General features: G+C 36.2%; 2 protein-coding genes across 3 annotated transcripts in view; both read right to left on the reverse strand.

Moving 5' to 3' along the window:
- LOC308622677 (platelet glycoprotein 4-like) overlaps positions 1-23,097 on the reverse strand; it is a 66,057-nt gene extending 42,960 nt beyond the window's left edge. The window contains exons 1-2 of one of the 2 annotated variants that reach the window (XM_081244250.1): positions 22,960-23,097; positions 1,515-1,709 (exon numbers count right to left, since the gene is read on the reverse strand). In XM_081244250.1, coding sequence (XP_081100376.1) covers positions 1,515-1,634 — 120 coding nt within the window. In that variant the 5' untranslated portion in view covers positions 1,635-1,709; positions 22,960-23,097. Of the gene's footprint in view, positions 1-1,514; positions 1,710-17,839; positions 17,960-22,959 lie in introns of those variants that run through there. The other variant, XM_081244251.1, reaches the window with a different exon arrangement.
- A 34,154-nt stretch (positions 23,098-57,251) lies between these two features.
- LOC308622678 (platelet glycoprotein 4) lies at positions 57,252-106,091 on the reverse strand. Its single transcript, XM_081244252.1, has 17 exons — positions 106,034-106,091; positions 101,286-101,383; positions 100,043-100,192; positions 88,743-88,831; positions 88,060-88,268; positions 77,848-78,008; positions 73,533-73,680; positions 72,337-72,516; positions 71,002-71,093; positions 68,646-68,692; positions 65,601-65,670; positions 64,464-64,651; positions 63,345-63,463; positions 62,307-62,380; positions 61,678-61,732; positions 60,715-60,879; positions 57,252-58,180 (listed from the first exon to the last, which is right to left on the reverse strand). Exons 5-16 carry the CDS (start codon positions 88,177-88,179, stop codon positions 60,715-60,717), a joined length of 1,419 nt encoding a protein of 472 aa, XP_081100378.1. The 5' UTR covers positions 88,180-88,268; positions 88,743-88,831; positions 100,043-100,192; positions 101,286-101,383; positions 106,034-106,091; the 3' UTR covers positions 57,252-58,180.
- Between the last annotated feature and the right edge of the window lie 38,088 nt (positions 106,092-144,179).

The following is a 144,179-nucleotide window of genomic DNA, read 5'->3' on the forward strand; positions in this document are numbered from 1 at the left end:
CACTCTCTCACACCATATGCAAAAATAAACTCAAAATGGATTAAAGTCTTAAATGTAAAACTATATGTCATAAAACTCCTAGAGGAAAACATAGGCAGAACACTCTTTGACATAAATTGCAGCAATATTTTTTGGGTCTGTCTCCAAAGGCAAAGGAAATAAAAGCAAAAATAAATAAATGGGACCTAGTTAAACCTAAAACCTTTTCCACAGTAAAGGAAAACATACACAAAAAAGACAACCTACTGAATGGGAGAAACTATTTGTAAATGACATGACTGCCAATAATGGGTTAATATCAACAATATATAAACATCTCATACAACTCAATACACATACACACACAAAAAATCAACTTTTAAAATAGGCAGAAGAACTGAACAGACATTTTTTCAAAGAGGGAATGCAGATGGCCAACAGCCACATGAGAATATGCTCAACATTGCTAATCATCAGGAAAATGCAGATCAAAACCACAATGAGGTATCACCTCACACATGTCAGAATGGCTATTATCAAAAAGAACACAAATAGCAAATGTTGGTGAGGATGTAGAGAAAAGGGAACCCCTTGTACACTGTTGGTGAGAATGTAAATTGGTGCCCCCACTGTGGAGAACAGTATGGAGGTTCCTCAAAAAGCTAAAAATAGAACTACCATATGACCCAGCAGGTAATAAATGGGCATATGTCCAAAAAAACAAAAACACTAATTTGAAAAGATACATGCACCCCAATGATCATAGCTGCATTATTTACAATTGCCAAGGTATGGAAGCAACCTAAGTGTCCATCAACAGGTGAATGGATAAAGATGCATTGGTATATATACACAATGCAATACAACTCAGCCATAAAAAAAAAATGAAATTTTGCCATTTGAAGCAACATGGATGGACGTGGAGGGTATTATGCTAAGTGAAATTAATCAAACAAAGAAAATACTGTATGATATGACTTACAGTGGAATCTAAAAAATACAACAAACTAGTGAATAAAACACAAAAAAAGCAGGCTCACAGATATAGAGAACAAACTAGTGGTTACCAGTAAGGAGAGAGGAGAAGAAGGGGCAATATAGGGGTGGGGGGACAATGGTTATTATGGGATTATATGAAATCCTGTGTGTAAAACTTTTGAAATGTGTAAAGTACAACAGAATTTAAAGAATATTTCTTTCAATAAAAAATGGTATATTGTATGCAAAAAAAGCATATCAACATACTCTTTGGACATAATTAAAAGCAATTATTTCTATTAATCTGCATACCTAATATGGTTTTTTATCAAAATTTGGATATTTAGACTTAAGATGACAGTGCATTCATATAGAATATACATCATGCTTTGACCATTTCTCTATCATGTAGAGTTTCAATTGTTCATTATGACCTTTGTGTCGAAGACACAAAATTGCCAGTTACAATGAAATATAAAACAGGCACCCTAAGCCAAAACGGGATGGAAGGTAGAATGAATCAGGATGACAAGAAATATTCTTGATAATACTTGTACCTTTTTAACTGTCTTCTCAATAAGCATGTCTCCAACTGGCATTAGAATACCTCCAAACACAGCCAGGACTGCACCAATGACAGCACCGGCGATGAGCCCGCAGTTTCGATCGCAGCCCATTTTTCTTGTTCAGGAGGACAGCTAAGGTTCAGCACCGGCTTCTTTCAAACTCTCAGGTTTCCAGGAGGTCTGGTTCTATCATTGGAAGGAGATCATAAAGCAGAAACTTAAATACCAGTAGAAAAAGATCAAAGTAAACATGCAACTGAAACAGATCATTTTGCCAGTTATAAATAAACAGATGCTTTTTTTAATATACAAAACTTTCTAGGTTTTTTCCTTTCTTGATTTGAACTACCTACCAGTGGTAGAAGTAATAAATATTGTCACATAGAGCATTTCTTTAAAATTCTCCTCTTTTAAATTTTCTTTCTATGGATGATTAACACACTGAAATACTAACTAAGGAGAATATGCTTACTGTACTCTCACCCCCTGCCTACTTTCCATCAGCCTGGGACACTTACGGGCATCTTTATCCTCTATCCGGCTTCTCCACTCAAACACAACCATCTGTCTTCACCCTACCTGGAGTTCTCCTGCAAACTGAATGTGGGAGGACTGATGTCTTTTCCATCCAAATGCTAAGCAAATACAGTGACAGATGTTTTCTTTACTATTCCTTTTTCACAAATAGAAAGGTAGGGATTTTATAGGAAATGATCTGATGAGTCTATGAAGAAATCAATTTTTCTAATCATTTATAAGCTATCTCTTAAAACAGAAAAGCATGAGTAAGTTGGGAAAATAATACTAGAATGGTCTCTAATATCATCAAAATTATAAGCACCATTAAAAGAAAGTTCCACTGTCAGGAATATTGAGTTCATGCCTGAATTCTTTCTTATGCACAGTGTTGAAAACATTGAAATATTTTAAAGAAGAGTATTTTCAATTTAATTTTTAATAACTGACTTTTAGATAGTTGGGAGGAAAAAAGATTTGAAGAAAATATGTAAGGTAGAGGATAACTAGTTTCTGTCACAGCATTGGTTTCTTACTAGTCTCAAATGAATTTTTTAACATATTCAAGTGCAATATTGTTCATTTTGTCATGGGCAGCTGACTCATGCCAATTCTGTTAAAATATGTAGATTGTGTCAGTATGTATTTCACCTAGTCAGTCTTATCTTTGGTATCTTCATATAATATATGCTCCTTTCATAAAGATTGAAAGAAAACTCTTAGTGGAATTGGTAGATCCTTTTGTAACAAAGTTAGTAAGAATTTGCTATTCTAGTATTCAAAACCCTGTTCATTTGAGATATTTTGTTTGCAACAGCATTTTTTTAAATGGGGTTGACCTGACATTGATAAATGGAATGTGCTTTGTATTTATAAAAAATTATTTCCTGCTTCAAAATGCCCCTGGCAAAGGAAAACAAAAATGCCAACAGAATGGAGGCCACAGACAGAAAAGACACACAAACAATATTTTTGTCATCCTCGTGACTATAATAATAAAAATTATATTTTGTTCTGGGCTCAGTTTTTCCCTCTATAGCTTTGTAGTGGTAGAAATACCTCTCTGATGATTTTACTAGTATTTCTCTCCACTTGAGGAACAATTTAATTCTTTTAAAGTCTTGATATTAATTAATACTTTAAGAAAATAAGGAAAGTTAGGTTTTCCCCCAAATGTATAACAAAATTATAACCATTTTCATGGCAATATTTTTTTATACAGCAGGTTCTTATTAGTCATCAATTTTATACACATCAGTGTATACATGTCAATCTCAATCGTCCAATTCAGCACACCACCATCCCCACCCCACTGTGGCTTTCCCCCCCTTGGTGTCCATACGTTTGTTCTCTATATCTGTGTCTCAACTTCTGCCCTGCAAACCAGTTTATCTGTACGATTTTTCTAGGTTCCACATACATGTGTTAATATACAATATTTGTTTTTCTCCTTCTGACATACTTCACTCTGTATGACAGTCTCTAGATCCATCCACGTCTCAAAAAATGACTCAACTTTCTTCCTTTTTATGGCTGAGTAATATTCCATTGTATATATGTACCACAACTTCTTTATCCATTCATCTGTCAGTGGGCATTTAGGTTGCTTCCATGACCTGGCTATTGTAAATGGTGCTGCAATGAACATTGGGGTGCATGTGTCTTTTTGAATTATGGTTTTCTCTGGAATATGTCCAGTAATGGGATGGCTGGATCATATGGTAATTCTATTTTTCATTTTTTAAAGAACCTCCATACTGTTCTCCATAGTGGCTATATCAATTTACATTGCCACCAACAGTTCAAGAAAGTTCCCTTTTCTCCACACCCTCTCCAGCATTTGTTGTTTGTAGATTTTCTGATGATGCCCATTCTAACTGGTGTGAGGTGATACCTCATTGTAGTTTTGATTTGCATTTCTCTAATTATTAGTAATGTTGAGCAGCTTTTCATGTGCTTCTTGGCCATCTGTATGTCTTCTTTGGAGAAATGTCTATGTAGGTCTTCTGCCCATTTTTTGATTGGGCTGTTTGTTTCTTTATCTTGAGCTGCATGAGCTGTTTATATATTTTGGACATTAATCTTTTGTCTGTTGATTTCTTTGCAAATATTTTAGCCAATTCTGAGGGTTGTATTTTCATCTTGTTTATGGTTTCCTTTACTGTGCAAAACCTTTGAAGTTTCATTAAGTCCCATTCGTTTATTTTTGTTTTTATTTCCAGTACTCTAGGAGGTGGATCAAAAAGATCTTGCTGTGCTTTACGTCAAAGAGTGTTTTTCCTATGTTTTCCTCTAAGAGATTTATAGTGTCTAGTCTTACATTTAGGTCTGTAATTCATTTTGAGTTTATTTTTGTGTATGGCATTAGGCAGTGTTCTAATTTCATTCTTTTACATGTACCTGTCCAGTTTTCCCAGCACCACTTATTGAACAGACTGTCTTTTCTCCATTGTATATCTTTACCTCCTTTGTCATAGATTAGTTGACCATAGGTGAGTGGGTTTATCTCTGGGCTTTCTATCTTGTTCCATTGATCGATGTTTCTGTTTTTGTGCCAGTACCATACTGTCTTGATTACTGTAGCTTTGTAGTATAGTCTGAAGTCAGGGAGTCTGATTCCTCCAGCTCCATTTATTTCCCTCAAGACTGCTATGGCTATTTGGGGTCTTTTGTGTCTCCATACAAATTTTAAGATTATTTGTTCTAGTTCCATAAATAATGCCATTGGTAAGTTGATAGGGATTGCATTGAATCTGTAGATTGCTTTGGGTAATATAGTCATTTTCACAATATTGATTCTTCCAATCCAAGAACATGGTGTATCTCTCCACTTGTTGGTATCATCTTTAATTTCTTTCATCAGTGTCTTATAGATTTCTGCATTCAGATCTTTTTTCTCCCTATGTAGGTTTATTCCTAGATATTTTATTCTTTTTGTTGCAATGGTAAATGGGAGTGTTTCCTTAATTTCTCTTTCAGATTTTTCATCATTAGTGTATAGGAATGCAAGAGATTTCCGTGCATTAATTTTGTATCCTGCAACTTTACCATATTCATTGATTAGCTCTAGTAGTTTTCTGGTGGCCTTTATAGGATTCTCTATGTATAGTATCATGTCATCTGCAAACAGTGACAGTCTTATTTCTTCTTTTCCAATTTGTATTCCTTTTATTTCTTTTTCTCTTCTGATTGCCATGGCTAGGACTTCCAAGGCTATGTTGAATAATAGTGGTGAGAGTGGACATCCTTGTCTTGTTCCTGATCTTAGAGGAAATGCTTTCAGTTTTTCACCATTGAGAATGATGTTTGCTGTGGGTTTGTCGTATATGGCCTTTATTATGTTGAGGTAGGCGCCCTCTATGCCCACTTTCTGGAGAGTTTTTTTTATCATAAATGGGTGTTGAATTTTGTCAAAAGCTTTTTCTGCATCTACTGAGATGATCCTATGGTTTTCATTCTTCAATTTGTTAATATGGTGTATCAGATTGATTGATTTGTGTATATTGATGAATCCTCACATCCCTGGGATAAATCTCACTTGATCATGGTATATGATCCTTTTAGTGTGTTGTTGGATTCTGTTTGCTAGTATTTTGTTGAGGATCTTTGCATCTATATTCTTCAGTGATACTGGTCTGTAATTTTCTTTTTTTTTAGTTTCTTTGTCTGGTTTTGGTATCAGGGTGATGGTGGCCTCATAGAATGAGTTTGGGAGTGTTCCTTCATCTGCAGTTTTTTCGAAGAGTTTGAGAAGGATGGGTGTTAGCTCTTCTCTAAATGTTTGATAGGATTCACCTGTGAAGCCATCTGGTCCTGGGCTTTTGTTTGTTGGCAGATTTTTAATCACAGTTTCAATGCCATTACTTGTGATTGGTCTGTTCATATTTTCTATTTCTTCCTGGTTCAGTCTTGGAAGGTTATACCTTTCTAAGAATTTGTCCATTTCTTCCAGGTTGTCCATTTTATTGGCATAGAGTTGCTTGTAGTAGTCTCTTAGGATGCTTTGTATTTCAGTGGTGTCTGTTGTAACTTCTCCTTTTTCATTTCTAATTTTATTGATTTGAGTTCTCTCCTTCTTTTTCTTGATGTGTCTGGCTAATGGTTTATCAATTTTGTTTATCTTCTCAAAGAACCAGGTTTTCATTTCTTTGATGTTTGCTATGTTTTCTTTGTTTTTATTTCATTTATTTCTGCTGTAACCTTTATTATTTCTTTCCTTCTGCTAACTTTGGGTTTTGTTTGTTCTTCCTTCTCTAGTTCCTTGAGGTGTAAGGTTAGATTTTTAATTTGATGTATTTCTTGTTTCTTGAGATAGGCTTGTATAGCTATAAATTTCCCTCTTAGAACTGCTTTTGCTGCATCCCATAGGTTTTGGATCGTCATGTTTTCATTGTCATTTTTCTGTAGGTATTTTTTTATTTCCTCTTTGATTTCTTCAGTGATCTCTTGGTTATTTAGTAACATATTGTTTTGCCTCCATGTGTTTGTGTTTTTTACGTGTTTTTCCCTGTAATTGATATCTTCTTCTTGGATTGATCCCTTGATCATTATGTAGTGTCCTTCCTTGTCTCTTGTAACATTCTTTATTTTAAAGTCTATTTTATCTGATATGAGTATAGCTACACCAGCTTTCTTTTAATTTCCATTTGCATGGAATATCTTTTTCCTTCCCCTCACTTTCACTCTTTATGTGTCCCTAAGTCTGAAGTGGGCCTCTTGTAGCCAACATATATATGGGTCTTGTTTTTGTATCCTTACAGCAAGCCTGTGTCTTTTGGTTGGAGCATTTAATCCATTCACGTTTAAGGTAATTATCGATATGTATGTTCCTATGACCATTTTCTTAATTGTTTTCGGTTTGTTTTTGTAGGTCCTTTTCTTCTCTTGTGTTTCCCACTTAGAGAAATTTATTTATCATTTGTTGTAGAGGTGGTTTGGTGGTGCTGAATTCTCTTAGCTTTTGCTTTGTAAAGCTTTTGGTTTCTCCATCGAGTCTGAATGAGATCCTTGCTGGGTAGAGTACTCTTGGTTGTAGGTTCTTCCCTTTCATCACTTTATGTATTATCATGCCACTCCCTTCTGCTGTGTAGTGTTTCTGCTGACAAATCAGCTGTTAATCTTATGGGAGTTCCCTTGTATGTTATTTGTCATTTTCCCCTTGCTGCTTTCAATAATTTTTCTTTGTCTTTAACTTTTGCCAATTTGATTACTATGTGTCTCAGCATGTTTCTACTTGGATTTATCCTGTATGGCATTTGCTGCACTTCCTGGGCTTGGGTGGCTATTTCCTTTCCCGTGTTAGGGAAGTTTTTTACTATAATCTATTCAAATATTTTCTCTGGTCCTTTCTCTGTCTCTTCTCCTTCTGGGACCCCTATAATGCGAAGGTTGTTACATTTAATATTGTCCCAGAGACTTTTTAGGCTGTCTTCATTTCTTTTCATTCTTTATTCTTTTTTCTGTTTTGAAGCAGTGAATTCCACCATTCTGTCTTCCAGGTCACTTATCCTTTCTTCTGCCTCAGGTATTCTGCTATTGATTTCTTCTAGTATAATTTTCATTTCAGTTATTGTATTGTACATCTCTGTTTGTTTGTTCTTTAATTCTTCTAGTTCTTTGTTAAACATTTTTTGCATCTTCTCAACCTTTGCCTCCATTCTTTTTCCAAGGTCCTGGATCATCTTCACTATCATTATTCTGAATTCTTTTTCTTGAAGGTTGCCTTCCTCCACTTCATTTTGTTATTTTTCTGGGGTTTTATCTTGTTCCTTCATCTGGTACATAGCCCTCTGCCTTTTCATCTTGTCTATCTCTCTGTGAGTGTGGTTTTTGTTCCAGAAGCTGCAGAATTATAGCTCTTCTTGCTTCTGCCTTCTGCTCTCTGGTGGATGAGGCTATCTAAGAGGCTTGTGTAAGTTTTCTTATGGGAGGGACTGGTGGTGAGTAGAGCTGACAGTTGCTCTGGTGGGCAGAGCTCAGTTAAACTTTAATCCACTTGACTGTTGATGGGTGGGGCTGAGTTCCCTCCCTGTTGGTTGTTTGGCCTGAGGGAACCCAACACTGTAGCCTACCTGAGCTCTTTGTTGGGTCTAATAACAGACTCTGGGAAGGCTCACGCCAAGGAGTACTTCCTAGAACTTCTGCTGCCAGTGTCCTTGTCCCCATGGTGAGCCTCAGCCATCCCCCGCCTCTGCAGGAGACCCTACAACACTAACAGGTAGGTCTGGTACAGTCTCCACTGGGGCCACTGCTCCTTCCCCTGGGTCCCGATGTGCACACTACTTTGTGTGTGCCCTCCAACAGTGGAGTCTGTGTTTCCCCCAGTCCTGTGAAAGTCCTGCGATCAACTCCCACTACACTTCAAAGTCTTTTTAGCTAGGAATTCCTCCTCCCGTTGCTGGACCCCCAGGTTGGGAAGCCTGACGTGGGGCTCAGATCTTTCACTTCAGTGGGTGGTCTTCTGTGGTATAAGTGTCCTCCAGTCTGTGAGTCACCCACCTAGCAGTTGAGGGTTTTGATTTTACTGTGATTGTACCCCTCCTACCGTCTCATTGTGTCTTCTCCTTTTTCTCTGGATGTGGGGTATCTTTTTTGGTGAGTTCCAATGTCTTCCTGTTGATGATTGTCAGCAGCTCGTCGTGATTCTGGTGTTCTCACAAGAGGGAGTGAGAGCCCGTCCTTCTACTCTGCCATCTTGGTTCCTCCTTTCATGGCAGTTTATTTATTTATTTTTCTTTAGGATTTCCCTTTACCTATGCCTAATACCTAGGATACTTCCACTGTAAATCAGGATGAACAAAGTGATTCACACTGAGGTCTTGGTAGCTAAGTAACTTTTGTATAGTCATTAGTGTCACATAATTTTTCCAATGTAAACAAAATGTTTATATTGGAGAAATCAGAAGCCTAAACAAGTGATTTACTTTTCCTATGGAATTTTATATGTCCCTGAGCAAGTAGGGTAGGATTTTTATTAATTGCTTGGGGATGAAAGGTGAAAAATAACACACTACCTCCTATGGCTTTGACCAGGGTTGTCATAATGCAATGGAACAAGTTATTTAAACCTGATAGTAATGACTAGATTGTCTCAAGTAGGATCTCCTTTGCAAAGGATAATTGCACAGCCCCTTAAAAATTTTGTGAAACATCATCTTTTAAACAATCATTGTAATTGCTAAGTAGAGACTATCATCCAGGTGTTCTGTAATATATACAAGTGATCTTATTCAGGCGAGCTGATTAAGTAATATTTTACTGACTGCCCATTTCATAGACCAGGGGTCCCCAACCGCCAGACCATGGACCAGTACTGGTCCATGGCCTGTTAGGAACTGGGCTTCACAGCAGGAGGTGAGCAGCAGGTAAGCAAGTGAAGCTTCATCTGTATTTACAGCCGCTCCCTATCACTTGCATTACTGCCTGAGCTCCACCTCCTGTCAGATCAGTGGCAGCATTAGATTCTCATAGGGGCTCAAACCCTACTGTTCATGAACTGCACATGCAAGAGATCTAGATTGTGTGCTCCTTATGAGAATCTAATGCCTGATGATCTGAGATGTAGCTAAAGTGTTGATGCTAGTGCTGGGGAGTGGCTGCAAATACAGATTATCATTGACAGAGAGGTTTGACTGCAGAGAGACCATAATAAATCAATTGCTTGCAGACTCATATCAAAACCCTATCAGTGAGTAGCAAGTGAAAACAAGCTCAGGGGTCCCACTGATTCTGCATTATGGTTATTTGTATAATTATTTCATTATATATTACAATGTAATAATAATAGAAATAAAGTGCACAATAAGTGTAATGTCTTTGAATCATCCTGAAACCATCCCCCCTCCCTGACCCATGGAAAAATTGTCTTCCACGAAACTGGTCCCTGGTGCCAAAAGGTTGTGGACCGCTGTCATAGACCATTACCCAGTTCTCACCTGCAGGTTATCAGAATACAGGGATCCAACCTGGTGTAACTGAGTCTGGTAGACTGGAGATTAAACAAATGTCTTGCCACTCTCTTGCCAGGCGACCATGAGCATGCTCTTCCTCAGTTTCCTCATGTGTAAAATAAGATGCTAAGATGAGGTCTGCATTTTTTAATTTAAGCAGTTTTTATTTTAAGCAGCTGAACCAGTTTTTCACTCAGTTTCTTACATGGAAGACCAGGCAGAGTGACTATGATTACAGCAGTGGTGGGAACCCTGACCCCAATTCCTAACTTGATCTCCCACCTCCCAGCTAACAGTATCCTGTCCCATCTTTAGGAAGCTGAAGGAAAATCTCTGTAGAAACCTATGGTTCCAACTCATTAAAAAGTTGGGACAGAAAATCCCCAGAGTCAAATTCCAGTTTTGTTTACATAACAAAAAAATATAACTCAAAGATAAGTCATCTCTTTCGGAAAGATATTTTATTTTCTGTATAAGTACCACTAATAATTATTCAATATCAATGTCCTTTGCAATTCTGACAGGTGGAATAAAAATTGTTCTATTCATTTTGTTTATGGTTTCCCTTGCTGTGCAAAAGCTTTTGAGTTTAACTAGGTACCATTTGTTTATTTTATTTTCTTATTTCCATTACTGTGGGAGATAGATTGAAAAAGATATTGCTGCAATTTATGTCAGAGAGTGTTGTGCCTGTGTTTTCCTCTAGGAGTTTTATAGTGTTCAGTCTCACATTTAGGTCTTTAATCCATTTTGAACTTATTTTTTAATATGGTGTTAAAGAATGATCTAATTTTATTTTTTTTACATGTAGCTGTCCAGTTTTCCAGCAGCATTTATTGAAGAGACTGTCTTTTCTCCATTGTACAGTCTTGCCTCCTTTGTCATAGGTTAATTGACCATAGGTGTGTGGGTTTATCTCTGGACTTTCAATCCTGTTCCATTGATCTATATTTCTATTTTTGTGCCTGTACCATACTGTTTTGATAACTATACCTTTGTAGTATAGTCTGAAATCAGGGATCCTGATTTCTCCAGCTCCTTTTTTCTTTCTCAAGATTGCCATGGCTATCTTTTGTTTCTCCATACAAATTTTAAGATTTTTTTTGTGCTGGTTCTGTGAAAAATGGCATTGATATTTGATAGAGATTGCACTGAATCTGTAGATTGCCATGGGTAGTATAGTCATTTTGACAATATTGATTCATGCAATCCAGGAACATGGTATATCTTTCCATCTGTTTGTGTCATCTTTGATTTCTTTCATCAGCACCTTATAGTTTTCTGAGTACAGGTCTTTTGTCTCCTTAGGTAGGTTTATTCATAGCTATTTTATTCTTTTTGATGCGTTGGTAGGTGTGATTATTTCTTGAATTTCTCTTTCTGATCTTTCATTGTTAATGTATAGAAATGCAACAGATTTCTGTGTATTAATTTTGTAATCTGCAACTTTACCAAATTCATTGATGAGCTTAGTAGTTTTCTGGTAGCATCTTTAGGATTTTCTATGTATAGTACCATGTCACCTGCAAACAGTAACAGTTTAACTTCTTTTCCAATTTGGATTCCTTTTATTTCTTTTTCTTTTCTGATTGCCGTAGCTAGGACTTCCAAAACTATGTTGAATAAAAGTGGCAAGAGTGGACATCCTTGTCTTGTTCCTGATCTTAGAGGAAATGCTTTCAGTTTTTCCCCATTGAGAATGTTGTTTGCTGTGGGTTTATTGTATATGGCCTTTATTATGTTGAGGTAGGTTCCCTCTATGCCCCCTTTCTGGAGAGTTTTTATCATAAATGCATGCTGAATTTTTTCAAAAGCTTTTTCTGCATCTATTGAGATGATCATATGGTTTTTATTCTTAAATTTGTTGATGTGGTGTATCACACCGATTGATTTGTGGATATTGAAAAACCCTTGCATCCCTGGGGTAAATCCCACTTGATCATGGTGTGTAATTCATTTAATGTATTGTTGGATTCATATTGCTAATATTTTGTTGAGGATTTTTGAGTCTATGTTCATCAGTGATATTGGCCTGTAATTTTCTTTTTTTGTGGTATCTTTGTCTGGTTTTGGTATCAGGGTGATGGTGGCCTCATAGAATGCATTTGGGAGTTTTCCTTACTCTGCAATTTTTTGGAATAGTTTCAGAAGGATAGATGTTAGCTCTTCTCTAAATGTTTGATAGAATTTGCCCGTGTAGCCATCAGGTCCTGGAGTTTTGTTTGTTGGAAGTTTTAAAATTACAGTTTCAATTTCAATGCTTGGTCTGTTCATATTTTCTATTTTTTCCTAGTTCAATCTTGGGAGACTGTACCAAATTGTTCTAAAATTTACAGAACTACTGTTTCTAAAATGGATATATGTGTGTATATCTGCCACTTTTCAGATTCTGTGCCATCACTAAGTTGAGAATTTACCTGGCCTTTCCCAGAATCATTCTCCTTTATTCAAGCAGCCCATGGACTACAGGGAAGGGTCCCAAAGGGCGAAGAGTCCCAAGAAAGTACATTAGAGAACCCAGGGGGCAACATATTCTTCAGTGCTTCACTCTCTAAACCATAAAACTCATTATTATGACTTGCAAGGACCCTGAGTCCAAAGGTGTCAAGTTATGGGCAGACCTGGGTACTACCTAGGCTCTGTCTGCTTTGAACTTAAAACTGAAGTGAGATAGTGTACACAGCCCACTGCTGTTGAGTCAAGCTCATCAGAAAACAGAAGTGTCAATAATTTATTGTGTTGAATTGAATGGTTAGACAGTTCTTAGTCTAACATTGTCTGGATGATGCATAAACAAAGATACAAGAGTTACTCTAACATTCCTGCATACGTGTACTGATATTTTCAACAGAAAAAGATTGATTTTACCTACTTTTTCAAATTTTGAGCTGCCTGACTCACTTTCGTTACCTTGATGTAAATTTCCACGTTTTCCTGTAAGAACAGGCAAGATATTTCACATGAATGTAGTCTTGTTTTATCAGCAGCTTTGCTTTCTATAGTTTTACTTACCCATGGTCAAACAAGGCCAACTGAGGGTAACTGAACATGTAGAAAGCAAAATCATGTATAAGGGGGGACTACTTAGGGTTTGGTGCTATCCTGCTTTCCATGGTTTCAGGCACATGCTGAGGGTCTTATAAGGTATCTCCCCACACTTGTGGATAAGGGGGGACCGTGTGTCCATTAATTATGCTTCAGTGTCTTGTCAGCATGATTAAGTATTGCTGTTATAATCGTGCTTTAACCTTATGCTTCATACTACAAAATTCCAAATACATTTGACCCTTGAACAACACAGAGGGGTAACAGGCATGAACACTGTGCACAGTGGAAGAACCATATATAACTAACTATACAGTAAGCCCTCCTTATCTGTGATTCTGCATCCGTGGATCCAACCAACTACACATTGTGGTCGGGTAGTACTGTAGTACTTATTGAAAAAATTCTGTGTAAAAGTGGACTCATGGGATTCCCTGGTGGCGCAGTGGTTGAGGGTCCACTTGCTGATGCAGGAGACATGGGTTCGTGCCCCAGTTCGGGACGGTTCCACATGCCGTGGAGCGGCTGGGCCTGTGAGCCGTGGCCGCAGAGCCTGTGCGTCTGGAGCCTGTTCTCCGCGGCTGGAGAGGCCACAACAGTGAGAGGTCCACGTACCGCAAAAAAAAAAAAAAAAAAAAAAAAAGTGGGCTCACAAAGTTCAAACCTGTTTTGTTCAAGGGTCAACTATAGTTTTATTCACCTGAAGCAAAAGAGGGACAAACACATTATGTAAGACATGCACTGAGTACATAAGAGAAAAGTTCAGGTTACTCAGCATGTTTTACTTAACAGCTTTTCCACTTATGTTTATCTTTGGAAACCAGTATTGTTTGTTGCCACTCTTCTCTCAAATGCAGCTATTTAGAGCATATAAAATTTTTGCCTTGCATGCTTGGTTTTCTTAATAGTGTAGCTTCTTACATATTAAAATCTATTTTACCTACTAATTAGATTAAATGTTATTCTTTATTGTTATTTCTTCATCATAAGAAATAGATAAGACATTGATATCTGTAGTAATTTACTGGTTGCTTAAAGTACTTAAATTTAGAAAACAAAGAATAATCACAGGTACAGGAAAGAAAACTAATTATTGGGACTTAGGTCAAGAAGAGAAAATAAGAAAGCATGTTTTAAGATACCACTAATTGCATACCTTTCTTGAGTCTATAGGGAGATTAGCTGTGTCAGCTCATAGATAATTCTCATTTGTAGAACTCATGAGTATATCTATATGTGGGCTATCTTTGAAAGAGGAAATAGAATTTTTCTGTTTCTTTTTTTGCTGTCATATCTACGGAGTGTTTCTAGGATGAACTTATGAGCGTTATGCCTTTCCATTATGTTGGAAACCTGTTGGTAGGAACTGAGACTGAGCTATAAGATGCATGTCCAGTAAATAGGTCAGAAAATCAGAGAACGTTCCCAGAGAATCTGTAATTATTCATATGTGTGGATAGAGCTGTGTTCCCTGGGAAACCCCCCCAAGGAAAGGCTTGGTCAGAGGTAAAATTTCCTGGCATGTGAACTACAAAACTTTAAAACAGTTTCAGATTACAAGAGTACATACTTGTACCACAAATGAATGCCAGGATCTGTATGACATTTTTGTACTCATGAGTGAGTATATCAAATTTCCTATTCTATCCATAAATCTTCCTTGCACTTTTCCTTGGAATAGGAAGCCAGATCACGCACCTCTGTTTTCCACTAGACACATGCTGTGATTCTTTTGATACACAGTCTTCCTCACGTAATAAATACAGTATCTACCCACAAAACCCAGTTTTAGAGTTTTGGTTATGATTAATGCAACAACAGGTACAATATGAATGATGAAAGTTAACTTTTAAAATTAAGCTCCTTTTCACACTCTTACTTTACACGATATCTAGGTATGTTTACAAAGCCATGATTCCCCAGACATGAGTAATATGCAGACTCACATTCAAGCTAGTTAAATCAATCATTTAAATCTGGTTGTGTTTCATCATGTGGAAACAGAAGGGCATTAGACTAGTACTTATTTTACGTGCAATCCCAAAACATAAAGGTAGTTAAAAGAACAGCTATTCTGGTCAAAGTTAGCAAGAACTGTGGCCCTTGCCCTTTCCAGTCACATCTCATTTGGGCTCTGAGTCATCCCCACAGAACCCAAGGGCTCTGTAGAAAATATTTAAATAATTAGATTAGGAGATCTCCAACACATTTTCTTATTGAAGTTACCATAATCCTTCTAATTTGCTTCTGCATTTCCATCCTATCAGAATATGTGGAGCTAAAAATACATAATAGAAAAACATTTATAGACATCTATAATATAAAATAATACACTTCACTAAATTATGCCTCTCAAATATTACAACTTACAACTTGTTTTGGTCACAGTCTTAAAAAATTAAAACAATAAATACTATATTTATTGTTATATTGTTATATTATACTAAGGATTCTTCTAGAAATAAGCCTATCTTTTAGAGTTCTTTTTGCAGTACTTATTTTACAGGGATTACTATAAGTTTGAAATGATTCTCTTAGAGTCATGTTGGTTCAAATAGGATTATCTAGAGCCATTCTTGATGAATCCAAGACAGAAATGCTATTCTCTGTTTTTTTTTCTATCTCAACTTTTACCGTAAATAATAAGATACTATACAATTTTCAAGAGTTGTGATTCTGGGCTTTGAAGTTAAGAAATTTAGGTCAATTCTGGGTCTTAATATTATAATTTCTCTGTGGCTCAATTTTCTCTAACTGGAGATAGGATACATCATATAAGATTGCAAATGTCAGATCAAATTAAATGAGATAATGAATAAAGATTCCTATCATACCACATGTTATTTTTATTTCAAATGTTATCATGATGTGTTATTTTGAACAATCATAACAGTAAAATATTATCGCATATTGGTCAAGTATTATTTTTTAAAAATCTAATAAATATATATAGTTTACACAAGTAGGAATAATTATTTGCAAAACACTTAGATTACCATAAAATCTGATGAGGTGATTTGTTCTTTTTGTATACAGGAACTAAGACTATCATGCAAATAAAAAGGCAGCTTCTGGCTTAGAACAATGCTCCTTGAAATTTTCAGCTATGACTTGGGCCTAAAACACCAACTTGAACTAAAACACCTTGTGATTAAATCAGATAATAGTTACAGAATCAGTTCCTTCAGGAGCAAAAAATCCACAAGATTCAAATATGTTTCAGTAAACTTCGCCAAATATTTTCATAAAAAATATGGGTAGCAACTATAACTTTCAACGTAAGTTCCAAAATTTTCAGTACACTCTGTCCAAGTACCTCTCCAATTGTAATTTTGAGATTCTTCCCAGGTTAACCCGCTATCTGATGATTATGTATTGGATTTATTTTTTCCAGTCTCTTAATGATTCTGATAAATGAAAAAAAATTCGATGTATTTTTTCTCTCATAAAATCCAGTCGACCACTGGACTATCTACATAACAATTTTTGTAAATTTTTTGGATTATTTTTTGAACCAATATTAAAAACAATGTTTCTTTTACTAATTTAAAACTACATAGTAAAGAAAGGACTGAAAAGTGCATGCAAAAGATTTTAGAAAACATCTTTCAATATGTAACTTGATAATTCCAGAAACTGAGATATAGAGAATTTATGCCATTTACATTTATGTATGAATTCACTTACTAATTAAATTAAAACTTTAAATTTCTTCAGAATTATTTTTGTTATCTAAACTTGGTATAATCATTCAGGAAAATAATTCACTGATATTTGTAATAAGCTTCCTAAATAGCCAAAATCATTAATTCTGAGTTGTTTTTATTCTGCTACCAAATTTTATATATTTTATACAAAATTATTAAATCTAGAATCCTTATTTGGAATTAATATAATTTACCATTCTCAGTAGCAACTACAGTATCTTTGTTCACTTAAAAAGAACATATCCAAAGAACACATTGCATTTAGCCATGTAGACAAAGTTTCACCAAAGTTGTGAAATTCAGATAGAAAGTTAAACTAATAACTCTCTAGAATAATTAGTTATTAATTACATATTAGGAAGCATGTTGGCATAAGAGTGTCAAATCATTTATAAGAACTAATTCCACTATACTAATTTTTATTAATGTTGACTTTTATTTATAATTTAAATTAGAAATTATGTATAAATAGCCTAAGTAGTCAATGAAGGTTCTGCAGTAATCAAATTGGATAGTACCTTGTTTTAAATATTGATAAATATGTACAGATAAACATAAGATTTTAAACATCAAGAAGCAAAATGCCATAGACTAGTGGGCAAGGTTTTAATATTTTTTTAAACATAAAAGGTAAGAAGATTACTAACTTGGAAAACAACACAAACCTAATTTTAAAAAAAAGCCTAATAACTTCAAGAAAACAATTCCTGCTTGCTGTTGCTGTTCTATAACTTCTTAAGAGTGTTTATATCGTAGTGTCATCTCCTATTAATTTGGGAAATAGAAATCTTTTTATTTAAAAAAAATCATTATGATTCACCTTTAAAAAGGTTAAGAAGGATTTTTCAGTCAAATGCTCCAACATCTGAACAGTCAATTCTAAGTAGGATCAAATGGTATTCTACAGAAAAGCCCTACACTGAAATCCTCATTACATAAAATGTGAGAGTTTAAATATGCTTTCAGAAAAAAAAATGACGACATCAGATCCCAGTGAGTGGTTTGGTACAAGAGGAATTAAAAAAAAACAAAACCCACACACATCCCACCATTGATATGACTATGGGTCTATTTTTATGTTCTGGTAAGGACCCATTACCTATATCTGAGATCCTCTGCAGCACTTTTGTTGTTGTTGTTGTTTTTTGGCCATATTCTATCCAAGTACATCAGATGTCAGAGACAAAAGGAGCTAACTTGCTGAGTAGCCTCTAATATACTCTGGTTTACTACACAGTCATTATTCCAGATGATAAACTGGGTCTGGGGAATTAAAGTGAATAATTAAAGAGAATTATCAGTCTCACTTTCCTGCATGATTTAGTTTGAAAAACTCATTTCATGACATTTAAATAAAATGTACTTGTCTATACAGCATGAATCTAAAGGGTGTTGAGGCTAATAATTGTGAAAGTGACTGGAGACTGTCTGTCAACAAGGGTGACAAATAGACTTTAAAAAGGAAATAGCCTATTTTTCTAACTGGGAGTTCTTCACTATCATTTTCTGTTAGTTGTACAGAAGTTTCATGAGCACAGCAAAATACTTCTATGAAAACCAAAAAAATTATATTTCTCTTAGGTCTCTTCAGATAAAAAGACAACTGTTAGATAACATTTAAATAATTCTACTATTTATGATGACCCTTTAATATAAAAAAGCACAATCATAAGTTAGTTTAAAAGAAAGTCATTATTTTAAAATCTAACCAAATCTTGCACTTTGGAAGGATAAAAAAGACCCTCAATATTAAAAATACATTTTTACAAAGAAATTCTCAGAAACATACAGGCAAAAGTCAAAATCTTCAGAAGGGTAAACTGTCATGTATCAGACAGACTAGCTGAATAAATGCCTCTAAGTCAAACTTGAAAGACAACAACCTAACAATAACAGGCAGAAATACATTTATTTCATTAGATCATGTTTAAACCAGTCCTCACTGGATTGCTTGTGCTGTCCCCTCTGGGCCTGTGTTGGATCCTCTCATTTGCTAGCCGTGCAATACAACTGGAAAGGAATCCAAAGCACTCTTTTTACTCAAGCATTGCTTTCTTTCTCCAGGGTTTTTTGACTGACATACTTATTAAAAATTAATAAGTTATAAAATTCTTTAGGTATATTGGGGTTTTTTCAAATGTCAGATCACTTAATTATCATAAAGTAGAAATGGGCTTGTGTAATCTCATTATCATTGATGCTTTTCATTTAAAAAGAATAACTTACAGGGATTTCAGGTAATTTAAGGAGATGGTTCCCTTATACCTGTGACCTTTTTCTTTGTTGTATTAGTAAAAACATAGTATAAAAGCTAATTTAATAAACATTTTAATTAAGAATATGTATTTTCTTGTAGTTAAACTGCTTTGATACATTTTCTTCTCAGTCTTAATTCTCAGAAACACACACACATACACACACCCTCCTGTGTGACAATTCAGAAATAGCCTACCAACACAGGAGTTCAGATGCTATTTTAAACAGCATATCTTAAATATATTGAAAGAATAGCTAAATTATAATGAAAAAATGAACACTGTTAGAGAAAGATATTTCAGAAAAAAATACATGTAAAATAGATGCCTAAGTTGACACTGGACTTACTTAGATCAGTATTTAATCAGTATCTTAATGCCATCCAAATCCTCTGTTTCTGGAGGGGAAAATATCACCCCCTCCCATAAGCAAACCAGAGAATCAAATTTACATTGTCAGAGGCAGCTGTTAAGTGTTCAGTCCCATAGACAACAGTTCCTGAGTAGCTCAGCACACACGACTCTGAAAATGTAGAGCTATGTAAAATCTGCAACCGTATTTTTATATTTCGAGCAAAATATTCTGCTTGAGCAATAAGGCAGAAAAAAATACTGTACCCATTTCTAACGTATGTTGGGGTTTCCATTTTAAAAAGATTATGCATGTGCAATATTTTGAAGGGATATTTTTTATGAGGGTATACCTTGCCTTATGTAAATCCACTAGAGCTCTAGACAAAATGAAAGCTAAAATTGTCCACATGCTAAAGTCACCTTAGGCACAGTGCTTTGGGAACTCTTTTTCTCTGAAAGACCACTTAGGGTTTGGAATCAGATGTTACCAGGCGCTAGCTATATAGACCGGGGATTAGGAGTTAACTAACAACTTATTCTTATTTTCTTAATCAAAAAATGGAGGAAACTAAATCAGAGCATCACAATAAGAACTAACTAATGCAAGTTGTGTGTACTTGACAGGTACCTGATTATGAGGCAACAAAATGCCTCCCTTCCCATCGGGCCCCTGCCCCTTTTCTCCCTTCTATGCTGTTTCCTGGATATTACATATCTTCATCAGACATACATTTGACCTATTTTTTTGTCCCATCTCTGCATCTACTAGAATGTTGGCTTCACGGGAGGGGAGACAGTTTTATCTGTTTAGTGCACTGATGAATCCCCAGAACACAGAGCAGGCTCATAGCTGGTAATCAGCTGAATGAATGGACACACACATGATTATCAAAACCACAACATTTTGAAAGGAGTGAGAATGACCAGAAATTAGAGGTTATTATATTGCTAGTTTGTAACACAAATAAGCAGTGTTTTGAGGTGAAGTGCATCTGCTATGGAAGTGAATGGACCTAAGTGGAATTTGGAATTCTTCCCTTCCTACAGTGTGTGACTTGTTGCTAACTACCTTACCTCTCTTAGCCATAGTGGAAATAGCTACCTCTCAGCATTGTTGTAAAGATCGAGAGTGGTAATATGAAGGACTCAGCACACACCCTGACATATAGTATTTGTTGAATAAATCATTGTTATGTGATGATTGGCATATTTTTATTTTAGGAAATTCATTAAAGTAATATGGACAAGTAAAAAGTATTGAAAACTATAGAGGGGTATAAACTGAGAAGTCTCATTCAACCACCAATTCTATTCCTCAGAAGTGACCGATGTCAGGTGTGTCCTCATACCCTCCATTAATTTTAAGATTTTAAACTTACATACATATGTATATGGACTAGTACATACACTGAATCATACTTTCTACAACTTGCCTCTTTTAATATCAGGCGCCTTGGAGATATTCTCATGTCATGGATAGTGCTAACTCTCTCTTTTTCCGTTATTGAAAAATAGTCCATAATAAAGGTAGTATTCTCTTTTAAATGACCATGTTTAATGGAACTTTTGATGTTTCTAGTTCTCCTAACTTACAAAAATGATGCGAAAAATTCATGTCTGTATAGTTTTGTTTATGTGCTTGGGCACTAGTAAACAGCAAAAGTGAAATTTCTGGGTCAAAAATACGTACTTTTTTTTTGGTAGGAAGAGTTTTACCTAATTTCTGTTCCTACATGTACACAGCAATGTGTGAAAATGCCTATTTCCATACATCACACACACTGGTTTATACTGAAATTTAAATTTTTAACAAGTGCTTATTTTTTTGGTAAATATTTAATTGAGTGAAGTTTTAACCTATTAAGTATATTGACATGTATATTTTAAAATATTTCTGAGAATACACTTGCTCATCTTTTTTTTTTTCTTGTGGGTTTGTTTGTCCTTTCCTTATTAACTAATAATGAAATAGCCTCTCTTCTTACATTTGACACTTAAAAACTTTTGACTATATTAAACTTTATTTTTGTTGTATTTTTAAATTACTGAAAATTTCAATTTTTATGCCATTAACTTTCACTTTTGAATATTGTGGCATGCTTTGAAAGGTTTTCTCCAAGAATATAAAAAATAACAGACAAACTTTCTTCTAGCATTTGTATGGTTTCAAAAAATCCTTTAGAACATTATTTCTAAATAAACTGATTCATGGACTTTATCACTTGTGAAGTAAAAGAGGAAGAGTAAAGTAAGTTGAGTAATTGTAAATATTACAACATATTTGAGAAGCCGACAATGTAGACATAATAAAAGTTCTAGAAGAGGAATCACACAGCCCAAGTCCTGACCACAGCTCTTTTAATAATAATAGGTTTTGTGAACCGGGCAGCACACAGTCCTCATATTCCTGATTTCCTTTCTTGTCAAAGAGAATAACTACAGAGCATACCTACAGCCTCAAGCTGAAGATCAAGTTATATGGTAGATTTAAATTTAAAATGTACAAGTGTATGCAGATTCTATATAGTAGATGAAAATGTTAGATTCATTTTTTTTTGCAGTCTAGCAAATGAAAAGAATTTTAGTGTCATATGCTTTGCAATTCTAGATTGTATGAGCAATCAAAACCTATAAATTATGATGATGATAAGGTAACAGAGTTAACATGTACTGGGGGCTTACTGTCTACCAGTTGTTGAAATAAGTGTTTCACATAAATTATCTCGTTAACCCACCACACCACCTTACTATGTTCTTTAGACAACTAGTTGAGGTCACACAGCTAACATGTGCCAAAACAAGGATTAAAACCCTGATAGACTGACTGAAGAGCCTATACTCTTTCCCGAAAGAAAAAATTATACATAAATGAGTTCTTGATCAATACCTAACTTTACATATTCTTTTTAAGACATTTGTATAAACAGAATAACAATTTTAAATAAGCCTATGTTATAAAATTATATCTAAATTCAACAAACAAGGAATGACAATGAACATATTCTGTATGTGGCAAATAATAGAATTATTTTGAGATTAAATAAAACAAAACTCATTCTAAAGACCTGTAGCACATACACTGTAAAGTACCTCAAAACATTCGTTACCACTGCAAAACGATAAGGTAAAATTCACCTTATCACTTTAATCCTTGGGATAACTAATCATGGAGATTTACACACACATATTTGTGCACATGCATAACACACATACTTGTGCTTGTGTATATATATACATAAACAAACATCTATTTTTTCAATTGCTGCCTTGTTCATTTACAGAAGTAGTAAACCAATGGCAGGTTCTATCTGCTTTATATGGTGAGGAGGGGCTTCACATTCAGGAATAAAAATAAATATATACATACATAGTTTAAAAAGAGAATATTAAATGCACAAGACATAACAGTATACAGCAATGCCAGTGAAAGTTTGAGAGATTAAAACTGAGGTTTTTATATCACTTTTAAAAGAAAATTTCAAGGACATCATTAAAGATAAAATGTAGAATATCAATGTCATTAAAGTTTAGACTTAAGCCATGTTGTCTAATTAACGAAAGCACAGGATGAAAGTAAACCTACTGCATCAAAGATATAAAATAAACTTACACATATGTTTCATAGAAGCCGTGGTAGGAACTGTGTGTAAAAGACAGGTTAAATTGAGAGCACCTCTGTATATGTGGATAGTTCTCATGTGAGCAGGGCTAGATCAATATGTAAATGTCAAAGGCCTCCTAAAAATCTTGGCAGACCTAATTTTTACTTGACTTGTTTGCAAAGCTGACTCAACTCTCTAAGGAGAGTGGAAAAATCATTTTTATGTTTTATCTATATGCACCATATATGTGTATAGACACATATATATATACACACACTCACCTATGCACATGTGTGCACACACATGTATGTTTGTGTGTATGTGTGCCTCTTGTACTTCCCTTTGTTTATCTGTTTCAAAATTTTATATGTAACAGGAAATTTTTGTCATGACTGAGAAGTTAAGTTTCGGGTAATTTAGGGACCCACACAAATAATCTATGTGCATTTGGAGCTTGACTGCTGCATGCTGAAGTGGAGGGTTGTCCTCATTTATTTCCATCCAAGCACTTAGGAGTAAAGAGGCTTCTTTTTTGAGCTATCATGTATCTTCTTTATCTTCCCTATATTGTACCCATTTATCTGGAGCTCTTGAACTATATAAAATATACATATTCCCTCCATCACTTAGCAGCCCTATTGAAAAGAAGTACTAAACATTTCTTTATGTTGGCCTTCCCACATTGGAATTCTGTAAGTTACTACCTCAAATATTTAATGGAAAAAACTGTGTTTCATTCTTACGTTTAGAAAATTGGATTAAAGGAATATTGGTGTCTTGGAACATATATCATGCTTATATGTTTAGTGACTCTCCAAGAGGGCTATTTAGTTTGCCACATTTCCCAAATATTTCCCCAGAGGACCAAAATTTCCCATATAGTATGTATTACTATATTCCAGAATTAGTGTTCTAAGGGATACCATTTAGTTAACATTAGTACAGGATATCGTAATTCTCAATTACAAGGATCTTCAAGGTTTCCATATTATCAAACAGGTAGTATATAGGCTGTTGGTGGCTTTGAAGAGAACCCTAAAAACTTCCAGCTTTGGGGGGATCTTTTATTATTCAAAACTGGTTTTGTTTTCATGATAATATAACTTAACAAAATCTCCATGGCTTAACACACCAACAATTGATTTCTTTCTCATAACACATGCCTCACACTTGAGAGCTGGTGGGGCTGTGCTCTACACGGTCACCCAGGAAGTCAAGCTGATGGAAGCCACCATCTCATCTGCACGTGGTCAGGTGTAACAGCAGCTGATAAGAGCCTGAATGCTCTGCAATGCTTCTGAGGAAGTATTCTGTGGCACTGCCATCCATGGACAATCAGCCAGAATTTATTGCATAACTGCTCCTAATTGTAGGGGTCTGAGAGATGCAGGGGAGTTGACAAAATATTTGGGGCTACCACTGTATCTGCCACAGCTAATAACACTCCTTAACTTCTTTTTATGAGCAAAATTGCCATGGCGTTAACCGATTGATGTCTCCTGAATGTCATGATAGAGTAATATAAATATTGTACAATGGTGAATAGAATTTGCCACAGAGTGACGATGTGTTGAATGTAAAGGAAGAATAATCATTAGTAAGATATCCCACATGTAAGAGTAAGAGAAGAATCTCAGAATGTTACAGCAGGGAATTAAAGGAATGTTTAGCATTCACTTAAAAATGGTAGCTGTGGAGTCAAGGAATGTGTTATATCGTACAAAAAGTTAATAAAACAATGCAGTTACTACCATGATCAGATGATTAAGGTTAGCATGTCAGTGAAAGCTACAGAAGAGGGAAGGCAACTATTTCAAATACTGAGCACTTTACATGTACCTCTTTCTGCCTTAGGTGCTTTATATTCCTACACAGATTAAGGGTATTATAGTGATTTTTCTTAAACGACCAGGAAATAAATTGTGTGAAGCAAGCAACATAGCAACGTCCAACAGTACTTTTGAAAAATGCACTTTGTATTCATAAGTAATTATTCTTAAGTAAAAGGAATCCATGGTCATAAAACTTTGAGAAACACTGTACAGTAAATTTTACCTCCTGGAATCTGAAAACTAATGTATGTGTATAATGTATGTGTATAACTGAATCACTTTGCTATACACATGAAACTAACACAACATTATAAGTCAAACATAAGTCAATTAAAAAGAACTTAAAAATTATTTTTTTCCTCTTGGAGATTTACAGCACATTAATCACTCTGAAAAGCCTCCCCAGAAGAAGTTAGTTTAATGTTGTTAAACCCAAATTTACCAAATTTTTTTATCATAGAGCTAAAAAGAGTAAAGAAAATTAACCTATCACACACTCCTGGGCCTGGTGTAGAACTGAAAGAAGTAGTAACCATGGGGCTTCTTGTTTTCCTACGTGTCTTGCTGGGTATGCCAAGAAGCAAAGGCGCTAACTGCTTGTTACATGAGCCTTTACTTGGGCTTATGTTTGCAGTGGTGAACCTGGAGGAATTATGTAATGTCTCACTCCTGCCCCCAAACCATAAGAGGCCTTGCTTACTGCTTGCTCTCAAAGTGGTGGACCCCTGAAACTCAGTCTTCCTGAGCTGCAGTACAATCTCATGATGTGCACAGCATCCCTTTGACCTTGTAGCATCTCCCCTGTGATACTTGAGGTCCAGGGGAACTGACGCGTGCTTTTTACTGAACTGTAATAAAGTCTTTTGCCAACATCATTGAACAATTTAGGCTAACTTATTAGCTTGTAAGTAGGGTAACTTCAAATCCAGTATATAACAGTACAAAGTGGTAATAATAAGCTTTCAGCTCTTTCCATAAATTGATTAATTTGAATAATCTTTCCAGGCCTACTAATTTTGACAGAGGAGAAGTATGAGTTATGAGCTAATCAACTCACAGATGCTGTGATCTACCAAAGTTACAAGGTCTTAATTAACATTTGAGTGCTTACTCTTTTATTCACTGTGGAAAGAACTTTATATGCATTAACTTATGTATGATGGAGGTATCAGTACCTTCATTTTACAGATGAGGAAACTAAGACACAGAGGGCTTAATTATTTCATAAGGTCACACAGTAAGTGGTGGGCCTGGAATTCAAACCCCAGGCACCAGAACCAAATTTCTATCCATCACATTTAGAGAGAGGAGATATAGGAATTTTAAATTTATTCACAATAGAAACAAGAACAGTTGTCACAGAAAAATAATAAAAACCCAATTAAAGAAGGATTTTTTAAAGTATTAAAAACCTGAGTTTGCAAATGTCTATCCATAAAAAAAGCAAATCAAGATTTTATTGTCCAAGAAGTGTAAAGAATACGTGCGAAGAGAGCAAGTGAGTTTTGAGCTAGAAGGGAGGGCCTCACAAGTCAAGATACGGTTAATACTCCTTATTTAATCATTCAGATCGTATCAAGCAGAACAGCCCCGTTCAGATGGTAACACGGGCCTCTAATCCCCAAAGTCCAGAGTTCATTGTTGGTGTGGCAAAGCAGTTCAGTCAGTTGAAGACTATCTATTTTGTGTAGCTCCAGTTTTGCATAACATATACTTTACATGGCTGTGATAGGTTAGCATAATTGTAGTGTTATAGGAAACTCTCAGGTTAACCAAGCCACTCAAAATGATTACTCATGATACCAAGATTAAGTACCTTTAGCTACAGGGATCAATAAACTCTGGCACGTGGGCCAACTGTAGTCCACCCTCTGTTTTGTAAATTGATGTTCCTTCGAACACAGTCATACCCATTTTTTGGGTACCGTCTACAACTGCTTTGTGCTGCAGTGACAGAGATGAGTAGGGGCAACTGCTACAAAGGCCCTATGACCTGCAAAGCCTGCAATATTTCCTATCTGGTCCTTTACAGAAAAAGTTTGCTGATTTCTGTTTTAGTACCTTAAGCACATTTTCATCAATGGTAAATATCTTTGTTTTGTTTTTAATTTTTATTGGATCTGAGTTGATTTACGATGTTGTGTTAGTTTCAGGTGTACAGCAAAGTGAATCAGTTATACACATACTACATATATCCACTCTTTTTTAGATTCTTTTCCCAAATAGGCCAGTACAGAGAACTGAGTAGAGTTTCCTGTGCTATACAGTAGGTCCTTATTAGTTATCTATTTTATATGTAGTAGTGTTTATATGTTAATCCCAACCTCCTAATTTATCTCTCCCCGCCCCTCTTAACTCCTGGTAACCGTAAGTTTGTTTTCTTCATCTGTAACTATATTTCTGTTTTGTAGATAAGTTCATTTGTACCCTTTTTTTAGATTCCACATATTAGCAATATCATATGATATTTAAATACCTTATTCAGCATGTATATAAAAGTGAGTGAAACATGGAGCTTTAGTGTTTTGAAGTGAACCCTACTATCAATATACTCTGAACTTTGAGTGTTTTTGTTTGTATTTCTACAATGTGACAGTGAATTAAACTAATTGACCATAAATGTTTATTCCATTTAACGATGTCAGTGGTTAAAGCCAGACATCAATTTGCCCATTTCATAGTTACCTTTAGGGATTTTTTACTTACCCTAGGGATCCATGAATTTTCTCACTTAACTTTTCTCAAAATAGACCTTACTAACTGTTCATGGCCTTTGGTCTACACAGATTTGGGCTATCTATTTAACTTTCTCAACCAGTTTAAGTCTTTCTCCACCAAATGATTTCAGGTAACTACTATCAAATAGATGTTGAAAGAAATTATTTGCCATCTGTGCCTTATACTGCATACACTATTTGTAACCTTTTGTTTATTTAGCAAGCCAGTTGAATATTTTCTTCACATTTTGCATGCGAAATTATTCCAAATAAACAGACACTTGTTTTTGATCCCAACGTAAGAACTGTAGAGTTGTGTAGAAAATTACCTTGAGGCAATAGTGTCCTCCAAGTACACATCCCGGCACTCTCCCAGAGGTCTTAGAACAAAAAATCTCAGAGAACTTTAGATGGTCGAATACTATAATTTTAAAATCAATTTAAAATACACAGTGAGAAGTTAGGAGAGAGAGGTGGGGTAGATTTACAAATGTAGGACAGGTTGCAAGCAGGGTGAAAGCCTCACTGTACCTTAATCCTGAGGTACATGATTCAGGAGCAAGGGAGTCCAAAATACAGAAGGAGCTTGGTGTCAAATGCTACCCTTGCTGTATTGGAGAGACACAAGGACAAGTATAGCCACAGCTCTAGACAACTAGTGATCTGATGGACAGCATAGTTTTTGTTTCTGTTTTCTACTTGCTACTGACAGGAGACAAATGGGATATCTTTATGCCTCCTATAAATGTAATGTCTTACACATTGACTGACTCAGGTATATTTGGTATTTCCACCCTTCTGTTTTCAGCAAATGCTCTACTTTGTATCTAATGAGTCACACTAGCTTTTACACTTAGTTTCATCTGTCCTTGTTATTTGTTCTCTGATTAGCAGAGCTGAATACACTTTTTAAAAAATTATATCATTGACACACTGTCATCTCTCCATATCCATGGGTTCCCCATCCACAGATTCAACCAAACTTGGAGTTTAGTCTGTGGTTGGTTGAATCTGGGGATGTGGATGGTAGACATGGTGGACTGATGGCCCTATGCCACTTTATACAAGGGACTTGAGTATCCCTGGATTTTGGTATCCGAGGAGGTCCTAGACCAATCCCTGCAGATACCTAGGGATGACTGTATAACATTACCTTAGTTTCAGGTGTACAACATAATGATTCAATGTTTTTATACACTGTGAACTGATCACCCCAATAAGTCTAGTGAACAACTATCACTGTAAATAGTTACAATTTATTTCTTGTTATAAAGACTCTTGAGATGTACTGTCTCAGCAGCTTTCAAATGTGCAATAGAGTATTACTAACTAGAGTCATCATGCTGTACAATACATGCCCAAGACTTACTTATTTTATAACTGGAGGTTTGTACTTTTTGATTCCTCTACTGACTTCACCTACTTCCACCCCTTGCCGCTGGCAACACCAATCTATTTTCTGTATTCATGACCTTGTTTTTTCTTTTTTCTTTTGGATTCTGTATATAAATGAGATCATTCTGTGTTTGTATTTCTCTGTTTGACTTATTTCACTTAGCATAATGCCCTCAAGATTCGTTCATGTTGTCACAAATGGCAATATTTCACTTTTCATGGTTGAATAATATTCCATTGTATGTCTGCTTGTCTATCTATCACAATTTCTCTATCCATCCATTTCTTAATCAACACTTAGGTTGTTTCCAGATCTTGGCTATTGTCAGTAATGCTGCAACAATATGGGGAATGTATATATCTTTCAAAATTAGTGCTTTTGTTTTCTTCTAAAAATGCCCAGAAGTGGAATTGCTGGATCTTATGGCACTTTTATTTTTAATTTTTTGAGGAAACTGCAGCTGTTTTTCCATGGTGGATGTTCCAATTTACATTTCCAACAACAGTGCACAATGGTTTCCTTTTCTCCATATCCTAGCCAAAACTTGTTATTTCTTGTCTTTTTGATAACAGCCAGTCTAACAGGTGTGTGGTAAGATCTCAATGTGGTTTTGATTTGCATTTTCCTGATGATTAGTGATGTTGAGCATCTTTGAATGTACCTATTAGGCCGTTTGTATCTCTTCTTTTGAAAAATGTCTATTCAGATCTTCTGCCACTTTTGTAACAAGATTGTTTTTTTTCTTTTCTTTTCTTTTTCTTTCTTTCTTTTTTTTTGCTATTCAGTGTTATGTTTTTTATTCTTTACGTATTTCACATATTAACCCATTATCACATATATGATTTGCAAATATTTTCTCTTATTCCATAATTTGCCTTTTTATTTTATTGGTTTCCTTTGCTGTGCAGAAACTTTTGAGTTTGATGTAGTTCTATTTGTTCGTTTTTGCTTTTGTTGTAAAATTTGAAAAATTATCACCAAGATTGATGTCAAAGAGTTTACTGCATATCTTTTCTTCCAAGAGTTTTATGGTTTCAGGCCTAACATTCAAGTCTTTAATGCATGTTGAGTTAACTTTTGTGTATGGTGTAAGATAGTGGTCTAGTTTCATTCATTTGCATGTGGCTGTCCAGTTTTTGCAGCAACATTTGTTGAAGAGACTGTTCTTTCCCAATTGTATATTCTGAACTACTTTCTTATAAATTAATTGATCATATATGCATAGGTTTATTGCTGCACTCTCTTATTCTGTTCCATTAATATGTGTCTGTATTTATGCTAATAACATCCTGTTTTGCTTTCTATTACTTTGTAATATAGTATGAAATCAGGGTGCATGATGCCTCCAGCTTTGCTCTTATTTCTCAAAATTGCTTTTGGTATTCAGGGTCCTTTATGGTTCAATAGAAATTTTAGGACGATTTGCTCTATTTCTGTGAAAAATAGCATTGGAAGAATCTGTAATTGGCTTGGAGTAGTATGGACATTTTTACAATATTAATTCTTCCAACTCAAGAGCATGGAAGTTCTTTTTTTGTGACTTCAATTTATTTCATCAGTGTTTCATATTTTTCAGTGTATAGGTCTTTCACCTCCTTGGTTAAATTATTCCTAGGTATTTTGTTTATGTTGATGGAATTGCAACTAGGATTGTTTTCTTTATTTCTCTTTCTGAGAGTTCATTATTAGCATGCAGAAACACAACATTTTTGTATTTTGATTTTGTATCATGCAACTTTACTGAATTTATTTATTAGTTCCAACAACTTTTTTAGATAAAAGTCTTTAGGGTTTTTATATATAATATCATGTCATCTACAAACAGTGACAGTTTTACTTCTTCGTTTCCAACTTAGATATCTTTCATTTCTTTTTCTTGTCTGACTGCTATGGCCAGTGCTTCCAATACTATGTTGAATAAAAGTGGAGAGAGTAGACACCCTTGATCTTGGAGGAAATGCATTCAGCTTTTCACCATTGAGTATGATGATAGCTGTCGGTTTGTCATAAATGGCCTTTATTATATTGAGATACATTCCCTCTAACTTTCTTGAGAGTTTTTATCATAAATGGATGTTGAATTTTAAAATACCTTTTCTGTATCTATTGAGATGATCACATGATTTTTTTATCTTTCATTTTGTTAATTTGCTGTCTAACATGGATTGATTTGTACATGTTGAACCATCCTTGTGTCCTTGGAATAAATTCCACTTGATCATGGTGTATGATCCTTTTAAAGTGTTGTTGAATTTGGTTTGCTAATATTTTGTTGAGATATTTGTGTCTATGTTCACCAGGGATATTGGCCTGTAATTCTTTTTCCTGTGACTTCCTTGTCTAGTGTTGGTATCATGGTTTTCACGGCCTCATAAAATGAGTTTGGAGTGTTTCCTCCACTTCTGTTTTTTGAAAGAGTTCTAGAAGCGCTGGTTTCAATTCTCTTTGAATGTTTATTGGAAAACAGCAATGAAGTTGTCAGGTCCTAAGCTTTTGTTTGGTGAGAGGTTTTAGATTACTGATTCAATCTCTTTACAAGTAATTGATTTATTCAGTTTTTCTGTTTCTTCATGATTCAGTCTTGGTAGGTTGTATGTTTCCAGGAATTTATCCTTTTTTTCTAGGTTGTCAAATTTGTTGATGTGTACTTGTCAATAGTAGTCTCTTATGAACCTTGAACCTTTGTACTTCGATGGTATCCATTTTAATGTTTTCTCTTTCTCCTGTGATTTTATTTATTTGAGTCCTCTTTTTTCTTGGTGCATGTACCTAGAAATTTGTCAATTTTATTTCTCTTTTCAAAGAATCAACGCTTAGTTTCGCTGATCTTTTCTACTGTCTTCTAGCTTCCATTTATTTCTGCTCTGTTTTTATTTCCTTCCTTCTGCTAACTTTGGATCTCATTTTTTTTCTTTTTCTAGTTCCTTGAAGTGTGAAGGTAGGTTGTTTGAGATTTTTCTTGTTTCTTGAGGTGGAATTTATCATTATGAACTCCCTCTTAAAACTGCTTTTGCTGCATTCAATAACTTTTGGTATTTTGTATTTCCATTCTCATTTGTCTCAAAATATCTTTTGATTTCTCTTTTGTTTTACTTTCTGAGCCATTAGCTGTTCAGTAGCACAGTGGCATGTTGTGGAATTGGCACATATTTGTGAATTTTCCAGTTTTCTTCTTGAAATTGATTTCTAGGTTCAGAGCATTGTGGTTGTAAAAGTTGCTTGATATGATTTTAGTCTTTGTAAAGCTATTAAAACTTGTTTTGTGGTTTAACATATAATCTATTCTGGAGATCCATGGGCACTTCAAAAGAATGTGAATTCTGTTGCTTTGGGATGGAATGGTGTATATATATCTGTTAAGTCCATCTGGCCTAATTTATCATTTAAGGCCAAAGTTTCCCTATTGATTTTCTGTCTGGATGATATAGCCATTGATATAACTGGGGCATTTAAGTCTTCTCCTAGTATTGTATTCCTATTTCTCCCTTTAGATCTGTTAATATTTGCTTTATATATTTTGTGCTCCTGTGTTGGGTACATAAATATGTACAAATGTTACATCCTTTTATTAGATTGACTCTGTTATCATTTTGCAATGCTCTCCTCTTTCTCTTATTACAGTCTTTGTTTAAAGTCTTTTTGTCTTATATAAGTATAGGTACCCCAGCTTTCTTTAGGTTTCCATTTCCATGAAATATAATTTTCTATCCCTTAACTTTCAGTGTGCATGAATTCTTACATTTGAAGTGAGTCTATATTTGGCAGCAGATAGATGCATCTTTAAAAAAAAGTCCATTCAGCCAATCTTTGTCTTTTGATTGGAGAATTTAATCCATTTACATTTAAAGTAGTTATTGACATATATGTTCTTATTGCCATTTGTAAATTGTTATTTGTCTGTTTTATAGTTTCTCTCTGTTCCTTTCTTCTCTTGTCTCTTCCTTTTTGGTTTCATAACATTTTTGTGGTGTGCTTAGTTTCCTTTCTCTCTATCTTTTGTGCATCTATTACAGGTTTCTGCTTTGTGGTTCTCATGAATCTTATATATAACAACATTATAACATGCACATAAAGGCTTACATATAACAATGCATTTATAACCGTCTATTTTAGTTCATGACTACTTAAGTTTGAATACATTTTAAAGCTCTACATTTTTACTCTCCCACATGTTTTATGTTTTTGATGTCAAATTTACATTTTTATGTTGTAAATCCCTTAAAGAATTATTGTAGTTAGTTGTTTTTACTACTTTTTTTTTTTTTTTTTTTTTTTTTGGCGGTACACGGGCCTCTCACTGTTGTGGCCTTTCCCATTGTGGAGCACAGGCTCTGGATGCGCAGGCTCAGTGGCCATGGCTCACGGGCCCAGCCGCTCCATGGCATGTGGGATCTTCTCGGACCAGGGCACGAACCTGTGTCCCCTGCATCGGCAGGCGGACTCTCAACCACTGCGCCACCAGGGAAGCCCCTGTTTTTACTACTTTTGACTTTTAACCTTCATACTACATTTAGTATATTTAGTTTTACCAGTGAGGTTTATATTTTCATATGTTTTCTTGTTACTAATTAGAATCCTTTTTTCATTTTATAAAAAAAATCCTTTAATATTTCTTGGAAGTCTGGTTTAGTGGTAATTTATTCTTTTAGCTTTTTTAGCATCTATTTTCTTTTTTTCTGATTTTTTACTTATTTTTTTATTGAAGTATAGTTGATTTACAATGTTTCAGGTGTACAGCAAAGTGATTTAATTATACACACACACATATATTATTTTTCAGATGCTTTGCCATTATAGGTTATTAAAAGATATTGAATATAGTTCCCTGTGCTATAAACTAGGACCTTGTTGTTTATTTTATATATAGTAGTGTGTGTCTGTTAATCCCAAATTCCCAGTTATTCCTCCACCCTTTCCCCTTTGGTAATCATAAGTTTTTTTTCTATGTCTGTGAGTCTATTTCTCTTTTGTAAATAAGTTCATTTGTATCTTTTTTTAGATTCCCCATATAAGTAATATCATATGACATTTGTTTTTGTCTGACTTACTTCTCTTAGTATGATAATCTCTAGGTCCATCCATGTTCCTGCAAATAGAATTATTTCATTCTTTTTGGATGGCTGAGTAATATTCCATTATATATATATATATACGTTTCTGAAACATCTTACAGAAAAGTCCAAATGAACTTTTTGGCCAACACAATACATATATATATACACACACGCACCACATCTTCTTTATCCATTCATCTGGCAATGGACGTTTAGGTTGCTTCCATGCCTTGGCTATAGTAAATAGTACTGCTGTGAACACTGGGGTGTATATATCTTTTCTAATTAGAGTTTTCATCTTTTCTTGATATATGCCCAAGAGTGGGAATGGTAACTCTATTTTTAGTTTTTTTTTTTTTTTTTTTTTTTTTTGTAAACTCACCGATGCCATCACCACTCAGTTCAAGAAACAAAAGAGGATCAGAACCTCACAGCTCCTTTTTTTTTTTTCTGCTCTTTCACATTGTCACAGCTTACCCTTCCCCCTCCCCATATCCTCAAGTCCATTCTCTAGTAGGTCTGTGTCTTTATTCCTGTCTTACCCCTATGTACTTCATGACATTTTTTTCCTTAAATTCCATATATATGTGACAGCATACAGTATTTGTCTTTCTCTTTCTGACTTACTTCACTCTGTATGACAGACTCTAGGTCCATCCACCTCATTACAAATAGCTCAATTTCATTTCTTTTTATGGCTGAGTAATATTCCATTGTATATATGTGCCACATCTTCTTTATCCATTCATCCGATGATGGATACTTAGGTTGTTTCCATCTCCGGGCTATTGTAAATAGGGCTGCTATGAACATTTTGGTACATGTCTCTATTGGAATTATGGTTTTCTCAGGGTATATGCCCAGTAGTGGGATTGCTGGGTCATATGGTAGTTTTATTTGTAGGTTTTTAAAGAACCTCCATACCGTTCTCCATAGTGGCTGTACCAATTCACATTCCCACCAGCAGTGCAAGAGTGTTCCCTTTTCTCCACACGCTCTCCAGCATTTATTGTTTCTAGATTTCTTGATGATGGCCATTCTGACTGGTGTGAGATGATATCGCATTGTAGTTTTGATTTGCATTTCTCTAATGAGTAAAGATGTTGAGCATCCTTTCATGTGTTTGTTGGCAGTCTGTATATCTTCCCTGGAGAAATGTCTATTTAGGTTTTCTGCCCATTTTTGGATTGGGTTGTTTGTTTTTTTGTTATTGAGCTGCATGAGCTGCTTATAAATTTTGGAGATTAATCCTTTGTCAGTTGCTTCATTTGCAAATATTTTCTCCCATTCTGAGGGTTGTCTTTTGGTCTTGTTTATGGTTTCCTTTGCTGTGCAAAAGCTTTTAAGTTTCATTAGGTCCCATGTGTTTATTTTTGTCTTTATTTCCATTTCTCTAGGAGGTGGGTCCAAAAGGATCTTGCTGTGATTTATGTCATAGAGTATTCTGCCTATGTTTTCCTCTAAGAGTTTGATAGTTTCTGGCCTTACATTTAAGTCTTTAATCCATTTTGAGCTTATTTTTGTGTATGGTGTTAGGGAGTGATCTAATCTCATACTTTTACATGTCCCTATCCAGTTTTCCCAGCACCACTTATTGAAGAGGCTGTCCTTTCTCCACTGTACATTCCTGCCTCCTTTATCAAAGATAAGGTGACCATATGTCCGTGGGTTTATCTCTGGGCTTTCTATCCTGTTCCATTGATCTATCTTTCTGCTTTTGTGCCAGTACCATACTGTCTTGATTACTGTAGCTTTGTAGTATAGTCTGAAGTCAGGGAGCCTGATTCCTCCAGCTCCATTTTTCATTCTCAAGATTGCTTTGGCTATTCGGGGTCTTTTGTGTTTCCATACAAATTGTGAAAATTTTTGCTCTAGTTCTGTGAAAAATGCCAGTGGTAGTTTGATAGGGATTGCATTGAATCTGTAGATTGCTTTGGGTAGTAGAGTCATTTTCACAATGTTGATTCTTCCAATCGAAGAACATGGTACATCTCTCCATCTATTTGTATCATCTTTAATTTCTTTCATCAGTGTCTTATAATTTTCTGCATACAGGTCTTTTGTCTCCTTAGGTAGGTTTATTCCTAGATATTTTATTCTTTTTGTTGCAATGGTAAATGGGAGTGTTTACTTGATTTCATTTTCAGATTTCTCATCACTAGTGTATAGGAATGTCAGAGATTTCTGTGCATTAATTTTGTATCCTGCATCTTTACCAAATTCATTGATTAGCTCTAGTAGTTTTCTAGTAGCATCTTTAGGATTCTCTATGTATAGTATCATGTCATCTGCAAACAGTGACAGCTTTACTTCTTCTTTTCCGATTTGGATTCCTTTTATTTCCTTTTCTTCTCTGATTGCTGTGGGTAAAACTTCCAAAACTATGTTGAATAAGAGTGGTGAGAGTGGGCAACCTTGTCTTGTTCCTGATCTTAGTGGAAATGGTTTCAGTTTTTCACCATTGAGGACGATGCTGGCTGTGGGTTTGTCATATATGGCCTTTATTATGTTGAGGAAAGTTCCCTCTATGCCTACTTTCTGCAGGGTTTTTATCATAAATGGGTGTTGAATTTTGTCGAAAGCTTTCTCTGCATCTATTGAGATGATCATATGGTTTTTCTCCTTCAATTTGTTAATATGGTGCATCACGTTGATTGACTTGCGTACATTGAAGAATCCTTGCATTCCTGGAATAAACCCCACTTGATCATGGTGTATGATCCTTTTAATGTGCTGTTGGATTCTGTTTGCTAGTATTTTGTTGAGGATTTTTGCATCTATGTTCATCAGTGATATTGGCCTGTAGTTTTCTTTCTTTGTGACATCCTTGTCTGGTTTTGGTATCAAGGTGATGGTGGCCTCGTAGAAAGAGTTTGGGAGTGTTCCTCCCTCTGCTATATTTTGGAAGAGTTTGAGAAGGATAGGTGTTAGCTCTTCTCTAAATGCTTGATAGAATTCGCCTGTGAAGCCATCTGGTCCTGGGCTTTTGTTTGTTGGAAGATTTTTTATCACAGTTTCAATTTCAGTGCTTCTGATTGGTCTGCTCATATTTTCTATTTCTTCCTGATTCAGTCTTGGCAGGTTGTGCATTTCTAAGAATATGTGCATTTCTTCCAGGTTGTCCATTTTATTGGCATAGAGTTGTTTGTAGTAATCTCTCATGATCTTTTGTATTTCTGCAGTGCCAGTTGTTACTTCTCCTTTTTCATTTCTAATTCTATTGATTTGAGTCTTCTCCCTTTTTTTCTTGATGAGTCTGGCTAATGGTTGATCAATTTTGTTTATCTTCTCGAAGAACCAGCTTTTAGTTTTATTGATCTTTGCTATCGTTTCCTTCATTTCTTTTTCATTTATTTCTGATCTGATTTTTATGATATCTTTCCTTCTGCTAACTTTGGGATGTTTTTGTTCTTCTTTCTCTAATTGCTTTAGGTGCAAGGTTAGGTTGTTTATTCGAGATGTTTCCTGTTTCTTAAGGTGGGATTGTATTGCTATAAACTTCCCTCTTAGAACTGCTTTTGCTGCATCCGATAGGTTTTGGGTCGTCGTGTCTCCATTGTCATTTGTTTCTAGCTATTTTTTAATTTCCTCTTTGATTTCTTCAGTGATCACTTCGTTGTTAAGTAGTGTATTGTTTAGCTTCCATGTGTTTGTATTTTTTACAGCTCTTTTTCTGTAATTGATGTCTAGTCTCATAGCATTTTGGTCGGAAAAGATACTTGATACAATTTCAATTTTCTTAAATTTACCAAGGCTTGATTTGTGACCCAAGATATGATCTATCCTGGAGAATGTTCCATGAGCACTTGAGAAAAATGTGTATTCTGTTGTTTTTGGATGGAATGTCCTATAAATATCAATTAAGTCCATCTTGTTTAATGTATCATTTAAAGCTTGTGTTTCCTTATTTACTTTCATTTTGGATGATCTGTCCATTGGTGAAAGTGGGGTGTTAAAGTCCCCTACTATGAGTGTGTTACTGTCGATTTTTCCTTTTATGGCTGTTAGTATTTGCCTTATGTATTGAGGTGCTCCTATGTTGGGTGCATAAATATTTACAATTGTTATATCTTCTTCTTGGATCGATCCCTTGATCATTATGTAGTGTCCTTCTTTGTCTCTTCTAGTAGTCTTTATTTTAAAGTCTATTTTGTCTGATATGAGAATTGCTACTCCAGCTTTCTTTTGGTTTCCGTTTGCATGGAATATCTTTTTCCATCCCCTTACTTTCAGTCTGTATGTGTCTCTAGGTCTGAAGTGGGTCTCTTGTAGACAGCATATATATGGGTCTTGTTTTTGTATCCATTCAGCCACTCTGTGTCTTTTGGTGGGAGCATTTAGTCCATTTACATTTAAGGTAATTATTGATATGTATGTTCCTATTCCCATTTCCTTAATTGCTTTGGGTTCGTTATTGTAGGTATATTCCTTCTGTTGTGTTTCTTGCCTAGAGAAGTTCCTTTAGCATTTGTTGTAAAGCTGGTTTGGTGGTGCTGAACTCTCTCAGCTTTTGCTTGTCTGTAAACGTTTTAATTTCTCCATCAAATCTGAATGAGATCCTTGCTGGGTAGAGTAATCTTGGTTGCAGGTTTTTCTCCTTCATCACTTTAATTATGTCCTGCCACTCCCTTCTGGCTTGTAGAGTTTCTGCTGAGAGATCAGCTGTTATCCTGATGGGGATTCCCTTGTGTGTTATTTGTTGTTTTTGCCTTGCTGCTTTTAATATGATTTCTTTGTGTTTAATTTTTGACAGTTTGATTAATATGTGTCTTGGCGTATTTCTCCTTGGATTTATTCTGTATGGGACTCTCTGTGCCTCCTGGACTTGATTAACTATTTCCTTTCCCATATTAGGGAAGTTTTCAACTATAATCTCTTCAAATATTTTCTCAGTCCCTCTCTTTTTCTCTTCTTCTTCTGGAACCCCTATAATTCGAATGTTGGTGCGTTTAATGTTGTCCCAGAGGTCTCTGAGACTGTCCTCTGTTCTTTTCATTCTTTTTTCTTTATTTTGCTCTGCAGCAGTTATTTCCACTATTTTATCTTCCACCTCACTTATCTGTTCTTCTGCCTCAGTTATTCTGCTATTGATCCCATCTAGAGTATTTTTTATTTCATTTATTGTGTTTTTAATCGATGCTTGATTCATCTTTAGTTCTTCTAGGTCCTTGTTAACTGTTTCTTGCATTTTGTCTATTCTATTTCCAAGATTTTGGATCTTGGAAATAGAATCTTGGATCATCTTTACTATCATTATTCTGAATTCTTTTTCAGGTAGACTGCCTCTTACCTCTTCATTTGTTAGGACTGGTGGGTTTTTATCTTGTTCCTTCTCCTGCTGTGTGTTTTTCTGTCTTCTCATTTTGCTTATGTTACTGTGTTTGGGGTCTCCTTTTTGCAGGCTGCAGGTTCGTAGTTCCCGTTGTTTTTGGTGTCTGTCCCCAGTGGCTAAGGTTGGTTTAGTCGGTTGTGTAGGCTTCCTGGTGGAGGGGACTAGTGCCTGTGTTCTGGTGGATGAGTCTGGATCTTGTCTTTCTGGTGGGCAGGTCCACGTCTGGTGGTGTGTTTTGGGGTGTCTGCGGACTTTTTATGATTTTAGGCCACCTCTCTGCTAATGGGTGGCGTTGTGTTCCTGTCTTGCTAGTTGTTTGGCATAGGGTGTCCAGCACTGTAGCTTGCTGGTCGTTGAGTGAAGCTGGGTGTTGGTGTTGAGATGGAGATCTCTGGAAGATTTTCGCCGTTTGATATTATGTGGAGCTGGGAGGTCTCTTGTGGACCAGTGTCCTGAAGTTGGCTCTCCCACCTCAGAGGCACAGCACTGACTCCTGGCTCCTCAATTTGGGATGATATGTTGTCTATTCATGTACTCCACAGATGCAGGGTACATCAAGTTGATTGTGGAGCTTTAATCCGCTGCTTCTGAGGCTGCTGGGAGTGGTTTCCCTTTCTCTTCTTTGTTCTCACAGCTCCTGGGTCTCAGCTTTGGATTTGGCCCCGCCTCTCCGTGTAGGTCACCGGAGGGCGTCTGTTCTTCACTCAGACAGGACAGGGTTAAAGGAGCAGCCTCTTCGGGGACTCTGGCTCACTCAGGCCGGGCGGGAGGGAGGGGCACGGAGTGCGGGGCGAGCCTGCAGCGGCGGCAGAGGTCGGCGTGACGTTGCACCAGCCCGAGGTGCACCGTGCGTTCTCCCAGGGAAGCCGCCCCTGGATCCCGGGACCCCGGCAGTGGCGGGCTGCACAGGCTCCCGGAAGGGCGGTGTGGGCAGTGACCTGCGCTCGCACACAGGCTTCTTGGCGGCGGCAGCAGCAGCCCCAGCGTCTCACGCCCCTCTCTGGGCTCCGCGCTTTCAGTCGCGACTCGCGCCCGTGTGTGGAGCCCCTTTAAGCAGCGCTCTTAATCCCCTCTCCTCGCGCACCAGGAAACCAAGAGGGAAGAAAAAGTCTCTTGCCTCTTCGGCAGCTCCAGAGTTTTCCCGGACTCCCTGCCGGCTAGCTGTGGCACATTAGCCCCCTTCAGGCTGAGTTCTCTCCGCCAACCCCAGTCCTCTCCCTGCGCTCTGACCGAAGCCCGAGCCTCAGCTTCCAGCGCCGCCCGCCCCGGCGGGCGAGCAGACAAGCCTCTCGGGCTGGTGAGTGCCGCTCGGCACCGATCCTCTGTGTGGGGATCTCTCCGCTTTGCCCTACCCAGGTATGTGGGGAATTTCTTGCCTTTTGGGGGGTCTGGGGTCTTCTGCCAGCGTTCAGTAGGTGTTCTGTAGGAGTTGTTCCACGTGTAGCTGTATTTCTGGTGTATCCGTGGGGAGGAAGGTGATCTCCGCGTCTTACTCTTCCGCCATCTTACCCGGAAGTCTATTTTTAGTTTTAAAAGCAACCTCCAGACAGCTTTTCCATAGTGGCTGCACCAATTTACATTCCTACCAACAGTGTAGGGTGGTTCCCTTTTCTCCTCACACTCTCCAACATTTCTTATTTGTAGACTTTTTGATGATGTCCATTCTACCTGGTGTGAGGTGGTGCCTGATTGTAGTTTTGATTTGCATTTCTCCAATAATTAATGATGTTGAACATCTTTTTATGTGGCTGTTGGTCATCTGTATGCCTTCTTTGGAGGAATGTCTACTTAGATCTCCCGCCCATTTTTAATTGGGTTATTTGTCTTTTAGATGTTAAGCTATATAAGTTGTTTGTATATTTTGGAAATTAAGAACTTATCAGTTGCATCATTTGCATATTTTCTCCCAGTTCCTAGGTTTTTTCTCTTTATTTATGGTTTGTTTTGCTGTGCAAAAGCTTTTAAGTTTAATTAGGTCCCAGTTGTTTATTTTTGCTTTTGTTTCCACTACTCTAGGAGACAGGTCCAAAAACATATTGCTTCAATTTATGTCAAAATGTGTTGTGCCTATGTTTTCCTCTAGGCGCTTTATACTTTCCAGTCTTACATTTAGGTCTTTAATCCATTTTGAGTTTATTTTTGTATATGGTGTTAGAGAATGATCTAATTTCATTCTTTTACATGTAGCTGTTCACTTTTCCTAGCACCACTTATTGAAGAGACTGTATTTTCTCCATTGCATATTCTTGCCTCTGTTGTTGTAGATTATTTGACCATTTGGGGGTGGGTTATTTCTGGGCTTCCTATCCTGTTCCATTGAGCTATGTGTCTGTTTTTTTGCCAGCACTATACTCTTTTGATTACTGTAGCTTCATATTTCAGTGTAAAGTCAGGGCATGTGATTCCCCAGCTCCATTCTTCTTAAGATTGCTTTGACTATTTGGGGTCTTTGGTTTTTCCATATAAATTAAAAATTAAAAATTAAAAATTTTTTGTTCCAGTTCTGTGAAAAAGGCCACTAATAATTTGATAGGGATTGCAATGAACCTGTAGATTGCCTTGGGTAATATGATCATTTTTAACAATACTGATTCTTCCAATTGAAGAACATGATATATCTTTGCATCTGTTTATGTGGTATTCAGTTTCTTTCATCAGTGTTTATATTTTCTGAGTGCAGCTCTTTTGCCTCATTACAAAGTTTTATTCATAGGTAGGTCATTCTTTTTGATGTGATGGTATATGGGATTGTTTCTTTAATTTCTCTTTCTGATATTTCATGGTTAGTGTACAGAAATGCAACAGATTCCTATATATTAATTTTTTATCCTGCAACTTTACTGAACTCACTGATAAGCTCTAGTCGTTTTCTGGTTGCATCTTTAGTATTTTCAATTTTGAATGATAACTTTACCAGGTAGATTATTCTTGGTTGAAAGTATTTTTTCATTTTTTTCCTCAGCATTTTGAATATATCATGCCTCTCCCTTCAGGCCTGCAAAATTTCTGCTGTAAATTCTGCTGATAGTCATATGGGGTTTCTTTGTATATATCAAGTTATTTCTCTCTTGCTGCTTTTAAGCTTCTGTCCTTCTCTTTTACTTTTGATTTTTTAATTATAATATCTCTTGCTGTGGGAATCTTTGGGTTCACCTTATTTTGCACTCTCTGTATTCCTGGAGCTGGATGTCTGTGTGCTTCCCCAAGTTAGGGAAATTTTCAGCCATTATTCCTTTGAATAAGTTCTCTGTTCATTCCTTTCTCTCTTCTCCTTCTAGGTCCACTGTCATGAGAATGTTAGTCCACTTGATGTTGTCTCATAATTCCGTTAAATTATCTTCACTTTTTCTCATTCTTTTTTCTTTTTGATGTTCTGATTGGGTGAGTTCCACTGTCCTGTCTTTGAGTTCATTGACTCTTTCTTTTGCTTCATCTGCTCTGATGTTAACCCCTCTTAGTGTATTTTTAAGTTCAGTTATTGTATTCTTCAGCTCTGTGACTTTTTTTCTACAAAGTATTTTATTTATTTTTTGGAAAGGGGCCTTCATTTTATTTAATTTATTTATTTATTTTTTAACATCTTTATTGGGGTATAATTGCTTTATGATGGTGTGTTAGTTTCTGCTTTATAACAAAGTTAAACAGCTGTACATATATCCCCATATCTCCACCCTCTTGCAACTCCCTCCCACCCTCCCTATCCCACCCCTCTACGTGGTCACAAAACACCAAGCTGATCTCTTTGTGCTATGCAGCTGCTTCCCACTAGCTATCTATTTTACATTTGGTAGTATATATAAGTCCATGCCAATCTCTCACTTTGTCCCAGCTTACCCTTCCCAATCCCCGTGTCCTCAAGTGCATTCTCTGTATCTGCATCTTTATTCCTGTCCTGCCACTAGGTTCTTAATAACCAATTTTTTTCTTTTTTAGATTCCATACATATATATGTGTGTTAGCATAGGGTATTTGTTTTCCTCTTTCTGATTTACTTCACTCTGTATGACAGACTCTGGGTCCATCCACCTCACTAAAAATAACTCAAATTTGTTTCTTTTTATGGCTGAGTAATATTCCATTGTATATATGTGCCACGTCTTCTTCATCCATTCATCTGTAGATGGACACTTAGGTTGCTTCCATGTCCCAGCTATTGTAAATAGTGCTGCAGTGAACACTATGGTACATGACTCTTTTTGAATTACGGTTTTCTCAGGGTATATGCCCAGTAGTGGGATTGCTGGGTCATATGATAGTTCTGTTTTTAGTTTTTTAAGGAACCTTCATACTGTTCTCCATAGTGGCTGTATCAATTTACATTCCCAGCAACAGTGCAAGAGGGTTCCCTTTTCTCCACACCCTCTCCAGCATTTATTGGTTCTAGATTTTTTGATGATGGCCATTCTGACTGGTTTGAGGTGATACCTCATTGTAGTTTTGATTTGCATTTCTCTAATGATTAGTGATGTTGAGCATCCTTTCATGTGTTTCTTGGCAATCTGTATATCTTCTTTGAAGAAATGTCTATTTAGGTCATCTGCCTATTTTTGGATTGGGTTGTTTGTTTATTTAATATTGAGCTGCATGAGCTGCTTGCAAATTTTGGAGATTAATCCTTTGTCAGTTACTTCATTTGCAAATATTTTCTCCCATTCTGAGGGTTGTCTTTTCATCTTGTTTATGGTTTCCTTTGTTGTGCAAAAGCTTTTAAGTTTCATTAGGTCCCATTTGTTTATTTTTGTTTTTATTTCCATTTTTCTAGGTGGTGGGTTTAAAGGGTCTTGCTGTGATTTATGTCATAAAGTGTTCTGCCTATGTTTTCCTCTAACAGTTTTAGAGTGTCTGGCCTTACATTTAGGTCTTTAATCCATTTTGAGGTTTTTCTGTGTATGGTGTTAGGGAGTGTTCTAATTTCATTCTTTTACATGTATCTGTCCAGTTTTTCCAGCACCAATTATTGAAGAGGCTGTCTTTTCTCCATTGTATATTCTTGACTCCTTTGTCAAACATACGGTGACCATATGTACACGGGTTTATCTCTGGGCTTTCTGTCCTGTTCCATTGATCTATATTTCTGTTTTTGTGCCAGTACCTTACTGTAGCTTTGTAGTATAGTCTGAAGTCAGGGAGCCTGATTCCTCCAGCTCCGTTTTTCTTTCTCAATATTGCTTTTGTTATTCAGGGTCTTTTGTGTTTCCATACAAACTGTGAAATTTTTTGTTGTAGTTCTGTGAAAAATGCCATTGGTAGTTTGATAGGGATTGCTTTGGGTAGTATAGAAATTTTCACAATGTTAATTCTTCTAATCCAAGAACATGATATGTCTCTCCATCTGTTTGTATCATCTTTAATTTCTTTTATCAGTGTCTTCTAGTTTTCTGCATACAGGTCTTTTCTCTCCTTAGGTAGGTTTATTCCTAGGTATTACATTGTTTTTGTTGCAATGGTAAATGGGAGTGTTTTCTTAATTTCTCTTTCAGATTTTTCATCATTAGTGTATAAGAATGCAAGAGATTTCTGTCCATTAATTTTGTATCCTGCTACTTTACCAAATTCATTGATTAGCTCTAGTAGTTTTCTGGCAGCATCTTTAGGATTCTCTGTGTATAGTATCATGTCATCTGCAAACAGTGACAGTTTTACTTCTTTTCCTATTTGGGTTCCTTTTATTTCTTTTTCTTCTCTGATTGATGTGGCCAAAACTATGTTGAATAATAATGGTGAGAGTGGGTACCTTGTCTTGTTCCTGATCTTAGAGGAAATAGTTTCAGTTTTTCACCATTGAGGACGATGCTGGCTGTTGGTTTGTCATATATGGCCTTTATTATGTTGAGGTAAGTTAACTCTATGCCCACTTTCTGGAGGATTTTTATCATAAATGGATGTTGAATTTTGTCAGAAGCTTTTTCTGCATCTATTGAAATGATCACATGGTTTTTCTCCTTCAGTTTGTTAATATGGTGTAGCACATTGATTGATTTCCATATGTGGAAGAATCCTTGCATTCCTGGAATAAACCCCACTTGACCATGGGGTCTGATCCTTTTAATGTGCTGTTGGATCCTGTTTGCTAGTATTTTGTTGAGGAGTTTTGAATCTATGTTCATCAGTAATATTGACCTGTAGTTTTCTTTCTGACATCTTTGTCTGGTTTTGGTATCAAGGTGATGGTGACCTCGTGGAATGAGTTTGGGAGTGTTCCTCCCTCTGCTATATTGTAGAAGAGTTTGAGAAGTATAGCTGTTAGTTCTTCTCTAAAAGTTTGATACTGGGCTTTTGTTTGTTGGAAGATTTTTAATTACAGCCTCAATTTCAGTGCTTGTGATTGGTCTGTTTATATTTTCTATAACTTCGTGATTCAGTCTCTGAAGGTTGTGCTTTTCTACGAATTTGTCCACTTCTTTCAGGTTGCCCATTTTATTGGCATATAGTTGTTTGTAGTAATCTCTCATGATCCTTGTATTTCTGCAGTGTCAGTTGTTACTTCTCCTTTTTCATTTCTAATTCTATTGATTTGAGTCTTCTCCCTTTTTTTCTTGATGAGTCTGGCTAACGGTTTATCAATTTTGTTTATCTTCTCAAAGAAACAGCTTTTAGTTTTATTGATCTTCGCTCTTGTTTCCTTCATTTCTTTATCATTTATTTCTGATCTGATCTTTATGATTTCTTTCCTTCTGCTAACTATGGGGTTTTTTTGTTCTACTTTCTCTAATTGCTTTAGGTGTAAATTTAGGTTTTTTTATTTGAGATTTTTCTTGTTTCTTGAGGTAGGATTGTATTGCTATAAACTTCCCTCTTAGAACTGCTTCTCCAGCATCCCATAGGCTTTGGATCATTGTGTACTCATTGTCATTTGTTTCTAAGTATTTTTTGATTTCTTCTTTGATTTTTTCAGTGATCTCTTGGTTAATTAGTAATGTATTGTTTAGCGTCCATGTGTTTGTATGTTTTACAGTATTTTTCCTGTAATTGATAGCTATAACAATCATGTGTCAGAAAAGATACTTGATATGATTTCAATTTTCTTAACTTTACCAAGGCTTGATTTGTGACCCAAGATATGATCTATCCTGGAGAATGTTCCATGAGCACTTGAGAAGAAAGTGTATTCTGTTGTTTTTGGATGTAATGTCCTACAAATATCAATTATGTCCATGTTGTTTAATGTATCATGTAAAGCTTGGGTTTCCTCATTTATTTTCATTTTGGGCAAGTTGTCCATTGGTGAAAGTGGAATGTTAAAGTCCCCTACTATGATTGTGTTACTGTTGATTTCCCCTTTTATGGCTGTTAGCATTTGCCTTATGTATTGAGGTTCTCCTATGTTGGGTGAATAAATATTTACAATTGTTATATCTTTTCTTGGATTGATCCCTTGATCATTATGTAGTGTCCTTCTTTGTCTCTTGTAATAGTCTTAAATTTAAAGTCTATTTTGTCTCATGTGAGAATTGCTACTGCAGCTTTCTTTTGATTTCCATTTACATGGAATATCTTTTTCCATCCCCTTACTTTCAGTCTGTATGTGTCCCTATGTCTGAAGTGGGCCTCTTGTAGACAGCATATACACGGGTCTTGTTTTTGTATCCATTCAGCCAGTCTATGTATTTTGGTTGGAGCATTTAATCCATTTACATTTAAGTCAGTTATCAATATGTATGTTCCTATTACCATTTTCTTAATTGTTTTGGGTTTGTTATTGTAGGTCTTTTCCTTCTCTTGTGTTTCTTGCCTAAGGAAGTTCCTTTAGCATTTGTTATAAAGCTGGTTTGGTGGTGCTGAATTCTTTTAGTTTTTGCTTGTCTGTAAAGGTGTTAATTTCTCTGTTTAATCTGAATGAGATCCTTGCTGCTTAGAATAATCTTGGTTGTAGGTTTTTCCCTTTCATCAGTTTAAATATGTCCTGCCACTCCCTGCTGGCTTGCAAAGTTTTTCTGAATGATCAGCTGTTAACCTTATGGGGATTCCCTTGTATGTTATTTGTTGTTTTTCCCTTGCTGCTTTTAATATGTTTTCTTTGTATTTAATATTTGATAGTTTGATTAATATGTATCTTGGCATGTTTCTCCTTGGATTTATGGTGTATGGGACTTTCTGCACTTCCTGGACTTGATTAACTATTTAGTTTCCCATATTCGGGAAGTTTTCAACTGTAATCTCTTCAAATATTTTCTCAGTCCCTTCCTTTTTCTCTTCTTCTTCTGGAACCCCTATAATTCGAATATTGGTGCATTTAATATTGTCCCACAGGTCTCTGAGACTGCCCTCATTCTTTTCATTCTTTTTGCTTTATTCTTCTCTGCAGTAGGTGTTTCCACTATTTTATCTTCCAGGTCACTTATCCATTCTTCTGCCTCAGTTATTCTGCTACTGATTGCTTCTAGAGAATTTTTATTTTCATTTATTGTTTTGTTCATTGTTTGTTTGCTCTTTAATTCCTCTAGGTCCTTGTTAAACGTTTCTTGTATTTTCTCCATTCTATTTCCAAGATTTTGGATCATCTTTACTATCATTTCTCTGAGTTCTTTTTCAGGTAGACTGCTTATTTCCACTTCATTTGTTTGGTCTGGTGGTTTTTACCTTGCTGCTTCATCTGCTGTTTGTTTCTCTCTCTTCTCATTTGGCTTAACTTACTGTGTTTGGGGTCTCCTTTTTGCAGGCTGCAAGTTCGGAGTTCCCATTGTTTTTGGTGTCTGCCCCCAGTGGGTGAGGTTGGTTCAGTGGGTTGTGTAGGCTTTCTTGTGGAGGGGACTGGTGCTCATGTTCTGGTGGGAGGCTGGATCTTGTCTTTCTGGTGGCCAGGACTACATCTGGTGGTGTGTTTTTCAGTGTCTGTGACCTTATTATGATTTTAAGCAGCCTCTCTACTAATGGGTGGGGTTGTGTTCCTGTCTTGCTAGTTGTTTGGCATAGGGTGTCCAGCACTGTAGCTTGCTGGTCGTTGAGTGGAGCTGGGTCTTAGCATTGAGATGGAGATCTGTGGGAGAGTTTTCACCATTTGATATCACATGGAGCCCGTAAGTCTCTGGTGGTCTAATGTCCTGAACTTGGCTCTCCCACCTCAGAGACACAGGCCTAACACCCAGCTGGATCATGAAGATCCTGTCAGCCACACGGCTCAGAAGAAAAGGGAGAAATAAGGAAAGAAAGATAGAAAAGAAAAGAAAAGAAAGTTATTGAAATAAAAAATAAAATAACTTATTAAAAATAAAAAAATTTTAAGTAATTAAGAAAAAAAGAAAGAAGATAGTAACCAAACCAAAAAACAAATCCACCAATGATAACAAGTGCTATAAACAACACAAACAAACAAACAAAAAACCCGGACAGACAGGACGCTAGGACCAATGGTAAAAGCAAAGCTATACAGACAAAATCACACAAAGTTGCATACACATACACACTCACAAAAGAGAAAAAAGGAAAATATATATATGTATATATAAAAAATGAAAAGAAAAAAAGGAAGAGAGCAACCAAATCAATAAACAAATCTACCAATGAAAATCAACTTTAAATAGTAAACTAAGATAAACATAAGACCGAAAACAAATTAGATGCCGAAAGCAAACTCCAAGTCTACAGTTGCTCCCAAAGTCCACCACCTGAATTTAAGGATGGTTCATTGTCTATTCAGGTATTCCACAGATGCAGCGTACATCAAGTTGATTGTGGAGATTTAATCCACTGCTCCTGAGGCTGCTGGGTGCGATTTCCCTTTCTCTACTTTGTTTGCACAGCTCCTGGGGTTCAGCTTTGTATTTGGCCCCGCCTCTGCGTGTAGGTCGCCTGAGGGCGTCTGTTCTTCACTCAGACAGGCTGGGGTTAAAATAGCACCTGATTAGGGGTCTCTGGCTCATCAGGCTGGTGGGGGAGGGAGGAGTACGGAATGCGCGTTGAGCCTGCAGTGGCAGAGGTTGGCGTGAGGTTGCAACAGCTTGAGGCGCGCTGCGTGTTCTCTCGGGGAAGTTGTCCCTGCCTCACAGGACCCCGGTAGTAGCAGGCTGCACAGTCTCCCGGGAGGGGAGGTGTGGATAGTGACCTGTGCTTGCACACAGGCTTCTTGGTGGCGGCGGCAGCAGCTGCCTTAGCATTTCATGCCCGTCTCTGGGGTCCGCTCTGATAGCTGCGGCTCGCGCTCTCTTCGCGCACCCTGAAACAATGGTCTCTTGCCTCTTAGGCAGCTCCAGACTTTTCCCCGGACTCCCTCCCGGCTAGCTGTGGTGCACTAGCCCCCTTCAGGCTGTATTCATGCAGCCAACTCCCGTCCTCTCCTTGCGGTCTGACCTCTGAAGCCCGAGTCTCAGCTCCCAGCCCCACCCGCCCCGGCCGAGCCTCTCGGGCTGGTGAGTGCCGGTCGGCACCGATCCTGTGTGCGGGAATCTCTCCGCTTTGCCCCCCGCACCCCTGTTGCTGTGCTCTCCTCCGCGGCTCAGAAGCTCCCCCCTCCACCACCCGCAGTCTCCGCCCGCGAAGGGGCTTCCTAGTGTGTGGAAACCTTTCCTCCTTCACCGCTCCCTCCCAGAGGTGCAGGTCCCATCCCTATTCTTTTGTCTCTGTTGTTTCTTTTTTCTTTTGCCCTACCCAGGTAAGTGCAGAGTTTCTTGCCTTTTGGGAACTCTGAGGTCTTCTGCCAGCGTTCAGTAGGTGTTCTGTAGGAACTGTTCCACATGTAGATGTATTTCTGATGTATTTGTGGAGAGGAAGGTGATCTCCATGTCTTACTCCTCCGCCATCTTGAAAGTCTCCTCCAAAGTACTTTAAAACATACTTTCTTAGATTTTTTTTATCTCCATGTTGAATTTCTCATTGTGTTGTCTTGAATTCAGTGAGCTTCTTTATGACCATTACTTTGAACTCTTTATCAGGTAAATTACTTATCTCCGTTTCATGTATGTTTTTTCCTCACGTTCTACCTTATTCTTTTCTGGGGAATATATTCCTTTACTTCTTTATTTTGCCTTTCTCTCTGTGTTGGTTTCTATGCATGAGATGTAATAGGCATCTCTCCCAGTCTTAAAGGATTGGTCTTGAGTAGGAGATGAAACATATTGTTCATCTGTGCCCTAGATCTTGATTTTCTCTCACACCCTTGTGATTGTCCAAGCAGCCTGTATTATTTTTAATAGCTCAAAGTAATTGCAGGTGTGCAAGACCTGTCATTCTCCCAAATAGGAGGAACTCATTGAGCACTTTTATTCAGGCTGATTGGAAGCAGTACCTTAGGCTGCAACTTTTAAATTATGCACATTTATACTGTCTGGTGGGGTCACAGATTTATGCTGTTTTGGCCTCCAAAACCAAGTGTTGCGGAGGTGTGCCCTGGGTGGCAGTTGAAAAAATCAGGACACGAAACAAGTTAAAATAGTTCTTTTCTGGGAGTTACCAGTGAGATATAGTGAGGCAGAGGAAGAGCTCAGAGAATGACATTCACCAGCTTATGTTCGCTGAGAGTATCTCCACAGGACTCTAGATATATGCCAATCCTGAAGGCTTCCCCTCCGGTCAAAGCTCCAAGTCAAGCAAAAACACCTCCTTCAGGGCTTCCCTGGTGGCACAGTGGTTGAGAGTCCGCCTGCCGATGCGGGGGAAACGGGTTCGTGCCCCGGTCTGGGAAGATCCCACGTGTCGCGGAGCAGCTGGGCCCGTGAGCCATGGCCACTGGGCCTGTGCGTCCGGAGCCTGTGCTCCGCAACGGGAGAGGCCACAACAGTGAGAGGCCCACATACCGCAAAAAAAAAAAAAAAAAAAAAAAAAAAACCTCCTTCACAAAAAGAATGGGAGTGTTTCAGTCTGTTGTTTGTGCAGTGTCCTCGGCATGGTAGTGTGCCAGGAACTGTCAGTCTGATTGTTAGAGCCCCATGAGACTCAGAAACATAAGGCCCTCTGGCCTCTAGAGCCAGGTGATCAAGGGGTATCCCTTGGGAAGCACCCTCCAAACCCAGGGCACCAGATGTAAAAACTGGTTCACCAAATGTGTGTAAAACTCCCCTCTGTGATAGACTTGCTCTCCTTCACACTGCAGAGCGTGAGTGTGAAATTGGCATCTGTTGGCTGGAGTGAGGCGTAAGGGGAGCATAAGCACAGTGTCCAAGTTGGGACAGGGGAGGTAGCACCTGCCTGCTCGAACAAAGCAGAAAAAGAGTGTGAAGATGATGTCACCGGCCTCTGTCCCCAGAAAGTATCCCAGCACGCCCGTATGTGTGTGTCAAATGAGATGCCTGTCCCTCGGTCTGAGATTTTAAGGTTAGCAAATGAGCCTCTTTCCTATACAGTCTGGGTGCCTCTGGTTCTGCTGCTTCTGTACCTGGCCCTGGGGGAGGTGAGTCTGAGCGTGTGAGCCCTTTGACTGAGTCATTTCTCAGTTTGTTATGCCTCTGTGGGTCTCGTGGTTGCAAGATCTATTGGCTTTCAGACTGAGATGTTTTGGGGACTCATGTCTCAGGTGCACATATGAAAAGTTAGGGTGCCCAGTGTGGGGTTCAGACTCTTTGCTCCTCAGGGAGAAGTTCCGGGTTAAGTTTCCTCCTGAATGTTTCTTGCCAATGGCAACATTGGGTCTCGGCCTCTCCTACCTGCTTCGATGTGGGTTTTTTTCTCATTTGCTCTATATGTAGGAATTGCTCAGCTAGTTTTTAGTTTATTCAGAGAAAATTGTTCCTTATGTTGCTGTAGATTTGAAGTGTGTGTGGGAGAAGGTGAGTTCAGGATCTTCCTATGTTGCCATCTTCAACTGGAACCAGAGCTTATGTTATTCAGTAATAACATAAATAAAGCAGCAAATAACACATGTCAGCAAGAAATTATTTGTGGAAGAAGTGTCTGGATCCTAGTGACTCAACTGCCCGCTCAGTTGGTTACTCCATTGATACACCTCCTTATACTTCTGTAAACATGCTACATGTGTGCTGGTGGCAGGCTGGGGTGGGAAGGGAATGGGGGATGGGCAAAAGGAAGATGCTTACTTAATAGTCAGTGCAGATAGTTCTCACAATCTTATAGGACCTTTAATTTTAAATGATTATTCAGATATCTATGGGGAAATACATAACATTAACATGTGATGATATTTCAAACAAGTTCCAGAAAAGAGAAAATTTTTAGAATTCTGTTCCCCAGTCTATATCAAAAGCTGAAGATATTTAACACTTTCTCATGAACCATATTTCCATTTTAGGATGGTTCCTTGGACGTCTCCAATAACTAAATTCTCTTCTTTAGTACTTAGGACGTGGAGTTTATAAAACTACCTGCTACTAATTACGTATCCTTTCATGTAGGCCCATCTTTTCATAATGACCATAGTCCTCAACTGTGTAGATTGAGGGTAGGATTAGAGCAGAATAGTAGCTGTCAACTTGGTTCTTTGAGCCTAGATAGTTCCAAGCTCAGTTCTCTCCTCCACACTGGCCTTATTTATTCTTCTATAACTTCATAGATACTCATTCTCTGGACATAAACCCTCATCTTTGTATTCTCCCCCCTTGCCCCTGCTCCTTACCCCTTTCTAGACATCCTCCAAACAAGCAACCCCGCCCATTATTTTGCCCAGAGTAAAGCTCCATAGCTGTTAATATATTCCTTATAACTTATATAATATGTAAAACTCCTGGATGCTGAAGAGTCCCTTTATTCAAGTGGATAATTTCCATCTCAGATAAATTCTGGGGAATATCTCCAGTCTTAATATTCCTTACCTGCCCTGAGCTATCTCCTACTTCACATGCAGTAAATATGTGATCAAAGAACACATTCCAGAAAATTCAGAGAGAAGAGTTACTTTCATTTCACCCTCTACCCTGCCAAATAGATTAGCTTTATTACCATCTGAAAATAGCATTTACAAGCTCAACAGGGCAAATGAGAAAACTTAGTGGAACATTTATAGCAAATTGTCAAGCGAGATGATGTTCCTCTCATCTCAGTATGCTTATATAGCTTTCCTCTCTTAAGTTGTTCTGTTAATAAATCTAATACCAGCAACCAGTCAAATAAAACTTTTTTACACAGGTAGTCTGATTTCAATATGACTTAAATCTGGACCTCTCGAATTTTCTTGTCTATAGAAATCGCTTTGGTATCCTATTAAGCTACAGATTCTGATTCAGTAGGTCTAGGATAGAACCTGAGATTCTGAATTTTTAACAAGTTCACAGGTGATGCTGAGGCACCTGATTCAGATTTCACATAATAAAGGAAACAAGACTTTAAAACATTTATATTTGTCCTAACTACATCAGAGTTCCCCTTCATGAGTGTGTAGAATGGAGCATTTCTGAAATGTGTGAGCATAAGCTTACTAGCATCTGAGAACAGTTGGGAAAAGAAAATAGGAGTTAATATGTCAATAACTCATGCACAGGCAAAAACAGCTAATATACAATTATAGTATTAATATCAAACAACATTGATGTCAAACACATTCAAAAATTATAAATGAAAACCAAATCATTATTCTAATAAAGGAAGTTTTTATTTTCACCAATGTTTAAAAATGCAGCTACCTTTGAGCCAGGAAAGAAAAGAGTAGAGTATGCCTGTATGTATTTGATACCAATATTAAACACTAACTCACTTTTAGTTCATTAGCTCAGCCTGCTACAAGTAACTCAGAAAAGCAATCATAGGTAATTCTGTTAGTGTATGCAGAAAAGGGTAATGGACAGTGATTCTTTTTTTTTTTTAACATCTTTATTGGATTATAATTACTTTACAGTGGTGTGTTAGTTTTTGCTTTATAACAAAGTGATTCAGCTATACATATACATACATCCCCATATCCCTTCACTCTTGCTTCTCCCTCCCACCCTCCCTATCCCACCCCTCTAGGTGGTCACAAAGCACCGAGCTGATCTCCCTGTGCTATGCGGCTGCTTCCCACTAGCTCTCTGTTTTACATTTGATAGTGTATATATGTCCATGCCACTCTCTCACTTCGTCCCAGCCTACGCTTCCCCCTCCCCATGTCCTCAAGACAATTCTCTGCATCTGTGTCTTTATTCCTGTCCTGTCCCTAGGTTCTTCAGAACTTTTTTTTTAGATTCCATATATATGTGTTAGCATATGGTATTTGTTTTTCTCTTTCTGATTTACTTCACTCTATATGACAGACTCTAGGTCCATCCACCTCACCACAAATAACTCAATTTCATTTCTTTTTATGGCTGAGTAATATTCCGTTGTATATATGTGCCACATCTTTATCCATTCATCTGATGATGGACACTTAGGTTACTTCCATGTCCTGGCTATTGTAAATAGTGTTGCAATGAACATTGTGGTACATGACTCTTTTTGAATTATGGTTTTCTCAGGGTATATGCCCAGTAGTGGGATTGCTGCATCATATGGTAGTTCTATTTTTAGTTTTATAAGGGACCTCCATACTGTTCTCCATAGTGGCTGTATCAATTTACATTCCCACCAACAGTGCAAGAGGGTTCCCTTTTCTCCACACCCTCTCCAGCATTTATTGGTTCTAGATTTTTTGATAATGGCCATTCTGACTGGTGTGAAGTGATACCTCATTGTAGTTTTGATTTGCATTTCTCTAATGATTAGTGATGTTGAGCATCCTTTCATGTGTTTGCTGGCAGTCTGTATATCTTCTTTGGAGAAATGTCTATTTAGGTCTTCTGCCCATTTTTCGATTGGGTTGTTCGTTTATTTGATATTGAGCTGCATGAGCTGCTTGTAAATTTTGGAGATTAATCCTTTGTCAGTTGCTTCATTGGCAAATATTTTCTCCCATTCCGAGGGTTGTCTTTTCATCTTGTTTATGGTTTCTTTTGCTGTGTAAAAGCTTTTAAGTTTCATTTGGTCCCATTTGTTTATTTTTGTTTTTATTTCCATTTCTCTAGGAGGTGGGTCAAAAAGGATCTTGCTGTGATTTATATCATAGAGTGTTCTGCCTATGTTTTCCTCTAAGTGGTTTATAGTGTCTGGCCTTACATTTAGGTTTTTAATCAATTTTGAGGGTTTTTTTTTTTTGTGTATGGTGTTAGGGAGTGTTCTAATTTCATTCTTTTATATGTAGCTGTCCAGTTTTCCCAGCACTACTTATTGAAGAGGCTATCTATTCTCCATTGTATATTCTTGCCTCCTCTATCAAAAATAACATGACCATATGTACACGGGTTTATCTCTGGGCTTTCTGTCCTGTTCCATTGATCTATATTTTTGTTTTGTGCTAGTACCATATTGTCTTGATTACTGTAGCTTTGTAGTATAGTCTGAAGTCCAGTGATTCTTTAAGTGGAGTTGTAGATGGGCCAGAAGAGGCAGATGAAGAGAGAGTAGCCACAGTGTCTCTAATACATAGAACTTCAACCAGAAACACTGGAGTAACAGGTGGAAAACACCTGCAACAAACTCCAGCTCCAAAGATAATTATTGTGTAGCTCAGACATTGATAATGGGTTAAGAATGACAGATTATTGCACATGTAAAGATCTAATGTATAGCTATGTTTATTTTTCCTGAAATGATACCCCCTTTACCTTTTTCTGATAACTGAAAGCTTTATAGATTGTTCTCTTTCTTCATGTACTTGTCAGCAACAATAAGCCTCAACCCATTTTAAGATAATGTAGACTCTAATTTATGTTAACCCCTTTGCAGATGCTATACATTTTCAAACTTAAGTTTTGAACACCAATAGTTTTGTGGTGATTAAACAATTTTGAATGAAAATATGCCTCTCTAAAATATGGGGTAGTTTTTCTATGAAACAAAGCAAATTCATCCTTGTGTACAATTACACTTTCTCTGGGGCAATCTGCAGGTCAACGTTTAATACATTCCCCAAAAGTGCTCCACTCCCACCTCAGTATGTGCACATGGGCACGCACACACATATCCAAACCCATTTTTCACATAAAAAAATCTATCTCCCATTTTTTTAAAGAAAGTAGTATACTTTCTACTGGGCATTTTTAATGTGTTTCACTTATCTCTGTGTATGGATTTTTTTTCCTCTGCATAATTTATAGAATTCAGAGAAAATATGGTGAGGAATGATAAAGATTAGAATATACATGTATTTAGTTGAACTACTAAAGTACTAAAGACACATAAGTCAAAACCTTTTTACTGATACCCAAATACTATGGAGGTGCATTCCTGTATGAAGAGTTAAAATCTGAGTCACTGATTGGTTATGCAATTCTACCATGAGGTGGATATGTAATTTCTCAACCAATTCTTTTGAACAGTTTCTACTTTACATCATTCAGCCCTACTTAGTTTAAGATTTAAAGAAGTATCCTTTATATTCCTCCTAGATCAACATGTCCACAAATATCCTAATGCAGCACAAGTAGACTCAAGTATCAGAAGATGATGTTTAGGATCTCATCTGTCTATATCTTAGGGGGATACTTTTTTTCTATTGCCAATAAATGAGAGGACATTATTCCATCAGTATGTTTTGAGTAGCTTCAGATTTTCAAAAGATCCTTCTGAACTGGTGCTATCTTGGTTTGGGGTTTTCAGTATTTACCCTGGCAGCTAACATGAGGAGCTTAATTATTCCTGATTTTAGTATCTCAACAAACCAGTTACTAATAATTTATCCTAGAAACCTCTGTGTGTAAAACACAAACAGAATGTGGTCCACCTTCCCTTTCTATGGGGAGCCTTTTTAGGGAGCCTAGTGCTCTCTGCCATAAGTGAACCCCTGCTAACGAAAGGGGTTACCCAACAATATGTCTTCTAATAAAAAGGAAGATCCTTCATAGTCTAGACTTTAAGTCCTACAACTCTAAAGCATGACCAAGTATCTTTTTATTTCCTTTCCCCCCAACTAGCTCAAAAAATTACCTAAGGAAAAAGTGGTCGAGGTTGAATTTAGAAATGTTTCAGAAGGAAATGTAGATGCATAAAGAAATAAAAATTCAGATAGAATACATCAGTCAGAAAGCTAGAGTAAATGTTTTGTGACACAACAGGAACTAGGCAAAGCACAGGAATTTAAGGAAGGACATCTTTTAATGTTTGAAACCAGTCTTTCTGTGGCGACTATGAAAGCAAGAAATACTACAACAAATAACTATGAATGGACATTCTGCTCTTTGTAATCTCCCACACAATAATTTCTGTATTATCATTTACATCTCTTAATACTAGCACAGCATTCTGAAGTTGCCAAACATAAGTTGTATGCAACTGAGTGAAAAGATCAAAATCTACTCAGTTTTCCAAAAGAACTGCAGAACATGGAAAATGACAGTCCCAAACATGTCCATTTGTATAATCATTGACAAAAATATAAGCCCATATTGTTATAAACAGCATGGTTATAGTGCCTTCTGATGCTGTACAAAGGACTCCATAGAGAAAGAAACTTAAGTAATGTATAATAAATGGTTCATAGGCCAGTCCTTTAGTTTCCATTTTTAAACGTCTTTCAAAATGGTTCATGTTCATGAAAAGCAATGTCCTGACAGTCCTGGGGTCTGTGTATTGCAGGGACACTGATAAGGGTAGTGATGTTTTCCATTTGATGAGGAAGACAAGAGTTCAGGGTCCAGGATTTGTTTAGACCATCCACCCATCTTCTGAATTTAGCAAAAGGGAACCAATCAGTGAATCAGTGCCAAATAAAAATAACTGGATCATGCTGAAGCCACATCTGTAGAAACTGAAATCCATTCCATTGTGAACATGTTGAATTTTAAAAGTTACTGCTTTTTGTTCAAAGTGTGGATTTTAATGACATCTTAATAATCCTTTAGAAACGTGCTGCTGCTCAGTTCAGAGAACAAAAGTGCCGCCAGTTCTTCAACTGTAAGACAAGGTGTGTTTTGCAAATATAAAGCATATTAAATCTTCATTTTGTAGGTCGATATGAAGAAAGGTCCTCATGTAGCTGGTGCATAAATGTTGACTCATTTGCTTCCTGGAAAGCAGAAGAAAGGTAAGCACTTATCAGAAAGTCATGGAAAAATAAAACAGGTAATATTCAAATTCTAAATACGGAAGATGTCATGTTTTCTAGTAATTAGCCCAATTTCTCAAGCTGCAGAGAAAAATTCTCTGATGAACTTCATGGATAAGGCAATTATTTTCCCATTCCAGGATACATGGAAGGCTGCTTCCCAGCTCTCAAGAGCTGCGCATGGCCAGATAAGGAGGGGTAGCTCATTAAATCTGCTCTGGATGAGCATTTCCACTCTTTGCTGTCCCTTCAGACCATCCTCCATTTAGCAGTGTATATACTACTACTTTCAAAAGGACTGTTGGCTTATTCTCTTTGTGATCCATTGAGCAAAATCACACCTTAGCTCCACCATCTTTGCTTTACTCCCTCTTGTACATCCATCTCCTTATTTTTCAATTGTTTATAAATCTTCCCAGAGGCATAATTATTATAGTATTTGAAACAGAAGCTTGTTTAAGGAAATCTATATCTGTGATCCTTCTAAATCTAGTAAATCAGGTAATCTACAGAGAACAGTGTTCTTCTCTATTAGTAAAGAAAAGAAAACAGACCTGTCATTGTGTAAAGAGCAGTAACTTTTCCTTGTAACAGTCAAATTTTTAAGCCAACTCAATATACTTGTTGATAAAGACACTCTAGAAAGTTTTCAATCTTTCATCTTAATTTAGCCACATAGAGACCCAAGATATTAGACATTCAGGGCTCATTAAGCACTGATGAAATAGATCATATAATTTTAATAGAGAATAGTATCAGAAAATTTTTACAACTACTATATACTTCATTTTGAAAAGCATATTCTCCCACTACAACAAGGTTTTGTTGTAAATTGGCTTTTCAGTGAATGATCTCTTCTATCTGTTATATAAATGGTCATATGAAGTACTTTGTTTAATCATAACTCATTTGTTACTGGACAGATGACAGGTCTTAATGGTGATGCAGTATTCCCTTTACTTATTATAATGTGAATGTATTAAGTCAGCACTTTGAATACATTCTGTCCAAAATGATTGTAGGCAGAATTGTTCAGTCTTCTTTTCAGGGAATAAATATAGGCCAAAAACATCAGAACAAAAGATGGAGTTGCCTTCCTAGGCCCAAGCTCTCAATCTCACACACAAAAAATATTGGTCCAAAAATGCCACTTCATTTTTTTTAATCTTCAATTTGACTGATTCACATTTTGAAAATGGATAATTTTGCAGTTAAAATTTACAATTTTCTGGAACGTCTCCAAAAGATAGAAGGATGATGATGGATCCATGGCTATTGGAAACTCATAAAATTTTATCAGAGATTAGTTGTGATAATTCATGTGAAATATTTAGCATGATTTTGGCACATTAAGAAGGTCAATAATTATCAGTGGCAGCTCCAGAATTTCTATATAAGACAGCTTACGGTCAACAACCTGATGGAAAGTAGAGTAAGAAGACTTGTTTTGAAATTGTGATTTTTCATAGCAAGTATATTGCTTTTATTTAGATTCCATTTTTTTTTGATGTTCTCGGGAAGGAAGGGTGGATGGAAGCTATGGATAAGTGGAAAATCACACCCCCCCACCCAGGCCGTACCAATGCTACATATGATCATTAAAGAAAGTCTTCCATTTAGGAAAGATAGGGTCAGACATTCATTCCTCTATGTACAAGGGGGCACAGGCACTAATGTCTAAAACCCAGAGGCCTGAACCGTCTCTTCAGTTTTGTTAAAACTCCTATCTGTCCACATTTACCTGATTTTTCCTGTAAACTCTGAGTAATTTGGTTTTACTATGTTGAACATTTTTTGTCTCTATTTTCTTGTACTGTTGTATTCAGTTCTAGCTCCCGAATTGTAAGCTCCCAAATTGTAATCATTCATCAGGGCTTCCACATCATGGTTTTGGACAGCATGTCTATGTGCAGCAACTCTGTTTTAATATGCTATCTTCATTTTAAAATAGCATATTTTTATCTTATCTATATCATTTATTGAGTTTTTAATTCTCATTAATTTTTAGCTTACCTAATCTAAATTTTCCTTTTTATTTTCTTTTCCTTTGTAAATTTCAGTCTCCCCTAATATCTACTATTTTCAGTTTCACATATCCTTTCCTAGTCAGATATATTAAATTAATTATTTGTGATTTTTAAAAAAATAACTAGCTAGAAATAATCAAGAAATAAAATTTAGTACATGTATAGCTTTTGTGCAACATTCTAACTTTTCAAAGGTGACAATTTCATAATTTAGCCCATTCCTCCCAGAATAAAGATGAAATGTAGTGATCTGCTTAATATTAATAGGCCTTGTTACTCATTCAGGCTTTGTTTATAATTTACATTAAGCATCTCAAAACTTCAAGGATGTGTTAAAAATGCTAGATGACTAGACATATCCAGAAATATTTGCAGCCTAGTTTATAACCTCTTTTTTGATAAAATGAAAACAAGTAATATATAAACTAATGTTATTAAAGCCGTATATAATTTTTGTTATATACTTACTTAATTTACTCTCTTTGATCTGCATGCACAGTATGAAATCATAAAAGCAATAAACATCACCACACCAACACTGATTAAGGTAATTTCTACCAAGCCAAGGAGGTTTATTTTTCCAGTCACTTGATTTCTGAACATTTCTGCCTTCTCATCACCAATGGTACCAGTCTGTAATCAAGTTAATAAATAACGTTATTTGGTTAGATTTGGGAACAAAATACTCAACTCTCCACTTAAGTGTATCACTCTTTTTTTGAAACATCGCATAGATGTTAGTCATCTTTATCTGTAAGACAAGCTAATGGAATTCCCTTTGCATGTCAAAAAAGGCAATAAATGCCAAGGTAGAATATTTAGAGAGAGAAATATAATCTTCCTCCCTTGAAACATGTCAGCTAGCATTCTTCAATATACTGATTTCATTGATAAATACAACGGTCTTACTGGAATATTCTCCAATTTTCCGAAGGTTGTTTCCTAGTGGCAGAGGAAAATGCCAAGGGTCAACAGTTTTCTTCCTCTAAAGGCTTATGCAGTTCATTTCCTAATCCTGTGGCTAATCAGTTCCCTGATTTGTACTAAAAGTATCTTGTCAGGCACTAGATAGACTGCCTACATCTACTCTAAGTTTGGTTGGCTTTTATTAGCACTACAACATTCATATGGAGTTATTTGGAGTTACACGTTTGCATGACTCTTTCCTAACACATGAATTATGACAGGAAAAATTGTTTAATAAACATTATGAAAATAAGAACACTGAAATCTAACATAAGCGTGATACTTCTGTGTGATTTGGTACTCTCAAAATAATTATTATATAATTAATATATAAATCTCCCGTATATGCAATGGAAACACAAGTTCAAATACTATATATGTGTATTCAGTTTTCAAACATCAAAAGCTTTTTCTATCTACCAAGAAGCTTACTGTTTTTAGTGACTAATAAATAAAAATACTAACCTCATTAAGCCAAAGAATAGGCACAAAATAGTTCTGCTTCAGACCCTTTAATGCTCTGTAATAAACATTGAAAATAATTATGAAAATATATACTAATATACTACCCATATATGACAGAAATGTTAATAATTATTAGTGAAAAATAAATGCTCAGAAATTAGCTGCTCTTGAAACTTGGCTAAGTACCTTGATGTTTGTTCCCTGTAGTGAATCATTTAAATTTTAAAATGGCTGTTTCTCAAACATCTTTCACACTTATAAATCTTTCTAATACACATTTCTAATTAGACTGACTTTTTCTAAGCCTATGTTTTGTCCTTTCAACAAATTATACCCAGGAAACTAAAATATGAATGCTAGAAACTATTCTCTTGAAAATATTTGGACAGCTAGCAAAATGAGCAGTGCCACCAATACTCATTCCAAAATATGTGTAAATACCATTTCAATACACACTAGATATAATTCTAAATTACAAATGAAAGTTATAAGCATTTAGTAATCATTTAATGACATAAAGCCAAATAGAAGGTGAAAGTTTTATTATTTCCACTTCCTGTCATAGATATACCCACATTCTTACAAGGAGGTAGTAAAAATCATAATGAAACTTTTTCCAAGGGACTCACTCAATTTTTCTTGCTGGCTTGACCAATATGTTGATCTGCAGCCGTTTTGCAAATCGTAAGGTAAATCCAGTTATCTAAAGAGAACAAACTAAAAATTACCAACGTATTTTAAAAACATTCTTTTATAATATCCAAAACTTATTTTTACTGTTATGTAGAACCTAAGGTGAAACCTTTGTACTTAAAGCTTGTGAAATTTATTAAATAATTAATTGGACTTATTAAATATTACATACAAAACTCTCCATAGTTACATTTTATGTGTATATGCCTGTGTGTATACAGATGTATACACACATGCATATATATGTGCACATGCTCACACACAATTTTTTGCCCAAACTACTGTCAAGGTTTTACTTAGATTTTTGATTTTTATCTGAACTGGTTTTAGGGAATCAACAACAACAACAGTAGTGAAACCTAGAACTCATGTAGTCAGTTTAAATCCTGAACTATATATTGTAAAATATATATTCAGTGAGAACCCCTGTATCGTCCGTATAATTATAATGCTACTTCTGTCATTATTTAAACTGAAACATGACTACTAAAATCCTGGCATTTCATTTAACTGTTGACAAGGAGATATTAAAATAAAAGTTACAACTGTTACACTATAGGAAATTTAGTAGATTTTTTACACTAAGTATATCATAGATCTTGCCTCAAATGCACATATACCCATAAAACTTTTTCAATCCCTCATAGTCTACAGTGTCCCTTCATGTAAGCAATACTTGCAGTTAAGTATAAAAGAAGCATAAAAGAGTACCTTATACCAAATTGTTTTAAACTGATTAGAATCATTTTCTTCATTGTTATTAATTACTGACCTTTGCTGAAAAACTAAAATTGAATTACCTTGACATTTCATAAGCAACAATAGGAAGAAATCAACGTAATTTTCATTGAAATAAAAGTAATTATCAAGATCGTGATACAATAAATATCAATAAATGTGATTGACAAAAGGAGAGAATTTAATTTTTCCTTCATTTTTAAAAAACAAATGAGATAAATAATGTATTTGCTTACAGGTTCAACATCTAAGTAAGTTCTGTGTTCTTCTTCATTTGGACTTAAGCCTTCAATAGGTTGTGCAATGTCGGGACTTGCATATAGAAAATGAGGAAGTGAAATATACACAGGTTTTCCTGAAAACAAGGTTTAAGAGACAATTGGGATAAATTGTTTTCCTCATTTCATATACCACTTAGGAAAGACTTCCTTGAAAATAAAGCTATTTAAGTTAGAAAGAGAAGTGCATAAAGTTGGCTTTGAATACTAATTGGGGGATGATGGTGAGGGAAAATTATTATATATGATTGCTTTTGATCAAAAATAAAATATAAATTTCTGCATCATCCTACTAACGATTCAGTTGATGTCTGTCGTTTATCCCTTAGGTGTTTATTTTCAATATGTAATGCTTAGCTGCTGAACACAAAGTTACAACCATATACCTTCATGTTTCAGGCAGTAGTATGTCTGTGGACTGAGAATTTATTTAAGAGGCTTTTCTTTCTTTATTCTCACCCATTCCAATATGAAGAAGGTGAGCAAAATAAGATAGTCTCCAAATTTCATGTTTGAAGCAATTCTTGTCTCAGACACCCTGAAATATACTTATCTTTATTTACCATTTTCTAGGGTACAAAAGGTTAGAAAAACGTCAGATGGGTAAGTTGGGATGCTTAGAATATTCTGGGAGCTATTTTCATTTTACCCTAAATCTATAAGGAGCACAGGGATTCTGCACAGCAAAGAAAACCATCAAAAAATGAAAAGGGTATATCTATGGGATGGGAAAAATATTTGAAAAATGCATATCCCATAAGTGATTAACGTCCAAAATATACAAGAAATTCATACAACTCAAAAAAATGAGCAAAGGACCTGAAGAGACATTTTCCAAAGTAGCACTGGGAAATATCAGTAGGGTTTTACCCAATAATAACTAAGTTTTGCAACACTGAAACAATTGGGACCTTGACAACGGTACAAAAATCAGAACAAAAATATCCTACCACCACCTTTACTTTCTGCCCTTATTGCTTTCACACTTTAAATTTTTGGTGCAAAGGATTCCTGGGTGAAGTTTAAAGAAAACTACAAATTATGGCATGGATTGCACCATCGAGAACTTTTACTCACCGTCTTTGCATTTGCCAATATCTAGCACACCATATGAAGTACAATTTTTGGAGATAATTTTTTCTGTGCAGAAACAGTAATTGTCTGGATTTTGAAGTGGAGATGCAAAAGCCAAGGATGGAAGAATAAATCTATACACAGGGATTCCTTTCAGATTAATTTCCACTCCAAACACAGCATAGATTGACCTAAACACAGATAAAGATCTTCATTCTGGGAAACTGAACTTCATTCTGGACATTCTTTTTTTTTCTTACTCTTAAATTTATATTACTTCCTTAAATTAGAAAAACTGAATATGATCTTGTTGGAATTCTTGCCTAATTTTTAGGGAAAAAATTCTTGTGAAATTCTAAAATATACCGGAACTCAATACCTGAGTATGAGCTCTTACCTTTGTTTTCAAAAGCTTCTGAGAATAATTTTTGCTTGTGAACTACTGTGGAGTGTTTATACTGAGGACATTTCTCAGAGTTTCCTTTATAGATTAAATATTTATATGACTCCCTCAAGTCCTATATTTGTGCCCAATTTAAATTAAAGAAAACTAAAATTTCAATCTTCTACAACTTAATCCTGGAGAGAAAGGCTGCTCACTTGCTGGGGTGTGTGCATATGGGTTTTGATATACATCTCCTACACTCCCCCATGTACCAAGTGTCCACCATAACCCCGGCAACGTACTGGGACTGCCAATGCTTTTGTAATAGCTGCTAGGCCCCATCAATTTGAAAAGATGCTATACTGTCTGTAGAGCACATTAATATAGCTGTGACTGTGGTATCAGTCTCTTTGGACATCTTTACAAAGACTGAACATGCCTTTCTAGACTCGACTGTTACTACACATACTACTAGTTTAGTAGAAGAATGAAAATATAGTTATTGCTTAGAAATAACAAAGAAAATGATTTGCATTATGCAAAATATCCTCCTACATCTTTCAATTTTTTAAAGACTTATGAACACATTATGAATTCCATATTATATTTCTTCTTAATACATCAAGAAAAAACTTCCCTAAATGTACTTTATTTTTCTCAAATAACATGATTATTAAGTATGAGCTTTTTGGTCTGTGTTTTATCTCTTAGGGAAAGAACTGACTTTGAGAAATACATCAATGTCTTTGTCTTACCTGCAAATGTCAGAGGAGAAAAATTGCAATACCTGGGTCTTCTCAACGAAAGGTGGAAATGATGCTGCGTCTGTTTAAAAACCAAGCCAGTGGCAAGGGATTAGGTGTAGTGTGTGTCCTAGACAAATCTAGAAATCTTGATTCCAGCAGGGTTAAGAGAAACATAATGCAAACTGTATATATAATATTAAAATTCTCCAGTAGCCACATTTTAAAAATGAAAAAAGTGGTATATTTTATTTAACCCAATATATCCAAAATACCATCATTTTAACATATAATCAATATAAAAATTAACAAAAATCTCAAAATCCAGTGTGTACTGTATACTTACAGCACATTTCACTTTGTACTAGTTGCATTTCAAGTGCCGAATTGTGGCATGCGCTAGCAGCTACCACATTGAACCAGTCTGTACACTGTATACAATCACTGGTATTCAATTTCATACTAAAATTTCCCACTCCTTAAAGATTAATGAAAGTTAAAAAACCATGGCAAAATTGCACGTTGTTAAAACTGTGATTGTGTGTTTTGAAATCCTCCACCTATCAGTAGAGTAGCACTTTTCTTACCTTGAGGTTCCTTTAGAACTCACTTTGGTAAATGTTGTTCTTACTTTTAATAATGATGCATTCACCTACCCTAACGTCTGATTAATATTTTTTAAGTCACTTATTGAAGTTCTCTCACTAAACAGAATTTCATGCAAATGGATGGAAAATGTACACATCAAACTAAAAAGGGCATTTGTTGAGCTTATTGAATCTCTACTATGGTTATGATCCATGGCACACACTGGATATAAGCAGAAAAAAAGAGATTATTCCTCCATTTGCTCCACAAATGAATATCACCAAAATGAGCCACCACTGAATGTGTCTGTTCAATACAGTAAGACCCATCCTTCAACTATGAATACCACACTCTTCTTCTGGTAACTGCACTAACCTTGTGATCTTATTACATTTCATTTATATTTTTGTGATAAGTGAAATGTAACAGAAGATCTCAATGAACTTGATACTGACATTGAGAGAATGGGATATTGAATATTACCTTAAACTCCACAGATAGGCCCCTGAATGGGCATTGTCTACAACTGCTGTCCCAACATCGCAGCCATTAAAGAAAAGGAATACCTTGAAAAGCTTTAAAGATGATCTGAAATATCATCGAAAATTGTGTTATAATGACACCAGCAATTACCATGGTCCATGACCATAACATAGCTGATATTAGCAGGGCTCTTTTTTGTAATACATTCAAATGTAAATCAATATTTTCATTTTCTGTCTCTTTAAACTATTGAAGAAGGTAGAAGACGTACATCTAAATCATGATAAAAAAAACACCTTGGAACACTTTCCATTTCATTAGTCTCTTTCCTAGCGCCATAACTAAGAATCTCTCTCACAGGGATTCCATCAGAGTCCTCTGGCCTGTTCAGTCTACCTGTGCTCCTAGTTTGTTTTACTGCTTTTTTATCCTTAGATACTTTTAACTTCATGCCTGATGCACATGTATTTATATTATAGTCATTAACGAATCCTCTAATTCCTGTTTTAAAACTTCTCTACTTCTCTGTTTTGGACAAAGTTTTTAAATATATTTTTAAGCCCATAAACAGTAGTTTACTAGAAGAAGCACAGTATATTTTTCTCTGTATCTAAGGACTGAAGTTTATGCTTATGAAATTACTAGAGTTAGTGGTATTGGGACACTTGACTATTTGCAGAAATGAACTGCTGAGAAAGGACTTCCTTACCCATCCCCATGACTCAAAGCACTATAAAGCAAACTCAACGTTTGGTTTTGCTGTTTTCTTCTAGAAGAGTGTTAACAAAATTAAATAAACATGCAAAGCTCAGCAATACGTTTGTGAAAATGAATATTCTATGTTTCCTTTTTATTCCCTGCCTTTTACATAACTTTGTATTTAACATTTTTCATCTTCATTTTATCACTTTCCTATAAAGTATTGTCTCACTAGCTTTGTAAACATTATACTCTGCTTCTGCTTCTTAGCAGCTGAAAGTTCACCTCTGATTTTAATTACCTCATGGGATCCGATTCCCATTGCTTTTCACAATCTTAATTCTTCTTTTTTTAATGCTATTTTTATTTATTATTTATTTATTTTTTTCTTGCGGTACTCGGGCCTCTCACTGTTGTGCCCTCTCCCATTGCGGAGCACAGGTTCCGGACGCGCAGGCTCAGCAGCCATGGCTCACGGGCCCTGCCGCTCCACGGCATGTGGGATCTCTCCGGACCGCGGCACGAACCCGCGTCCCCTGCATTGGCAGGCGGACTCCCAACCACTGTGCCACCAGGGAAGCCCTACAATCTTAATTCTTAAAATAATAGGCATATGTGTACTTTGCTTTTCTTTAAGGAGAATAATAACCTGGATCTACCACACACTAAATCTAAATTCATAGTACCTTCTTTCTTCACAACTCTAATTCAGAATGTTCATTTCTGCATACGTTTTTCGTGGTTAATACACTTATAACCTTGTTTTGTTGCTGTTGTAGTTTTCTCTCTCATTTCTGATCATCTCATTCAAAAATCCGTGGCTCTGTCTTAACAGCTTCAGTGATTCTACCTCATACTGAAACCTCAATTTGGAGGCATGTTTTACTTTTGTACTTATCTTGATTTTTTAATTCTTTCACTTTTAAACTATTATGTACACAGTACTTACAAAAGATGCAGACAGTGACTACTACTCTAAAACTTTCTAACCCCTGACTTCTGTGGCCAGGGAGGGAGTTCAATTAAGTAAAGCTTTTATGAAGAAAACATTTCCCCAGGAATGCAGTAAAGGCTCATCTTCAATGGTTAAGCTTCAGAAATCCCATCACATTAGATAGACATTTACTAAGCCTACATAAGAACAGAGACTCTGAATTATGTTGCAGGGATACAAAGATAGGTAAATGCATACCCTCAACCTCTGGAACACTATAGGTACCCTGGTGGATTTGTGGGAGAAAGGAGTTGGTTTCACTGTGATTATTACCACAAAACAAATGCCCTTACCTGTACCATTAATCATGTCACAATAACTTGGCCAATAGGAGAGATTCCTTAGGAATTAAAAAAAAAAAAAAGAAAGAAAATGATCAGTCTCATTTCAAGAGCACCTTTTCACATTACATTGTCTATTATGAGTCAGTACTCCTGCAAAAATAATAAATATTGATTAGACTAGATGTGTCAAATGCCAAGTTTAAGAAATATTCTAAGCCATTTGGTCTATGTTTTGTTTGAAGTTTGCATCTTGTTGAGTTAAATGAAGTGCCTGATGCCATTAAGTGGCCAGATTATACAATAAAAGCTGCCATAAGTTGGTAGTTAGAAACAACTTGGAACAGAGTTCTGCAAAAAGGAAATTGAGAAGCACTTATCAGAAATTTAGCTCTCTACTTAGGGGAAAGTTTTTTTGTTTTGTGTGTTCAGCTGAATAGGAGGAAAATATTAACCAGATAACTGGTATAAACTCAGTATGAGGGAAGAGGGAAGTGTGGAGGAGGATGGAAGGAAGCAGATGTTTGATCAGTAGAGATTAGAAACATGTAGATAATCAATTTATACTTTTCCTCTCTTTTACCTCTTACGTGAGTGGGCATTAAAGTAGGATGGAGTTTATTACTTTGTACTCTCGTATCTACATAAGATATATGTATCAACATATATATCTGGAAACAATAAAATCAACAGTAGTGATAGCTTCTCTGCACACTCAGCCACATTTTGGTGATGGAAAATGGGTTTCTCACACTCCCAACATACCATCCAATAAGATGTCAAGGCAAGCTATTGCTTCTTTGTTTTTTTTGTTTTTTTGTTTTTGCGGTATGCGGGCCTCTCACTGCTGTGGCCTCTCCCGTTGCGGAGCACAGGCTCCGGACGCGCAGGCTCAGCGGCCATGGCTCACGGGCCCAGCTGCTCCGCGGCATGTGGGATCCTCCCGGACCGGGGCACGAACCCATGTCCCCTGCATCGGCAGGCGGACTCTCAACCACTGCGCCACCAGGGAAGCCCTCTTTGTTTTTTTTTAAATTTAATTTATTTATTTTTATACAGCAGCTTATTAGTTATCTATTTTATACATACTAGTGTATATATGTCAATCCCAATCTCCCAATTCATCCAACCACCATCACCTCCACTGCTCCTGCTTTTTAAAACAGAGTAAACTTAATCATGCTCAGTCTTGCCATGGTCAGTTAAATTAACCTTGTCATAATCTTAAACTCATGTGAAATTCTTACTCCAATTTGGAGCATTTAGTAACTCTCCTCAAAAACTCTCTGTAATATTGAAATAGAGGGAATGCTCACTTGCCTCAGTATATAGTGATTTCCCTAAAATGAGCATTTAGATGTGTTCATTTTCCTCCATTAGAATTTTCAACAAAAATACGTGACTATGAACTCTGTAGCAGAAAAAGGACTACCTGAGTGTTTAACTGTTTTAAGCAACTTTTAGATAGGAACGCAGTGTGAGGTAATGTTTACTTAATTAATAAAAATATTTCATCTCTTTTGATTTTGATTATTCTTTGTCAGGAAATCACTGATTTAAAAGTCATTTTAACTTTGAGGAGAAAAGGATTTTCTCTTGATATTTATTGGGGTTCGTCCTATTTTAGACATATGATGAATAAATTAGGTGTAGTCCAGATAAATAGGCACGAGCTAGGGGAAAGTAGGAAATCATGGCTATACAAACATATCGCATTCTACTACTACTTCTTAGGAGGTGTGCTCCTTATTTTCAAGTTTAATATGTCAGTTTTAGCACTTGAAATACTACTTCCCTTATTGCATTGATAAAGTTTTTAAAAGCTAAGTTATCAATATAGAAAATTATTTCAAGAAAATTTTGAAGGGGAAAGTCATGAAAGTGTTGGCATGGATTCATTAAGCTTCCACCTTTATAGGCACATTTAGTCATGTCCTTGGAATGAACATTTTTTATTTGACATGCTCAGTTAAAATTAAAAAAGCGAAAGGTATATTTTCCTACTTACTAGATGAGTTGATGTATTGATTTTCTTCCTTTTCATTTGTGCTTATGTAATTGTATGAGTGCACGATAATGCTGGTTATGCAGCAGAGGTGGAAGTAGTTTCTTTAGATTTCTTTATGTAAGAGACCCTGTGCATAAAGGTCAACCCTCAGTGGGTCTGACACTCAGCACCTATGCACTAGTGTGACCAGTCGTCACAACTAAAGGGTAAACACCTGGCAGAACAGGAGTTTCTAGGGCTGAGATACAGGAAGGTCTGTTCCATAGGTTGGTGCCTGTGCATTACCAGATGTTAAATAAGTTTCTTGCCTGCCTTAGAGTATCCTAGTGACACACACACACACTTTGTGTGAATACTTACTTTTTGCCTTTATATGTGTCGATTACAGCAACTTTGCTTATGTCGTCCTTTCCGCTGAAAACTTTATAAACTCCATCTGCAGTATTGTTGTACTGAAAAGATATGTACAAGAAAAAATTACTTCTACAACAAGCCACATTGTCCAAGTTATAAAATATGTAATTAACTTACACATTTCTCAGTGGTTGTTCATAATTATTTTATATGATTTGAAATATATATATGCAATAAAGTTTTAAAATTTTTGGTCTTTAACATTTTAAAAAGATGTAATAGAAAAGGTGCCTAGAAATAAGTGCTAGATCCTGAGACAGAAGGAAACAAATAGCAAAGCTGACATCCAACTCTAGCACACTTTTCATAATTAAGCCAGAAAGGCCATCTTAATCACTACTCCTATTTTATTGAGGTGAGGGGATAATGAACAAAACCTATGAGAACAATGACAGATTTCTAGAAGTATTCTCAATGTTATGATCTTTAATAAGATAATAAGTGCTTACAAAAGATTAGGTCACAAAATTTAAAACACAATTAGCCCAGGAAAGGATTAAGAATATTTGCGTTAAATAATAGTAACTGAATTTATTATCCCTTAAGGCTTTCTATATTCATATTTGATTGATATATGAACTTGCAATCCTAAAAACCATCTAAAGTAAAATAACAACCATGAACTGGAGAATATAACTAATATGTCATATAGTGCCAAGTGAAATCACAGCCATATTTTCAAAGCAATAGTCACCCTGTCCTATTTATAATTCAAAACATTATGCTACAACTAAGTACATAACCAAGCTCACATTTTTCTTTATCTCCAAACTGCCTTTTCATGACATTTGTAGATTCCTAGAAGTTCTTATCAACTAATTCTGTGAAAATATGACATTGCTGACCTATCAATCTGCTGTGCAATTTCTGGTGACTTTTAAATTTACATTGAAATAAATTTGTAACAAGTCTAGAGAAGGAAGAATGATATGATGAATACAATTAACAAAAATAAAAATATGGTATTAAACTTGATTTTATCAGACAGGAAATCAAAACCAAAAACAGTGTTCAAAGTCTTACCAGGTTATTACCTTATTTTTACAATTGTATATTTATCTAAGAGTGGAAACTTGATTAAATGTGCTAAATTCAGATAAGTGAATTCTCCCAACTAGGAAGACTAAATCCATGTAGGTAGAGACTTTAAAAAACTTAGAACATGTATTCCCATATCAGAAATAGGGTTAACACATTAAATGATAAAATTATGAATTGCCAGTGCCATTATATTTATCCAATTAAAGTCTAACAGTATCGACATTCATATTTCGTACTCACAGGATAAAACACACCAACTGTAGTGGTAATAGGGTATGGAACCAAACTCAAGAATGGATCCTTATAGCCCCACAATAGTTCTTTCAAAGTTCTATTTTGAAACATAGAAGATTTTGACTTTTTGATAAGTGAATTGAGTACTCCTTGAATAAATATGTTTGGGTAGAGGTGCGGTACAGCCTGCAAAAAAAAATCACCGTTAAAGACATCAATTGTAGTATCAGATTTTAAACAAATAAATGGAAAATACTAGAATTAAGCTTGATAAAACAGTTTTCAACTGTATCTTTAAAATGACTGCCAAATCTTGCCAAGACTAAAAGTGTATTTTTTCTTCATCTCTGAATGATTACATTTCTCTGCCTCAGTGTGAGCCACAGGAAGAAGACTTTCAAAGTTAAATCCTACTTTTTAAAAAATACACTTTGGGCTTCCCTGGTGGCACAGTGGTTGAGAGTACGCTTGCCGATGCAGGGGATGCGGGTTCATACCCCGGTCTGGGAGGGATCCCACATGCTGTGGAGCGGCTGGGCCTGTGAGCCATGGCCACCAAGCCTGCGCGTCCGGAGCCTGTGCTACGCAACAGGAGAGGCCACAACAGTGAGAGGCCCATGTACCGCCAAAAAAAACAAACAAAAAAAAACAAACAAAAAAACACACTTAAAAAAATAAATTTTTATTTATTTATTTATTTTTGGCTGTGTTGGGTCTTTTTTGCTGCACGCGGGCTTTCTCTAGTTGCAGAGAGCAGGGGCTACTCTTCTTTGCTGTGCGCGGTCTTCTTATTGCGGTGGCTTCTCTTGTTGTGGAGAATGGGCTCTAGGCACATGGGCTTCAGTAGTTGTGGCTCATGGGCTCAGTAGTTGTGGTGCACGGGCTTAGTTGCTCCGCAGCATGTGGGATCTTCTCCGACCAGGACTCGAACCCGTGCCCCCTGCATTAGCAGGTGGATTATTAACTACTGCGCCACCAGGGAAGTCCTAAATAATACACTTTAAATAGTTTTCTAATTCAGCTGATTATTCTATAATCTTGTTATCTTTCCAACTGAGTGTAATTCAAAATAATGCCGTAAGAACACATTTTCATAAAAATGACAAAATAAATGATATCTAATAGTAGTTCTAATCATGAGATTAATTACAGTGGATTCTAGAGTATTTCAAAACCAGTAATTTCGCTGTTTGTCTACTCACTGCTACAGCCAGATTGAGAACAGTGAAAGTGTCATTCTCGGTTCCAACTGATAGTGAGGGTTCAAAGATGGCACCATTGGGCTGCAGAAAAGAGACTGTGTGGGTCTCGGAGTCCCACGTTATATTTTCCTTGGCTAGATAACGAACTCTGAAGATAAAAAGGAAATAAAATTCAAAATAATTGTTGCAAGTGAACATTAAGTCTCAAATGCCGTTCATTCATACAACAAATAATTTTTGAGTGCATAGACTATTTCAGAAATTAGGTTAAACAAGTAGGTTAAAATGATATATAAGCAAATGCTGAGTTTCTAGCAAATCAGAGAAGGCGGGGAGGGGTGGGTGGGGAGATGTCTTAGAGGTGCAGAGCAGGGGAGAAGGAGTACGTGTTATTATAGGAGTTTACACAGAGTCTGTGGGAAAACACACAACAGGTACAAACCCAGGCTTGGGATGGTTATGGGGGGATAATGGACAAGAAACAATTCCTCATAAGTGGTCTGAATGACAAGGAGAAGTTTAGTTAGGTAAAATAGGGTAGAAAATAGCATGTAGAAGATTAAGGAGTAAGAACATGGTGTAATTTTAGATATGCAAACATTTCACTATGGTTGGTTTACAGAGTTAGAGTAAGGAGAGTGGTAGAAATAAAGCCACTAAAATAAACAAGATCTCAAACACAAAAGGGTTGTGTCCTGTACTCAGATATTTAGCTTTTTATCCTGAGGGTCGGGAGGAAGATAGCAGAGAGGTTGAAGAAAGGAACAGTAAGAGCACGTTTTCGTATATTAGAAAGACTGTTCAAAGTAAACAGCCTTTCCAGTACTGGCTTTTTCATAATTTGTGGTATTTTAATGGTAATTAAAGATAGCTATTGGAATATAATTTCCACTTTAGAGATCATTCCCCTCCATCTCTGTCCCATATATTGTATACTTATTAGTTCTAAGCTCCTGGCTCTAAGATCTCTAGGCAAAGTACCAACTACTTTTTAGGAATGTGGTGAAGGGTTATATATGGAAAAAAATCTTCTGCAAGTATAAGATATTTACTGAGATGAAAAAAGGTATACATTATTTATTGCTATATCATATATCTGAATGTCTATTATGTGAGGTTCTAATAGTTATCTGTTGTTATCTAACTAAGGTAAAGACTGAAAAAGCATGGGACTGAAATGGAAAAAATAAAACCAAAAACACCTGACCTGATTTCAATCAGGTGTAATAAAAATGTAAATTTCTATAAGATAGGTATTATGTATGTTTTGTATCACCAAGCAGTGTCTGGTACATGGTAAGTTCTTCGTAAATATTTTTGAATGAATAAATTTATTGTTCACGTTCTTTAAAAAGAGAATTCACAAAAAATTGAAATAGATTTTATTTCTAATGGAATTTCATCAAGCTTTATTATTTATTCTTCTTGGAGTACTGTAGACATGCAAAGAATATAAAAATCTGGAACATCTCCCTGGAGAGTCTATTACTAGTCAATTACTCTTTTCTATTAGATAACTGTATATTAAAATTAGATTAAATATTAACATTTAAAATTAAAATACTTTAATTTTCAGGATTATATATATATATATATATATGTATGTATATATATATATATATATATATATATATATATAAAATAATTGAAATAGCAAAATAATTGTGACCCAAATTCTAGTTTACTTAGTTGTACTTACATTGTACCAGTAGATGGCACTGACTAACAGAAAAATCCTTTAAACTGAGGCCTGTGTTTAGAGTGTACTTTTAAAAAGAGAACATAAATCACTAAAGTTTTTGTTTAAAAATTAGAATGTATACAGGTTTTAGAAAGTGTTGGTTAATAAGGCCAAAGGGAGGAATGTGTCTCAGATTTTGCTATGTACTCCTGCCAAAACAAAATAATTAAAAAAAAAAAAAAAGATTGGATCTGAGAATATTCTGGAGTTACCAGGTCTTCATAGAGATGGTGTGGGTTGGAACATATATAATTCAGATCTCTATCCAGGCAATCTTATGCTTTGACCCATGTCACATCTTGTCAATCAAAGTTTCATCAAGCTCACTTTAGCAACCAAAAGCCAAATAAGCCTGTGGTTCTCTTTGAGGAGAGACATCCTCCTCCACTTAGAATTTCAACTGAGTTCAGGGTGTAACTGATGGAGAGGCAGGATCACCTCAACACGTGGAAGACTCTCAAACTATTAACTTTTTCGGAGAGGTAAACGTCATTTTCCCATCATTTAAGGCATCCAAGCAGACACTAAGGACTGTTTTGGTGACATCACGGGACAAGATAATTTGTAGTTAATCATAAATTCCTTTAACATTGTTATATAAATAGGAGTTTATTGTTTACATACTTTAGCTGCAAATCCAACTTCTCTTCTCCAATCCTCCTCTCACTGCTTCTCCAAGTAAATCAGTTATATCTAACCCACCCCCTTTCATCCCTTCAAGAGCAAGGTTTAAGCCTCCAAGAATAGAATATGTATTAACTGTCAACTATCAGAGCAGGACTAGGACTAGATTCAATATTATGTTTATGTTTTTCCATACCCCAATTAATATCTTTAAAAGTAAAAACATAACCTCTCCAAACAACCAAAAAATTAAAAACTGTGATGAGTTCCCAAATTCTAAGTATTCTCTTTTATCACATGTATTCGGTTCTCTCAGGGTATGATTTTAAATCAGTTATGCTTAGATTCTAACTAGGTCATATGTGAATTCTACATTTTCATAGGTACACATCACAGCTACAACATTTTTTGGATGAAGGTATTCATACAGGCTTTTCATAACAACATAAGAACTATAAGATCATGAAAAAATAAAAATATTTTCCAAGGTGAGGTGTTGTTTTGTTTTGTTTTCTGGGTTTTTTTTTTTTTTTTTTGTAACAATGAAAACCATGTCTTCTTTGACAGAGCTGGGAATAGTCGCAGACCTGTGCCTGGAGACAGGAGATGTGGGGATAATTATTAGGACAGAATAGGCACCAAGGCTCTTGGCAGCTTACATATCATGTGCTATGGCAGCAGGCATCACCCTCCCAACTACTGTTATTTCATTATATTTGCGTGTGAGTTGTCAATGTAGAAATATATTAATGCATGGAAAGGAAAGAAATTATATAATCATAGACTACCTGAAACAGATAAGAAAGTAAAACTATGAATTAGAAGAAATCATTACAAATATGAAATTTTGTAATAATACTTGATCATGGCATATGAGTAGTTGTATTATTCTTGAGGAAAAACCACTCCTGTGTAACAAATGATACAGCAGGATTAGCTATGTTCACATATGGGCACCATAAATATATTCCTAATACCTGGATAAGGTTAGTTTTTTTAGCACCTCCATCTCCCCTTTTCCTACTTTGATAGTTAGAAAATACACATAGTCTATCATTTACATAGGAGAAAATGTACACAAATATCTAAGAGTTACCTGTTCCTAGGTTTGTGAGAACATGGACAAATCATTTCACTTACCCTGGTATCAGTTTGTTTTTAAATTTACAAAATGAAAAGTTCTGGCTAATTATTTCCCCCTACTTCCAATAGGCTACGATTCTATTCAAAAGTATGTTAAGGCATGTAGATAAAGGTATAGCTTATTCAGTCTCAGTACTGAAGAAAACATAAGAATGAAACTACTGAATAAATACAAACACCCACATGACCTAGAAATTAGTTTGAATAGAAGTCCTTAGCAGATATTGTAGTTAGGTAGAATCAGTTTAATGCTGCGGTTCTCAGAATTGAGTGTGTATTGCAATCCCCCAGAGTACTTGTAAAACTCATTACTGGGGTCTAAACCAAGAGTCTCTGATTCATTTGGTCTAAGGTGGGGCCTGAGAATTTGCATGTCTACTTAGTTCCCAGGAGGTGCTGATGTGGCTGGTTGAGGAGCCACCCTTGGAGAACCACTCACATAACCTACACTTTCAATTTTAGGATTTCAAAGTGCTCTGGTTTTAAAATTGTGATAGATGGTTTTTTATTTAGCATGCATATTTTAGACTTGTTGAAAATACATGCCACAAGTGTAAAACTCCTGTAACTTCCTAAATGTAGGGCAGTTAATTGGTGCTGGTAAATTCATAATAAAATATATATTTCTTATCATCATTAAATCCTTAGATTAGGCTTTTATATAGGCAGAAACAAAAATTTCAGTGTATATTAATGGTAAGAAAATAATAAGTACATTTCAATACAATGACATTTGTCAAGTGGAAGCTTTTCCAGAAACACATATGGTCAAGGAAAGAATGCCACTTATTGCGGGGACTCGCTCACCTGTACGTGTAAGGACCTCTTTGCTTAACTTTAATTTTGCTGCTGTTAACTGCCACCTCCTCTGGATTCTGCACATCAAAGATCCAAAACTGTCTGTAAACTGTTGTGCCTGTTTTAACCCAATTTTTAAAAGCAATTGTACCTTCTTCAAGGACAGTTTCCTATGAAAAAGAAAACAAGTTTGGGTTATTTCTTTGTAGTCAATATGGGCAATTGTGGGAGTTTAAAACCATTAATGAGTTAGTGAAAGAACCAAGCTCAAGTATCTTGTTTGTGAGAACCTCTGCAACCTGCCACAGGTTGCGACAGAAATGTTTTCAACACATTTGATAGCAATCTCGTCAACCTTTTACAAAGAGAATCAGTGTCTAATAATGCAGATATGTCTGTCGATTGTGAGGCCAACCATTAGCAAGCTTTACAGTGACCTTATGGCAACATTGCAACAGTTTATAACACAAGTTATTAAGCTAATTTGAAGCTTTTCCAAAAATTTCTTATCAGGTTGAATATTAACTTCTCTTCTGCCCTCAGTGAGATGGATTGAAGAGGCAAAACAGAAAAACGGAGAGAAAATTCTAGTGGTATTGGGAGCTTTTTCATTTTCTTCAAAAGTTGGATACTTCAGGGGAAAATCACTTAATATCTGTTAAATTAAGAAAAACATAAATTTGACTTCTCCCCTTCAAAACCCTGCTCAATGAGGCTTTCCCAACTCTCAATACATTTGCAGAAACCTACTAGTACATGTTTCCAAAAATTACAAGTTTAATTCATTATTATTAGGTTAATACTTTTTTTAAAAAAGGATGAAATAAGGAAGTTTTCATGTTAACCTTTTGTGAAATCCATTAAAAATCTTTGATGCTCCTTGTCATAAAGATAGACAAATAGGAAACATACCAATGACAGAATCAGAAAACCCTACATTTGAAATCTCTCTTGTGCTTCAGGAGTTGGGACTGAGTAGAAAGTCACCAAACCCCTTGGGTCAATTTCAGTATCTGTAAAACGAGGGAATTATCATAGATGCTCTCCTGGATTCCTTCCAAGGCTTTCACTCTCTGGGCAGGAAGCCTATGAAGCTCTAGTAGCTAACGCAGACAAAGGTGACTTTGTAGCAAGCAGTGTTTCTAAGTAAGCACCTTGGGAGGAATGCCCAGGTGTAAAGTTCCAACTTACCTAGCTGCCAGAGGAAGAGGAAGGAAAATATTTCACACAAAATGAGCCTAATAAGACCTATGAATACAGGGACAGTCTGACTTCTTTGTTTCTGTCACCTGGAAGCATCAATTCATAGAATGATGGATCAGGAAAGGACAGTGAACATTAGCACATTTTCTAGGAGAGCATGCTGAGGCTCTGAGAAACCAGGTGTCTGGCCCACGGGTAACTGAGGCAAATACCTAGAAGTAGAATCATGACGAGGATCCTAATCTCTGACCCTTAGGCTGGTCCTCTTTTACACTGCATTTTTACTATTTTTTGTTCCTGTCACCTCTGCACTTAGTTGGTAGAAGTCAAGTTAAGTTTCATATCTTCAGGAAACTTTACTTATTACTTAGTGGAGAGAATAAGGGAATTCCTTAGAGAAGAACAGGGCATCAGCTAAAATGCCTTTACAAAATCCTGTGCTGTTGCAATCATTGCTGTTGCAATGCAATTGGAACTGCTAAAGCAATGTTAGATCTTCTTACTTTTTACAAGCAATTGTCCTTGAAAATCTTTTTATTTGCTCCTTAAAAGTCTATTTCCATAGCAAGCTCAAAATTAAGATAAAATTGTGTACAGATAAAGTATTAATGCTATTCTTTTAAATGTAAAGGTGTTTACCCTAAATGATGGGGCTTTTGAAGCTGAAATCTATATGGAAGCTGAAAGCTATGTTAATTTACCCATTTCAAGAGACTTTATGAGGGGAAAACACACACGAACATAGACACATACACATTATTACTCTCACACTATAGAATGTTAAGGACTAATATATATAGTATCAATTGTTTATCATGTACCTATCAAGGCACATATTTTATTTCAGTTCTTAATGAAAGGAGCTCAGTAATGTACTTGGCAGGACAGAAAACTCCCTAACTCTGATGCTTGTGCATTTCATATCAAAAGACATTGTAACTGTATCATGCCTTTCTTCTAATGCCATGAATTACTTTGTCTTATTTGTTGACCTAGAGATTTTTTTTAATGGGGAAATTGAAACACAAAGAGTTGAAATGAATGTATTGAATTACTAGCTTTAGAATTAGGGTCATCTAACCCCATCCAGTTTTTAGAAGTAGAAGTGGGTCCTAGAGAAGCAGATGTCTGATTCAATGTTGTATGACAATTTAGTAGTAGATAATGGAGAATCTGGCTTTCACTCCAATCTTGTGTGGTTTTCATAACACCATGGTTTGTTCAGAGACACAGAGAAAAATATTGAAGCAGTCACAATAGGAATGAATTTCTTCTGATCCTAACATTATCAAATGTACTAAAAAATTGTATAGGCCTCTTTGACTACCAAGGCTAAATATATCATAAGTTCCTCTAAAAGGAGCAAAAGTTTTTATGTTCTTTGTGAATTTAGGAGGCCTTGATTTTAAGTTGACTTTGGACTCTCTACCCCACCTTGCAGATCTTTTACTAAATTTGAAGTACAAAAGTGATAATTGTGTACAGAACAAGTAATATAATTTAACATCCTCTCACTTGGCTAATATGTACATCAGTATCTGTCCCTGACTTTAAGTGTTCAGACTATCCAGCCCTAGTAACGAGTGGATGCCAGCCTGATGATTGCCACATGACAGGGTCTCCAGCTGGGTTTAAAGCCACTTACCTTGAAACTTCTATTTTGCTACATTAATTTAAAAGTAGATATATGGGACTGTAATGCCCTCTATCTAGTCACCTGGTCACTTGATTATTGCTGTTATGGGAAAACAGTACTCATCAACTTTAGTGTAACTATTAAAATGTCCTTGATATCTTCCTATGCGGAAGTATATAGAATACATATGTAGAAAATATATCGTCCCATTTCTCAGGGCTCTTACAGAGTACCCAGAGACGGAATTGTATATAGCAGATCTTTTTTTTTTTTTTTTGGCCACGTCATGTGGCATGCAGATCCCAGTTCCCTGACCAGGAATCAAACCTGCGCCCCCTGCAGTGGAAGCGTGCAGAGTCTTAACCACTGGACCACTGGGGAAGCCCAAGAGATTTTAATCTATGAGTAGATTTCCTTAGCCTACTCCCAGCCTGACCAAGTATATTGGCTTCTTCACTCAAAGCCTAGAGTGAAGTCGTTAACAATGAACTAGATACTATGAGTTTGATTCCCAGTTTGGTCACATGCTAACCAGTTAAACCTGGGCAGGTTATTTAATTTCTTTGTACCTCAGTTTCCTTATCTGTAAAATAAGGATACTAATAATAACATTAGATTGAACTATATGAAAGTAGTATTTTTGAAAGTCAAAATAAGTGGAATATATTGTAATTAAATATTTATCCTCAGAGGTTATTGTAAGAATGAATAAATGTGAGCACTCAGAACAGTGTTAGCACATTCAGTAAACATTGACTATTATTATTATACAAATATTCTCCACCCCTTAGAGGGAGAACTCTCATCTCACTTACTTTCCAGATTGCTTTAACTACTTCGTTCATAGGATTCCTGTCTAAACCAGTCATGTGGCAATAACTCATGTAAAATCCTGTGACACTACTTCTTCTGTTTAATCACTTTTCTATTTATTCTCCATCCAGTGAAATCAAAACTTCCCTTTCAACATATTGAAAGGAGTCTTTATCCTCTCTACTCACTATTACAATTTGTTCTGTTTAGGACCAGTTACAAGCAGTCTTCCCATGTTCAAAAAATATTCTCCCATGTGTGTACATGATGCATATGTGTGTGTGTGTGTGTGTGTGTGTGTGTGCATGCTGAGAGAGAGAATGAGTTAGAATATTAGTACCAGTTGTGTTGAGAGTCAAAAAGTGGCTTTAGTCTCAGGTTGTCAAGTCAACAATTAAACCACAGAATAATATTTGGTGAAATGGATCAGATTTAATGTGGTTCTGAAACTCAGAAATCAGCCGTCAGGAGTTTATGTAAGAACCTAAAATGGGAGATTTTGTATTTGGCATGAAAAGTAAACTATGTTGATATTAAATTGGGCTGGAGGAAGAAAATTACACATGCTGATCTGCTTTATCTTAAAACATTTTAAAGTGATTTTATTATTGGAGCTAATATGCAAATATATGTGTTTAAACCATGTTATTCTGCTATTTAAATTTATAATTTGTTTTAGATTATTTCATGTTCTTATATATTATCATTAAATTTAAAACAAATGCTACCATCTTTAATAAACCTATACTTCTGGCACTTTTTTTGAGCTTTTTAGATACTATAATAATGTAAAAACTATTTTACCATATCTGGAAATGCTCTAAGCATATATTATGAAATTAATATAAATATAAATTAGTTTTACTATTAAATATGTACTGTTGATTTGAAATTCTAGTCATTTTAATGAACATAAATAATTGTTATTTCAATTTATTTTATCTGGAAGCATTTTTTTGGCTACTGAAGGATCATTCTTTTCAAGAATGGGGGAAGGAAATGATGGTATAATTGAATGATTGTATAATTGAACATTAGTTTTTAATTGGAAAAAAGGTATCTTTAATTCCCTTCTTGGTGTTCTACAGTTAATATCACAGGGAAATTAAATTAAAATTATTTGAAATTGCCTATGTTATATAATATTCACCAAACATATATCAAGTGACATTAACAGTGTCAAGTGATAAATTAACCTTTGTAAATGGTGGCAGAACTTTGACCTTTTTCTGAAGTCCTTTGATAATTTCTACTTTCCATATTCGTGGCAGCTCATGCCATTGACTTTTAGTGTGTCTAGCAAGAGTGCATAAACCTGCTGGGCCCACACAGATCTACTAGGAATCAAAGTCTAAAATACTGGTAGAAAAGTTTCCAGTTATAATGCATAAAAAGCACGAAGTCCCTAGAAAATATCCCTTGGAAATAACGAGTAAAGAAATACATATATATACATATACACACACACACATATACACATGAAGTAAAGTGTATGGACTAGTTTAGGCCATTTCAAAGGCTGGTGTAGGGTGCCATCTTTTAGAACTGGAAGGTATCATAGAGTCCCAATTCTATATTTAAGAATTAGATAACAACATGATATGATTTTATGATCTTTTTAAATTAAGCACTTCTTTTTTTTTATGGCGCTTGTATACAGGTAATAACTTTGCCAATTTGCTACTAGTCCGTTAAATAAAGCAAGTAATCTGCAATGAGTTTCAATTGTAGACAAAACTGACCAGTAGTAAAACTTGTATATATTTGTAAAATAACAGAATTAACCTAAGTGCTCTGAGTCAGTGGTAAGATACTTGGCTCTCTGGGATTACGCATAATTCAAAGATTTGATTTATACTGCATGCCGAACAGATACATATGCCAATCTTATTTAAAAAATAATTTTTTAAACTAAATAAAAAAGAAACAGTTTTATTTAAATAAAGAAGTCCCAGCATCTTTACATGATTCAAATGGGCAAGATCATCATGGATATATGAATATCTGAGAGCAAACTCAGGCTTAGTCTTAAATGTACCACACAGCCCCTGACCATTGAAGGGATTCTGACGATGTCTTAGTCTGTGGATATTGAGCTGGGTTACAATGTAAACCGAAGATTGCAGATAACCCTCATTTCAAAAACAAGAAGGGAAAGCACTCTATTTCTTTATTTTATCCCTGCTTTGTTACCCTACCCTACTGAAATTATACTTTCAAAGTCATTACTGGGCTTCCCTGGTGGCGCAGTGGTTGAGAGTCTGCCTGCCGATGCAGGGGACAGAGGTTCGTGCCCCGGTCCGGGAAGATCCCACATGCCGCGGAGCGGCTGGGCCCGTGAGCCATGGCTGCTGAGTCTGCGCGTCCGGAGCCTGTGCTCCGCAACGGGAGAGGCCACAACAGTGAGAGGCCCGCGTACCGCAAAAAAAAAAGTCATTACTGACCATGTTCTAACCATTATTTCCTTAATTTTCATCCGCCTGAGATCATTTTATTCTCTTTCCCTGAAAATTGGCTTCCTATTAACTTCCAAAAAAATGCACTCTATTGTTTTCATTGCTTCATATAAAATAATTTTACCCTTTTGTTTTTGTCTTCCTACCTACCTCTGAATGCACAAATCCTATAGTAATTTCTCTGCCCTTTTGTCTCTATGTTCAAATTCTCCTTAAGCAAATCTACTGTTTAGTTTTATCTGTATTCTCTATGATAATGATCAAATCTCTTGAGCTCTGACCTCTGAAATATACACCGATGTTCATATCAAATCGCTTTGATATGATATCATATCATTTGACATTTGATATCAAATGTCTGTCTTTTTATTCTTCTAAGGCATACATTTCTATCAATAACAACTGGACATCTTGCAGTTTGTTCTTTTTACTCCTCTATCCCATTGCATCCCATCACCCATCAGTTCTATGTACTCCACCACACTAGACCAGAGTGCCTTTTGTTATGTGCAGACCGTGCAAAGATCTTTCTAAAGGGAGTCTTAAATTCTCTTTGAAAGTGGTCATGTCCTACATAGCACTTCCTGTTTTTGGTCTCCTCACTTTCCAGTACATTCTATTATAGAATTGTAGAGTCCCAAACTGTGTAAATCATCTAGTCTCTCCCTTCAGGTTCCCTAGGTTTGGAAACTAACTCGTCCTTCTTTTGGCTAGGTGAGTTGGCAAGTTGATTTAGGGTCTTGTGACTGAAAAATGGGTAAAATAATAGTACCTTCTCATAGATATTTCTGAAGATTAAATGAATTAGTATATATGCAGCTCTTAGTAGGACTAAATAAATGCTTTATTAGTATATTAGTATATAGTATGGTATATTAGTATGTATAGTATATAGTATATTAGTATATTAGTATATAGTATATTTGATATCAATCTCTGAATGCAGAATTTGTTATATCTAACACCTACCAGAAAACATACACCATCTATTATTGCCTATCATTTCATTAATTAGTCTTCTGACTGACGTTCAAAGCTTCCTAAATCTTACCCCATGTTATTATTTTCTAATTGTTTCTCCTGTTAATCCTATATTTTGGGCACATTTTTTAATATTCTTCCTTCCCTCGTCACAACATTTAGTTGCATTTCCACAACTTTTCCCATAGTATTAAACAGTCCTTTGACACTTTTATTGGAGCCTTCTTTGGACTTTCAAAATTTCATACTTCAAAATCCAATTCAAGTCTCACCTTCTTCCTGAAGTTATTGAATACTCTGAGAAAGTTCTCTTTCTAAATAATATTTATTTTCTATAGTATATGCTTGAGAATTCAATTATAGAGTTTCACAGGTCTCTGTAGTTTTTTACAATATGCTTTCCCCAGTTAAAACTTATAGTTCTTGAGATAAATATTTATTTTATTCTCTCTTAGCCTCTATATAAAAGCCAATTTTTGATGACTCAAAACACTTATTTCCTCAGGATTAGCCATTATGAACTTAGAGATAAATATTAAACAATTAAAATAGAGTCTGGCACCTCTCATGCCATCTAACAGGGCCTAAATGAATAATATTGTTGAATAATAAGAAAGAATAGATGATCAATATTCAGCTACAGATGATCAATTATGTATCAAAAAATAGTCTTAGTCTAAAATGCTGTGCACTGGAAGATTATTGTCACTTTTCTATTCTGAAGATTTTTCCAAAAAATAAGTTATAGTCTCTGTGTTAGAACTGATCCTGTTCTCTCACCACAGAATATACAGAAGAGAAGCAAGTTTATAGAGCAGAAAGGGTGTTGAACAATGGCAATTCCCTCCCGCACTATTAGATACTCCCCACCTCACCATCACCTGTCTGTCTCTATTGAACTGTATTAAAAATAGGGCTTCCCTGGTGGCACAGTGGTTAAGAATCCACCTGCCAATGTAGGGGACACGGTTTTGAGCCCTGGTCCAGGAAGATCCCACGTGCCACAAAGCAACTAAACCCATGCGCCACAACTACTGAGCCTGTGCTCTAGAGCCTGCGAGCCACAACTACTGAAGTCCACGTGCCTAGAGCCCATGCTCCTCAACAAGAGAAGCCACTGCAATGAGAAGCCCGTGCACTGCAACGAAGCATAGCCCCTGCTCACCACAGCTAGAGAAAGCCCACGTGCAGCAACAAAGACCCAATACAGCCAAAAATAAATAAATAAATTTATAAAATATAATAATAATAATATCAAGAAAACTGGGAATTCCAAGGAAGGAGATGGAATTTAATGTATATTTTCAGTTAAATGAATGAGGTTGAACATTTTGCAGTCTGTTAGCAAGAGAAAGGACAGAAATGGCTATACTGTTATTAAGCAAATATAGCATGCAAGTATAGAAACTGTACCTAAAAATGTCCTATTTTTTAAAAAATCTGTTATACTAAGACAAGAGCTATAATGGTACAGTGAGAAAAGTTTTTAAATGTAAAGACTAAGCATTTTAGCTAAACCAAAAAAAAAACATTGGAAAATAGTAACTTCTTGTCCTGGGTAACTAGATTTGAAATTAAATCTTCATATTTATTTGTCAATTAGGTCAGTGCTTTAGTGAAATATAATTGTAGGGCTTCCCTGGTGGCGCAGTGGTTGAGAGTCAGCCTGCCAATGAAGGGGACACGGGTTCGTGCCCTGGTCTGGGAAGATCCCACATGCCACGGAGAGGCTGGGCCCGTGAGCCATGGCCGCTGAGCCTGCACATCCGGAGCCTGTGCTCCACAACGGAAGAGGCCACAGCAGTGAGAGGTTCGCGTACCGCAAAAAAAAAAAAAAAAAAATATATATATATATATATATATATATATATATATAATTGTATATGTTTATACTCCTAGTAAGAGTAAGATGTTAAACATGGATGAATGGATGAGACAGATCAAGGTCTTAGCAGGAACAGAAATTGCAGTATGAGTTGGTAGTCTAGCCCATTTCCAGATTCAGTTCTTCTTGTTCTCCATGTGCACTGTGCTTACTAACGTCTAGACTGCTGACATCTGAACCAGGCTGACAGCTGAGGCCAGCATTCAGATATGTTTTATTTGGATAGCATTGTATTTTAAAAATGAACATATATGCCTTGGGCAGAGCACACACTTTTAAATTCACAATAGTCCTTGTCTTGCTTTTACCTTGTTCTTGGTAGGTCCCCATTTTTTTTTTTTTTTTTAAACCTTGTCTCCAAACCCCTGAAGCCATTTGAATTTGCCATCCCTGGTTTAGGACTTCAGCAGATCTACTTTTCTTTATTCTAGTTTTCCTTCTCTTTATCAATTAAAGTTGGTGAGTATGAAAACGAATTAGAAGGAACTAGGATGGGAGATAAATTCTAGTTTGTTGTACAAAGCCTATATATTGTCACTTTATTTTTAGTGACTTAACATATAGGTGACTAAATATATTTTAGTCACTTTTATTTTCAGTTTTGTTAAAACTACAGTTGACTTGTTACATATATACTAGGATATGTTCTACATAACATTTCTGGAAGCATTTTCTAAAAGTCAATTATCAAACTTCATCAATAAGAAATGTTCATAAGACAGTCATATATTATTACACATATCATATAGAGCAGTTTACCAAACAGAAATAATTTTTACCAGTTTTACCAAATATTCCTACATCAATATTAAACACAATTTTGTTTAAGTTATATATATATTAAATATGATTTTATTTTCTCAACATTAATCAAAGTGCAACTATTTTATAAATGTACCCTCACAAATAACACTCATTTCTCATTCAAAAGCTTATCAGCATACTCTTTTAACATAATTAAATGCAATTATTTCTACTTACCTGCATACCTATAATAGTTTTTTATCAGAAATTAAATATTTAGACCTAAGATGACAGTGCATTCATATAGAATATGAATGGTAAAATATACATCATACTGTGACCACTTCTCTATCATGTAGAGTTCAGTAGTTCACAATCACGTTTGTGTTGGAGACACATGATTGCCAGTTACAATGAAATAACAAACATCCACCCTAAGCCAAAAAGGGATGGAAGATAGAATGAATCAGGATGGCAAGAAATATTCTTGAAATTACTTGTACCTTTTTAATTGTCTTCTCAATAAGCATGTCTCCAACTGGCATTAGAATACCTCCAAACACAGCCAGGACTGCACCAATGACAGCACCAGCGATGAGCCCACTGTTTCGATCGCAGCCCATTTTTCTTGTTCAGGGAAATAACTAAGGTTCAGCACCTGTTTCTTTCAAACTCCCAGGTCTGATGCAGGTGTTTTCCAAGAAGTCTGGTTCTATCATTAGAAGGAGATCATAAAACAGAAGCATAAGTAGCATACAAAAAGATCAAAGTACAAGGAAAACACGCAACTGAAACAGATTATTTTGCCAGTTATAAACAAATGCTTTTTTTTTTAAATAAAACTTTCTAGGTCTTGTCCTTTCTTGATATGACCTACCTACCAGTGGTAGAAGTAATAAATAATGTCACATAGAGCAGTTCTTCAAAGTTCTCCTCTTTAAAATTTTCTATGGATGATTAACATTCTGAAATCTTATCTAAGGAGAATATGCTTACTGTACTCTCGCCCTCTGCCTACCTTGCATCAGCCTGGGACACTTACAGGCATCTTCACCCTCTATCTGGCTTCTCCACCCCAACACAACCATCTGCACCCTAACTGGAGTTCTCCTGCAAACTGAAAGTGGGTGGACTGATGTCTATCACATCTAAATGCTAAGCATTTAGTAACAGATGTTTTCTTTACCTTTTTCACAAATAGAAAGATACGGATTTTACAGGAAATGATCTGATGAGTCTCAGAGGAATCAATTCTTGTAATCAATTGTAAGCTATCTGTTAAAACAAAAAAGCATGAGTAAATTGGGAAAACACATTGTCAGAAAATTAGCACTAGACTACTCCCTAATATCATCAAAATTATAATCACTATTAAAAGAAAATTCCACTTTCATCAATATTGAGTTCATGCCTGCATTCTTTCTTATACACGGTGTTGAAAACATTGAAATATTTTAAAGAAGAGTAGTTCATTTTCAATTTCTTTTTTTTAACATCTTTATTGGAGTATAATTGCTTTACAATGGTGTGTTAGTTTCTGCTGTATAACAAAGTGAATCAGTTATACATATACACTTGTTCCCATATCTCTTCCCTCTTGCATCTCCCTCCCTCCCACCTTCCCTAACCCACCCCTCTAGGTGGTCACAAAGCACAGAGCTGAACTCCCTGTGTTATGCGGCTGCTTTCCACTAGCTATCTATTTTACGTTTGGTAGTGTACATATGTCCATGCCACTCTCTCACTTTGTTACAGCTTACCCTTCCCCCTCCCCATTTCCTCAAGTCCATGCTCTAGTAGGGCTGTGTCTTTATTCCTGTCTTACCCCTAGGTTCTTCATGACATTTTTTTTCTTAAATTCCATACATATGTGTTAGCATACGGTATTTGTCTTTCTCTTTCTGACTTACTTCACTCTGTATGACAGACTCTAGGTCCATCCACCTAATTACAAATAGCTCAATTTCGTTTCTTTTTATGGCTGAATACTATTCCATTGTACATTCAAGCAGCCCCATGGACTACAGGAAAGAGTTTCTGCAAGGGGCAAAGAGTCCCAAGAAAGTCCACTGGATGACCTAGGGGGCAACATGTTATTCAATGCCTCTCTCTCTAAATCTGAAAACTCATTATTATGACTTCCAAGGACCCTGAGCCCAGAGATGTGAAGTCATGGGCAGACCTGGGTACTGCCTAGGCTCTGTCTGCTTTGAACTTAAAACTGAAGTGAGATAGTATACACAGCCCACTGCTGTTGAGTCAAGTTCATCAGAAAACAGAAGTGTCAATAATTTTTTGGGTTGAATTGCATGGTTAAACAGTTCCTAGTCTGACACTGTCTGGATGATGCATAAGCAAAGATACAAGAGTTACTCTAACATTCCTGCATATGTGTACTGATATTTTCAACAGAAAAAGATTGAGTTTATCTAATTTTTCACATTTTCTATTGGCCGACATACTTTTGTTACCTTGATGTAAGTTTCCATTTTTTTTCTAAGAATAGGCAAGATATTTCACATGTGTAGTGTAGTCCTCCTTTATCAATGGCTTTGCTTTCCATAGTTTCACTTACCCATGGTCAAAAGTGGTCAAGTGAAGGCAACTGAACCTGTAGAAAGCAAAATCTTGGCTACAGGGGGACTACTTAGGGTTTGGTGCTATCTCTGGCTTCAGGCACACACTGAGGGTCTTAGAAGGTATCCTCCACACCCGTGAATATGGGGGAACTACTTACTTGCGTTCATTTATTATGAGTCAGTGCCCTGTCACCATAAGTTAAGTATTGCTATTATAATTATACTTTAACCTTATGCTTCATATTACACAATTACAAATACAAGTTGATCCTTGAACAACACAGAGGGGTTATGGACCCTGCAGGCAGTGGAAAATCCACATATAACTATACAGTCAGCCCTCCTTATCTGTAGTTCTGTATCTGTGGATCCAACCAACTACACATTGTGGATCAGGTAGTACTGTAGTATCTACTGAAAAAACTCTGTGTAAAAGTGGACCCACAAAGTTCAAACCTGTTCTGTTCAAGGGTCAACTGTAGTTTTATTCACCTGAAGCAAAGGAGGGACCAACAAATTAAGTAGGACATGCACTGAATACATAAAAGTTCAGGTTACTCAGGACATTCTATTCAAGAGCTTCATTAAAAAAAATGTAGTTATTCCCCACTCTCCTCTCACATGTAGCCATTTAGAGCACATAAAATTTGTGTTTTGCACACTTGGTTTTCTCAACAGTACAGCTTCATACATAATAAAATTTATTTTACTTGTTAATTTTAGATTAAGTTTTATTCTTTACTGTTATTTCTTCTTCATAATAAGACATTGAGGAGAGGACTGGCAGCGTGAACAGAGCCTAAAGGGGGTTACTGCACCACGGCTAGCCAGGAGGGAGTCCAGGAAAAGGTCTGGACCTGCCGAAGAGGCAAGAGACTTTTTCTTCCCTCTTTGTTTCCTGGTGCGCAAGGAGAGGGGATTAAGAGCGCTGCTTAAAGGAGCTCCAGAGACGGGCACAAGCCACGGTGATCAGCGCAGACCCCAGAGACGGGCCTGAGATGCTAAGGCCACTGCTGCCACCACCAGGATGCCTGTGTGCGAGCATAGGTCACTCTCCACACTTCCCTTCTGGGGAGGCTGTGCAGCCCGCCACTACCAGGGTCCTGGGATCCAGGGACAACTTCCCCGGGAGAACGCATGGCGCGCCTCAGGCTGGTGCAACGTCACGCGGGCCTCTCCCGCCGCAGGTTCGCCCTGCACTCCATACCCCTCCCTCCCCCCGGCCTGAGTGAGCCAGAGTCCCCAAATTAGCCGATCCTTTAACCCCATCCTGTCTGAGCAAAGAACAAAGATCAGCGACCTACACGCAGAGGGGTGTCCAAATCCAAAACTGAGCCCCGGGAGCTTTGAGAACAGAGAAGAGAAAGGGAAGTCTCTCTCAGCAGCCCCAGGAGCAGTGGATTAAATCTCCACAATCAACTTGATGTACCCAGCATCTGTGGAATACCTGAATAGACAAGGAAACATCCCAAATTGAGGAGCCAGGAGTCAGTGCTGTGCCTCTGAGGAGGGAGAGCCAACTTCAGGACACTGGTCCACAAGAGACCTCCCAGCTCCACATAATATCAAACGGCGAAAATCTCCCAGAGATCTCCATCTCAACACCAACACCCAGATTCACTCAACGACCAGCAAGCTACAGTGCTGGACACCCTATGCCAAACAACTAGCAAGACGGGAACACAACCCCACTCATTAGCAGAGAGGTTGCCTAAAATCATAATAAGTCCACAGACACTCCAAAACACACCACCAGACGTGGACCTGCCCACCAGAAAGACAAGAATCACCCTCACCCACCAGAACACAGGCACTAGTCCCCTCTACCAGGAAGCGTACACAACCCACTGAATCAACCTTAGCCACTGGGGACAGACACCAAAAACAACGGGAACTAAGAACCTTCAGCCTGGGAAAAGGAGACCCCAAACACAGTAAGATAAGCAAAATGACAAGACAGAAAAGCACACAGCAGATGAAGGAGCAAGATAAAAACCCACCAGACCTAACAAAATGAAGAGGAGACAGGCAGTCTACCTGAAAAAGAATTCAGAATAATGATAGTAAAGATAATCCAAAATCTTGGAAATAGAATAGAGAAAATGCAAGAAACATTTAACAAGGACCTAGAAGAACTAAACATGAAACAAGCAACAATGAACAACACAATAAATGAAATTAAAAATACACTAGAAGGGATCAATAGCAGAATAACTGAGGCAGTAGAATGGATAAGTGACCTGGAAGACAAAATAGTGGAAATAACTACTGCAGAGCAGAATAGAGAAAAAAGAATGAAAGAACTGAGGACAGTCTCAGAGACCTCTGGGACAACATTAAACACACCAACATTCGAATTATAGGGGTCCCAGAAGAGGAAGAGAAAAAGAAAGGGACTGAGAAAATATTTGAAGAGATTATAGTTTAAAACTTCCCTACTATGGGAAAGGAAAGAGTTAATCAAGTTCAAGAAGCACAGAGAGTCCCATACAGGATAAATCCAAGGAGAAATATGCCAAGACACATATTAATCAAACTGTCAAAAATTAAATACAAAGAAAACATATTAAAAACAGCAAGGGAAAATCAGCAAATAACACACAAGGGAATCCCCATAAGGTTAAGAGCTGATCTTTCAGCAGAAACTCTGCAAGCCACAAGGGACTGGCAGGACATTTTTAAAGTGATGAAGGAGAAAAACCTACAACTAAGATTACTCTACCCAGCAAGGATCTCATTCAGATTTGATGGAGAAATTAAAACCTTTACAGACAAGCAAAAGCTGAGAGTTCAGCACCACCAAACCAGCTTTACAACAAATGTAAAGGAACTTCTCTAGGCAAGAAACACAAGAGAAGGAAAAGACCTACAATAACAAACCCATAACAATTAAGAAAATGGGAATAGGAACATACATATCGATAATTACCTTATAGGTAAATGGATTAAATGCTCCCACCAAAAGACACAGACTGGCTGGATAGATAAAGAAACACGACCCATTTATATGCTGTCTACAAGAGACCCACTTCAGGCCTAGAGACACATACAGACTGAAAGTAAGGGGATGGAAAAAGATATTCCATGCAAATGGAAACCAAAAGAAAGCTGGAGTAGCAATTCTCATATCAGACAAAATAGACTTTAAAATAAAGACTATTAGAAGAGACAAAGAAGGACACTACATAATGATCAAGGGATCGATCCAAGAAGAAGATATAACAATTGTAAATATGCACCCAACATAGGAGCACCTCAATACATAAGGCAAATAGTAACAGCCATAAAAGGGGAAATCGACAGTAACACATTCATAGTAGGGGACTTTAACACCCCACTTTCACCAATGGACAGATCACCCAAAATGAAAATAAATAAGGAAACATAAGCTGTAAATGATATATTAAACAAGATGGACTTAATTGATATTTATAGGACATTGCATCCAAAAACAAAAGAATACACATTTTTCTCAGGTGCTCATGGAACATTCTCCAGGATAGATCATATCTTGGGTCACAAATCAAGCCTTGGTAAATTTAAGAAAATTAAAATTGTATCAAGTATCTTTTCCAAACACAACGCTATGAGACTAGATATCAATTACAGGAAAAGATCTGTCAAAAATACAAACACATGGAGGTTAAACAATACACTACTTAATAACGAAGTGATCACAGAAGAAATCAAAGAGGAAATTAAAAAATACCTAGAAACAAATGACAATGGAGACACGACGACCCAAAACCTATGGGATGCAGGAAAAGCAGTTTTAAGAGGGAAGTTTATAGCAATACAATCCTACCTTAAGAAACAGGAAACACCTCGAATAAACAACCTAACCTTGCACCTAAAGCAATTTGAGAAAGAAGAACAAAAACACCCCAAAGTTAGCAGAAGGAAAGAAATCATAAAGATCAGATCAGAAATAAATGAAAAAGAAATGAAGGAAACGATAGCAAAGATCAATAAAACTAAAAGCTGGTTCTTTGAGAAGATAAACAAAATTGATCAACCATTAGCCAGACTCATCAAGAAAAAAAGGGAGAAGACTCAAATCAATAGATTTAGAAATGAAAAAGGAGAAGTAACAACTGACACTGCAGAAATACAAAAGATCATGAGAGATTACTACAAGCAACTCTATGCCAATAAAATGGACAACCTGGAAGAAATGGACAAATTCTTAGAAATGCACAACCTTCCAAGACTGAATCAGGAAGAAATAGAAAATATGAATAGACCAATCACAAGCACTGAAATTGAAACTGTGATTAAAAATCTTCCAACAAACAAAAGACCAGGACCAGATGGCTTCACAGGTGAATTCTATCAAACATGTAGAGAAGACCTAACACCTATTCTTCTCAAACTCTTCCAAAATATAGCAGAGCAAGGAACACTCCCAAACTCATTCTACGAGGCCACCATCACCCTGATACCAAAACCAGACAAGGATGTCACAAAGAAAGAAAACTACAGGCCACTATCACTGATGAACATAGATGCAAAAATCCTCAACAAAATACTAGCAAACAGAATCCAACAGCATATTAAAAGGATCATACACCATGATCAAGTGGGGTTTATTCCAGGAATGCAAGGATTCTTCAATATACGCAAATCAAGCAACGTGATACACCATATTAACAAACTGAAGGAGAAAAACCATATGATCATCTCTATAGATGCAGAGAAAGCTTTCACAAAATTCAACTCTGATTTATGATAAAAACCCTCCAGAAAGTAGGCACAGAGGGAACTTTCCTCAACATAATAAAGGCCATATATGACAAACCCACAGCCAGCATCGTCCTCAATGGTGAAAAACTGAAACCATTTCCACTAAGATCAGGAACAAGACAAGGTTGCCCACTCTCACCACTCTTATTCAACATAGTTTTGGAAGTTTTAGCTACAGCAATCAGAGAAGAAAATGAAATAAAAGGAATCCAAATCGGAAAAGAAGAAGTAAAGCTGTCACTGTTTGCAGATGACATGACATGATACTATACACAGAGAATCCTAAAGATGCTACCAGAAAACTACCAGAGCTAATCAATGAATTTGGTAAAGTAGCAGGATACAAAATTAATGCACAGAAATCTCTGGCATTCCTATACACTAATGATGAAAAATCTGAAAGTGAAATCAAGAAAACACTCCCATTTACCATTGCAAAAAAGGAATAAAATATCTAGGAATAAACCTACCTAAGGAGACAAAAGACCTGTATGCAGAAAATTATAAGACACTGATGAAAGAAATTAAAGATGATACAAATAGATAGAGAGATATACCATGTTCTTGGATTGGAAGAATCAACATTGTGAAAGTGACTCTACTACTGAAAGCAATCTACAGATTCAATGCAATCCCTATCAAACAACCACTGACATTTTTCACAGAACTAGAAGAAAAAATTTCACAATTTGTATGGAAACACAAAAGACCCCGAATAGCCAAAGCAATCTTGAGAACGAGAAACAGAGCTAGAGGAATCAGGCTCCCTGACTTCAGACTATACTACAAAGCTACAGTAATCAAGACAGTATGGTACGGGCACAAAAACAGAAACATAGATCAATGGAACAGGATAGAAAGCCCAGAGATAAACACATGCACATATGGTCACCTTATCTTTGATAAAGGAGGCAGGAATGTACAGTGGAGAAAGGACAGCCTCTTCAATAAGTGGTGCTTGGAAAACTGGACAGTTACATTAAAAGTATGAGATTAGAACACTCCCTAACACCATACACAAAAATAAGCTCAAAATGGATTAAAGACCTAAATGTAAGGCCAGAAACTATCAAACTCTTAGAGGAAAACATAGGCAGAACACTCTATGACATAATTCACAGCAAGATCCTTTTTCACCCACCTCCTAGAGAAATGGAAATAAAAACAAAGATAAACAAATGGGACTTAATGAAACTTCAAAGCTTTTGCACAGCAAAGGAAACCGTAAACTAGACCAAAAGACAACCCTCAGAATGGGAGAAAATATTTGCAAATGAAGCAACTGACAAAGGATTAATCTCCAAAATTTATAAGCAGCTCATGCAGCTCAATAGCAAAAAAACAAATAACCCTATCCAAAAATGGACAGAAGACCTAAATAGACATTTCTCCACAGAAGATACACAGACTGCCAACAAACACATGAAAGAATGCTCAACATCATTAATCATTAGAGAAATGCAAGTCAAAACTACAATGAGATATCATCTCACACTGGTCAGAATGGCCATCATCAAAAAATCTAGAAACTATAAATGCTGGAGAGGGTGTGGAGAAAAGGGAACTGCTGGTGGGAATGTGAATTGGTACAGCCACTATGGAGAACAGTATGGAGGTTCCTTAAAAAACTACAAATAGAACTACTATATGACCCAGCAATCCCTCTACTGGGCATATACCCTGAAAAACCATGATTCAAAAAGAGTCATGTACCAAAATATTCATTGCAGCTCTATTTACAAGAGCCCAGAGATGGAAACAATGTAAGTGTCCATCATCGGATGAATGGATAAAGAAGATGTGGCACATATATACAATGGAATATTACTCAGCCATAAAAAGAAACAAAATTGAGCTATTTGTAATGTGGTGGATAGGCCTAGAGTCTGTCATACAGAGTGAAGTAAGTCAGAAGGAGAAAGACAAATACTGTATGCTAACACATATATATGGAATTTAAGAAAAAAAAATGTCCTGAGGAACCTAGGGGTAAGACAGGAATAAAGACACAGACCTACTTGAGAAGTGACTTGAGGATACGGGGGAGGGGGAAGTGTAAGCTGTGACAAAGCGAGAGAGAGGCATGGACATATATACACTACCAAACGTAAGGTAGATAGCTAGTGGGAAGCAGCCTCATAGCACAAGGAGGTCAGCTCGGTGCTTTGTGACCGCCTGGAGGGGTGGGATAGGGAGGGTGGGTGGAGGGAGATGCAAGAGGGAAGGGATATGGGAACAGATGTACATGTATAACTGATTCACTTTGTTATAAAGCAGAAACTTAAAAAAAAAAAAGAGTCATGTACCAAAATGTTCATTGCAGCTCTATTTACAATAGCCAGGAGATGGAAGCAGCGTAAATGCCCATCATCAGATGAATGGATAAAGAAGATGTGGCACATATATACAATGGAATATTACTCAGCCATAAAAAGAAACGAAATTGAGTTATTTGTAGTGAGGTGGATTGACCTAGAGTCTGTCATACAGAGTGAAATAAGTCAGAAAGAGAAAGACAAATACCGTATGCTAACACAAATATGGAATCTAGCGAAAAAAATGTCATGAAGAACCTAGAGGTAAGATGGGAATAAAGACGCAGTCCTACTAGAGAAGGGACTTGAGGATATGGGGAGGGGGAAGGGTAAGCTGTGACAAAGTGTGAGAGTGGGAGATCAGCTCGATGCTTTGTGACCACCTAGAGGGGTGGGATAGGGAGGGTGGGAGGGAGGGAGATGCAAGAGGGAAGAGATATCGGAACATATGTATATGTATAACTGATTCACCTTGTTGTAAAGTGGAAACTAACACACCATTGTAAAGCAATTATACTCCAATAAAGATGTAAAAAAAAAGAAAAAGAAAAAAAAAGAAAGCACATTTTACTCAAACATAAACAAAGAAACAAAAAATAAGACATTGCTATCTGTAATAACTTACTGCTTGCTTAAAATATTTAAATTTAGAAAACAAAAAATAACCAAAGGTACAGGGAAGAAAACAGATTTTTGAGACCTATAAGAAGGAAGAGAAAATAAAAAGAAATGTTTTAAGATATCACTAATCCCATTACTTTCTTGAGTCTATATGGAGATCAGCTGTATCCTATCAGTTCACAGATATTAAGTCCTATTCCTTTTGTAGAATTCATGAGTTTATGTACACGTGGCTGTTTCTTTTTTTGCTGTCATATCTACGAAATGTTTCTAGATGAACTTTTGAGTGTTATGCCATTCCACTCTGTTGGAAACCTGCTGGTAGGAACTGAGACTGAGCTATAAGAAGCGTCTCCATTAGTAGGTCAGAATAATAAAGTTCCCAGAGAATCTGTAATTATTCCCATGTGCAGATAGAGCTATGTTTCCTGGGAAACTCCACCCAGAAAAGGCATGACCCAGAGGTACAGTTTCCTGGGATGTGAACTACGAAACTTTAACATTTTCAGATTATAAGAGTATGTACTTGTACCATAAATGAATGCCAGGACCTGGATGACATTTTCTAACTCATGAGTGAGTTAGAAATTTCCTGTTCTCTCCATAAGCCTTCCTTCCACTTTTCCTTGGAATAGGAAACCAGATCACACACCTCTGTTTTCCACTAGACACACACTGTGATTCTTTTGATACACAGTCTTTCTCACCTAATAAATACAGTATCTGCCCACAAAACCCAGTTTTAGAGTTTTGGGGGTGATTAATTCAACAGGTTGAATATGGATGATGAAAATTAGCTTTCCAAATTAAGTTCCTGTTCACACTCTTACTTTATATGATATCTAGGTGTGTTTACAAAGCCATGATTCCCTATCCATGAGTAAGATGCAGATTCACATCAAGCTAGTTAAATCAATCATTTAAATCTGTTTGTGTTTCATTATGTGGAAACAGAAGGGCATTAGACTAGTACTTATTTTACACACAATCCCAACATATAAAGATAGTTAAAAGAATAGCTATTCTGGTCAAAGTTGGCAAGAACTGTGGCCCTTTCCCCTTCCAGTCACATCTCATTTGGGCTCTGATTCATCCCCACAGAACACAACTGCTACGTGCAAAATGTTTAAATAACTAGATTAGGAGATCTCTGACACCTTCTCTTATTCAAGTTACCATAATCCTTTTAATTTATATGGGCATTTCCATCCTATCAGAATATATGGAGCTAAACGTATATAATAGAAAAAAGTTTATAGACATATATAATACAAAAAATAATATACTTTACTAAATTATGCCTTTCAAATATAACAACTTAAAACTTGTTTTGGTGGTAGTCTTAGAAAATTAAAACAATAATTACATTGACTTCATTATTACATTAAATGTTCTTCTAGAAGCAAACCAACCTTTTTGGAGTAGTTTTTGGAGTACTTGAGTATAGAGATTACTATAGGTTTGAAATGATTCTCTTAGAGTTTAAATAGGATTATTTAGAGCCATTCTTGATTGTTGAGTCCTAGATAGAAATGCTATTATCTCTTTTTTCCCAACCCAACTCTTACTGTAAATAGTAGAATATTATAAGATTTGCAATAATTATGATTCTGAGCTTTGAATTCAAATAATTAGGTTCAATTTGCAGTCTAACATTATAGTTTTCTCTGGCTCAGTTTTCTCTAAAATGGGTATAAATACATCATATATGGTTAAAATTGTTAAATAAAATTCAATGAGGTAATGAATAAAAATTCCTATCATAGCACATGTTATGTTATTTGAAATATTATGGAATATTATATTGAACAACCATAACATAATAGTAAAATGTTATTGCAAATTGGCCAAGTATTATTTTTTAAAAATCTAATAAATACATACAAGTTACACAAAGAAGAATGATTGATTATTTCCAAAACCCTTAGGTTACAATAAAATCTGATGAAATGGTTTATTCTTATGTATACCAGGATTTAGAGTATCATGCAAATGAAAAGGCAGCTTCTAGGTTAAACTAATGCTCCTTGAAACTTTCAGCCATGACTTGGGCCAGTGAATTAAAACACGTTTGAATTAAATCAGAAAATAGTTACAGAATCCATTACTTCAGGAAGAAAAAAAAAAAGTCCACAAGTATTTTTTGCTAACATTTTCTTAAAAATTAAGCGTAGCAACTATAACTCCCAAAATAAATTCCAAAATTTTTAGTACACTCTGTCCAATACCTCTCCAGTTGTAATTAGGTTATTCCTCCCAGCTTAACTTCTGATGATCTTGTATTGGATTTCTTGTTCCGGTCTCATAATGATTTTGGTAAATGAAAAAAATTTCTATGTATTTTTTCTCTCATAAAATCCAGTCCACCACTGGACTCACTACATAACAAAATTTTTAAAAATTATTATTTTGGTTATTTTTTGAACAAATACTAAAAGCACTGTTTCTTTTCCTAATTTAAAACTACACAGTCAAGGACTGAAAAGTACATGAAAAGATTTCAAAAACATCTTTCAATATGTTACAATTCTAGAAACTGTTATAAATTTACTCTAGAGAATTTATGTCATTTACAATTATGTATGAATTCACTTACTATAAATTACTATAAATTAAAACTTTTAATTTCTCTATTATGATTTGTGTGTTCTTTAAACTTTGTATCATCATTCAAGAAAATAATTTGCTGATATTTGTAATAAGCTTCCTAAATATCCAAAAACTTTAATTTTGTTTTTTTTATTCTGTTACCAAATTTTATATAATTTATAAACATTTATATAAATCAGAATCATTATTTGGAATTAATACAATTAAACATCCCCAGTAGCAATTACAATATCTTTGTTCATTTAAAAAAAATTCTTAATAAGAATATATCCAAAACATGCACTGCATTTAACCATGTAGACAAAGTCAGGTTCACTAAAAGTTGTGAAATTAAGATAGAAGATTAAACAAAATAATGACTCTCTAAAATAATAGGTAGTTAACAATTGCATATTAGAAAGCATGTTGGCATAGAGTGGCAAGTCATTTATAAGAACTAATCCCACTATACGGGTTTTTATTTATGTTGATTTTCATTCATAATTTAAATTAAAAATCATGTATAAATAGCCTAAGTAGACAATGAAAGTTCTGCAATAATCAAATTAGATAGTACATCATTTTAAATATTAACAAATAAATATTTACAAATAAACATAAGATTTTAAACATCAAGAAACAAAATGTCATAGGCTGGTGGACAAGGTTTCAATATTTTTTTAAACATAAAAGGTAAGAAGATTGATAACTTGGAAAACAACACAAGCCTACATTTTAAAAAAAGCCTAATGACTTCAAGAAAACAGTTCCTGCTTGCTGTTTCTGTTCTATAACTTCTAACGGGTGTTTATACAGTAGTGTCATCTCCTATCATTTGGGAGATAGAAATCTTTTTATTAAAAAAAAATCATTATGACTTACCTTTAAAAAGGCTAAGAAGTATTTTTCAATCAAATGCTCCAACATTTGAACGGTCAATTCTTAGGAGGACCAAATGGTATTCTGCAGAAAACCCTACACTGAAATCCCCATTATAAAAAGTGTGAGTTTAAATATGCTTTAAGAAAAAAAAAAAAAAAAAAAACGAGACAGACAGACAGACGTCAGATCCCAGTGAGTGTTTCGCTGCAAGAGTAATTCAAACAAACAAACAAACAAACAAAAACCCCACACACATCCCACCACTGATATGGCTCCTACAAGTCTATTTTTATGTTCTGGTAAGGACCCATTACCTATATCTGAGATCCTCTGCAGTACTTTTTTTTTTCTTTTGGACATGTTCCCATCCAAGTAAGTCAGAGGCCAGAGAGACAAAAGGAACTAACTTGCTGAGTGGCCTCTAATATACTCTTTTACTACAGAATCATTATTCCAGATGATAAACTGGGCCCAGGGGTGGAAAGTGTAGATTGGGCAGAATTATCAGAATCTAACTTTCCTGCTTGAAAACCTCATTTCATAAAGTTTAAACAAAACGCACTTTTCATAAATCTAAAGTGTGTTGAGGCTAACAATTGCAAAAATGACTGGAGACTGTCAATCAACAAGGATGACAAACAGATATTTAAAAAAGGAAATAGCCTATTGTTCTAAGTGGAAGTTCTTCACTGTTTATTATTTTCTCTTAGTTTTATAGAAGTTTCATGAGCACAGCAAAATCCTTCTATGAAAGCACCCCAAATTAAATTTCTCTTAGATCTCTTCAGATAAAAAGACAACTGTTACATAACATTTAAATAATTCTACTATTTAGGATGACCCTTTAATATAAAAAAAGCATATACTAAAGTTACTTTAAAAGAAAGTTATTATTTTAAAATCTTGCACTTTGGGAGGATAAAAAAGACCCTCAATATTAGAAATACATTTTTACAAAGAAATTCTCAGAAACATACAGGCAAAAATCAAAATCTTCAGAAGGTTAAACTGTCGTCTATCAGACAGACCAGCTAAATAAATGCCTCTAAGTCAGGCTTGAAAGACAGCAACCTAACAGTAATAGACAGAAATACATTTAGTTCATCAGATTGTATTTAAACCAGTCCTCATTGGATTGCTCGTGCTGCCACTTCTGGGCCTGTGTTGGATCCTCTCATTTGCTAGCTGTGCAATACAACTGGAAAGGAATCCAAAGCACTCTTTTCCCTCTAGCATTGCTTTCTCTTTCCAGGATATTTTTACAGACAAATTTATTTAAAAATTAATAATAAGTTATAAAAGTCTTCAGGTATATTGGAATTAAAAAAAAATCTGATCATTTAATTACAATAAAGTAGAAATGGCCTTCTGTAATCTAATTACGATTGATGCTTTTCATTTAAAAAGAATAACTTACAGAGATTTCAGATAATTTAAAAAGATGATTCCCTTATAATTGTGACCTTTTAACTTTGTTGTATTAATAAAAAGGTAGTATAAAAGCTAATTTAATAATTATTTTGATTAAGAGTATCTATTTTATTGTATTTAAGCTACTTTGATACATTTCCTTCTCAGCCTTCTCACAGATACACACACATACACACACCATCCAATGTGACAATTCAGAAATAGCCCACCAATATAGGAGTTCAGATGCCATTTTAAACAGCATATCTTAAATATATTGAAAGGCTAGTTAAATTATTATTTTTTAAAATTTTGGCTGTGTCAGGTCTTAGTTGCAGCATGCGGGATCTTTCATTGCAGTGTGTGGGCTCTTCGTTGTGGCACATGGGCTCAGTAGTTGTGGCACGCGGGCTTAGTTGCCCCGCAGCATGTGGGATCTTAGTTCCCTGACCAGGGATGGAACCCACCTCACCTGCATTGGAAGGCGGATTCTTAACCACTGGACCACCAGGGAAGTCAAGGATAGTTAAATTATAATGAAAATTTGAACACTGTTAGAGAAAGATGATTCAGAAAAAATACATGTAAAATAGATGCCTAAGCTGACACTGAACTTACTTGGATCACTATTTACTCAGTAGCCTAATGCCATTCAAACACTGTGTCTCTGGAGAGGAAAATGTCACACCCTCCCATGAGCAGCCCAAAGAATCAAATTTACATTCCCAGAGGCAGCTGTTAAGTGTTCAATCCCATAGACAACCGTTCTGAGTAGCTTAGCACATAAGACCCAGGAACTCTAGAGCTAAGTAAAATCTGCAACGATATATCTATATTTTGAGCAAAATATTCACCTTGAACAAGGCAGAAAACTGCCACACCCATTTCTGAGTAATGCATGTTGGGGTTTTCATTTTGAAAATATAATGTATGTGCAATATTTTGAAGGGATATTTTTATATGAGGCTATACCTTGCCTTCTGTAAATCCACTACAGCACTAGATAAAATTTAGTAGAATGAAAGATAAAACTGTCAATATGCTAAAGTCAGCTTAGGCACAGTGCTTTGGGAACTCTTTTTTTTTTCTGGAAGACCACTTAGAATTTGGAATCAGACAGACATCCATGACTTCTGGTGTTACCACTGCTAGCTATATTGACTGGGGATTAGGAGTTAAATAACTACTTATTCTTCTTTTCTTAATCAAAAAATGGAGAATGAAGTCTTTATTGAATTTGTTACAATATTGCTTCTGTTTTATGTTTTGGTTTTCTGGCCGCGAGGCATGTGGGATCTTATCTCCCTGACCAGGGATCAAACCCACACCCCTTGCATTGGAAGGTGAAGTCTTAACCACTGGACCACCAGGGAAGTCCCCATATAGTTTTGTTTACTGTGCTAGGACACTAGTAAACAGCAGAAAGTGAAATTTAAAAGTATGCACTTTTTTGGCAGGGGGAGTTTTACCAAATTTCTGTTCATACATGTACACAGCAATGTGTAAAAATGCCTGTCTCCATACATCACTCACACTGGTTTACACTAAACTTTGTTTTTTACAAGTACTTATTTTATCGGTAAATATTTAATTGAGTGAAGGTTCACCTATTTTCTTAAGCATATTGGCATTTATATTTTTTAATATTTGTGATAATATCTTTGTTCATCGTTTTTTCCCCCTGTGGGTTTGTTTGTCCTTCCTTATTAGCTAGTAAGGAAATAGCCAGTCTTCTGACATTTGACAGTTTTTAAAACTTTTTTGACTATTTTAAACTTTATTTTGATTGTATTTTTAAATTACTGACAATTTCAATTTTTATGCCATTAACTTTCCTTTTAAGTACTGTGTCATGCTTTGAAAGTCTTTCTCCAAGAATATAAAAAATAATAAACTTTCTTCTAGCATTTGTATGGTTTCAAAAGATCCTTTAGAACGGTATTTCTAGATGAGCTGATTCATGGAATTTAACACTTGTGAAATAAAAGAGGAAGAGTAAAATATGTTGAGTAATTACAAACATTGCAACATATTTGAGAAGCAGACAACATAGGCATAATAAGAGTTCTAGAAGAGGAATCACACAGCTCAAGTCCTGACCACAGCTCTTTTAATAATAATAGGTTTTGTGAACTGGGCAGCACACAGTCCTCATATTCCTGATTTCCTTTCTTGTCAAAGAGAATAACGACAGAGCCTACCTACAGCCTCAAGCTGAAGATCAAGTTATATGGTAGATTCAAATTTAAAATGTTAAGATGTATGCAGATTCTATATAGTAGATAACAATTTTTAATTGATTCATTTTTTTTTTTACAGTCTAGCAAATGAAAAGAATTGTGGTATCATATGCTTTGTAATTCTAGTTGTATGGGCAATCAAAGACCTATAAATTATGATGGTGATAAGGTAACAGAGTTAACATGTACTGGGGGCTTACTGTCTGCCAATTGTTGAAATAAGTGTTTCACATAAGTTATCTCATTGACCCACCACACCACCTTACTATGTTCTTTAGACAACTAGTGGAGGTCACACAGCTAGCATGTGCCAAAACAAGGATTAAAACCCTGAAAGACTGACTGAAGAGCCTATACTCTTTTCTGAAATAAAATATATATATATATAAATAAGTTCTTGATCAATACCTCATTTACGTATTCTTTTCAACACATTTGTTCAAATTGAATAACAATTATAAATAACCTGCTCTTAGAAAATGATATCTAAGTACAATAAACAAGGAATGAACAGTGAGCATATTCTGTAAGTGGCAGTTAACAGAATTATTTTGAGATTAGCTAAACAAAATTCATTCTGAAGACCTGTAACACATAACACTGTAAAGTATCTCAAAACATTAGTTACCGGTGTAAAACCACAAGGCAAAATTCGTCTTATCACTTTAATCCTTGGGCTAACTAATCATGAAGATTTACACACACACACATATTTATGCACTTGCATAAGACACCTGATTGTGTGTGCTATAAACAAATACCTATTTTTTCAATAGCTGCCTTACATTTATTGAAGTATTAAACCAATGGCAGGTTCTACCTGCTTCATGTGGTGAGGAGGGGCTTCACATATATATTTATGTACATAAATATATATGTACATAACTTTAAAAGAGAATATTAAATGCACAAGACATAGCAGTACACGGTAATGCCAGCGAAAGCGTGAGAGAGTAAAATGGAGGTTTTTAATAACACATTTAAAGGAAAATTTCAAAGGACGTCATTAAAGGTAAAATGAAGACCATCAGGGTCATTAAAGTTTAGACTTAAGCTATGTCGTCTAATGAATAGAGCACACAATGAAAGTAAACTTACTGCATTAGTGATATAAAGTAAACTTCCCCATATGTCTCATAGAAGTCATGGTAGGAGCTGTGTGTAAAAGACAGATTAAAGACAGCACCTCTGTATATGTGGATACTTCTCATGTGGTCTGGGCCAGATCAATATGTAAATTTCACAGGCCTTCTAAATATGTTGGCGCACCTATCTTTACTTGAACCATTTGCAAAACAGACTTAACTCTCTAAGTAGAGTGCCGAAAAGTCAACATTTAAACAATACTAAGAACTTTAAGGAAGTGTTAAGATCAGCACAGTTGTCAGGACAATTTGTGTTCATACACTGGAAAGGAAATTATTAGGGGGAAAAAACAGAAATCTTCAGGTAAAAGAATAACTAGACCTCAAAGCAGGTTGTTATGAAATAATAAGAAGAAATCAATAATCAATTACAAAAATAAGCATTTGGCTAACCAAATACCAGAAAAAGGTTGAAAAAAATTCTGTGAGCAATTAATTTATAATTTCCCATGGCAGAAATATAAAATTCATTGAATTGAGGGTACAACAGAGTTTTGTGTTGAGAAATGTCATCTACACTATAAATAGTCCCTGAAGTGGGGTCTTAAAAAGGAAATCAATAAAATAATTTTAAGAAGGGTTAGAGAAATCAATTTACACATTCACATTAGCTGATGGCTTGATCAAGGTGATATGCTTTGAAAGGCTAAGAAGCTTTCATTGTGATGAATGTGTAAAAACAGAAAAGAAATCAGAGGGATAACGAGACTTAAAGTGATTTTGTTCCATTTAGTAAATAAACAGACATACTAACCATACTCTGTAGTCTGTCTTTTAAACAATTATATTGACATCTATGCCATCTGACAATCCATTAAATTTAGAGATACACAGCACTTGGGTGTCAGATTCCTGAAAGTGTTAAACTCACATACATGCATGCACAGGCACACACACACGCACGCACACACACACACTTTTCCAGGGACACGGAAGCATACCTAATGAAATTCTTTTTTAAAGCTGAGAAATAAAATACTTTCTAAGAAGTATGTCACATAACAATAATTTATCTTAGAAATCACCACACAGGAAATAAGATATTTCTGATGCCTTTCTTTTTCTGTTTGTCTGCTTGAAAATGGAAAAGTTTGATCCTTCTTCCCTGACACTTTGAAGAAACATTTGGCACAAACCTTGCATTTGAGTGGCACAGCAGCTTCTGCTAGAAACTTTAAAGAAATATTATACAGCCTATCAAACCCTATAGTGAAATCAAATCGTCATTTTCCAGGTTGGTTCTCAGTGGGTTTACGGGAAGGATTTGCTTGTGGCTAAGCCAGAGTTTTCTGTCTTCCAAGAGACCAAAGGGTTTGGTTTACAGTGCTGCTTCTCAAATGAACTCCTTGGAAGAACTTGAAATAAATTCTTAAGATTTCCAAGAATCCATAAGGATTCAAAGTGGGAACATCTTGCTCTAAATATATTTTTCAGTTTGAACAAAGCCTCGTGTAATAGTCTGTAAAAACAAAACAAAAACCTGTGGAACACACATACATTCCCACATATAGAGTGTATGGGTGTGTGTGGGTATCTATCTAATATATCAAATAAAACTTCCAGAAGCAAATATTTTCCTGGAAGTGTTATAAATCATTTAAATTTCTTTCTATATAGCTTATTTTCATGATTATATTCTATAAATCATAAACATTAAAATCCAAATAGAATAAAAGTGACAGACCACTATTCTATCATGCATAAGGTAGATATCATAAAAATTCAGAATCCTAAAATATCAGAACCCTGCAACTGTTCTGCAGGTTTCTCTGTGACAGTTGGTTATCTGCTCGAATGAAAGAAATGACAACTAGTCAGGGGTACAGTAAAACCTTCCCTTTAGTATCTGCACACTTAAATTTTGAATAATAGAGAAGTTCAACTTACCTATTAAACTTCATTTTAGCCCTAACGTTTTAGTAGCATCATTAAAGTTTGTTGCACATTAGGGGGCACTGACAGTGGACTTGATAAAGGAATTTACCTTATGATTAAGTAGAAAGAAATCTTCTATTCTGAAGTAGGTTTAAATAACATCAGCCGTGTCTTTATGCAAGTGTCTGTCATCCTCATCATTCTCCAACAAGCGACCAAGGACTCAAATCATGTTCATTCTCACCATCCCCTTTCAGATTCCTGAATGTTGCTCTTCTATTTTGTCCGGAGGTTGTGATTTAAGTAAACAGTAGCAGGTTATGGAATCTGAATTGCTATGGAATGTCACCCTAAATGACTCTACTGGTCCTCCTAGTTTTGCACTGGTTGATTAGTACATTTATCCTCAGAGATTGCTAACACAACCGTTTTCCTGGCTTTCAGGGCCCAGGGCCCTCAGTTGTGGTATTTAGCAAGCAAACTGTCCTACTCCACATTGCCTCCTGTTCGTGGGTAAAGATACAAATGTGAATCGAGATGCTTATGCTATCTGAGTGCATTTTAGTGTACTCTGTAGTACACCTTTTGTTAAGGACACAGGGCTTTCCTGTTGAGAGTGAATACGCTGAGATCCTCATTGTTTTCCCAATCTGTGTATACAAGGCTTGGGGCACCATCCTCCACGTAGTCCAAGGACTAAAAACATTTTCTGGACATGATCCAAGACTGTTGCAGGCCTGTTTTTCCTCTCATTTTCTACAACTCCACAGGGAAAACTAGATAATCACAGTAGGTTGAAGGAATGAGGACTACAGTGAGTAATATTTGGAGGTGAAATAAGCCCATAAGAACATGGAAACCATACCATTTCATGCAACTCAAAATTAAAAACCACTAAATATTTCCCATGTTATAAATAAGTCTGTCCCAAAATATTATTTTTATAATAAGTTTCAGTATAGACTTCTCTCCTCCACAAGATTCTCAGTTTTCATTTTTCCTTCTTTTCTTCCTTGGTTTACCTTGCATTTATCTATCTCAGTTGATTTTTATTTGACATCTCATTTTTATCTTTCTAATAGTTTTTCAAAATTAAATGTGGTTTTAGGTATGTAAATTTGAAATTGCATCCAAATTAACTTACTGCATCCAAATTATACTTACAAAATCACAGCTATTCCTAAATTAGCAGAAACCATGAATTCATTTGTTCCTTCACTCTTTTTTTTTTTTTAAAATCTTTATTGGAGTATAATTGCTTTACAATGGTGTATTAGTTTCTGCTTTGTAACAAAGTGAATCAGTTATACATATACATATGTTCCCATCTCTCTTCCCTCTTGCATCTCCCTCCCTCCCACCCTCCCTATCCCACCCCTCTAGGTGGTCACAAACCACCGAGCTGATCTCCCTGTGCTATGTGGCTGCTTCCCACTAGCTATCTATTTTACGTTTGGTAGTGTATATATGTCCATGTCACCCTCTCACTTTGTCACAGCTCACCCTTCCCCCTCCCCATATCCTCAAGTCCATTCTCTAGTAGGTCTGTGTCTTTATTCCCATCTTAGCCCTAGGTTCTTCATGACATTTTTTTTTTCTTTCTTAGATTCCATATATATGTGTTACCGTATGGTATTTGTCTTTCTCTTTCTGACTTACTTCACTCTGTATGACAGACTCTAGGTCCATCCACCTCACTACAAATAGCTCAATTTCGTTTCTTTTTATGGCTGAGTAATATTCCATTGTATATATGTGCCACATCTTTTTATCCATTCATCCGATGATGGACACTTAGGTTGTTTCCATCTCCTGGCTATTGTAAATAGAGCTGCAATGAACATGTTGGTACATGACTCTTTTTGAATTATGGTTTTCTCAGGGTATATGCCCAGTAGTGGGATTGCTGGGTCATATGGTAGTTCTATTTGTAGGTTTTTTTTTTTTTGCGATATGCAGGCCTCTCACTGTTGTGGCCTCTCCCGTTGCAGAGCACAGGCTCTGGACGCACAGGCTCAGCGGCCATGGCTCACGGGCCCAACCGCTCCGCGGCATGTGGGATCTTCCCAGACCGGGGCACAAACCCGCGTCTCCTGCATCAGCAGGCGGACTCTCAACCGCTGCGCCACCAGGGAAGCCCTATTTGTAGTTTCTTAAGGAACCTCCATACTATTCTCCATAGTGGCTGTACCAATTCACATTCCCACCAGCAGGGCAAGAGTGTTCCCTTTTCTCCACACCCTCTCCAGCATTTATTGTTTCTAAATTTTTTGATGATGGCCATTCTGACCGGTGTAAGATGATTCCTTCACTCCTTTTATTGATACACTCACATTATCCACTTTACGGGTATTTCTGTTTTGAAAGACATCTACCTCCTGATGGCAGTTCAATACACAATCACGGGTTTCCAAATATTACCAAAAAATATTTTAGTTACAACTGAACCTTATTCTGCCACTTATTCTTTTAAGCTCATATTTATTTACCATCCTGTGTAGAAAATATTTAAATTCTTCAAGCTATGAACTAAAAAAAAAAAGAAAGATTAAACTAAACTTTACTAAACTTTCTTTGGCTTATTTGCCATGCCATTTAGGTTAGGGAAAAAATACTGTGGTGATTTTCCTTTTTAAGTCTTTTGGTGCCAATTAATTACAGGGAAAACCTTTTCTTTCTATGATAAAACATTCTACCATTGAAGATGTCACCCTTTCAGGCAATCTTCCTCCAATCTTAGGTGAATAAAATTAAAATTGAAAATAAACAATATCTGTTTTTTGAAAAATTCCAACATGCATGTGTTAAGACATGTTTTAGGAGATTGGCTTCAATTTTTTAAAGATGAAACATAATGAGTAAGTATAACTAAATTCACCCATTTTGATTGACTAAATCATAATCTCGATGGGACATTTCTACATGCTTAAGAATCTCCCAGAGGAAAGGAAGATAGTAATGTTTCTTCAAGAACTTATCCTCAGATCCTTAGTACGTCCTGTGTAGTGAGAAGCAACTAGTGTTCCGGAAGCCACAAGCAGCTGACTTTGCTTTCAGAGATGCACCTCAATATTGAGTACAGAAGGAATGATTCAAAAGCTACCTACATATTTTGATTTATAAAACATGTATTAACATGGTACTAACATGGTACTAACATGATATTGCCTCTAAAGATGTCAGTGTTCTATTTAATATTTTCCTTTATTTAATTAAATCCCTATTTATTTGTTATAAGTTAAAGCGTTATCAAAAGTTTAGTGTTATAAGAACATATGTCTCCTCAGGACTCCCAAAACCTAGGCTCCTTTGTTCAGTATGGGTGGGAGTTGATCTTCCCACTATCATCTTTCCCCATTCACATACTCTATATGTAAGAATGTGTAAGAATAAGGGAACATGTACTCATGCTGCCAGGAACCATCTCAAAACTTCAAGGAAGGCCAACCAGGGTAAAAGCCAACACCCAAATAAAGGGAAGAGCCAAGAAAAATCAGAAGAGACAGCACTTAGATCCAACTGTGCCTGAAGAGTGCTAACTCTGAAGTTTTCAATCAACTGGGCCCCTCATATCCTTGTATCAATTCAGCTAGTTTGAGTTGAAAGTACTCAAACTGATACCCGGAGATTCTATGTAAAATATGGACTGTAGATCACATATATTTTATTTTATTATTATTATTATTTTTTTGCGGTACGCGGGCCTCTCACTGTTGTGGCCTCTCCCGCTGCGGAGCACAGGCTCCGGACGCGCAGGCTCAGCGGCCATGGCCCACGGGCCCAGTCGCTCCACGGCATGTGGGATCCTCCCGGACCGGGGCACGAACCCATGTCCCCTGCATCGGCAGGCGGACTCTCAACCACTGCGCCACCAGGGAAGCCCCGATCACATATATTTTAAACAACTAAACATATAACCAAATTTCTTGCTCATTAAGTGTGCTCAAGAAATATGATTTAATCAGTAGGTTCCTAAAAAAAGTAAACAAAGAAAAAAAAAACCCCTGCAACATGGTTTTCTATAATATATGCAACAGAGGTTTTAATATTAAGCACATACAAAATATCACGTGACTATATTTTATTCATCTCTATATCTCCAGAATACTTTAGTGTCCTACTTGTACAAAGTATCGTAAAAAAGCTCAATTCATTATTTGTTTGCTCACTAATGAGTTGCAAGGGAGTAGGTCCCAATGAAACTCCCTATAATGTATTCACTGGGAACTGTGTTTGGTAATATGCCAGATTCTACAATAGTGCCTGACACATAATAGGTGCTCAAATATTCATTGAATAGATGCTGAAAAACCTATACTACAAGTACCCCAACATACATTAAAGAGACATGGGTATGTTAAATACTTTGGTAGAAGAGTATATTTACTTTTCCAGGTTATCCAACATCAAATTTAAAAGGACTGGTTATTTTCCAGATGTGCATCTTTTACGTTTAGTAGACAGCAGGCATGTAATGGAATAAAGAACAGATGTAGTCTACTTTAAGCAAGAATCTGAATGTGTTAAACAGTCTGACTCTTCCACACTGGAAAATATTCTTCAGAAGGGCTTACTTCTTTTGTTCCACAAATATTTATTGAGCAACTGCAATACAAGGACAAATGACATGCGACTACACAATAAGTTTTTTCCCAAACATTTTAAACGATCAAATGTGCCAACTGTGCTTATGTCTCCAGTTGCCAGGAATAGACATATTGATTAAATGGAAGATTTTGTAAATTTGTGACAGTACTTCAATCACACACCAAAAACCACGATTAAATATAAAATGTAGATCATTCCTTGTACTGAGTTTTTTTGCCTAGTCCAAGTCTCCTTAATATTTTACTCTACCATTTAATTTTACATGCCAATCTCCTATCTCTTTATAAACTAACACATGTGATCCCTTGTTGATAGTTTGATTCCTTTGGGTTGTTTAGTGGATTTGTACCGGACTGCTCACTTATTTTGTTAAAAAACAGCAGGCCTTTATCTGACAACAAAATGCACCTCTGTTGAGGGTGCCAATGTAGTCTAGTCACTGGAGTCTTAAATAAGGACCCCATGGAACTGGCTTTTCTGTTCTGACAGCAGTTAATTCAAGGAAAACAATTCAAGTTTTGTCCTCATACTTGTTTCCATCTGTGAAATGAGATATAGCATCAGTAACATGGGCACTGCCCAGATGAACTGACATACTAGAGGACTGAAAAATTTGATCAATTGCAGAATTCTGTAGAAATCAAGAATAATGAAAAATCGAAAATATCACCAAATGCATCCTTGTCACATAAAAGCCTGAGTCACACTGATTCTTTTATTCTCAAGAGAACCTGTAATATGATAACCTCTTAAATATCAAAACAAAATGCATAAATGTCAAAACCCATGGGAAAATGACAGTAACTAGAACTTTGTAGCAGTCTAGTCTCAGGAGAGGCTGCCGGCTCTACCTGTGCTTTTGGCTGTGATAAACATGAGAGTTGGAATCAATAGGAGATACGATAAATACAGTGCCTACATATGAAGAGGTACAGAGAAGATTACAGTTTTTATATAGCATGAGTATGTAAAAAACTAATAAACAGATGGTATTATTAAAAGCTAAAAACCTGCCTTAAATTAGAAGGGGCAAAATAGTTGAAAATGTACCACAAGGAGCAAATACTTAGACTGAAGTTGAGAGTACATTCCCTAATGTCTTTTCCATTATTGCAAAAATGTGCTTTTCTAATACATTAATTTTCTAATGCATTTGTGTGTACAAATTACATGGCATATTACTTAAGACAAGATTTTAAAGAGAAATAATATGGTAAATAATATTTTTAATATATTATATTTATATGTGAAAAAGGGGTTAGTAATGTAAAATGAAAATATCATTAAAATGTACTACATATACATGTATGGTTAAATTTATGGATTTGTATAGATTAACAGAAGTCAAATTTTGTAGAGACTTTTTTATTAACACATAGATTATATACTGTACTAGTCTAACTTTCCCATGCTTCTAATTTAGAGCAAAACTTACACGTATATGAGGCAGTTTAGGCAATGGGATAATAACCAGCTGACATAACAAATTTGAAATAACTAAAATTACATAGTGAATTTAAGCTAAATTTTCATGTATTTGCTATTATAAACTATAAATTATTCTTTTCAAAATTTGGTAAGTTGTAGTATTATTTAGTTTGATTGTGTGAATAATAAATACTTATGTGATAGAAGAGTTGATCTGAATAGTCTTACTAGCAAAATATAGAGATTTGGCAAAATGCCAACTACGTTACTTTTGCATTCACTGATTAATTGGGTTGCCATCACAAGCACATAGTCACCGAGTTTCTAAGCAACCTAAGACTCCACACACTTCAGATACATAGGAGTCCACTGATCTTTCATTATCCTTAAGGGAAAAACATGAGAACTTGTGGTACCAAACTCAGTGGAAGATTCCCTGATTACCAAGTAGAGCAGTGACCCCTATATAACATCCCCTATATTGATAGATTTAATTTATTAAATAATGATATTTATGCTGGGAAATTAATTGATCAAAGTGCTAAGTGGATGAAATTAGGTACAGAAAATGGTCAATGTGCAGTATGTGATGGGCAGACAAATATTTGTTGAATGAATAAACAAGATGCAACACATAATCCAACTCTCCAAAGTCATGTACATAATGCTGACATTCACAAAGTCCTTGACTTTTCACATAAAAATATATCTGTTTGTGAATGGATAAAGAAGATGTGGCACATATATACAGTGGAATATTACTCAGCCATAAAAAGAAACGAAATTGAGTTATTTGTAGTGAGGTGGATGGACCTAGAGTCTGTCACACAGAGTGAAGTAAGTCAGAAAGAGAAAAACAAATACCATATGCTAACACATATATATGGAATCTTACAAAAAAAAAAAAAAAAGTTCTGAAGACCCTAGCGACAGGACAGGAATAAAGACGCAGATGTAGAGAATGGACTTGAGGATATGGGGAGGGGGAAGGGTAAGCTGGGACAAAGTGAGAGAGTGGCATGGACTTATATACACTATCAAATGTAAAATAGATATCTAGTGGGAAGCAGCTGCATAGCACAGGGAGATCAGCTCGGTGCTTTGTGACCACCTAGAGGGGTGGGATAGGGAGGGTGGGAGGGAGGGAGACACAAGAGGGAGGGGATATGGGGATATATGTATATGTATAGCTGATTCGCTTCGTTATTAAGCAAAAACTAACACACCACTGTAAAGCAATTATACTCCAAAAAAGATGTTAAAAATAAAAATATAAAATGTAGATCATTCCTTGTACTGAGTTTTTTTGCCTAGTCCAAGTCTCCTTAATATTTTACTCTACCATTTAATTTTACATGCCAATCTCCTATCTCTTTATAAACTAACACATGTGATCCCTTGTTGATAGTTTGATTCCTTTGGGTTGTTTAGTGGATTTGTACCGGACTGCTCACTTATTTTGTTAAAAAACAGCAGGCCTTTATCTGACAACAAAATGCACCTCTGTTGAGGGTGCCAATGTAGTCTAGTCACTGGAGTCTTAAATAAGGACCCCATGGAACTGGCTTTTCTGTTCTGACAGCAGTTAATTCAAGGAAAACAATTCAAGTTTTGTCCTCATACTTGTTTCCATCTGTGAAATGAGATATAGCATCAGTAACATGGGCACTGCCCAGATGAACTGACATACTAGAGGACTGAAAAATTTGATCAATTGCAGAATTCTGTAGAAATCAAGAATAATGAAAAATCGAAAATATCACCAAATGCATCCTTGTCACATAAAAGCCTGAGTCACACTGATTCTTTTATTCTCAAGAGAACCTGTAATATGATAACCTCTTAAATATCAAAACAAAATGCATAAATGTCAAAACCCATGGGAAAATGACAGTAACTAGAACTTTGTAGCAGTCTAGTCTCAGGAGAGGCTGCCGGCTCTACCTGTGCTTTTGGCTGTGATAAACATGAGAGTTGGAATCAATAGGAGATACGATAAATACAGTGCCTACATATGAAGAGGTACAGAGAAGATTACAGTTTTTATATAGCATGAGTATGTAAAAAACTAATAAACAGATGGTATTATTAAAAGCTAAAAACCTGCCTTAAATTAGAAGGGGCAAAATAGTTGAAAATGTACCACAAGGAGCAAATACTTAGACTGAAGTTGAGAGTACATTCCCTAATGTCTTTTCCATTATTGCAAAAATGTGCTTTTCTAATACATTAATTTTCTAATGCATTTGTGTGTACAAATTACATGGCATATTACTTAAGACAAGATTTTAAAGAGAAATAATATGGTAAATAATATTTTTAATATATTATATTTATATGTGAAAAAGGGGTTAGTAATGTAAAATGAAAATATCATTAAAATGTACTACATATACATGTATGGTTAAATTTATGGATTTGTATAGATTAACAGAAGTCAAATTTTGTAGAGACTTTTTTATTAACACATAGATTATATACTGTACTAGTCTAACTTTCCCATGCTTCTAATTTAGAGCAAAACTTACACGTATATGAGGCAGTTTAGGCAATGGGATAATAACCAGCTGACATAACAAATTTGAAATAACTAAAATTACATAGTGAATTTAAGCTAAATTTTCATGTATTTGCTATTATAAACTATAAATTATTCTTTTCAAAATTTGGTAAGTTGTAGTATTATTTAGTTTGATTGTGTGAATAATAAATACTTATGTGATAGAAGAGTTGATCTGAATAGTCTTACTAGCAAAATATAGAGATTTGGCAAAATGCCAACTACGTTACTTTTGCATTCACTGATTAATTGGGTTGCCATCACAAGCACATAGTCACCGAGTTTCTAAGCAACCTAAGACTCCACACACTTCAGATACATAGGAGTCCACTGATCTTTCATTATCCTTAAGGGAAAAACATGAGAACTTGTGGTACCAAACTCAGTGGAAGATTCCCTGATTACCAAGTAGAGCAGTGACCCCTATATAACATCCCCTATATTGATAGATTTAATTTATTAAATAATGATATTTATGCTGGGAAATTAATTGATCAAAGTGCTAAGTGGATGAAATTAGGTACAGAAAATGGTCAATGTGCAGTATGTGATGGGCAGACAAATATTTGTTGAATGAATAAACAAGATGCAACACATAATCCAACTCTCCAAAGTCATGTACATAATGCTGACATTCACAAAGTCCTTGACTTTTCACATAAAAATATATCTGTTTGTGAATGGATAAAGAAGATGTGGCACATATATACAGTGGAATATTACTCAGCCATAAAAAGAAACGAAATTGAGTTATTTGTAGTGAGGTGGATGGACCTAGAGTCTGTCACACAGAGTGAAGTAAGTCAGAAAGAGAAAAACAAATACCATATGCTAACACATATATATGGAATCTTACAAAAAAAAAAAAAAAAGTTCTGAAGACCCTAGCGACAGGACAGGAATAAAGACGCAGATGTAGAGAATGGACTTGAGGATATGGGGAGGGGGAAGGGTAAGCTGGGACAAAGTGAGAGAGTGGCATGGACTTATATACACTATCAAATGTAAAATAGATATCTAGTGGGAAGCAGCTGCATAGCACAGGGAGATCAGCTCGGTGCTTTGTGACCACCTAGAGGGGTGGGATAGGGAGGGTGGGAGGGAGGGAGACACAAGAGGGAGGGGATATGGGGATATATGTATATGTATAGCTGATTCGCTTCGTTATTAAGCAAAAACTAACACACCACTGTAAAGCAATTATACTCCAAAAAAGATGTTAAAAATAAAAATAAAAATATATGTTTAGTAGCATTACTATACAGCATGTCATTTCAAATTTTTTGTTTTCTAATTATTTACATTTAGGTAACATACATAATTTTAAGTCAGTAATTGTTTTGTGATTTTGGATCAAAATATTTAATTATGGGTTGTCTGGAATGCTTAAATAACAATTAACTACCAAAATGTCAAATAGAATTGTATAGGTGTGAGGTGCAAGGTTATGAATTATTCCTTGAATGAGCTTGTATTGACATTTCCTGTCCCTGTCTATGTTACACACTTTCTTTAGTACACTATCTTCATACAATACCCACTGAGGCAAACCACTGCCTTCAATTTTAATTCACAGTTTACAACTATTTAAGAAAAACACAGTGAAATAAAGTTAAGGTATACAAATGTTGTTTGTTCCTACAGAACACTGTATCATAATATGGGTTGAAATAAAATGTCATTAATAGTAATGGTTATAAGAGACCAATAAAACGATTATGTCTGGAATCTGTAAATTTTTATCTAATTCTTACACCTGGTTTTCTATGCCTCCCATTTTCATTCTATGTAGCTAGTTCTTGCCATGAAAAACCTCATAGGAGTGATTTGCAAACAGAAAATTGGCTTTAATCTAATGGCTAATTTTTTGACGTTACTTCCTATATCCTGTTGCATCAACAGTGAGGCAGTGGGATTCCTAAACCAAAGTAAACCCTGCAGCCTATATTTGCCAAGCTCTCCAGCTTGAAAATGAGCTGCTCTTTCCCCTGCTTCTTTCCTTAAAAAAAGAAACAATTACTCTGCGACATTTAGAAGAACACAGAGGCAACTCCTTCTCCAGGGATATCCCTACTTATTTTCTCATAGCAATTCCCTTGACTCTTTTCATCTTTCGTCTTTAGGACATTACAGTCTTCCTAGGAACCACATAACAACATGCACACTGGTCTTTAGGATAAGAAACAAAGCATCAGGGAATATTCTAGTTTGTGGAAAGCTGGAGATGCTAGCAACGTTGGGCAGGGTCTTGCAAAATGAACAAGTTCAGTTTTATGATAGTTATGACATTCTTTTGTCATGTAAGATTAGCAATATTTGGTGAGTATGCTATTATATATGCAACTCATAAGAATAAAGAAACTAAGACAAAAAAGATATTCTAAAAGCCAATCAAGCCATTACAGTATATGCTACATTAGACAAAAAATGTATGATTTTCCTCATATCTCTTAAGGCAATAATTCTGTAAAGGTTAAAGTTGATGACATGCATCCTCATACACACACACACATACTCAATGAATATTCATGATGTGGCCACTGTGTGCCTAGAATCCTGTCACAGAGAAGAAGAAAGCATGATCCCTACAGTGAGGTTTTCTGTAATGAACTTCAAATACTCGCATATGAAATGCAATGAGGGAGTACTGAAGACTTTTAATCTACCATCTCGAAATGGGCAGCTAACCTAGTTGTGAATATTCATTCTAGAACTGTTTACTTAGCGTGTAATCAAAATCTGTAATTTAGTTATCTTTATCTTCTAAAATCTGGAAATTTTCATAATAAATGTAACAATGAGGTTTTTTACTGCTGGAATTAATGTTCTCAAAAGATTTACGAATTGGCTAGAAATATTACTGGCCTAAGTCTCTACCCTCACATTATAGGCTATAAAAACCCACTAAGCCCAGTTCAGAAATGGCCCATTGTCCAGCTCTTGATTTCATGGCATTCCTCGTTGCCTGACTGGGACTGGATGGTTAGCTGAATTCTGTAGTTAGTATGTTAAGTCTGTGCCTCTGAGGAATCTTCCATGCAAGAACTACTGGGATACTTAAAAGGATTGGGTGGGGACTTCACAGAGCACATGGAGCAGGTTGGGTTCCTGCTGGCTACTTAACTCCTTCCATCAGAAGCCAATTCTGAGAAGGTTTCTCTGTAGCTGTCTTTCGAAGAGATCTATAGCTCACCCTACTGTTGTTTATTGGAAGCTACCAATATTTACCAAGATCACCCAGTAATAGTGTGTGCCCAAATTGGCTTGGATAGTTTAGCAACGCTTACCTTCAAGGAGGTCATATTTTAGAGGTGTAGCTCAGACACAGAGGACAATTCTACATGAAGATCCCAGTGTAAACAACCACAAGTCTCCAGGCTCACAGGACATTCACATTCACTCAGATATAAATAGCTGTGACTGTTAGTTCAAAGACCTTTTACCCACTTCCATGTGTGACACATTTCTTCTCTCTCTCGTTTGTGACCTTTATATTACAAAATGTGAAGGAATTTTAAGAATCATCTAGTCTTAATCATTTAGCAGATGAAGTTTCAGAGGTCTGGGGAAATGCTCGTTTTACACTGCCCTAGTGGCAGTTAAAAAACAAAACTCCTCAGCTAGAATACTCTCTATTTTTCTCCTTTTCACATATCTTGTCCCAGGATGTGGCCTGATATTTGCTAATGTATTACTTTAGTTTTTTTGTGTATGTCATTGTACTCTGTTCTTCTTCAGCAGTGCTAGTCAGTTTAATATTAATTTCCTGGATAATTGGAATAATTTACACCTCTTCGATTCCCATACACTGTACCCTGTTACTAGAGTGAAGTTAGGTTTTTTTAAATTATTCTGGTTCCAATGCTCTTTTGACTTTTAAAATTTTACTTTGTTTTAAATATGTTTTTTTAAATTATTTAAATTAAATTATTAAATATAAAAGTAGAATACTATTTCTTCTCCCTTATAAGGACAACTGGAAAAGTTCTAAGAAAGGATAAGGGGGAGGACAAATATTTGTTAACATATTATCATGCTAAATGCTTCCATGTCATTATTTAAGCCTACAAAAAGTTCTATAGTTAGGTATTGTTAACCACATTTTTACAGAGGGCATAACTGACAGAGAAAATTAGGAAAATTAGATAAATGCTAAGATTTCCAGGAGTTGTATGAAATAGGTCACCTTGGGTTTATGCATCCAGGTGACAAGTAATATCAAAGATTAGTTGGAAGACATAAGGATGCATGATCATGTAAGGCATTTTCTTGCCCATATCTAAATCCTTACCTTGTGTCAATATAAATCTCTCAGCAAATGCAGTGTGCTATGCTACTGTGATGTTTCAGAATTATTTTCATTATTTTCATATACAGATTATAGTTAAAATAACTCATTTGTTCACAAAATTACTTATTTAATAAACTATTCCTCCTTGCACTAGATATTGCTGGGTCCAAAAATTATGAAAATAAAATAAGTAAAACTCTAGCTTCATGGAATGACAGATAGACATATAGAAAAATTATTATAAAATCAAACAATAGATGGTCTAGTGGAAGGTTTATGGTACAGTGGAAAACCTACAGAGGGGGGAGGTTTTAGAAGGAGAGATGACAAACTTCTCAGAGGACCTGATATTTCAGCTTCCTCCTCAAGCATGAGTCAGAGAACAATTACCATGTATTGGCTAACACAGAGAACACATTGGCTAACATAAAGGCAGAGAATATGTCTCCATCTTTTGAAGGATACAGCAGTTTCTACCAGAAGCCAGTGACTTCAAGGAAGAAAATGTGAAAAGTTGCTGTGGCTACATTAAAATATATAAGATTAGAGGGAATTCAATGCAAATGAATTGAGTGTCTGCTATGTCCAGGCACTGTTAGGGAAAAAAATGGAGTTTCACCTTAGAATTTAAAAGAAATTTGTATTAAACTACCAAAAGTTATAACCTTTTATTGTGTAAAAACAGTACAAGTGAGAACTAAAAATTCTGCTTCAAAGCACAAAAATTTTACTTCATACGGAAAAAAAGAAGAAAACCATACTGGATGCATCTTACAAGTATCTTTGTTATGTTACTATCTGGTGCCTTTATAGATAAAGAAAGGCTCATTTAAATTTAGAAAATGAAAGCAAATATGTTGACTGTTATAAAAAAAAATAACCCTGCCAGTTTAATTTGAAAATGATGGAGATTAAAAGTAAAGGTGTATACATAACTTTGGAAGCACTTCAATGATTTTTAAATTGAAAACTAGTCAGACTAAATGTATCAAAGGTAAGTGTTTAAGGTAGTTACAGATTTCTTTGCTGTATTAAGTAATGTAAATTTAAAAAAAGATCTTAGTATGTCTCTATGTCTCTTATTATAGATAAAACTTATCACCTTACTATGAATGTTAGGGATTAGAGAAAGCAAACATTCATACTCAGGGCTATAGAAATAAGGAAAAATGAGGTTGTATAAATACTAATTCACAATAAGACAGAAAATTAATAATGCATTCTTATTAAAAAAAATAATAAACCTGGGGGAAATTTATTTCCATTTGAAAGCACAGAGGAAAAATATTTTTAAATAAAAATTTCTTGCTTCTTCTATTTTTCATCATAAAACTTTCTGAAAATATGTAGAGCCTAGATTGTAGCACTACGTCATGGAAGTTGGCTATTTAGAAGCACTGCTTTTCCTCTAATCTCCTTTATTCCCCTCACTTTAAAAGTGTTTTCACAATCTCAGATCACTCATTTTAAAATCTGCTCTACAGGTACCACCCAGTTATAATGCTTTCTGATTATATTCACTTCCAAGCCCTACTAACCTTACCAGACTCAGAGGCAACATGAGGACAGCACACTCTCTCCATGTGTAACCCTCCCTCTGATCTCTGTTGGGCAGTTTGTCCTGGAGTCTCTCCCTCTGCTCTATTGCTCAACTGGATTAAGTAAGAAGAAGCAGAGTCTTGCTCTCACCTATCTAATAGGTAACTCCCAGAGTCCCTGGGGGCAGGGACTGGACTCTTCTTGCCTTGAAATTCACTGAGCTTCAATGTCTAAACTCACAAATCAATGTTCAGGTACACGGGCAACCTCACAGAATGAGACAACAGGTCAAATAATTATTTAAGTCTAACTGTAAACACCACCTAAATGGTATCTTGTGCCCTTTCCTCCTTTAGGCTAAGTGCAACCAAAGCTATTTCTGGTGAGTACTTTTAAAAGTCATTGAACTTATCTCCAGAATCTGTCTGGAGGGCAGTTGACACACTTGTGTGTTGACTGACTTTTAAAATAACCACATCACCATTTTTATTCCTTGGAATATCACTTGGCATTTAATGTGTGAAATGATAATCTTATTAGAAGCTCATTTTTTGAAAAACCCAAATTATGTCATGTTATACAAATGGCTGACACTGAGGGTGCTTACTATAGGCCAGACACCATTCTAAGGACTCTATGTGGATTATCTAAATTAATCTTCATAAAAATGACTTGAAATAAGAATGACTGTTTTGCTAATATTACAACTGGCAAAAATACTGAAGCACTGAGAGGCAAAAGGACTGAGAGGTTAAGTAAACTGCTCCAGGTCAAGGAGTGCCGAGCAGTTGTATCAATTAGGAGGCTTTTGTCTGCAAGTAACATAATACTCCAATAAAGTAGATCAGAATATCGTGGGAACTAATGTACTTGTCAAGTAATAAATATTAGGAAATAATTATCAGCTTCCAAAATGCTAGCTTTTCTCCAAAGCAGCCATTTTACAATATTGGGCTGTCATACCATCTTGATAATACAATTATTTGCTCAAATGGCACATACATGTGTATGTATATGCAATCAATGCTAAACAAAGAGCATAGAAATGCCACCACCTCTCCTGTCACCTAGAAGGGTATATTTCTTTAAAGGGAGAAAAAATTACATGTTAGGTTTTCAAAATCAAATCAAAGTTCAAAATAAAAATCAAGTCCAAGTTTCCACCACTCCCGGAAAACAGAATTGTCTATCCTGACAAAGGGAATGTGAAATATAGAATTAACTAATCTAAAACAAAGAAAAGCTATCATGGTTACCTGGAAGGGTTTTCCATTTGTTTTGGCAAGAAAGAAACTTTGGGGATGGCTGTATATTACTGAAATGGAAATGAGTGCTATAGTCATAGACTCAGGTGTGCAAAAATGAAATTTCATTTTACCTCAAGCCTCCATTCTGCCTGATCCAGCATAATTAATTTAGTCACTTTTAAGAAACTTTTCATTTTTGATATTTCTCAGTCATTTCAAGTTTAAAACTGTGTTGTATTTTTCTCAATAGGTGCCATTTTCAGAGGAGGAGATGAGAACACAGAGCATGCTCTCTCTAAATTTGTGGCTATAACTTTCCCTCCTCCTGGCCTTGAGCACTTTGCAGGGGATGGCTCTTTTTTTCTCAGCTGACTTGCACAAACTTCAAGGGCCTTAAGCTCAGTGTTGGGGTCCCAGGGGCTCCATAACACATAACTGCCTACACATCACACACAGCCCAGGATACTCCACTGCTCTGGTGCCATGAGTGATGCAGTGTTTTCTGAGGCTTGTTCTCTCTGAGCGACACTCCCACTCTGAGATCCTCACACTTGTGGGGTGAAAGGGGAGAAAGAACTTGTCTTCAGGAGTGAGTCTACAGCAGGGCAGATCACAGCAGCTCTCTGGGATTTATTCACATCTAGCCTCCCACGTTCTCACTTCTATCCAAGCTTATGGCCCTTTTATCTTTTTTAGGACAGTGTTGAAAAATAACGGTTTCAAGTTGACCATAACTATTTTCCAAGTCTTTATTAAAACCGAATAGGAACATAATGTCAGTTCCTTGTCTCCACTAAAAGTCCTCCTTCAATTTGCTGCTTCATATCTTGCAGTTAAAAAAGAGAATGAAGTGGGAGGAACAAAACCATATGGATTAATACCTCACAATATCATTTTATCGTAGTATAAAAACTATAAATTCTGGGAAACAGACACATGATAGAAGTTTAGCTAAGAAAGAGATCAATGGGGACTAAATTCCTAAGAATATGGTCACAGAACTCTTAGATCCTTAATCTTCCCTAGAAGATTAGTTAAATGTGAAAAAGTAGAAGGAAGTGGGATTCTCAGCAAATAAAATTAGATAATCACATAAAGCATTTAGGAATGTAACTGGGATGTTTGAAAAAAGGCATGTGCACAAGCTAAGCCTGGTGTGCCATGAAGGTTCATATCTACAAGTAGAGGGAAGTATATTAGACCAGGCTATAGGAGACTTAAGTATCTGAACATAATCTGACAGAAAAGATTGAAGAAGGGAACAACAAGATGATTTTAAGGTTTAAACGTGGCAGATTGGATACATTTGCACCTGAAATCTCATTAAAATACAATTAATAGAATTTACAAAAATATGAACACACATGTTCAACTCAAAGATTTAGATGAGAGAAGACAGGAAGCCAGTCAACATAGAGAAAGCCACAATGGACTAACAGTAATTGCTCAGCCTGACGTGTCATATTCTAAACATCTAGACCTAGAGCAGAAGCCAAAAGAATCTACTATATAATCCCAGAGAGGACCATGGGTGCATGGGAAGCAGAGTCTAACTTGGCTGAATATCTTTAGAAGTCCTAAGCCCTAGATCTTCTCCCCATATACTCTGCACAGCCTGCTCACTCTCCTTTCTCACCTGTCAGAAGGTGGGGTGTTTCTTTGGAGACTTGGAGTAAGAGATCTCTGGACCTAAGACCAGGAGGCCCAGCTAAGGGCATGAGAGAGATCCATGTTGAAATAAGTTTAAGTGAAAGTCCACATGCTGATTCCTCTTCCACTGCCACTTCCAGAACTCTACCAAGCAAAAGATTACAGGATTCAAAAGTAGTGTTGATACTACTTTTTGGTGGAAGTGGGGAGTGCAGGGAGCATAATGAAATGGTCAGACCCTTATCTGATCACTCCAGAGCAGTACTGCCCCGTGGAAGTGTGATACGAGCCTCATGCTAAATATCCTTTTGAAATGTCCAGTAGCCACATTGAAAGTATCAGTAAATAGGTAATATTAATTTTAATATTATGTATTACTTAGTCCAGTATCATAACTACTATCATTTCAATCAATATAAATTATTAATGAGATTTTTTTTCAGTGCAAAGTCTTGAAGTTTGGTTTTTACTTCACTCTTGGAGGACACCTCCACTGGGATTAAGTACATTTCAAGTTCTCAATAGCCCCCAGTGGCTAGTGGCTACCGTATCGGACAATGCAGCTCTAGAATGAAATCTGTACTCATTTGGCCACAATCTTAAATATAAAGGGACAATCACCAGACATTTGAGGAATACTTCCAACTTGCATGAAAAAAGTTAAAAACAAGTAAGCCAACAATAAGGATGAATACAAGAAAAGGGGATAAAAAACACTAAATATTTTTGTGATTAATATCTTCAGACAACGAAGAGATGATATTACATCATGAAATCACAAAATCCTGAAACCCAGAGAAATAAAAGGCAGCAATGTGGAAAATTAAAACCATAACTGTAGAAATGACACAGTCAAAAGAGCAAGCAGTTGGAATATCTGAGTACAGAGGAGCCTCTGGAGCAGCGTTAGAGTAGCCATAGAATAGATCCAACCCCCACGTAACAGAGTTTCCTGAGAAAACAAGATAAAACCAGACAGAAAGTGGGGAAATACTACACAGTGCATGAATATTTTCTAGAATCAAAGGACATAAGTCTCCAGAGTGCAGGAAGCCATCCAACTACATCACAGGGGATAAAAAGGGCCACAGGACATGGTCTACCTGCCTGTCTTCACATCACAAGTACCAAGAATAAACAGAAGATCTTAAAAGTTTCTGGTGGGTTTGGGAGTAATGTCACATGTAAATCAGAAAGACAACAGACAGCAGCACTGGGAATTTAGAAGGCAAATGAGCAATTTCTTCAAAAATCTGCAAAACGGATTTCCAATTGTTATTCTATGTGCAAACACATTTTCAAGAATGAGGATACAGGCATTTTAATATATGCAAGGTCCTAAAGTTTACTTCTCTTTTACTCTTTCTTAAGGAGCCCAAGAAATCCCAGAATATAAACTTTACCGAAACAAGTAAACCAAGAAATCGGAAGACAGGGGATTAAGGAAATAGCTAATCTGACAAATGAGGGGCAGAGGGAATTTCCAGGAAGAGCTGAAAGGAAGTTTCAGGGTAAGAAATATGTTACAGGTCGAGGGGAAAAAAAACCCCAAACAGTTAGTATTGGACCAGGAGGACAGAGGATTTAAGGATGCAATTATCACCAGGAAAACATAAATTGTACCAGAAAGAAAGCACTCTGTTTATTTCTTGGCTCTGCGGCTCAGAAAATTCATAATAATGATTTAAACAGTCAATAATATTAAAAAATAACTACACTGGGGCTTCCCTGGTGGCGCAGTGGTTGAGAGTCCGCCTGCCGATGTAGGGGACACGGGTTCGTGCCCCGGTCCGGGAAGATCCCACATGCCGTGGAGTGGCTGGGCCTGTGAGCCATGGCCGCTGAGCCTGCGCATCTGGAGCCTGTGCTCCACCAACGGGAGAGGCCACAGGAGTGAAAGGCCCGCGTACCGCAAAAACAAACAAACAAAAAAAACTACACTGGGTGGAAGATGAGAAGCATGTATATGGATGTGGTGGGTAGAGTGGTATTGTATGTGATAACTATAAAAGTTAGATCCTTCTCTTCCACAGGAGGAAATTGTGTAAAACAAAACAATTTGTTTTTTTAAATCAAGGAGTAACATTTTAAGTATGTTATCTAGAAATAGTTCAGTGTCCTCCTTGAAAAAAAACATGGGGAATGCGAGACGGTGGGAAAAATAGGGCAATTGTCTTTTTATTTTTCTTCAAGCTTTGAAATACTATTTGACCATTTGGGTTTTTTTAATAACAAACATTCACTTGACAACCACATACATTTTTAAACAAGATTATATATGAACTGGGCCATGCTTACCAATCCTTTACTTTCTTTCCTATCTTGTGACTCTTACCTTCACTCTCTTGGCTTTGCTGTGGCTTCTTCATTTTCCTAAGAATTTCCCTGGAAACCTATGTCCTCAGGATACAGCTTTATTTTCTACTTTACTGAAAGGTTTGAGGCCATCTACTGTGCATCTCTTAACATCTCTTTAAAATACAGTACCTCCTTCACCCAGAAACTATAATCCCTCACCTGGAATCCTGAGCTCTTGTGAAGGTATTTTTGTGCATGGATAGTTCTTTAAATTCATGTTTCTAGTAGGGGATGGGTGTCGAAATTCCTGTAACGGCCGTTTTGCTTACATCATTTCTGTTTAGTCTAAAAATGTTATTGAAGTCTTCACAAACAGTTGCTATATAATTCTATAATCAGAAAGTCAACACCAAAAATGCAATTATTTCTTTGGAATTTGGCCAAGATATTATTGCCAGTTGCTTACTAGCTCCCAGTCACCTGCCCTGTAAATCTAGAACACTTTCTCCTATTGAAATTATGTTCGTCAATAATTAAAAAAAAAAAGTACTTGGGAAACTTTAGTGTAATAGTATATACACAAAAGGAAACGGAAACATAGATTCACATAATAAATGATCAAATAAACCTAGAATTGGAAGATTCTTTATAGATCATCTGGTACAACTGCTTCATTTTAGCCGAGAAGCAGAGATAAGATGTTAGAAATTACTTTTTCAGTGTGATAGTAAGAGAACAGAGACCAAGTTAATGTCTCCCCATTCTGAAAGCTGAAAGGGGTATTAAAAATAATTTAAATGATTTATTTTTCTGATGAGGAAACAAGAGTGTTCCCAATTGTTCATATATAGTTTGATTTAAAATCTTAACCATAAGATAATTTTGTAGCCATTTTACAGATGGGAAATCTGAGACACTGAGAGGTTACATAATTGATTCAAGGTCACAAAACTAATATGTGGTAGTTCACACTTGAACTCAAGTCTATCCAATGCCATGTAACCTCTAGTTTTTACATTTGGGAACTACTATCAGGAAAAACCACTGAAGCTTCCTCACTAAGCCTTCATGGGAGAAATTATAAAAAGTAGAAGTAAACACAATTCCAAGCTTTGGGTTAAAAGAAAGGAAAGGTGTTCAGGAACTTATTTATTCATCTGAACACTTACTGACCATCAACTATATATAGACTTTGAACTTGGCACTGGGACACTAAGATAAATAACATAGGGTATTTAATAAATTGTGGTTTTGTTGAGAGAAGTTAGACTATAAAATAATGGAAGGGCTTCAGTGACAAAAGACAGTTTCTAATCACACAGAAGGGAGAAAGGTCAATACAAGCAGAAAGAACAGCATGCGTAAATTCAGAGGCAGGAGGGAATGACATATTTGGAAAATCATAAACCTTGATTTTTAGGGCAATAGCAAAAAGTGAGACAAATGGGTGAAGACCAGATGTTGAAGCTCCTTGTATAATATTCCAAGGAGCTTGAACTTTATTCTGGAAGCAGAACAGAATCGTTAAGTAATTGTAATTAGGGAAAGGGACAGGATAAGTGTTTTCACTTTTAAAGGGTCAAATTAAAAGCAATAAATTGGGATGAGAATCTACGTAGAAGACTAATAAAATAATACTGGAAAGACATATAGCTCTGAACTAAGACTTGTGTTCAGTCTAATGAAGAGAAGGTGTCCACCTTCAGAGTTTGGATTAGTGGGAAAATGGGTGCAGTTTATGGCGGCAGCCGTTGGAAAGAGGGCTGTAAAAATAAAAAGCAAGCCCTTACAGGCATCATCGTGAGTGGGAGAAATATGCTTGCTAAGGTTTTTTGCTTTTTTTTTTTTTTTTTTTTTTTGATGGCACTCTGGAGCATAACAGCAGGGGTAGAAAGAGGAGAAGTAATGAAAACTGGCTAAAAACTGAAGTAACAGTCCTGGTACAAGCAGAGACAATACACTAAAGATCAAAGGAAATGAGGGACTTAGCACTTCTTTTATACTGGCTCTGGTTGAAGTGACAAACACAGTATCTGCTCTACAAACAGCAGACCAGATAACAAGAGCAAGCACAGACTTCAGTTGATATGAAGAAGTATTGAATCTCCTAATTTCTCAATTTCCCCACTTCACATTCCAGGCTGAGGTTTGTGGAATTAGGGCCGTGTTTGACATCTTTCCCACGAGTTGGGGGAAATATGTAGGGGCTGAGGGTGAGGAACAAAGGTCAGGAGATGGAGAGCTCTGATGCAAACGGCCGCGGAACAGTAAGCAGGAGACATCGATCATTTGATTTACTTAGTCTAGAGTCAATAACTGGACCTTGTCAGGAAGAAGCAATGGATAAAATGATTATATGAAACTACTTTTTGTTGAACATATTTATAATTTATCTTGTTTGGCCAGGAGGTGTGTAAAATGTAAATGCATTATGACAGTTCAAAAAGGACAGGATAAGAGAGAAAGAGAATCTAAGTCTAAAGACAGAAAGAAAGGAGACTCTCCAAGAAATCATCTGGGTGGTTTTCGCAGTTGAAAACAATTGCCACTGTTTGTCTCGAAGCCTGATATGCTCTGAGAAGCAAGGATTCTATGTAAGCAAAAAAGAGAAAGCTGCCATTTTATTCTGGCTTAAGTCATACGATAACTATTTTGAGAATATCTGTGATGTGTAAAGAATTTGCAGAAGCACACCATGTGTAGGAATATTTCAGGTAAGAAAACGGACTGACTCTAATCCTTTTGTTTTCATTTCAAATAGGTACCTACTGCTAAAATGGGTACACAAAATACTCCTTTTGACAAAAAGCAGCAATAAATGTTCATCTGCAGGAAACTTCCAGACAGTAATATTAAAGAATATACATATCCAAAAGCACATTATACAAATTTGACCGCACATAAAATCGACTCCAACAATAAGTTCCCAAGTAACCAATGGATATTTATTGGTATTATTCCCCTTTTATTACTGTTAACAAAGAATTAAATCAGTTATCAGGATTCGGATGTAATTTAATTATTGAACCATTCAGATTTAAGGATCCAAATTGCTGCCATTGGTTGTACGAGGCTTGAATAAGCCCACCTCTAGGCCCATGACAGGCACCTGTAATCCTTAAAATGATTTAAACCTTGTTGTTTAATTAAAAGTTAAAATGTTTAACTGGAACTTTAACTTCTCAATTTCAGTTTCCCGTTCAGTAAATTATTATTTCTGGCTCACGTAAAATGTAGCTACATGCTTTACTCGAAAACAGGAAAGATGAAATAGAATCATACAAAAAGGTAAACCGTAAGGAGAAAGTGAAAAATGAGCATCTTTCTTTGTTTAGATCATATCTTCAAGGGTAACTAAAGGGCAAAGTCCATGAAGTTCAATCAAGACACCTTCTCCTTATTAATAAGATAATATGATAAATAAAGCAGAGCTGGAAAATAAATAGCTATTTCTTCTGTACTGCCTTAATTCTATTTTAAAACCAATCAAAAAGACTCAAACATGAAGAAACTTAATTTTACTTATGGGACTGTAACCTTGAATTGATTATACAGCTCATATTTAAAGAGCATATATGTGTAAGTCAAAGAAAGTGTTATATTTAACAATATTCTAAATACCTTAAATATGACATTATGGAAAGATGTTTTCTCATGCATGACTAAGCCTAGTTTATACAGACTCATCTCACCTCCTCCTCTCCCCAGAGCCCCACAGCACTGCCTCTACAGATCTATGACAAGTTACAAAGCAAATTATCAGCATAGGACATTTGTCAATGGTTCTACCTATTTTAAATCCACACATTACTTAAATATTGAATATTGGTCATGAACTTGAATCACTCACAAGATGTTCTTTTCTTTAGGCAAAACTTATGGTAATGATAGTCTATTATGTAAGAGAAAAAGTAAGATTATCCCATTTATTTTAGGAGGCATCTAGAATGTCTAAGTAGAAAATTTTTTAACCACATTTACATTAGTTTAGCTTAGATGTATATTTCCGGAGATATGTTGATTTATGATCTTTCCCAACTCCAAGATTCTACAGTCTTTGATTATTAAGCTCTTTCTCTCTGTAGTAACTGGAAAGACCCTCTAATTTCTTCACGAGTAACTTTCACTTAATAAAATTAAGATTTTATTCCATCTATTTCCTATCTGCCAATGGTATATATTTTCATTTATATAATAAATCAGTGTTTATGGTATAAGTACAAAAAAATTAATCAATTCCCTAAGCAATTTGTATACTTTTATTATACCCAGATTAATCTTCTCTTGTGGTTCTTATTGGTCATCATCGTACTGCTAGCATAAAGGAATGAAATTTTGTATTAAAATACCCAATGTGTTGAGCATACCGTAGCACTTGGAGGAAATTACAAAGAAACTGTATGAAAATACCAAAGTAGTGGGAAGTGGATTTCATGGAAGTAGGTTTAACTACTGAAGTAGCAAAAAATTTTATCATGAGATAGAAAAAACAGCCCCTGACATCCAGGACCTGGCCTGGTGCTATCTGTAAGGTCTTGTTGTTTCTGGACACTGGCCTGGCACTCACAGCCTGGCCTTGGTACCCTCTTGTTGAGCGTAAACAATTTCACAGAACATCGACGCTAGATGAGGGCACTCTATGATCATGAAGAATCAAGACGAAAACAAGACACTCTGTAATTGTGTCTGAATACAGACCAATCATGAACACTGTCTAAGCCACAGACACCACATATCCCCCTTTCCTAGCTAATATGGGTCACTGCTGCTTCATTACCCAGCCAGTCTCCTCTTTCCTCTTCCTAAATAAGACTTATTAAGGCACCAAATTGTAAAAATCACCCTGCTTCCTAACGACATTCAATTCAGAGCAATGCTCTACCTCCTTAAACCCTCTCCCCAGATCACTCAACCAAAGTTCAAATTCTATAAGACATCCTTTCTAACACTTCAGACCAAGTCACCATTGGTTCCATATGGTATACACTTCTCCCTCTTTGCAGTAAGTAATGAATTCAACTTTTTCAACTCTAGGCATCTTTCTGGTGGTCCCTGGCTGAAGGGCATGTACAGTAATAAGGCAGCTAAAAAGCTTGACTCCTCATGTCAGTATTATCAGGAGGCTCTGACATATTTGGTAGCATAATTGCCTAGAATTTTGGAACAGAGTAAATAGAACTTCAAAGAAGGAAAATTAGAAGATGACATAGTGATGAGGAACAGGAGGGATTATTATGGGGTTTGCAAAATGACACTGGACAAAGATTTTGAGGTATAAGTAGCTGTTTCAAGTACGGAGTAAAAGATCCTGCTGAGATGAGGACCACAGGCCAGGGCACAGGGAGGGGCAGATCATCAGCCGAAGGACCATGAGACATCAAAGAGCTTTATAACCCTGTTTCAAAAGTATCAATAGCTAGAAGAGTATTTTAAGTCTGAATCACCAAGTCCCAGCCACTATGTTGAAGATATTATACTATTCTTATATCTTCAAAAGAGCACAAAAGAATAGCATAGCATCACTAGGAGACTAGGGACCCTCCCAGGAAAGGGCTATCAAGATAATAGTAGGTTTCTTTTTATGGCTGAGTAATATTCCATTGTATATATGTGCCACATCTTCTTTATCCATTCACCCGATGATGGACACTTAGGTTTTTTCCATCTCCAGGCTATTGTAAATAGAGCTGAAATGAACATTTTGGTGCAGGACTCTTTTTGAATTATGGTTTTCTCAGGGTATTGAGCTATTTGTAATGAGGTGGATAGACCTAGAGTCTATCATACAGAGTGGAGTAAGTCAGAAAGAGAAAGACAAATACCGTATGCTAACACATATATATGGAATTTAAGAAAAAAAATGTCATGAAGAACCTAGGGGTAAGACAGGAATAAAGACATAGACCTACTAGAGAATGGACTTGAGGACACGGGGAGGGGGAAGGGTAAGCTGTGACAAAGCGAGAGAGAGGCATGGACATATATACACTACCAAACGTAAAATAGATAGCTAGTGGGAAGCAGCCGCATAGCACAGGGAGATCAGCTCAGTGCTTTGTGACCGCCTGGAGGGGTGGGATAGGGAGGGCGGGAGGGAGGGAGACATAAGAGGGAAGAGATATGGGAACATATGTATATGTATAACTGATTCACTTTGTTATAAAGCAGAAACTAACACACCATTGTAAAGCAATTATACTGCAATAAAGATGTAAAAAAAAAGATAATAGTAGGTGCATTTTAAATGACTTAGAAGGGATTAAAACAAAGTCAGTATTTAGAAGGGATTAAAATTTTACCTAATCAGTGAGGTGGAGAGAACTGGGTACAAATGTAGATTAGGAAAACAATAAGAGTAATGATGACAATGATGATGAAGATAATTCTAACAACAATGAGTTTCTTAAAAGCAGGCACTATGAGGGCTGAGTTAAGCACTGCTGGGCTTCACCCCGAAGGCCTGCAAAGCCCTGTGCTTGCCCAGCCTCAAGACTGAAGAAACAGCCTGGAGTCAGTGACAGAGACATCAGTGGTTCAGTGGATGAGGGACCTTACATGTGTGAAACAAGGTCCTGGAATGACAGTGCGGCAGAAAATGAGCAGGACATGCAGCAGTCTTTGCTGGGTGCGGGGGTGGCGCGGAGAGGGAGGTTACCAGTTGACATCAGGCTGGGTCATTGGTTACCACGGAAGCCAGCAGAGGAGCACATCCTTCACTTCCCCCTTTGATAATCTGTATCTGATCTACAGATTAGAACAATCACTAGCTGGGGCCTGGGACAAGTTTGTAGGCATTTATTAATTAGACTCAATGATTAAGAGGGAAGGTCAGTCATGTGAGTAGGATGTAGATGGGCAGGGACTGGTTGAGCAGTGGCTGTACAGAGAGCAAGAGAAAAGCCATCTTGCGTGGCCTGATCATACAAGCATTCTTGGTTATTCTCATGCACACCAATTTTTTGAGATCTACTGTGCTAAAATCTAATCTGATTTAACAAGTGTTAAAACTGAGCTGAGTGCCATGAGATAATGCTTCTTACTCTCTAGTTTCCAGCGCTCACTTGCTAGTCCTTATTTTCCCAGAGAAGGAAGAATTTAGACTCTGAACTTGGCTTACCCATCATAGTACATGTCCTTCCCTAATCTTATCTTGCCCTCAACCTCTTGCCTACATGGCACGCACCTGCCAGGCAGTCACGCCTGCAACCTGAACCAACTTCTGATCTGGCTCCCTTCACAGCCAGATCACAACCCAGAAAATAAGCAAACTCTGTCTGCAGTCTTTTTGCAATGATCTTTACTGATTCTCATATTGGATCATTTCCCCTATCAAACTCTTTCACATTTTTGAAAATTTCAGATTACTTTAGAAGCTACTTTCCTAGAACAGTTTGAATCATTAACTTTGCTTTTCATTTATTTATGCTTTTATTCCTCCAATGACACTCGCACATGTTTCATTAACCTGTTGCCCTTGCAAGAGTAAAATAAAATAAATTCCTTAAGCATTCTTAGCCTGGACTTTTAATTGGGATAAAATGAGAGAATCAACCAAACAAAAACCTGATATATTTTCCTGCAAGTAGCTCACAGCATGCCTAGGAAGACAGATTTGTAAACAGACAATTATAATACACTGTGACACCTACACCCAGGTGGGGAGAAGAATGGTGGGTCATGGAAGGATGTGAAAGGACAGCAAAGGGATCAAAGGCATACCCCCAAAATACAGATGCATAAGAAAATGTAAAACTATGGAAATATAAATAGTTTGGTATGGCTTTGGTTCAATGTACGAGTTTTAGAAAAGACAAGAAAGGACATTGGAGAGGTGGGCACAAATGACATCATGAAACCCTAACATAATGCATAATATACCACTGAGGGTTGTGCTTGAACACCTAGGAATTCATTCTCTCAGGAATTTCTCCTGAAAGCAATATAGAGTCACTTAGGCATTTTAGGGAAGGAGTATATGATAAAATTTGGATTTAGGAAGATGGCTGTGGTGTAACATGGAGAAAAGATTGGAGCTAAGGTATGAGAAAGTCTTTTGAAATAATCCAGGTAGGAAATGATATGGTCTGAATTCATGCAGTGGTTGAGGAAGAAGACATTGGGAAAGATTTCAGAGATATTTAGTAGAGATGAGGAGATATTTAGAAGGTGGCATGAACAGCTAAACTTTGGTGATTTACACTGCCTGTAGCAAAGAACAATTACTATACATACTGTGGTTTCCCAACAAGTAATAAGTAGAGAAATCAAAATCTATTCATTGCCTGTTAGCAAATCTTAATGAGCTAGGTAGATCGGTAAAAAATCAAAAATGGATTCTAGGTTTCAGGCTCGGAGTAACAAGATAAAAGGAAAGAATGGAGAGGAAATAAGAGATTTGGGTGGGGGAAGAGGATAGATCTATCTAGCATTTTCACAAACTAGCTGCAGGACCCTGGGCCAGTATCTTAATCTCTGTGAGTCTGTTTACTCAGCCTTATGTGAGGCTAACACTGCCTATTTAAAATTATTGTGAGAATTAAATAATAATAGCTAACCCTTCTATAGCACTTGTGCAAGGCACTTGTGTAAGTATTTTACATATAGTCACTTGTTTATTTTGAACTACTGACCCATGAAGATGGTACTTTTATTATTCTTATTTAACAGACAAGGAAGCAGAGACACAAAGAGGTTTACTGTTTTGCCCAAGGTCACAGAGCTGGAAAGTGGCAGATCCCGTTTCACACCTTTTCAATCTAGCTGCGAGTGCATCTCAACCAATAATTTACAATGCCTCTCATTAAATACTAGGCATTTTGCGTAATTACTATCAGAATGCCCTGAGCCCACCAGTAGGTTATAATTAGCTCTTATAATTTAATCCATCCTATTTGTTTAAAAGTATTTGCAGAGTACATGCATGTGCACATATTTTACTGAACATTATAGGAGATTCAAGCAGAGTAAGAAACACACCACTCTTGGGTTTGTTTACAATTTAATTTTGAGCATAATATGCACATCATGAATCAGAACAGAGTAACAAGGTTATGTGTTGAAAGAGGTTAGATACTTTCAGCTCAAGAGTAGGGCATCCATGTCTAGAACTTGACCAGCAGGCACATAAATGGATGAGTCTAAAGCCCAGGGAAGAGAATGGGGTCATGAAAAGTAGATTTGGGTCTCTTCAACATCTAGGTTATAGGTTGAAACCATAAAAACTAGATGTTGGTGTTGATGGGAAGGGGGGACCTAGAAAAACTGCAGAAAGGGAAACGAGAATGACAATCCAATGGCCAGGCCAGGACCTAAAAGCTCACTCATGTCTATGGGCCTCAGAGTCCTCACTTATAAAAATGAGTGGATCTTGGTTTAAGACTCTGCCAAGAACTATTCCCACTTCCAATGTTTGCAGCTTTTGCCATGAACACATGTGAACATCGGGAGACCTGCTAAAAGTTGACTTCTAGCCTTAAGCCACAGAAAAAAGCCAAGCTTCATAGCTGCTGCTCTGCCATGGTAAATAATTACTAACCAAGTTTTCTTCTCACAAAAGCCCATTCAGATGGTTTCAATTGCTTTCCTTTATTCTACAGGATTGCAGCTTCAGAAATGCTCTTGCCGTTACTATGTACAGAGTTCTGCATGGGAGATGTGAGAGAGAAAACAAAATGGCATCTTTCATACTCAGGAGGAATATTAATGGGGTAGAGAAGACAGTGGGAGTCATTATAGTAAGCTTCCTTTCTGCTTGCCTCTCAATATTAGAATTCACTTTTTTCCTTACCTTTCCTTACAGTATTTTGCTGAAATACTGTAATAGGACTGCAGTATAAGAATGCAAAACACAGAAGTTTGGCTAACTGGAGGCAAAGAATCTCTCAGCGAGGTCTGGAAGAAACTCTGACCAATGAATTAAGGAAGAGAACAGATAATGATATCTGCATCTCTACTACCCACTGGCTTCTACATCCACCCCAAGGGAGGGTTTTGGAGGTGTGATCAGGCTAGCAAAGAACAACTACTATACATACTGTGGTTTCCCAACAAGTAAGAAGTAGAGAAATCAAAATCTATTCGTTGCCTGTTAGCAAATCTTAAAGATGACCATTGGACCCAGAGTGCAATAACTGAGCAAAGAGCTTTTCTCTGGCTTTATCCAGAAACTTGGTACATGTAGTGAAGACATCTAAGAGACTGAACACACAAGAAAGCACATCTAAGCTTTCCATGTAGATTGGGGAAAAGGACTAAAGCTGCAGTGGCATTAGCTGAGATGAATGAGCTTCATAGACTTGACTCACTGAGAAATTATCCCTGTCTGTGAGTTTACATACTTAGTGTAACATGAAATATAGAATGTTTCTCTGTTAAATTTTGTAATTAATTATTTTTTTTTTTCGGTACACGGGCCTCTCATTGTTGTGGCCTCTTCCGTTGTGGAGCACAGGCTCCGGAAGCGCAGGCTCAGTGGCCATGGCTCACAGGCCCAGCTGCTCCGTGGCATGTGGGATCTTCCCAGACCAGGGCACGAACCCATGTCCCCTGAATCGGCAGGCGGACTCTCAACCACTGCGCCACCAGGGAAGCCCTGTAATTAATTTTAATAGATGATCTGCCCTATCATTTTAATAGATGATTGCCCTATACACCCCCCTCCACCAATTAAAAAAAAACAACAGACATTCTGGGAAAGGCGGGGTTGGTGCTAGTGATGGTGATCATCCATGAAACTACCTACCTGAGAATTTATCACTCAAAAAGCTGCACACATCTATATATTACTTTATAGTAGAGATTTATGTCAATCTGGATATTTTTTAAAGTGCTAAGCATAAGAGATGGGTAAAAAAAAAAAGATTTTACATTATTTTAAATGACTAAAAATTCTTAAAATTCTATTCATAGACCTCACTGGAAGGTGAACATTTTGGGTTAGAAAAGATTTAGACCTAGTTGACATATATACACTACTATGTATAAAATAGATAACTAATGAGAACCTACTGTTTAACATAGGGAACCATACTCAGTGATCTCTGGGGACCTAAATAGGAAGGAAATCTAAAAAAGAATGACTATATGTATATGTACAACTGATTCACTTTGCTGTACAGCAGAAACTAACACAACATTGTTAAAGCAACTATACGCCAATAAAAATTAATTTAAAAAATGATCTAGGGCTTCCCTGGTGGCGCAGTGGTTGAGTCCGCCTGCCGATGCAGGGGACGCGGGTTCGTGGCCCCGGTCTGGAAAGATCCCACATGCCACGGAGCGGCTGGGCCCGTGAGCCATGGCCGCTGAGCCTGCGCTTCCGGAGCCTGTGCTCCACAACGGAAGAGGCCACGACAGTGAGAGGCCCGCGTACCGCAAAAAAAAAGAAAAAGATTTAGACCTATTTTTGAATAAATGGATACAATCTGTCTAATGAGTGCTTACTATGTGTCTGGCATTGTATATTTCTGATACTAAATTACAAATGACTCCTGCCTTCATGGAGCTTACATCACAACAGGAAGTGTAGACTCTACCTAATAGCCAAGTTCTGTAAACAGAGCCCTAATCACTGAGCATTGCCCTTATCACAGCTCATGTTCTCTTGCATTGTAGTTGCCTGGCTACCTGTCTGCTTGGATGTGACTTTTGACCAAGCAGCTCTTAAAAGGATGGGGCTCATATCAACTACAGGTTTCCATGCAAACTAGAGGTCTGCCCCTAACCAAGAGACTCAACTACAATTTAGATTATATATGTTCCCCATTTCAGACAAAAAATAGTTCAACCAGAAATAAATTTAGGAAGCTATGAAACCTAAGGCTTCATAGTGCACAGTGCAGTTATTTTTTTCTGGAGGTATTTCCATGTGCTGTATGTTAGTTAGTTAGAATTTTAAGAGTCAGTTATGCATTTGGAAAGGCAATCGCAAGAAGCTAACTCTGCCCGGTATCTTCCTTCTACTCCTCCAGTACATATAGCATTATTTTTAAATCACTTGTTTGGCCTATTTTCATCAGGAGACTCACTGCTGCTTAAGGGGTCTGTTTGTGGGCAGTGTTGGGAAAGTATCCACAGAATTCAACTTATGTCTTCATCATTTACTAACTTAACTTTTTCTTTTTTAATTTTCATCAAAATGTTTCATTCCATATAAACAAAATGTAGAACCACCACCTGAAAGAAAGATCCCGGATCCTTATAAATGTCCAGCACAATAAGATTTCTTATAATGTTCTCTGTAGCCTACAACATTTTCTGACACACAGTAAGTGCTCATAAATATTTTTCAACAAATGCATCAGTGAATAAGTGTACCTGAAAGATAGTGACTCCATTATCTATCCAACCAAAATAGCTTTTTGCTGTTTTAGGGTTCTGTCTTAAAGTAAGAATACTTGTAGAAAAGATCCCACTTATTAAAATGTATGCCTGCTCTGAGAAGACGTGTTTAGGGTCCATGCTTTGCACCCACTGTACTGAATAACCTTTTATTACTTTATTTCTAAAGCTTCCTAGAGTGAGACACAAGAAAGACCCCTTACAATAGCATCTGTTACATTTCAAATAGAGTAATAATGAAGTTCCACATAGAACAAAGTGAGCCTCCAAATGAATTTCAGTAAGACTGCGTTCTCATGACTACTAAAATCCCTTTTGATTTCCTAAAAATTAAAGTGGGAGAAATGTAAGATTTAAGTTTGGAAGATTTAATAAGAAAAAAACAACATTAAGAGATCAAACTAATCATTTTTAAAACTGTTCTCATTCCACTTTTAAACTTCACAAACACTGAAGGGTGAACAATGCTTTTCTATTTGAGCACACTCTGGAGACCTTGGTGACTGTAGCCAAGCTGTCTGCTATGGCCCCTCCAGAATGTTTGCCAGTTTTCTGTCATTTCCTCCTTCAGATGCTAGTGTTTGTGTGACAAAGGTCTCTGGGTATATTTCAAAACATCTTAAACTATTAACAGTGTACTATCAAGCACTGATTTAAAAGTGTTATTTATTCTCCACACGACTAAATTTGTCAGAAGACACAAAGCAGAATTCACCTTACCCTTCTCCATAAAGAAATGGCTGGGAAGTTCATTGTGGAATCACTGGCATACCTACTAACTGCCCTTTGTAACGGAAAAAAAGTTTCCAGTGGCTTAGCCAATATCTATACTTCAACATAAAACACACGAAACAGTAAAACTATTTACTAAACTATATTTCTCTTTTTATTCCCGGGGCACTTAAGCTAGCTTTAGACTATTTCCTTTTCCTGACAATTCATTGTTTGGGATTGAGAGAATCCTTTTGGGTTAGGCATTATTTCTGATTCCAGGAACCTGATATGGAAATAGCATCCCTCCTCCACCAGCACCACCCTGCTTCTTACTCCAGATCTTTTAGGTTGTAGTAAAGTGGTGATATACTTTTCCATTTTCATCCAAAAGCATCAAAAACATATAAACAACTGACCAATAAAAAACACTTTTCATTTTAAAGCATTTCATTTTCATTTCAAAATTTTATGAATTGTTTTCAAATAATTCAACTGTGAAGCTTCGTTTGTAAATACTATTAAATTCCTTAATTAGTAATCTCAATCAGCAATCTGTGCTAAAAGCAAAACTAGCCTTAGTCACATCAACAGCAATATATTACTCTGTATTTTTTCGCTCTAAGAAAAACATATTCTTCCATTTGATTGGTCCACTCTGCAGTCTTACATGGCCTTTGTCACTAATTTGTTAGCACTTTAAAGCCTTTTGCTTTTTCTTCTTTTTTTTTTTTTTTTTTCCTAACAATGATTCTTCTGAGTTCAGGAGCTAACCTTCTTTACCCAGGTGAAAATCGTTTTATTATCCTCAGGTGTTTTCTTTCTGAAACTCTCGGAACCGTTCATTGCAAAGTCCTGATTGTCCTTTACAAAATGATCCGATTCCAAATAATTAGTTTGTGTTGTACGTCATCTGAAAATATCTCTCCTTTCCCCTTGTCAGGATTGCAGGAGTCTCATATATTGCCCCACAAATCGCACTTCTATTACTTAGTCAGGTATACCTGAGAACAAGACAGGTTGCCTATTTCTCTTCATCTGATCCTGATCCTACCTGAGTTCTGAATTCTCTCATAGGAAGTGAACAAGAAGTTAATACTTTTATAAGTATCAGTCTAGAATGCTTTCCCCTGAATTCAGCACAGCTCCAAGAAACCGTTCTCCAAAGAATAAAAGGAAATGACCTTCTTTGAAGGTAAAGAAACCTGTCCAATTCATTCTCAGACTTTGTAGCATAGCATAGAGAGTCAGAGGGAACTGCTCTTTTTTGTATCAGCACTTAATTTTGTCTCTAAATAAGTATATCCTTAAGTTTCCTGTCTGAGTAAGTCATTACTCTATCATTCTTTGAAGTGTTTCCTGTTCTTATATAGCCATTGTATGAAACATACCATGTAACAAAAATTCTTCTATGTAACAAAATGCCCTCCCCTCAAATATCTGGTGCCCACAGTCAATACAATTTCTAAGATCACTAGTGATCAATAAGCTTATGTATGGAATGATTTTTTTTTTCCTTCTAGGAGTCAGTTTGTAAAGAGGATTGAGTCTTTTAAATTATCAGTCTTGACAACACACCAAAAAACATTTTTAGCTCCCATGAACACAGGTCATTCAACTTCTAGTCTCATTTAAAAAATGTTTTTCCAGTTTGGAAGCAAAAAATTGAACTGGTCAGAATTTTAGAGCATCCTTTTCAAAAGAGTAACATTTTTAAAAGAAGATGCACAGAAATTTAAATAAAATAAGAAATCAGTTTAGATTAGGACATGCCAGATCAACTAAGAGAATCTGAAGGAAGAAAAATTTCCATTAAAATTGTACTTTTTAAAATAATTAGTTCAAATACTTTCTAAATAAAAGGTATGAAAATATGCAAATGGAATTTCATAGGATGAATTGAGAGGCTAGTGGAAATGAGAAATTTGTGTTAAGTTTGTCCATTTAGTTGAAAGTTTATAACTCTGTTCAAAGAAGCACCATAAACTAAATTATTATACCAGTTAATATTTATCTTCTTAAGGAGTTAGAAATAACAATTACTAATATTTACTAGATGATAGTCCATCAACTACAAAGACATTTATAGCCACACCCCTAAACAAATAATTGTGCTCACCAACTTCTAGAGGAGCTTGCTTGCCCAGATGTAGGATCTTAAAACTGGCTTCAGAGTGACTGTTGTAGGAGGAGATGCAGAAAATAAACACATGATTTCCACAGCACAGCAGCTGAGAACTCAGAAATGAGGCTCAGGGTCTTGACCATTCCTCTGTCTTTAAGGTTATCCTGACATGTGAAAGCCATTGACATCCTGAGACTTCCAGTGTTTCGGACGCATGCCTAAACTGAGATAAATATAGATCCCTGACACCTGAGCCAGATGAAATGAAAATTAACTTGAAAAAAAAAACTCACTCATTTTGTGCCTCAGGTGAGGAAAATAAAACCCTTAATCCTTTTCCTTTTAAAACCTGTTATGCCCCTTAACAGATAGCTGCTTTGCTTATGAAACATGGGAATTCTGATCATCAATCTTAAACAATCAAATTGCTTCCCTCTATGATTAGCATTTGTTGTGATAGTATAGAGACAGGTTTGAATTTTCCTTGATTGATTAAGTATGAAAAAAACATAATAGTGAACATTAAATATTTATTCAACAAACTTTGGGGGGGAAATTTTGCAGATGAGTCCTTGAAATGTGAATATCTATTTGGTAAACTTTCTAGTATTTTTTATCCTACATGGTTTAAGTAGTAATTTGGTCCATTTTGGTTTGCCTCAATTAACAAGGCAGAAAGTGTCATGCATTGCCAGCGTGCTTTGTTTTAAGTTAATCTTTTGGTATAGGTGTATAATGTAGTAGATTTAAATTGAATTTTGCTTAGTCCTATTGGTAAGCATATGAATAAGGCTCTACCCTCAGCCTGAGCAGACTCTATGATTAAAGTTATTACCCTGAAGCTATAATGGCAAGATTTCTAACAATAGGTCACTTCCTGGGATTCATACATTAAGGATCTATAATAATACATTAGAACAAAGTGACTAGAGAAACTAGAAAAGTCATGCTGCTTTCCTGAGATTTTGACGTATTAATTATTTTCAGTTAATACTGTCTTTACAGAATGGCATTAGAGAAAAATGATGGATTTTGGAGTTACCATTTTCTAAATGAACTGATCTTACCTACTGTATTATCTATCATCCCAGGAAAGAGAATGACTCTTTTCAAATTACCAAAAATGGCATTTTCATATCTTGCTAATAGATCCCATGCACTGAGCACTGTCTACATGCTTGGCACTTTGCTAAATTAGATACTGTACAATCCCATTCTCTTTTCCTAATCCCCAAATATCCTTTCAAATCAAGTTAACATTTTTAGGTCCAAATGTTTACGGAAAAGAAAACAAACTCAAAAGGATAAATATTGACAATGGACACATGGCTAATAAGTAGTTCATATGAGAGTCTAACTCATACAGTTTTGACTGAAAGCATGTTTCTTTCCCGCCCTAAAATAGAGTTATGGGTTAAAAATGAATTT

Source organism: Mesoplodon bidens (genome assembly GCF_964165515.1).
Source record: "Mesoplodon bidens genome assembly, chromosome: 9".
In the NCBI taxonomy this organism is placed as follows: Eukaryota; Metazoa; Chordata; class Mammalia; order Artiodactyla; family Ziphiidae; genus Mesoplodon; species Mesoplodon bidens.

Excerpts from the sequence above, each read along its gene's own strand:
- LOC308622678 (XM_081244252.1), bottom strand. The coding sequence starts at position 88,179 with ATGGGCTGCGATCGAAACAGTGGGCTCATCGCTGGTGCTGTCATTGGT. Across the intron at positions 78,009-88,059 it reads TTGAGAAGACAATTAAAAAG|GAAACTGTCCTTGAAGAAGG; the intron begins GTACAAGTAATT and ends TCTTTTTCATAG. Across the intron at positions 63,464-64,463 it reads TATTGGCAAATGCAAAGACG|GAAAACCTGTGTATATTTCA; the intron begins GTGAGTAAAAGT and ends CCTTGTTTTCAG.